The 144,179-nt window shown below is 36.8% G+C and overlaps 1 protein-coding gene across 1 annotated transcript; it reads right to left on the reverse strand.

Annotated features, from left to right (window-relative positions):
* Positions 1-10,329: 10,329 nt before the first annotated feature.
* LOC134539040 (leucine-rich repeat-containing protein 24-like) lies at positions 10,330-73,341 on the reverse strand. The gene is made up of 3 exons (XM_063380726.1): positions 73,278-73,341; positions 34,273-35,738; positions 10,330-11,817 (listed from the first exon to the last, which is right to left on the reverse strand). The coding sequence occupies exons 2-3, from the start codon at positions 35,696-35,698 to the stop codon at positions 11,333-11,335; spliced, it is 1,911 nt and encodes a 636-aa protein (XP_063236796.1). The 5' UTR covers positions 35,699-35,738; positions 73,278-73,341; the 3' UTR covers positions 10,330-11,332.
* Positions 73,342-144,179: the final 70,838 nt, after the last annotated feature.

Here is a 144,179-nt window from a genome sequence, read left to right on the forward strand (position 1 = left end):
TATGTTATTTTTGCTGTTATTGTGTTTTGTAGTGTCTATTGATACACTACACTGGCAGCCTACGAGTGTAAGGCCAGTTTGTCCAGTGATGAGGCATGGTGAAATAGTCCACCCACACTAGGATTTTATTGTGTGTAACAGTGTATAGCCAGAGAGCTATTTATACAGCATTGCATGGCGCTAGCACCACAGAGTTGGTGTCAACATTATAACATGTACACACGAGCATGACCAGGAGTCAGCTGTGGAATTAAAAACAACTGTGTATCCTGTATTAATACCCACTGACATGTGTGAGAACAGCTATCATGACCAAGTGTAACAGAATGTGTTAGAATTCGCTGACCAGCTGATTGTCCACATAAGCAAGCATGCACACAGCATATCAAATAAGCCACATATCACTCTTGCAACTACGAAGCCATGCAAACCCTCTAGGAACTAATTACCTTGTTTGCGTTATCCATATGATGAATTATTGTCGCACTTACTGAATTTTAAGCTCACTTCTGAAGAATAAAATAAAATGAAAATTGCCATGAATTTGACTGTGTAATATCATGTGTAAAAAATTGCACAAATTTTTGTTATACTGTGTATTGTGTTTGGCATTGTATCTTATATATTTATAGTGAGCCATTTAAAAACACTTTGCTTTGAATGAATAAAAACACTTGAATTTAAATTTGAATATTAAGCAGTAGCTTAATTTATTTTAAATTTGCCACTGAAAAGAAATACAACATGGTTGTATATACTTCACACACTAATTTTGTTGTTGTCACACGAAAGTTATAAGCTCTTGAAGTTTCAAACGACCTACTTGTTGGGGTCTATTCTTCTGGCTGTGATACAGAACATGGAACACTGGTGTCGCGAGCAAGAGGAAATGATTTTCTGTGCTACCCAGTTGTTGACTGTGACCAAAGTGTGTAACAAGTGTCAACAGTGTGATGAAATCATCTAGAAAATTATTAAACTTATAATTTTACATCAACAGTGAAATGAAAAAAAAACCTATTGAAACCTGCAAGATATGTGTTATGTGAAAACACAGTATGTACTGATGGTACAAAAACATAATAATACACTATTATTGTCTGCAAGTCTGCAGCATTTGAATTTAATTAATTATGTTATAAGATGAAATAACATGAAATGAATTTTATGAAATGAGCTATTATTATTGCTATAATAAGTCATTTAATTGCATTGCAACTGTTCATGTGGTCATAATGACATGGAATGTGTAAATGATAATGGTATATGATGTGTTAGAATATTCTTGTATATAATTTCTAAGCCCAAGAGCAAAATGTAAATAAGCCTTTGCTTTAGTAAATTACCATTAGTACCTAAAAAGTTTGAGAATTAATCTCAAGGCAACTTGTTATACTTGAGATAAAATAATATCAATTATTATTAATTTTTGGTGCAATATGAACTGTAATTACACCATTACTGAAATTAGTTGTAATCAAATTAATTATGTTACCAGAAAATAACTGAAAATAATTGCTATGTCTATGAGCAAATATGTAAACAAAAGAAATATTATCTAATATTTATAGCATGAATCTGCTGTATGTTAGTACCGATACAATAACAATGGTACAAGATTACCCCGTGAGTCATGGTAAATTAAATATTAATAGGTTTAAGTTATAAACAAAACACATTAAACCCTCCTAATAATAATATTTTTTTATTGTTGTAATTAAGTACTTTTCCTAGTATTTCAAAGGTTTATTTGTGGTCGAATGGTTATGGTCGAGGTGACCCGAGGCTACGACTGGAAAGCACAGATAGGACATTGTTGTTTTGAAGAGGTGAAATTTGAGAGTTAAGCCCGAGCTATAATTAAGGACGCCCGTGTGAGTGCGCCTTGAAAATGTGTTTGAACTAACCGCATACGCAACGACTGTGTAAGGACCCAACTCCGACGTCCCACGCTAGTCGTGGAACGTCCCGATGTCGGACGGGAACACCGTCGTCACCGTCAGCAGGCACTGTCTCGCCTAGACGCCGCCTCCCGCCAGCTGGGCTGGGGTGGATTACGCTGGCCTGATAGCAGTGCAGTAGACAGCTGGGACCTCGCGGCAGGTGGCCGTGAGATGATTCGCCCGTCCCCGCCACCATGTCCCATCCCGTGGCGCTGTCAAGGTCGCCCAGACTCGTTCCAGGGTGCTGTACAGTAGCGCCTGACGCCGTGCTGGACCTGTACACAACAATACAGGGCTTGCAATTGTTCTTTACGTTGCATACTTTCGCCGTCTTCACAATCGTAAGTACACTTACCTGTGTCTGTGCTGTGCCCGTGCCTCGTAAGCCCTTCCAGACTGCCTTCAACGACGGAGCAACGGAGAAAAACGCGGGAGTTTCGCGGAGCTGCTCAACGCAGGTCTTGACTGTACGAATGTTCATCGAGAAGTGATCGCGCGACCCAGTGCCGTCGCGGATTGGTTGTCGCTTTGGCGCGAAATTTTCCCTCCCTCCACTCCTGCTCCTAGTTCAACCGCAGTGCGCTTGTTGTTTTTTTTTTATCTCACACCTGCTGTGGAGAAATAAAATAAAAGAGACGTTTGCTCGCCAAACGCCGAACTATCGCGTGACCAGAATTGAGACTGAAAGAAAGGGTTAAGATGAACTTTTGAAAACCCCCTAGACTTATTAGAAGGATCTTTCACAAAACTTCATCTGGGACAGCATTCTGTACGGTTACATGGTACCGCGTACAGCAACATAAGACTATTTATTAATTGTTTATTATCATATATGTATTTCTTTATTATTCATAATACTATGATGTTGTTTAACACTTTTATATAATATATCTGACCTTCAAACTACGGAACTGTCATGCTACAGCTTAGCATTCATAAACATTGAACTGACTATACTACCATCAAACCTAAACTGATTTAATATTTAACTCATTGTTGTAACTTCACTTATGTTATTTATTGTATTTTTTTTGTCTCACCACAGATATTTTATATTTAATAGTGTTTCCACGTTGTTTTGTTGTGATTAGTAATCACGTACATCGGATTACCTGTTCCTGGCTGCAGTGTTTACAGCCGCAGGCTATCCTGTATAATAGCATACCGCCGTGGGCGGAAGTGCGTCCGTGAATTATGATAGAAGAAAAAAGTAAGAAAAGACGTCTCTTCGTCTGGGCCTATCCCGACGCCGGCCTTTATATAAATTGATATAATTATCATAATCTTGTAAGAAAATATAAATTCTGTGATTCTAAACTAATTTGTGGTGTGGTGACTAATACCGTGAGTATTTACAACGGGATCCGGCGGCAAATAGATAAATTATCTGCACATTAGTTAGAGGCTTATAGCTTAAGCTAAAAGTTGCCATTTTTTTTGCTGGATAGCGTCACTAGCACGGAATTTTACAAGTTAATACTATTGAACACTATAATTATATTCCAATCAACTGCATATATTTCGGACAATTTTGAACATTATTTATTTGTAATTCGTTTGAACTTTATTACAGATTTGAATGATTATTTCAGAATGATTTATAGTGAATATTCTACTCAGTGGTCTGAAAGCAGAACTTATGCTAACCCTGAGCACTAGCCGAGGTGACAATATTATTAATTGAAGGAATTTTATAATAATTATTTAGTGTTTGTACATTTTACTGAAACTGATCGACGTTACATTACGGAAATTTGAATACATTAACTATTAAACTGTTTCTCGTATAAGAACCTTTGACAAATGATAATTTCATCGTAACGAACTTTAGTATAAATCTGTGCCTACGTATCTCCTGCATTTTTAACCAGTCAACCTAACCAGGAAAACCACAATTAACCTGATCAATTCAGAATTTTTCTCCCTAATAATCTGTACCATTTATCACTATCCACAACAACCCCATTAAATTCCCACTGTGTGACAATGGAAGTGTTAATATTGTTGTGTAATTGTTTGTTTAGAATTAATATGGTTCAGTGTATTTGTTATAGTTGTTTGCATGTCTTTCTTCATTAAACTGTGTGTTGTTTACATTGTCATACCCATTCACTTTACACAATTACAGTTTTTACTTTTATTACTTTAATTTCATTTGTTTCCATAGTTAATTCACTACGTCCAACATATATAACGGACACTCACATAACATAGCAAAGGCGCCCAATAAATTATAATAACTTTTAATTAGCTATGTTATACCCATTGAATAATTGAAATTATACGAGAAATAGATACATAGAGTCGACAAGTCAGAGGGGTGTTACCACCATCCATATACAAACACAATACATAATAAATATATAGAGTGATAATATATACATATTACGGATTTTCAATATGGTGTCTGTAGTGAAAAGTGCAACAATGGCGTCCGAGGTCAAGTTCCTGATACCAGCTACTTAGGGCGGCTTGCTTTTAGGAGTATTAAGCCGCTCTTAGAAATATGTATGCAGATGAAATTTTTTAAGAATAAAATGGGGAAATTTCCTTTAAAATGGGAATTTTTCTTTTAAAACAGGGAAATTTTGATGAATTTTAATTATTCTTTGAGTTTTTTCTGAGGAAGATTGAGAAAATTTGACACCCAGATGGCCACTGTGACGTCAGAGGTTGTTTGGGCAATGATCCCACTTCACACCTGAGCTAGAAGCCAGCGGAATAACCGGCTATTATATACTTACTACTGTATATATTTACTATGCTCAGCATTATTTTAAAGATTTCCACGGTAAATTTTGTTTGCAAATTTTTTTCTATACGCGTATTTGCAACATGAGAACACACTAATTTTCTCGTTACCCTTATATATCACGGGCGAGTACTGAGAGACTCGCTCTTTTTGTTTAATCTGTGTGCATAGAGGTTTTTTTAGACTTTAACAATGGAGTTTAAACCAGACGGGAAGATATATGGATATTTTCTCTGTTTTATTTGCTTTTGAAGTCGCAAGTGTGTAACACTTTAAATAATTTTCCAGTTACCTTTTTGCACGCTTTATATTAGCTTCACCTGTACGTTTGTTTGTATGTTTGTAACCGACTCCTTTGGCTGCGATTTTGACCCACTTTAAACGGACTGATTTAATCTAAACTTCATACACTTATCAAGGACCGGTGACAATACCATAATTTAATAAGTTTATCTCATTATCCTGATTAGGATCGACAGGATTAAATAATTTCCTCACCCAGCCTCTGTGTGAGAGCAAGTGAGATAACCGTGCAGTCGGCGCATGCGTACCGTCTACCTACTTTCCAGCTCGAGCACTCGGGGTATTAGTATTATATTGTATAAACATATTAGCTATTTGTATATGGCATTTGGTAGGAATAATTTTGAGAAAATAGAACGCAAGTCGATAAATGGAAATGTTGGACAAAAATGGCGGACCCACGTGAAGCTAAATAAACTCATATAATGCCACTTTTGTGAAAATCAGGGTACACACCAAACGTATTGGTGTGCGAAATTAAACTTTATAGAGAAACTACCCTGAAATATTTTTGGTAAACAAAAATAGTCGTAGTTAAAAGTAATCTGAAGTTTGGAAATACGTTATAAAAACCTCATTCATAATACATATTCTCCATTCACTTTCAAAAGACGCTTAGTAGCGCTTGGGGTAAAGCACGCTTGGTAACTTCAAGGGGTGAGGTTGGAATCTCGTCAGTGGCAAGGTTTTTTTTACCTTTTAATAACATTATAATATTATATAAGAATATTTATTTAGCTCAAAAGTTCAAAATTTGTTTGTAGGAAGTATTTACAGACTGATTTCAATCGTTAAAGCAAAAAAAAAAAAAAAAAAAAAAAAAATGTACATACATATAGGCCCACTTAGAATTTTAATATGTGTTTTAAAATGTTTAATTTTAATATTTTAGTAATGCTATAGAAGTATAATTTATAACGGGTGCGAAAACTTTGTAGTATTTACTGTTTAGTGAATTTTTAAAAAAATGGGAATAGTGAATGATTGAAAACAGACCATAATGCGCAATAACCGATAAAGTTAAAAATCTACATTACCAGTTATTCAATTGCAATATAACTGTCACGACAGATATTATAAAATAGCTAACCATTTCGCGCATTCCTAGATGTAAGCTGCATTTGATGGTGGTAAGCAACGTTTACGATTCAAACTCAAATTCTAGCGGCGGGCGTAGAAATTATGTATATGTTTCACATAATTAAAATAAGTTAATTTAAAAGCTAATATCTATGTTATAAGTTTATTTATTGTAGGATTTATTTTAAATTTCGTGTATAAATTTAGTTTTATAAGTTTATTTTTAACACGAAAAACATGAGAACACATGACGTTGCTCGTAAACGAGGTTAGATGTTAAACAACATTGGCGAATACTGAAAGAATCGTTCACATTTTTAAAAATCTTTTGTATTAATTATCGATGGGAATGTTTTAGGAATGTTATAACCCCAAATAAGCATACTATATCATAGTATGTATCAGCTACAGTTTTTATTGATTTATTTCTCGCATAAGAGTGGGAAAATATAAATACCAGCAGTAACGCGTGGAACATGTATTTGATACCATTTAGCCACACTTACAAATTTAAAGATTTAAGTCAGCAAAACCTTTATATTTTTGTTAGTCATTTTTGATGTCCTTAAAATTATTTTTAAAATGTTCGCTACTTAGTAAGATATAATCCCTAGTGACATAAAAATTTTAACGAATTTACCCCTTTACAACTGATTGTGGAGTCTTTTTCAATTTTAAAGTAATCACTACAGAATCAAAGCTATGAGAACAGGAAAGTATTCCAAAGAATACGAAAATTATGAAAGCATCTTTTCTTAAAATTACTTACCTCACTATCATCATAACACTTTTTTATGCATCGAGATATTACTTTAAACATATGTCTCTTATTACAGTCAGAAACCCACCCCTTGGTATCGTCTGACATTTCAAATCAGGGCTTTCGGTGTGTTGGACTCATTTAGATGAGTGCGGGCGATGCTTCTATGACGTCACGCCTCCAGGTGGGCCGTGGTCGCTTGTCCTCGGAGCGCAAAGGTCTCTGTCTAGTGACCGACCTGCAACTTGCACAACTAACAAGCATGAGCACCTGAGCCTGTTTCTTCCACCATTGTCCGTTGATTCCTCCGCCCACTACACGGAAATTTTTTTTTTAATAGAAAAGAAATGTTCATACAAACTTATAAATATTTTTATAATTGCACATTAACATGATAACAACTACATCACTTAAAAATGGTGTTCGCAGTAATAGTGGGTTCGGAATTTTACCCGGGCATTTATGCTGCTTGTTGTCCCAGTACCTCCAATAACTAAAATTGTAAACCGTTCTCTCAAAAGATTTCCTGTATTAACTGTGCACATAATAAGCATAAAAAATCAAAATAAAGTAAAACTATTAAATATTCGATTATATTTTTTTCACTCGGTGAAAAAAATTGTGCCTGAATGAAACATTTATTAAAATATAAAATTACAAATTAATTTTCGTAAGAAACAATCGGTATTATCTTGAAAAACGTGATTCATATATGAAAAAATAATCATTGCCATGTTTAGTACACATTTACAATATATTAATTGTATTACAAACGATTTACAAAGGAATATTTTGTAAAAGTAGAGTAAATTCGTGGTCGGCTGTATCCTCGAAAAATACGGGCCGAATTTAGAGTCCTCCCTCGAAAGAGGTCTACTCCCATTTAGCTGGCAGTCTCTCCCCCTCTCGTACTTCTTGAACGCCTTTCGTGTAATTGCCAGCTTATAGCCTGTTTTCTCTCAGCTGAGATATGGCTACACTGCACAACATTTTCTCGGATTAACTGCTCAGAATGCTTGTGAAAAAGCTCCCTATCTCTTTTCAAATGTCTTTTGATCGGTGTCTCGCAGGATATACCATGTTTGTTTGTTTATTGTAGGCGGATGTAATGTGTTTGAGATGGATACGGGACTTAAAATGTAAATTTTTCTCCCAAATCAGAAAACTTTTAATTTTTGATTTCATAAAAAAAATGTATAAATATAGAAAACAAAAATGAAGACACGTTTTTTGAACTTGTACAATGTTGTTCATAAGGATACAAAAAAATGTATCTAACAATGGCGCTTGAAAAAAAATAATCAAACGGATCTGCAAAATTGAAAATATATCTTCCCGGAACTGGAATTTCTTTTTCCAGACATTCGAAAAATTCCAAAACCTCTTCTGTTAGATATATATATTAACATCTTTTTAAATATTTTGCCATATTTACATGACACACGATGACTGTGTAATACTTATGGGCGAAACTGATTTTAACAAGCACCAGTTTGTCATTTTACAGAATATTTAAATTACGTGTCCTGCGATGCTACAAACAGGTTTTATAGAACTTAGAAGCTCATACGAAAATTTTTTATGTGAAAGATTGAGAATCAAACCGGAAACTCATTCGTCGGGTTTCAACCGAACAAGCATTCGAATGGCACTTCGGATAGATCAATTTTCAAGGGGTTGGCTTTCCTCATCCAGCAGTAAAACAACCACCGAAACACGTCCCTGAACGTCTCCATTCGTTCATCCGTCCGTCAGTTTTTCTTCCACTGCAGCGTAGTATCTATTCCGCTCGCTCTTGGCTCGAGATTACTTTGCCCTGTGGGCGATCAGCGCGCATGCGCACTAGTCGCTGCCCTGCTCCACCCTATCAACACCCGGGGCTGACGTCACCAACACACATTTTAAATGGCAGAATATTTTCAGTCTGTATGAACGTAAATAAAGCTGGACATGACTTACCTCGCCATTTGAAAGCGCTGGTACACTGTTGGCTGAAGACAGAAACAATTTCTCCTGGGAACACAGTTACCTAAAAGAGCCCCGATTGCAATGATCCGAAATCACTGGCAGACAACACGTCAATATTGAATAACAAATGATACTGAAGTTTCCGAATACCTTATTTAACCTAAATTATCTTTAAGCTGGGCACCATAAAAGTTATATAAGCAGTTTCTGCTGACTATCTGAAGATTAACAAGGATCATTACAGCTTTTCGAGAAAGGACGTGCCCCTCATATCCTTTCATGCATCCTTCTTGAAGGGGTTCGATGTGCTATATTTTGATAAAAAAAATATAACGATAGTCTTCCAACTGCTGTCTACAACCTTTCATGTTTATCTTTGTCAAATGATTAACTTTAACATGCAAAAATTGACACTGCCTGAAAAAAGAGTTTGGAAATTTTGTACATGCTAGCAATTGAATTATACATTTGAAAATAAACATTAACAGAAAATATGTTTGCAAGATTTATCTGTCATGATTATATAATCCAATTGAGTGAACTTTATGCATTAAGAGTGGCTTTAAATCAATAAATTCTTAATCATTGTGGTGAAATGGAATGCACACGAAACATGTTATACACTACTGATATTAATTTAAATTGTGGAGCCAATCCCAACTGTTCTGTTGTCATAAAATATGTAAAAAACTTTAAAATTAATAAAAATTTCAAGGATCACATAATGAAAAATGATATAATAATAATGTAAAATAAAGTATTTATCAACCGAAATTTAATACAATTGCGATCAATTTGGAAATATTTGTAAACTAATAATTCAATTTACAACAGGTTGGTAAGTATATAAATACTAGAATAATTTTCATTCTTCTAAGGTAAAACATTAACAGTTTAATGAAAATTGAGACATAAAATAACTGCCAGATTTACATGGAATAAATGGCTAATGAAAAATAGGAAACACATAGTAATAAGCTAACATTAATAAAATATATTAATAGGAAATTAAAGAATTGGTTACAGAAATTTAGGACGATACTGGAACTCACAAATAATAAAAATTAATATTATGGGAGGTTAAGTAATTTTAAGTGCACCAAGAAATTCATATATTTGGAAGATTAAATTTAGTGGAAAGGGAATGGTAGTAAGAACACACAATTATGGGGTTAAATTTGCTTTCTACAAGGACACACAAGACAGTTTTCAGATTTGTGTCCTTTGACATCTGATGTTACACCATTTTGGATGGTGTAGCCTCTGCAATCTTGAAATCACTTCCGCCATTTTAGATTATGATTATCCACCATCATCTTGGATTATGCACCACATGATCCAGGAATTTGATTCTCACCATGCTCTCTCATTTCATTTGAGAAACTGACATCTTGGATTATGCTAAGTGTTAAGTCAGGCATAGTTTAAAAATTGCTTTTCAGTTGAATAAAATACGACTGCAGAGAAATATTTTATTTATGTACATAAATTACAATTTACATACACATGATAGTAAGGCACTGAAAACAAACTCATTCAATAGCCTCGATTTAAAAGAGGCTGTCGGAGCTTTGTTACAAATACTCAGGGATTATAGGCAATATGACCAACAGCTATCTGTGATATAGAATCCCAGCCCTCAGTTGTTTATACAAAGATATACACGAAAGAATGTGAGCCTTTCAATGTGGAATGAAATATTTTTTAAATTCTAAATTTAATCAACACACAGGATACACAATGAAAACATAAAAAATAAACTACCTGTCTTGAGCTTGAGTTACATTACAGCGTTAGGATGTATAGTACTTCTTCAGCGTAGAGGTGGTTGATTCTATACCCTGATGTAGCCTGCTGCAATGTAGAGAGAAACATCGGTACACGTTCCTTCTACGACGTGACTCAACTTGCAAAACAAAGATAGTTAAGACAATGACCGCTAAATTATGCCATATGCTTAATGTAGCAAGTAGCTTTGTCACACTTGGGATACCATTGACGATGATGTAACACTGTCACAAGCAGTAAGGTACATTTCCACATGCGTCTAGGTAAGAAATTGACTTTAAAATTCGAATATTATCTAATAATAAAGTTATTCATGTTTGTAAGGTAGTGTCATAAATAATAAAAGTACACTATACAACGAAAAAAATGGTAGGTACACTTGGTCCCCATACAATTGCCATTTCCCGCTAAATTGATATTATAACACTAATTTGGAGGCAACATTCGATGGAGGTATTCACGAAAAGATGCTGGTCATTTTCTCTAAAATCCCTGAAATTTTTGAAACATTAACTTGGAAACACAGTCTTTACTTATCTCATCACGTTCTTCTTTGAAAATGGTCTATGCTTGTTTATTCCATAACATTTTAAGCTATTTTTTATAAGTGTTGTATACATGTGCAACAAAATCCTTTTGGCGACAAACTTGACGAGATCTGGATAAGTGATCAATCGAACAGAATCAGACATAGCACATCTAAATGGAAGTGTCGCCGCAGCGAGGTACGAGGGAATGTCAGTTCTGGCCGGACCTGGGGCCCGCCAGCTCCCTCGCCACGTAGGCAGCCCGCCTGGCCGTGCCGAGTCGCAGCGGCACGTCGTCCGCCGGCGACCAGCTGTTGCGGTGCGCCAGCCTCGCCCTGCGGCTCGCCAGCACCACGGCGGTCCCCCCGCCAGCCGCCGCCAGCCGCACGAGGCTGTCCTCCCCCTCCACCTTGTCGAGCGACAGCGTCGAGCTGCCATTGGCCGTGGTGCGCGGCCCGAGGTTGTCGAAGGCGGAGCCACTGCCCCAGCTGACCACGCGCGGCTGCCTGCCAGCCGACGGCGAGCGGCGCGCCAGCAGAGGGGAGACCTCGGTGCCGGCGGAGGGGTCGTCCACGTCGTGCGGTGGGAAGGGGAGCAGGTCGGGCGGGTAGGGCCCCTGGCTGTCCGCGGATCGCTGCTGCGGCGGCTGCTCCGTGAAGTCACGGAGGCGGTCCTCTTCGGAAGAACTGGAGGGTCCTGCGGTCAGATCACGCACCGTGAGGATTTAAAACATTTTAAAGGAGTACGACTATATAAAACTTCTGTATTCGGCAATTCCACCATCACACATGGGGCAGTATTTGTTCCCCAAAAAATTGGGGAGGATGGATAGGGGTAAGGAGTTACCAGCTGTCAAGTGCAGGACATGCATTTGCTACCATTTAATCACCTATTAAGGGGTTATACCTATATTTTTAGTTAGTGACATGTAAGGGACAAAGAGTTGTCACTTCTATGACACTCTAAACCAAATAAAATATTTATTACATTCAGCATTCCCGAATATGTAATGAAAAAATTCATAAATTCCCTATTGCCTTATGGACTATTTATAGACATATAAACATGTGAATATAACTTTCGTCAGAGGTTATTACGAATTATTAATACATATACTCTATTACAGATTTTATACAATCCCTGAATGTTTTGAAACAACCTGGAAACATAGTCTTTAATTTTCTCATCACCTAATTCTTTCAAAAGATTCTATGATTTTACTTAACTTGGTAATAACTATGCCATAATTCATAATAATTATGTCTATAAAAGAAAACTAAATAAAATTACAAATTGGTTTTCAAAATTTTTTTTGAATTAGTTTAAGTTTAACTCTCTTATTATGCTGAAATTATTTGACCCCTATACAAATTTTATAACATGTTGCCACTGCACATATTTTCATTTGCAATTGACCACCTCCTCTCAATCCCAGGATATGTTTCGAATGATTACTGGGAAAACATAGAAAACTGAAATAACGATGGCACAGTCGTAATTGAACCCTTCACTTTGCTAGGACTGCGTTCTTAGCACAATTCGCACTCACACACAGCTTACTTCCCACAGTGTCTTATAGCGTTTTAGCATGTAAAATATGAGGTTTTAATCATGCAGAATGGATTGGTGAACTGCTTCTAAAGTGGTCTAAAATTTACAAAGGATTTGCCGTGGTACCTTAACATTTTCAAATACTAATCAGCAACACACAGTACATCATATGTACTGCACTTTACGGCGTAAAAAAGAGTCAATTGACTAGGATTGATTGAGTTTCACGGTCCTATCCTGTCGCTACTAGGACAAACACACATCGCCCTCTTTAGAAACTATTTGGTAGTATATGCATGAATCATGAGTACCTAATTAGGACTCATCCTTGTTGTAAAACATATGGTGCCAAATTTTAAATTTTTTTAGTATGTTATTTATTTTAGCTGTGACAGAATATAAATTTGTGTGATGCTGAAAATACTTTGCTGTAATCATAAATATTTTGTATACAAATGTTCACAATGTTGTAATGTTTCTTAATATTTTTTTAAATAAGGAAAATATTTCTGGCGTGTGGTGTATGAAATTATATCATTTATTTGCGGGCTATGATAACAACAAAACACTAGCAATTAAGGTTCTCATTACAAAGAAAACACAAATGTGAATATAATATATTATGTATAATTGATATGCTGTGCTTTGTTTAATAAATAATTTAAACATACTTTGGTACCTGTCGAAACTTGTCGTGTATGAGTATGTTTTTATGTTAGTCTAAAATAAATACAAAACTATTTATCATTAAATTTGATTCTTTCTTGCCTTACTTCAGAAAAATAATTATTTTTGAAATGTATTTTTAACATTTATTACTTTTATGAAAACTTTTTCCAAAACTCCAGAATCCCCAGGAGGAATTCCCATCCATTGGTTAACGCACCACTACGAAAAATGACGCACTTTCATGTGGAAGCAATCTTGCCAAGGATTTTCGATTACGTGGAATATCCCAGGCAAACATAACCCCTTGCATTTGTTTGAAAAAATTCCATCTCGCAGGACAGGTAGCGTTAACCCTAGTTTTGCGGATCCCAAGCCTGGCGCTCTACTCCGAGGCTACGGAGGTCGAGCGAGCACACAGTGGCTACATTTTCAATATGTTGTTCACTTTTCGACAGATTATACAGATCAGTCTTCAGTGATACGAAACGAGATATTAAATAACCTATTAAAAATATTGTTACGAGGCGGCCAGAGATGGCTGGAGCGTCGTGCTAGTCGTGATTATCTCAGGGGAAACGACGTTGCGACCCAGGTAAATGCCCGTCCCACTCCTTCCCCTCGTTTACATGTACATTGACTTCATTAGCGGGCTGCTTTATGAAAACCTAAACTCTTTTACTCGGAGTCTTGGGGTGGCGCCTTATTGTCTGGTCCGGCACATTCTGCGCGTCCCGAGAACACCGTCACGTGAAGTGACGTAACTAGAGTGCCATTTATCTCGCAGTTTAAAATGTTAAGTCAGGAATCATGATGACGCGACACTTCCGAGGATTACGAGACCTTTGTCAGGGTGGGACTTCGCAGGTGTATAAAATACGTACGCCGATCTGCGGTGGATGTGTGTGTGTGTGTGTGTGAAGCTGGTGGCGATACCATTGAATCCTCGGGCAGAGAAGTGAAGAGGGTGAGTGTCTCCTTGGCGAAAGATAGCGGGCGCCGAGTGTAGGGATTGGTATTGTGCCGCCAACTAGTATTTTCGGCACAATTTTAAATTTGAATTTTTTTTCTCAACATAAATAATGTCTCCAATCCTTCCTCTGCTGCAAGAACTTAAACTTGTTCCTCCTCCTGTAGACTCCCATCCAACCTTTGTCAGACTCGTCTCCCCAAGTTTTCCCAGCTCTAGATCTGATTGTGCCTACTATTCAATGACCCAGCAGGGCGATCATTTTATTACCTCCTTGGCGCACGGACGTCTCCTGTAATTAGCCCCCGATTCGTGACGAGACTGCTAGGCCCTGCAAACTCTTAGGACCGGCCAGTTCCTAGACCTCGCCTGACGCGAGCACTCCTTGGCATCTTCGCCAAAGTATAGTCACGCCTCAGGGTCTAGTAGACCATCTTTTCCACTGTTATCGCAGTTTTAACCCCTCCCCCCTCTCCAAGTTTTCCTGGGAACACCAACCCGGGTCTTTGACTGGCCACTAACCCCGGCCAGGGTCGGCCTCTCCCCAAGGCCACCACTCTAGTCCCAAATGTACATTCTTATGCCATTTAGCGGTAGTTTTGCGAATCACTTCCCCTGGGAGTTTGAACGCCCGCGGAAAGGCCTGCCCTCTGGCGTCTCCCGCAGTAACCAGTTCACGTAGTTATTTCTTAGGCCACCTGAGCACTGGCTTAGTCTGTCCCATAAGCCTCAATGCTGCTACCAGCTGACCCGCGCGAGTCGATCTCTACTCAGTTCAGCCACACCTCAGTAGGTCATGCTGACATCGGGCAGTACCCCCAACTTCGAGATATCGAAGTCTGCCTTCCTCGACAAGCACCTCAGTAATGTTCGGAACCTTTCGGTTCAAAAGCCGAAGCCTCCCCACTTTCTTTCGTTAACGACGCTTTTGATTACGAGTCACGGCCATCCCTAACTTACTTCATTGCGTGCCGCGATTCAGGACTGACTGCATAGAACCAGACATCATCGGACGCCTCGTCGTGTTGTTCTCTTAAGAGGTGATCATATTAGACAAGGGATGTTTAACACCATAGTAGTGTTTAGGTGTTAGTCAGTCCACGTAAATCTAGCTAATGTAGTCATGTATAAGTCATCGAAGATAATTTTTTTTTGAGAATCATGGAATATCCGCGTCGCGCTCGCCTGGTCAACCGTCGGGCAGGCCCTGGAAGACATCACCCTGTTTGGAGAGTTTTTAGCACCACCTCTCCCCCACCTGTCATCGTAACTAGAATGCATTTTCTGCCTATTCCACCTACTGTCTGTGATTCAGTCCTAAACATATGTGTTTGGATCTGTTCACAGACAGGGAACAAATAACACAGTACAAGTGCTGGACCAATGCACCGAGTACCGAACCCGGGTACTTTTCCAAGGACCGGATCAGTCTCCATTGGAGCAGATGACCCAGAACCTCTGACATCTCTTCAGCTGTCCCACTACATCCAACATTCTACAAAATGCCAGCCTTTCAATTTTTTTAAACCTTTTTCGGACTAGCATCTAACCACGACGTTTCTTCGATCTGAAATCAAGAACCTCACTATGATCATTTAATGTGTTTACTTATTACGAACTTTAATTAATTTTTTTTAAATCTACTTATGTTAATTCTCTAATAGGGGCCGGCCCATTCTTGTATTAATGTAATCTCAATTCCATGTTGTATATACTTTCTGTTAATCAACTCACATGACGTAGCTCTATATTATGACAAATAATCAAAAGTAAAATAAAAACAGAGAAACTAACGTCTGGACGAAATCATTGTTTTACCTTCTGGAACCAAAAGATCCACTTGTTACCCTCTGTCATCAGGTGAGTGTGACGAGGCGGGACAGTATTCAGATAATCAATTTGTTATAATTAAATTAATTCTGTAAATATTTGTTAATAGGCCTAAATAAAACTGAAAATTATTAACTGGGTTAACATTTCCGGGTTTTTTCCCACTTGTAACAATATCATTAAAATTAGTAAACATTTATTTATTTAGATTTATTTAATCTTTAATATCATAGGCCTAGTCACAACATGATACATTAAATATAAAACTCTCTATAGATTTTTGTGAATAGTTTGTGCTATGTGTATAATAGCGAGAAAATATATTTACTCATTTAGTGTCAACAGTAAATATTATGTATTGAAACAATTATAAACGTAGGTAATGTCGACATATCAGTTAAAATAATTATTAAAATGTTGTGAATGATTCTTCTTACTAGTTAGGTAACATATAAATATAAAGTTCATTCAAATATTTTAAAATTTCATAGTAACATTGCCAATAATTTTAGATTTGACAAACGTTTATTAAAAAAGGGTTTTGTTACTATAACATTCAACAATTTATTTAAAATAAGTATCTGTAAATTTATAGTCGAATGCTCTTTGTATTTTGGTAAAATTTCTTTGTCTTTTGGAAAAATTCCTTCTGGGTCTGGAGACATAAATTTTGATAATCTCGTAATGTAAAACTTATTTTTTATCACAATTTTTGCAATAAAGTTTAAATAAAATTGTAATTTCAATTATATTATTATGTATAATTGTAATGTTGTATATATATTATATATAAAATATTACAATACTATAAAACTTATACATACCTACTATCCGCACTAAATAATATATAAACTTAAGTTAGTAACGAGTGAGTTAATTAATACCTCAGATACTAATAAATGTCTAAAACTATCTGAATTTAGAGGCTCAACAAGTATTATCAAAAAGTTACTATTAAAACATTTTAATAACTGATATAAAACAATTTTTTTATGCTAGAAAATATTTAAAAAATTTCAAATTGCTGGTAATAACTTGAAACTTATCCAAACAGTGTCAATTTTTTTACCTACACATTTGATGTAACATTTTTAGAGCTCTTTAAGTAGAAGTAGAGTGTATGTAATACAAATATGCATACATGAACTCAAACATCTAGACACGTCATTGTATTGGCAATTTTAGATAGTTTCTTAGGTTTCCAAATTTTCTTTTAATGCCTCATTATTGTGTTATTAATATTGCAAGAATTATTTAAACCACCGTTTGACATACAGTGGAGACTCTTTTATCCAATCTTCGCATATCCGACATTCCGTATTATCCGACGTCAGGCGAAGCGAAGGGACGCAGTCTATTTATAGCCCGTGACTCATGCATGTGTGTATGGCATTCATCCCTTCCTTCCACAACGCCATACGCCCTACCTCTCTCTTCACCCCCTACTTCACTTCCTTCATAACTCATAACCTACTCAGTGCAGTACAGTTTATAATATACACAAGTATGGCGACGAAAAGGAAGAAAGTAGTTTTATCGATGGCACATAAACTTGAGGCAGTCAGGACACTGGACAAAGAAGAGACATTGCAGAAGATAGCTGACGACTTCGGCATTGGACGGGTAACAGTAGGAGACTGAAAAAAAAAAAAAAACAATCAGAAAAAGAAAAATGGTGTGCATCAAGAGTTACAGAGAGCGCATTTAAAGAAAGAAAAACTTTGAAAAAGTTAGCAAAGCTTTGTATGTTTGGTTTACACAGTTCAGGGTGAAAAAGGTGTGCCAATTTCAGAGCTTATTTTACAGCAAAAGGCGTTGTATTTTCGTAATGAATTCAATAAAGGGGACATAGATTTCACAGCAAGTGTCGGTTGGCTCGACTGATGAAAGAAACGCTACACCATCCGCCAGTTGAGTGTTTGTGGTGAAAAACTGTCATCGAACTTTGAATATATAGATGCAGAAAATAAGATTTCAGGAATTTATTGAAACTGAAACCTAATGGGTGAAAATATATTTAATGGTGATGAGACAGGGCTTAATTTAGAGTCTTGCAGCCAGAAGTGAAGCGGCAGCCCCTGGCTACACGCATTGTAATGAAATATAGACTATTTTAGCATTCAGCAATGCTACAGGAAACCTCAAAATGGACCATGTAATGATTGGAAAGTAAAAAAAAAAATCCGAGAGAATTAAAAAAAATTCATAATACACTATTCCTGTTAAAATACTACAGCCAGAAAAGCGCGTGGTTGAGCATTGACATTTTAAAAGATAGTTTTTTAAGAAATGTATTCCTTCAACAGAAAAGTATTTGAAAGAAAAAAAAAATATCCAGGAAAAGAATTTTTTGCTGTTAGATAATGCTCCAACTCAACCTAATGCAGAGAAGCTTCGAAAAGGTGGTTTTAAGGCGATGTTTTCGCCTCCCAATGCTACTGCATATGTCAACCTATGTATCAGGACATATTGGAAACAATTAAAAATAACTACCGCAGAAAGCTACTGTCTACAGTGATAGAAGCAATCGATAAAGGGCGAGACATAATTGACAAATCGAAACGTGTTAATGTTGCTCATTGGGTTTCAGGGGCCTAGTCTGATGTAAGGGCCAAATCATGGAAAAGCTGCTCCATAATGATGAAAGTATGGACACAGAAGGCACAGATAAAGCCGAAGAAACCGTTCTAACTTTAGTGCAGCGCATTCCTAGATGTGAGGATGCATCTTTGCAAGAAATTTAAAGTTGCGTGGAGGTAGATGATCAGCATTAAAATACCGATGGAGAAATTGTCGCTCTCGTCAACTGCGATGACAACGAAAATGGAGCTGAAGATCAAACACCGACTGTTGAGCTTCGCATAATTTCACATAACGACGGAGTTGAGGCTCTAGAGACTGCAATTCAATACATCGAGCAACAGGAAGAAACTACAGGAAGTGACGAAATAATACTGCAAAAATGGTGAGATTTGGCAGCGAATAAACGGCACTCATCAGGAAAACAGACTACAATAAAAATTTTCATTGAATCTTCACCGGAATGAACTTTAAGTGGCACTCGTAGCTACAGAAAAATATTCTGTAAATGTAAGTTCATTTTTTCAATTAATTTTTCTATTGTTTTGTTTTACTTGTAGAACTTGATTAAAATGTAAGATCGTAATGTGAATTATTACAAATGTATGTACAAAGTATTATGTTCCAAGATACAATGTAGCTTAACGTTTTAGACGCTTTTTCTTTACTTCTTCCTATTATCCGGTATTTCCGTTTATCCGACGTTTTACCGGCTCATTTATGTCGGATATGCGAGACTTTACTGTATATGTATAAATATAATTAATTTTATACACACTGAGATATTTTTTTAAAGTATAAATCCATATTACAATCCAGCCAAATACACGCAAGACACCGTACTTTATATTCGTTAGAGATTTAAGTGCCAAATGCGACCATGCAAGTTTAATAGCTATAAAAGTGCGAAAAAGAGTGCCAAATGTGTAAACAAAAAAGTGAGGATGCATTTAAAAATTGTTATTTCAGGTAAATCCTAATTTACTGAATATTTTTTCGGGTTCTATTTTACTTTCACTTACCCTCTTTTTTAATCTTCCAAGTACCCTCTTCATTTCGAAATACCTTTCTCTACCATGGGTATTATTACTTCTGTTTTTATTTACCTCAAGTATTACTTTTTACTAATAGTTATTTTATCTGTTGGTGACTTTTGAATTACCTCCTGGCGGTTTATGTTTGTTATTACATTTCTTCTCCTCTTTATCCTAAACGTTTCTCAACGCTTGTCTGCATTATTTTTTTTTAAATTTCCTTTTTTTATAAACACCAATGTTTCATTTAGTCAGTATTTCTCTAAAAAAAACTTTTTCCCGCCGTTTTTAACTGATTATTTATACTCAAATCACGGTATGGTATTTTACTACATTTTCTTGTAATTGTTGTTGTTTCCTTCTGGATGGGTGTTTTTATTTAATAAACTAACTTATTTATATTTCAAATTAATTTTCTCTTGTATGATAGATCCAGTAGAAAACCTTTCTTGCAAAATAATTTTCTTTTTACATCATATTATTATTTTCATTATTTGGTTAACAATATAGCGAACATATAATTGTCATCAATATTATTAATTATATTAAAATATTATCATGATTATTTGTTCCGCTCTACTTATAAATTTTTTTGTTAGGCACACCATTAAGTTAATAGGCATTGATAATCACGTGGACAGGTATTTCCTAATTTCGATTTTCATGTTTCAATTTAAAATATATCATAAACGAAAAATAGCTTTAAAACTGAATTTATTTTATAACATTGTGGTAAAAAGATGTAGATATATTTAAAGTATAATTTATTAAGCTTATATTTTTTCCATCATGAATTCAGAATGAAAAAAAAAATATCACATTTTGATCGTTACAGTCACAATATTTCTTATTTTATTCTTTCAAGAATAACACTTATATTTTATTATCAAATTGTTTTTATTAATAATTTTAAATTCTGTTTATTGAAACAATAATTTCTTTATAGATAGAAAAAGTTTAAACTAAATCAAGAAACCAAAACAAGAAGAGAGTTAAAACGAGATAGCTCATTTAAACTTTTTATTCACAATTATATTTATTACAATTTTTTTTAACGATTCTAATATTTAAAAATGCGTGTTTTACATTTTGATTAACTTAATTTCTCTCACATTTTTACATAAAAAATATTTCCAACGTTTCAATCTAATTATCTATAAAGTAGTTTAAAATCAGGTTTTATTATTTCTCTCTTTTAGCCACATATATTCTATTTCATAATTTGTGATAATAGTAAGAGGTTTTACACATTATCGGGTGTCACAAGTACAGGCAACGCACGTTGATGCCAGCCGTGTCATGCTAATGCTAGCCAGGCCGGATAATCACTATAGAACAAATAAAATATAACTGCAATGTAGAAAAAATTTAATCCTACATTTTACATTTATTTATCTTACTTTAAATGAAGACCTACTGATATAAGTATGAAAAGCTATCCCAGGAACCCAGTATACTTACCCAGCCTTCCTTTCTTTGACGCATTGGGAAAGTGTCCTACATCAAATAGTGAGTGACTTCATCTAAATTCTCAGGCGTGACTCTGGTATTGGAACCTCAAAGAAAGCTTTACTTAAACACTCAGATATAGCAAATAAAAAAATTTATACTAGCATTTCAAATTTTTGCATTAAAGTTTTCGAAATAAAAAAGTGTGCTACAGTGTAACAACTGCATCAACCTCAAAACCAGTTAAATACAATGTATGCAATTAAATATTTACATGGTTTTAGTTAAAGCTGAGTTGAATATAGTCAAGCTGAGATAAATTGTACATAGTGATGAGGCTCACTTTGAGGTAAATTGATGCCACGAGTGAAATTCTCACCTTCTTACTGTAGCCCTGTGAGTTTCGTGAGCATTAAAAAAAAAAAAAACACATTCCAAGACCATTACATTCAAACAAATTGCACATGTGATTTAAGTCACGCTAAAAGTGCATTAATTGCGCTCATGTGAACACTTCTGAAATCAACCGTACTAAACAAGATACGTGCCCACATAACATAACATAATAAAATAAAGTATCCGTGTGCCTCATGTTTATCTAGCACCAGTTTGTAAATAGTAATGATGTGTCAGATCGCTGTATAAGTAATTGCAACACATGCTTAAAATATATGCAAAACTAAAACGTCTATGAAAAAATATAAACTCTAATGCTTGGTCAGTATATAAAACTCCAAAACTTTTTAAATTGTATATTGAGTGTAAACTTGATTACATTAATAAAAATACATATTTTTATTGACTTTCCTTGGGGTCTTATTCCTGTGATTAATTTGTCTTACGTTAGTCCTTGTTCTGTGCTTTATGTTTGTGTATATGTTTGTTATTCTTTGTTAAGGATTACTTTATTACATTTTATTTTCCTGCCTCATAAAGGCTTTGACAGTTGGTAGGCACTCAAATCGTTAGTAAATAAATTACTAAAAAAATAATTAATATGTATAAGATATTTGTTTGGATAACAATTATTTCGTTTGTATACAGATGATTATATTTAACATAAATAATTTAATGACAATTTAGATATTAAGAAATAAATGAATCCATAACAATAATTAAGACTATATGAATATCATTAAAAAAAACTCTCAGTATGAGTTATCAGTGTATTTTTAGTTTTTCCTCGAATCTGTGTGTACTTTAAAATTAATAAAGTTTGGTTTGTAAGGTTTCTCTTACAATTCATGGGCTTTATCTTTACTTAAACGTTTGTATAGAATTTTAATGGAAGGACGCTTTATAAGAGATGACTCTTAATTTCGAATGACAAACTTCTGCTGAAGGTTGATAATAAAAATAAATAAATAGAAAACATGTATACGACTTATGGTAAAAAAAGCTTCCAAAGTCTTGTGTTAAAAAGGTCACAAAGCTGTACGGGAAATAAAGTGTGTTGCTCTCATTTTGCTCTCATTTATTTCAATGAAGTAATTTTGCATAGAGTGACAAGCTTTTGTTTGATTGTAGTGTGTTTCTATTCTAGTTAAGAAATTTCTCCATTATTTTTTATAAACAGTTGGTTTATTTCCAATCTCAATGACGTATTCCAGCCGTGGGAAGTACTTTATACAATTCGTCGTGTACATAATTTTTTCAATTTATTATTATTTTTCGTGATAAATCTGCAGCCAAAGTTTGTCGGTCGAATTCAGACGCACTATACTGAAATCAGACAGAAATTTAGGATTTCAAAAGTGTTCAATGAAAAGCAAAACCAAACATACAGCTGTTGTAAAATTCAACTTTCTTCCTTTACAAACACTCGTTGTAGGCATACTTCACTTAACAGTGTTATAGAGTACTGTCTGACGAAAAGCACGTTGAAAACTGCCAGTTGCGTACACGCGAACACTGCACTGGTTTTCGATGACCACAGTTTTAACCACCATCTCCCTCACCCCCCCCCCCCTTTACCCACCAAACAGTTTACCTACATGTTTTTTTTTTGTGTAACATTAAAGCTCTCGGTATACAGCATTTGGTAGAGCAATTTCGTGACTGCGACGGAAGTTGCATGGAACGGAAATGTGTAACCACGGTGTTGTCATCTGTGAGGGATGGCGCACATTAAAGTTCACAAAGACAAAGAGAAACTTTAAAGCATTAGATGTTGAATGAATTTTAACAGGATAGGCAGTATTTTAATAAAATTACTTGTCAAAAATCAGGCCTAAGCCTAGGTTTTAGTATTTTTTCTAATATTTTTCGCCTTTATCTGAGCCGTTTCATTATATAATTTAAAAATTCTCTATGCTAATCAAATGATTCAATAATAATTGAAGTAGCTGCTCCGGCAGCGAATTCTAGCGGTGGGTGTGGAAACTACGTGTAATTCGCGTCCAGAAATGTAGTTGAACACAATTTGCGTACATTTATTGATCATGGTTGGGAATAATTGAAATATTTATACGTTAAATTTCCTGTCCGAGTTTCGTATTAAAGTCTGACTAAGTCAAAAGGTATGCGACTTGCACGCCCAAATAAATTGCCAAAAGTACTGCCTGAATAACTGATTGTTATCAGAGATACGGTCGCGACTGAAAATTCTTTCGACGAATTGTTAGTAAATCAGTGGTGTTTCAATACGAATCTGTGCACAGTGAGTTATATTCACTGAAAAATTAGTTGTGGGTATTGCAAGCGCAACACTCATCAGAGTGAATTTTATTTATTTTTCTTTAATTTGTATGTATAGGGGTGGATTTAAATTATTTTCCTATTGTTTCCGAATTGGTTTGATTAATAGAAAAAACTGTTACAATTATTTTAAATTAATTTATAATTTTGTTTATAATAGGATATCCATAAACTATGATTTATTTTGCTATAGTAACTTTGATTTAGTCTAATATTTTTACTTATGTAAAATAATGATATTGTAGTTGTACAGTTTTCCACGATTTATTTTTGATAAGTTTACTTATCATTAGTTTTAAACTTTTATAGTAGTAATTATGTTATTTGATAGATTTTTGTAAGGGAGTGAGTGAAAATTATCTATTGTTATCTGCATTTTGTCAGTGGGTTTTAGTCACCTTCCTAGACACCCCCTCCCCCGAAATCCACTTGGCTTGCTTTACATTAGTACAACCAAGCAAAAGGAAGAAAGGGAATTTACAAACACAATATTAAAGACATGCACACTGTTAAGGGTGTAGTTTCTCATAATATTTTTTCTTGAATAATTTCTTATCTGCTCATTATTTTTGTGTGGTTGATGGTTTATAAATTATTATATAAAACTAATTTGTTTGTTTCTTGGTTTTTAGAAACTTGAAGCCTAATTTACATATTTAAAAATTAGCATGAATATGACAGTGAAATAGTGTATTATTCAGTCACGAATCAATCGTTTATAGATATCTTTATATATATATTTCTTGTTTGCGTGTGTATGTCACTGAACTCCTCCTAAACGGCTGGACCGATTTTGATGAAATTTTGTGTGTGAGTTCACGGGGATTCGAGGATGGTTTAGATTCACAATTGGATATTTTATCTCGATTCTGAGTGAAGAAAAACTAAAAAAAAACACGCTTTAAAAGCAAAAATTGCAACGCATTATTAGAAGCCATTAAGTTAGAGGTGGGTTGTTACAGCAATTTTCGGTATCAGTCCCAACCTGATACTGATACAGTAATGTACCTAGGTACAAGTCTCTGATACTTCTGTATCAGACGGTCCCAGGAGGCAACAAAGCTCCGCGTACGCAGACCGTGCGACCGGAAGGAGAATCTGATACATTATTTATCACGCCCGGTAATTCTCTACCTCTGTTACTCTCATGCCCGCCTGATACAGCCAGTATCAATCAGTTCAACATTCACTGCAGTTCGTCCTGGCCGTGTATCACCATGTACATTGTTGCGGGCTGTCATGCTTTTTAGTTAGTATATTTATAGTGAAATAAGGAATGGATAAGTGCACGAAAAATACTTCATTTGTGTGGAATTTTTTCACGGAAAATAATGAGTTTGCTAATTGTAATTTGTGTAAACAAAAACTGTGTTATAAATCATCATCGACTAATCTGAAGAAACATTTGAAACGTAAACATCCAACTGTACAGTTACCTGATCAGAATCAAGATAGTTTAACATCACTATCACTGTCCAGAAGTAGGAGCGATGATCCAGACATCGCAAATACGACACCGTTCCTCAGCCGAAAAAAGATTCGTCCAGATATAGGAATTCCTTCTACAAGCAGTTCGTCGGTTTCCAAACAAGCTGTGTTGGAAAGAACCAATGTGCGTGACTGTAAAGTAAGTGATTTTGTTGTAAGAAAACTTTCTGTGTCTGCTAACAAGAAAATTAATGACCAACTGTTAAATTTATTTACTGTAGATTTTCAACCATTCTCATTTGTTGAGGACAAAGGGTTTCGAGGATTTGTTTATGCACTAAATCCTTCGTATACATTGCCAAGTAGGAAAACTATAACAAACACATTGTTACCAGCTGCTTATGAAACTGTGTACAATAGCATTCATGAAATATTAACAACCACTGAAATTAATTCCGTCACACTAACAACAGATTGTTGGACTTCTGTAAATACTGAAAGTTTCATGGCAGTGACATGTCATTTCATAGACTGCAATTTCAGATTGATTTCTTTGGTGTTAGATTGTTGTTCATTTTCGGAGTCTCACACCAGTGCTCACTTAGCCCAGGAACTGAGTCGTGTAGCAAAAGAATGGAGGTTAGAAAACAAAATTTTACTCTGTGTTTCTGACAATGCAGCGAACATACAGAAAGCTATAAAAGACGAATTGAAATGGAGGCATTTCGGGTGTTATGCACACACGATCAACTTGATAGCTAAAGATGGGTTGCTTAAATTGCGAGACCTTATTCAGAAAATTAAGGCAATCGTCCAGAATTTCAAACTCAGTGCAACATCAACAAAAAAATTAATGGAGCTTCAAACACAAATGGGCTATCAACCCAAGAAACTGATCAGTGATGTTGCTACTAGGTGGAATTCCACATATTACATGGTGGAAAGGTTCGTAGAACTAGAGAATCCAATACGTTCAGCACTCGCTCTTATAAATAAAGATATTCCAATGTCCACTGCTGAAGAATGGAAGTTAGCTGCGAAACTACAAGATGTTCTCAAGCCACTAGAAGAGGTGACTAACATAATGAGCGGGGAAAACTACATCTCAGCATCTTCAGTCATTATCCTAACCAAAGGCCTTGAAAGTATTTATGCAGAGATGATGACAACAGAACTACCAACAGAAATTCAAAGAGTAGTATGTGTAATCAGCGAAGGCATTTGTACTCGTCTAGGAGATTTAGAGAACAGTAACACACTGTTACTTGCTACCTTTCTTGACCCTAGGTACAAAAGTGTTGGGTTTAGTAACAATAACACAGCAGAGAAAGCAAAGAAGATGGTTATAAATCTGTTGGCAAACAAATTACAAGAATCTGAATCCGAAACACATTTAGGTCTAGTATCAAAAGTGACAAACAAATCTCAGGAAACCCAGAGAAAATTTTCACTTTGGAATCGGTTCCATAAACAAGCAGCTGAATTTAAACCTGCTGGTACTTATCAGTCCAGAGCCATTGTTGAAGTACAGCGATACATTGAAGAACCATTGTTGGAACTTCATGAAGATCCGTTAAAATGGTGGAGTCGACACTCGTACAACTACCCACATCTCAAGAGAGTAGTCCTAGAGAAGTTTGCTACAGTTGCTACCTCTGTTCCATGTGAACGATTGTTCTCAAAAACTGGAATTATTGTGTCTGATCGACGTTCCCGAACATCAAGCGAGAAAGTCAAGAAACTTGTTTTTCTAAATGCCAATAAGAAATATTGTAAATAGTGACTGAACTTGACTTATTGTGTCTGACCGATGTTCCCGAACATCAAACGTGTAAGTTAAGAAAATAATGCAATACTTATTTGTTAAATAGTGACTGAACTTGCAAAGTGTTTTTTTTATCGATATTGGCACTGCTATCTGCCTGATGTACATAACACAAATGTCTATTGATATAGTATGCTCACTAATGTACTTATCTGTATTTTCTATTTTTAATTTTTGATAAAATCGTAATCTTTTAATGTATGAAAACACTAGTTACTAATTGTTTTCGAAAAAAGAAAGTCCATATGTAGATTACATCTGTTATTAGTGTCAACTGAGAATTTATTTGCATTTTCATAGCTGTTAGGTGCACAAATATAAATATTATATCTTGTATTAATGTACTTTTTAATATTAAAATTTCATTAGTTTTATTATTGAACGAGACGGTGCACGCACTGCGCACTGAGCGTACTTTGAAGTAGGACAATAAACAAAACGACTTGTAACCAGGGCTGCCACTCTGATATTCATGAAAAACCTAGATAACCTACAAAAAAACCCAGACTCATGGGTAAAAAACCCAGATGCGTCTAAAATGCTATCGTTGAAAATGTTTGCGTACTAATTCAAAAATATAAACATAACTGGTTTTAATATAAAACAATTAATTACCTTACAAGACTGAAAACGGTTAAATACAACCAATACAAGAAAATTACACTGCAGCAAAATGGCTGTATAAGTAATTCTTGGACCAGTACATATCATAAAAAAACCTACAAATATATACATGACAAAACAAACACCATCACTGCATCCTTTAAACCGGTAATTGTTTTTATAAAACTGCATCATGTACGTTAGTCTTTATTCAGAGTCTGATTCTACAAGATTGGTTTGAAGGTTAATTGTTGCATTGGTTTTGTGTTCTGCAAGCCTCTTTGAAGAATGTGTCTAATTTAATATTCGACTTAGCTTCTTGAAAACTAGTTTTGTGTTTATATGTATTTTTGTGTGTGAAACACATAGACTTGTTTGCATTTATCAAACATATATTGCAACAGATACAGTAGCTACTACCTTTATTATTGTTTTAGGTATAAAAATAATTAAAATTATAAAAAACCTAGAATTGTTGGAATTCATTATTTAAAAACCCAGAAACCCAAACACCATTGGAAAAACCCAGATCTGGGTGGAAAAACCCATGAGTGGCAGCCCTGCTTGTAACAATATCGCTTTGCGCCTCTCCTTCAAGGCTTCAACGCCTTCCCCTGCGCTTCCTCCCCTACATTCTTTCCCTTCTTTATCCCTTATTCGTCGTTCCTGCTCCCTCCCCTTTCACAAGCTCCGCCCAAGTGACCGTCATCTGCGATCGCGTACTGCGCTCATTGGCCGTGGTGTTGTTCCAGCTGAATTCTGAACTGATACTAAACTCTCTGATACTTTTCAAGTGTACTCGTTTGCCGTTCCTGATACAGGCGCGTATCAGTGCCAAAGTATCAGGTTGATACTTTTCGACCCACCTCTACATTAAGTTTTGCTATTGTAAGGAACTAAGTAGAGTAAGAAAAAAATAAAGATTCTGACAGTTTATAGTGTCGCCATATTTGTTTCAATTTTCAATACCCCTTTTTGTATATTACAATTTAAATTGCAGAAATAAAATCATGTTTGATAGCCACACAAATAGTGAGGATGGTTTAGATTCACAATTGGATATTTTATCTCGATTCTGAGTTAAGAAAAACTAAAAAAAAACACGCTTTAAAAGCAAAAATTGCAACGCATTATTAGAAGCCATTAAGTTTTGCTATTGTAAGGAACTAAGTAGAGAGTAAGAAAATAATAAAGATCCTGACAGTTTATAGTGTCGCCATATTTGTTTCAATTTTCAATACCCTTTTTGTATATTACAATTTAAATTGCAGAAAAAAAATCATGTTTCATAGCCACACAAATAGTGAGGATGGTTTAGATTCACAATTGGATATTTTATCTCGATTCTGAGTTAGTAAAAACTAAAAAAACACGCTTTAAAAGCAAAAATTGCAACGCATTATTAGAAGCCATTAAGTTTTGCTATTGTAAGGAACTAAGTAGAGAGTAAGAAAAAAATAAAGATCCTGACAGTTTATAGTGTCGCCATATTTGTTTCAATTTTCAATACCCTTTTTGTATATTACAATTTAAATTGCAGAAAAAAATCATGTTTCATAGCCACACAAATAGTGAGTGTGTGTCATTTCTCTATGTCCACGAGGTCTCGCCGCGTCAATTTTCTCCTTGGAGCGAACCCGTCCGCTTAATTAAATAAACAGCTTTTATCGTTGAATGATTTCATGATTTATTTAATGAAAATATGCTCTCATAAAAAAATTAGTTAGATAGACATTCAATAGGCGTCTTTCTCTCACTCTCTCTCTCTCTGAAATGTATGTAGCTTGCTCGCGGGTCAGTAATGCAGACAATCTTTACATTCTAGCTCAAGACGGAAAAAACAGTAAATGTGGTTTACAAAGACATTTTATGAAGTGTCTTCCCGTCATTAAATTTGAAAGTAGAAACATATTTACTCAAAATTTAGGTAGTAACATAATTTTATTGCAAAGACTTAAATAGAGGTGAGAAAAATTATCATTTGTGAACATAAGAAAACTACTACAACTGTATCAACTGTTATGTTATAATGTTTAAATTTCTAAATGGTGCAAGATAATACAAAATTCCATGCGGAAAAAGTCGTGGGCAAAAGATACGTATAGTTTTAGGTGTGGGGCTATGCATGCTGATTTTTCAGCATCTATCTTACTATAATAAAACAGTACTTTTTCTGTCTGTCTGTACGCGATTTTGATGAAATTTTGTGTGTGAGTTCACGGGGATTCGAGGATGGCTTAGATTCACAATTGGATATTTTATCTCGATTCTGAGTTAAGAAAAACTAAAAATACACGCTTTAAAAGCAAAAAAACTAAGCATTGTTGATAATTAGCCTCCATGGCAACGGGCTTTTGCATTGTTGTTGCCTTCTGCGTAACCATGGGAAAGGTTTTTGGTAAAGGCAGTGGCGTGCCCAAGAGGAGGGGTATGTATAATAAGAAGATACAAAATGTCCAGCGTAGAAATACTTACCGCCATATCCATATCTCACAAAAAGTACATTTGGGAAGGACAATGTCTGTCGGGTCCGCTAGAAAGATATATAGAGAGATAGAGATATAAATAGAAATATAGAGAGAGTTATAGAGATATACATAGAGAGATAGAGAATTAGAGAGATAAAGAGAGATGCTTAGTATACGTTTAAAAAATTAAAAAAAAAATTGATTGAGGCAATGCAACGCATGCCGGGCATTATCTAGTCTTTATATATATATTTCTTGTGTGCGTGTGTATGTCACTGAACTCCTCCTAGACGGCTGGACCGATTTTGATGAAATTCTTTGTGTGAGTTCACGGGGATTCGAGGATGGTTTAGATTCACAATTTGGTCTACTGGAAAATGTTTATTTAATTAATTTTTTATTTATAAATTGTTGTTGATCTTTGAATGGTTTAGGTTTACATTACATATATATGTGTGTGTTGTGTATTTATTTATGTGTTGTTGTTAATCTTTGGATGGATTTTATGAATTGTTGTTATTACATTAAAATTAAAATAAAATTGGTTATTGAGATTATTATATTATTATTTATTGAAATAACATTTTAAAGTGTAATTAAAAATATAGGTGCAAATTTGTGAGGTGCAGTATTGAAGTGAGTATTTTACATGATTTTTCGTGATTTTAATTATGTATACATGTGAATTCAATACCAATCAACTTAACCTCCAAATTTAAATCGTCAGTTCACATTTTATTCTACATATTAAACAGTAATAAAAAATATACATTGTGCAAAATATTTAAGGTGCGTAACAAAGTAAGGGTAAATATTTACTTGGGCGGTATTTCCGAAAAAAAATGTTAAAAATCCGAAAATACCTTTATTTTATGCTCTTCAACTTCCTCTTTTCATTAAAATCGGCGGAGATTAGAAATTCCAAACACTTTAGGAGATATCGAATTTTTAAATTTCTTCATATGTAGTTGAGCGGTATTTGCGAAAAAAAATGTTAAAAATCCGAAAATACCTTTATTATATGCTCTTCAAATTCCTCTTTTCATTAAAAGTGGCGGAGATTAGAAATTTCAAATACTTTAGGAGATATCGAATTTCTAAATTTCAGCACAAAACCAGCGCATTCCTGTGGCGTGCGTGCACCATTGTTTCTTGTTTACGTACGAGTATCTATTTTTTTATTGGATAATGATTTCACGTGATTGTTCGTGATAGGCCAGAATTCAAATGAACTAATACGTGATTATTTAGTTCAATTATTGTTTAAAACGGTGTTTAATTACCGCCTCCAACTTAGGTGAGTTTTTAACGTTTATAATTTTAAAGTCTTACTTGTTATTTTGATATTGTTGCGCAAGTAATAAGTAACAAAAAAAATTACGTGAGTTGTTGCTGTACATCCTTTGTTACGGGTTTGTTAGGTAAGGTCAGTTACATTATAAATAATTTAAAACTAAAGAATAATTAAAATTAATTCACATTATTTTTAATATCACCTTAGTTTGAAAGTATTTATAATGTAACTGACCTGACCTAATCGACCATTTTAGTTTACTGTTCACCCTCTGTCCGGGTTTGTTTGGTCAGGTCAGTTACATTATAAATATTTTAAAACTAAACAGCCATTAAAATTAATTCACAAAATAATTTTTAATGTCGGCTTAGTTTGAAAGTATTAATAATGTAACTGACCTGACCTAATCAACCATTTTATTAATTACGCATTCACGATTCACGTATTCACGAACACACGGCATGATAACAAAAATGGCGCCGCTCGAATGGTTCCACAGGTCTTGTATTGCAAAATTAAAAAATTCGATATCTCCTAAAGTATTTGGAATTTCTTATCTCCGCCGCTTTTAATGAAAAGAGGAAGTTGAAGAGCATAAAATAAAGGTATTTTCGGATTTTTAACATTTATTTTCGCAAATACCGCTCAACTACATATGATGAAATTTAAAAATTTGATATCTCTTAAAGTATTTGGAATTTCTTACCTCCGCCACTTTTAATGAAAAGAGGAAGTTGAAGAGCATAAAATAAAGGTATTTTCGGATTTTTAAATTTTTTTTTCGGAAATACCGCCCAAGTAAATATTTACCAAATTAAGTATTTAACACGATTTTTCATTACTTTTAATTATGTATAGACGTGCATTCAATAACAATCAACTTAACCTACAATTTTAAATTGTTAGTTCTCATTTTATTCTATGCAACTTATGACGTATTGATGTCTCTTTGAAAATAAAAATATATGTTTGTAAAATAAATTATAACATTATAACATTTATAGTATCTTATAGTAATTATAGTAATTTTAGTTCGACCCGGCAGATGACGCTGCGATTAGATTCAGGGAAATTTCCTGTAAATTTTCGAATTTAAAACGTTTGAACAGAACAACGTCGGTTGGGTCCGCTAGTATTTTGTAAAAAACTATGTTGGAAGTATTTTATAGAGGAATAAAATTTTTTGGTTTCCAAAAATTGCAGAAAACTGATTATTCACGGTTTTTGAAAAAAAATAAATAAATTTACTAATGAATAATATACTGAAAATTAAAGTTTTTGTACGACAAAGGATAGTTACAAACTGTTAAATTAAAATTGAGAACCACACGATTTAATGCTCTCAATTTATTACTAGGCTTGAGGAATAAATTAGCCTTTAAAGTTCTTAAAAAAAGTATCCAAACAAATTAAAATTAATAAAACAATTTATGACCTATTGGCCTAAGATGTTTTATTCAGTTTTAATCACTTCAAAAATACAAAATTATGGTAGCTAAAACTTTAAGAAACTACTCCCCTAAAAGAAAATTCACATGCAAGTAAGTATGTGCACTTGAAGGGAACTGAAGTGAGGAAATATAATTTAAGGGGCTCATGCTAGGTGCACTTAAGCAAATGAGTGTGCACCAAAATTTAACTTGTTGCCAATATAACTTTCTTGGGGTGAAAAAAGGGTGGGGGGACCGAGTAATGGAGTGCTTTGTTCGTACATCCACAGATTTTAGAGTAGTGACGCCAAATAAATGGTTGGTAGTTCGTGAATAGTACGTAATGAACAGCTAGCGCGCAAGGCACAATTTCCACGCGAATGGCTTGCAGTCTTATCGTCGTGATGCGTGGTGAGAGCTGCTATGACACTGTAAGCGCCCCATTAGAACTTTCATTGCGACGAAACACACGTTTAATGCCAGGTTTGAACTAGAAAATTTAGTATATAAAAATTGTGACATTTCGCACAAATGTATCGAACTAAGATCAAAACATAACAAATTTTAAATTCGCCATTTTGATTTACTTTAAAGAAATTTACATTTTAAAGTCAATCAAAATTAATATCATAAATTACTGTAGTTAACCAATATATTTGGTTTTAAATATTATGCCCCAATTATTTTAATAAAACAATATTACTGGTGAAAAACATTTTTTCATAGATTAATTTAACGAAAAAGTAAGAGCGTTCTGAAAGGCTTTATATATATAATAATAATAACCATACTATCTAGTACTTTCGATTGCTTATTAAATAAATGATAAATGAATCACGATACAAACCAATAAAATCGTAAACTTTAAAGTACTTAATGACCATCCAAATACTTTAATAAAAGTGTTTTTATTTGTTGAAATACCATGTAAATAAAAAAATACAATTTTTTAAAGTTTCACGATTTCACTGATTTGATCTCAGAGTTTATACAAAACAAACAGTGCTAGACACGTGACAAATCATGTGTATAAACAGTCACTGGCACAAATTTTCTGAAACATAAGCTATAATTGTAATGATTTGGGACGGGTTCGTTTGCTTTGCACGTATTGCATGTATGGCATGTATTTGTGAAATGAAAAATCAAACTCCTTTTTTTCAAAGGATAAATAACTGTTTATGCCAGAATTTTTTTTAATTTTCGAGGATATTTTGTGAAATTTGCACACGTCGGGTCCCTGACATTACATCCACTGTTTTTACTGGCAACAAGTGTCGGGAGCATGCACGCAAGGCCGATGTAAGCTGAGTGGCGGGCACTCACTGTAGGCGGCGCCGTTGTCCAGAAGGTTCAAGGTGACCTCGGACCGCTCAGCGGCCACGCTCGCGACGACAGCGCGGTCACTGCGCCGCGGCGGCTTCTGGATGGGGTTGACGGCGGCCAGCAGCAGCTTCTGCTCACACGCGGCCCCCGAGGCCGCCGCCCCCTGGGTCGCCGCCCCCGAGGCCTGCGCCTGCGGCCGCCGGCACAGCCGGAGCACCAGCGCCGCGACGCCCGCGGCGAGCAGCGACGCGCCGGCGCCCAGCGCGAGCACCAGCACCCAGGGCCGCGCCCCCTCGCCCAGCGCGCCGGCGCGCATCGTGCTGCCCTCCACGCCGAACAGCACCCCGCCCACCGTGAGGGTCACGTTGCGGCTGTCCGAGCCGCCCGCGCTGCGCGCCGCGCACGTGTAGTTGCCCGCGTCGTAGGCGCCCACGCCCGTCACCGTCAGGTTGAGCCAGCGGCCCGACGGCGCGGCCGCCTCGGCCGTGGAGTACTTGCGCCGGCGCGTGTTGTTGCCCAGCAGGCGCGAGTTGAAGAGCCAGTGCAGGTCGGGCGGCGGGCTGCCCTGCGCGCGGCACGCCAGCGTGGCGCTGCCCCCCGAGGAGGCGTCCACCAGGACCCGGGGCACGTGCACTTGCGGCCGGCACGCGAGGTCCGCCTCGGCCAGGTCGCTCCAGAACCTGCCGGCCAGCCGCGGCGGCTCGGCGCACGCCGTGGGCGCCGTGTACAGCCGGCGGCGCACCGCCCAGTCCAGGAACGGCCGCAGGTGGCAGTCGCAGCGCCACGGGTTCCCGACCAGCCCCAGCCCCACCAGCGAGCGCACGTGCTCCAGCGACGCGAGCCTCAGCGTCGTGAGGTTGTTGCGGCTGAGGTTGAGGTCGTGCAGCTTGGGCACGTCGGCGAAGGCCTTGCGGCCGACGTGCGTCACCTGGCAGGAGCTCGCGTCCACCGCCTGGAGGTAGCGCAGGCCGCTGAACAGTCCGTCCTCGAGCCGCGCCAGGGGGTTGTGGTCGACGCGCAGGATCCTGAGGCGCACGTTGTCCTTGAAGGTGAGCGGGTGCAGGTCGCGGATGGCGTTGCGCGACAGGTCGAGCTCGATGAGGATCTCCAGGCCGGAGAAGGAGCTCTTGTCGACGCGCCGGATGCCGCAGCCGCGGAGGAACACCTTGTGCAGGTTGACGAGCGCCGCGGCGCGGAAGGCGTGGGCGGGCAGCGAGGCGAGGGCGTTGCCCGACAGGTCGCACACCTGTATCTCGCCGCTGAGGCCGCCGGGCAGCGAGGCCAGGCCGGAGGACGAGCAGTCGGCCACCTTGCGGCCCGACACCCAGCGGCAGCGGCACGCCGGCGGGCAGTTGGTCCAGCTCTCGTCGGCGGCGGCCAGGCACTGCAGCAGCAGCAGCGGCAGCAGCAGGTCACATGGCCTCATGTCGCGCGCTGCTGCTCGCGGAGCTGCCGCCCGCCGGGGTCTGCGGGCACACGTCAGTGTATACTCCCTCTGATTCCCACTACAAGCCTCACAGTGCGGAGCAAAACACATTTTCTTTGCCTTTTTTTTTAGTTCATTAGACTCCCAGTTATTTAAACATGTGCAAATGTTTAAAAATTAGATAACCTTGCAAACAAACAGTGATATTATTGTTTATCATATAATAGTGAAAACTAAAAAAAAAAAAAAAACGGAATATTCTAAATTACTGCTGTTTTATAATTTAGTGTATTTTGATTTTAAATTAATTCAAGTTTTTTATTATTAGTAAAGAAGAAATTTTGAAAATTTTTTTATACTCAAGCAAAAAATAAACCGCACGTTATCGTGTGGTACACAGTTCTGAACAAACGTTTGTATGTAGTCGTTGTAGAAAAAATAATTTTAGTTTTTTATATAATTATACGGGAATAATTTTTTTAGATCTTCCTTCTAAAAAATCAAATTTATTCATCATTGAGAGATAACATAAAAATAAAAATTATGATGATAAATGAACATACAAATGGTTACATCAAAACTGTAAACCACGTGATGACTTATACTTAGTTGTTGCAATAGTTAAAATACATTTTTAAGTAAATAATTATAAAATACATATTTATAAATTGTTAATACAAATGATGAATAATCAACCATAGTTTTATATTGAATTACCAAAAGTATCGCCGAAAAACGCGAAATTATAGAAGCTAAATAAGTTAGGATTTTAGGTGCACACCCTTAAAATAGAGTTTCATTGGATTGGCATACAGCCCAGGAGAACAATAAACAGAGCTTACAAAAATAATGGAATGGATTGACCTTTACGTCTCGTTATCATCATGGTCATTAAGCTGGGTGCACAGTTGAATGCACAAGATTTGACTGCTATGTGATCCTCGTGATTCATAATAGCGCATAGGAGGGTCGTGTGTATGGGGAGAGGTCGTGTGCAATAAGGAAAACGAATATATTTTATTTAAGTTACGCACGCATGGCGCAATAGCCAACGAGAGAGGAGTATGATTCAATTTTGATGGGACTAGAGTACTGTTTATAATTATCAATAATATTGCGAACAAGAAATTGTCGAGATATTACAATGCTTGGTATCCCTGCTTTAAAGTTAAATTATTATAAAAATCACTAGCATATAATGTAAATGAAAATAAAAGTGTTTCGTGTGTAAAATGGTAAACCAAATTTGTAATGTAGTTATTTAATAACACTACTAACATATGTCTTACACATAGCGAAATTTCTATGGCTGAAATTAACAGTAACATATCAATTGTGAACCGATTTTGCACAGGTGGTGTGCTCAGCCTGCTTTCTCGTATGTTTTTTTAAATTGTGAACGCAGCTTTAGAAATAATGACTGACGATGATATGCTAATGAGGCTTTGACTGAACGAATGACTAGGGGAGGACGTCGAGAAAACGTTTCATCACTCGCAACGTCTGCCGCGTTTCTCTCTTGCAAAAATGCTGCGAAGAGGTCTTATAGACACAAACAAACAAATTCAGAGTAACCTTTATGAGGAATATTTTATAATTTTTAATACATTACAAAAAAATTAAATTTATATAAATTTTGTTTGTTTGACATAATTTGTTTTATTTAGATGTCATGCAGTGTAATATATTTAATGCCGTAATTAGACATTATTCAATTTGTTCTGCAGTGCCGTATTTTGACTCGAAGAATGAACGAAACCTTAATTAATCCACTTAATTTAATAACTGTAAAAATGTATAAAATCAAAGGGTTGTACCTTAGATTAGCACTTTATACTCTAAATAGAAGTAAAAATAAGCAAAAATTCATAGTTATCGTACATGGCACACACAAAATATAATTTATACTTTTCATTTTCCTAAAAATTTAATTTCAAAGACTTCTTCAGAATGTATTCTTCCAATGATTGTATTCACGCTTCTTGTAAAAGATTGAAAACTTAACAGTTAAATAAAAATATAAATCAATTAAATTGTTTTTCTTAAATCGAAAATATTTTACTAAGGCAAGGTTTAGCCTCTTATAAAAGTTTATTTCACTTATTCTTGCATACATATTTAAGATTTATAATAATTTTTTTTCAACTATACTCTCTTATATAGGTACTTAAAAAAATAAAGCCAAAGTACCGCCCATAGACATAAAAAAGCAAATAGCACTCACACACGAAATAGCTCTATTTATGTTACATTAAGTAAAGTTGTATAACTAATGTACCTACCTAAAAATATTAACGGTCATTTTAAATGCTCATCTACTTTAAACGTTTTGGAACTAATGAATTTGGCATTAGAAATATATTCTTGTAGCAATTTATACAACAAATTTTTATGTTTATCTTTGTTTACTGCAGCATAAAGCAATATGACTTTTGCCTTTAAATAAAAACAACTTTATGACTCATTAATGTTACATCATACATTAGTTGGCTAATTGTATTATTTGGAATGTATATAAATTGACAGGGAATAGAAAATTAAAAAAAAAACACTCTTCCCACTTAAGTACACAAGAGGAACAGTAGTTATTTAAAATTCAGGTATGAAGAATTTTGCTAGGTACCTATTACGGATTGTGTCTCTCACCACATCCTTAGCCATGTAAGCAAGGTTTTATTCCTACTATTAGTTGGTCATCTTGGTTTTTCTTACCGTGGAGTTTAAGCGCGTCTAACCTTCAGTAACCAAAGATTCACAGATCTTAAGTTACACGCCCGAAAATATTCGCGTTCGTGTAGATTCGTAATTGTACTTTTTAGGAATAATGAAGACTATTTTACCTTAAAAAAGGGGTTGACCAAGTCCCAACCAAAGTTCAATTGACTTATACGTATTATACACTGCAAAAAAAAACACGAATCCGAAATGGCAATTTTTGGGCCTCGCGCGGAGTTTCTGTAAATACAATACCGGAGTTACAATGTTAAAGACACGATTCGACCGGAAAATATTGCGCTGTATTGCATATATTTTTGTTACCACAGAGACAAATAAAAAAGCAATTATGTATAAAACGTTTCTTGCTATTAGGTATGCTTTTCATATACGAATGACATTAATATTTTATTAATTTTTTTAATCTACATGTTGAAGAGAAATATTTTTAGTGTTAATTTAAAATTCACTAGAGAAAAAAACACTCGGCGAGAGCACATTGTAAACCTTTCACAGATAAATGATTAAGTAAATAAAAGCTGTAAAAATGTACTAACCATCACTCGGAAAAACGTTCTGACAAACATTCCAGCTACACACCCATTATGCTTTTGTGATTAAAGCATTAGGCTAGCGTTCAAGCCTTCCTGACGAGAATTTCACAGGCCGGTGTTGTCTCGTACTCTCCACATGTCTTTGATTGACTACATGCTGGATTGTATTGCCCATGTCGGCCTTTAAACATCGGTTCTCAGTGGCCATCCAGAGCAGGTTTTAAAAATGTTTCAGTAGCACCCGTGTGCTGACTTGGCTACCGGGCTCACTTCTTACCAACTTTTCCTTAAGTCGAATGACAAGTTGACGGGCCACACGAAACGCCTGCAGGGAAGACTACTCGCAACACACTGTGTGAGGCCGACTGCATAGCCACAGGCACGTGCTACAAGAACAGGGTGATTAAACAATATCTCCCACATTTGACAGGCGAATAGAACAGCAAGTAATGCAGATAAAAGTGTTTTTTATTAAAAATATTAATTGGTGTTGAGAACAGTTAGTAAACCAAGTACTGTGTTATGTGTTGAATTATTCTGTGCTAATGTGTGTAAATGACGTAACTGGCAATATGATTACATTTTAACAATAAAATAAATATATAATGTCAATAAAAATGATGGATTTCAAACAGTGCGTTGATATGTTTATTTCTCGTAATGGACAACACTAACCAGGAGTCAATTTCAAAATATAGTCATTACAAACTGTTGTAATACCCATTTTTGAATAAACAAGTTTCTCTCTGCAATAATTTGGTTTTATTATTCTTTAAAATGTGAGAGGTTGTTTTGGGTCTCTCTGTACGTCCCCGTTCTACGACAACTGGATACACAGGTCACGGAAAAAGGAGTCTAAAATGGAACGCATGCTGAACTGGACGCGTACAAGTTTTTCTCGGAAAATCCAATCTCTACCAATTACTTTACTCCGTGTGACCAATAGAAACCGAGTATTTGACCATGGCGGTAGCAAGATTCTTTAATTTATAAATACGTTAAATTTATTAAAGTATAAAGAATATTTGTAAACAAGGAGATCCGTGTTTTGCTTTCGAAGAGAAACTTCTTAACATCCGGTAGGGCAAGTAGAAGCGATGACGTCATCAGACGGTAACGAGAAGTAGAGAAAAACAATTATAACTTTTATACCGTTAAATAAAGTGTGACGATCAAGGAGACTGTGTTGTAACTGCATTGCTATTTGATGACATGTTGGTTCCACTTGTACTTATACGGCGGAACCGAACATTTTGGGTCTGGCGAGGCCTCTTAGCTGTGGATACTTTAGTTGCATATTGCAAACATTTTTATGAAACCTCTTGACACTACTAGAAACTGAATTCATAGGTATTTAATTCGAAAACACATTACTTGCACATTACCTATAAATGTACTGTTATGGTAGTAAAACTAAATCTCCTATAATCGCAAACATATGTATAATATATATTTTGCTATAAAATTACCTGCCGGAATAAGAGGCAGTAGCAGCAGCGCTGCTTACTCATTCCGTAATGAGCTGACGTGAAACTGCAATGAAAATACGTTGCTTAAGTCCAAAATCGACTTCGTAAGTATATTATTGGGAATACAAGTTGGAACACTAACAACGGGAAGTCAGCTACTCGTCATCACCGATTTCGTCCGGATTTTCAGTATATGCATGTATTGTTTAGAAATGAAAATAATTACAATTCCTTCTTGGAAAGTTATTCGCTATCCCGAATTTCCCATGATTACACGCCTGTTGAAATTATGACGTCCTATCTATTTTGTGAAAATATCAATAAAAATAATACATCATGCATTATTTCGGTACATTTCTGGCCTTAAGTATCGTAATAATAGAATATAAGCCAAAGTAAACAAAGTTTTCACATGGGGACTCGAACCCTTGACCCTCGCATTACGAATCCGAACTATCACTGCCAAAGTAAAGAATGCTTGGAGATGGCACTAACATATAAGACTTAAGTATTTACCGATCCGCGACACAAAATTTATTTCCTAAACGCTTGGCCGTCTGGAGATACCACTTGCGTCACTTTCACTTCTAGTCGAGCCCTGCACATGCTGTGCATCCGGACGACATCGGCGATGACAAGTAGCTGACCTACCCTTGGAAGCGAATATCAGCCTGCTTGCGTGTTACTGGAGCGAAACATCTTAACAGCCGATAGGTAAAATCGAGGCGATGTCGTCATAAGAGAGTAACGAAAGTGTAACACTCAGAGAGTAAACAAAAATTACAACGTTTAGGAGTGAAGTGCTCTATGGAGAGGGGAAGTGGCTCAGGATTGGGGATCTCGATTACATGTTTGCATTACAGCACACTTGCATACTGGAGAACGTGTAATCTTACCCACCCACATTCTTTAAATTTACTTTTTAATATATATATTTTTTTCATAGTTTCATTAAATATTCTTGAACTCAAATCTTCAAATTTCCGCACATTATGTATTATTGTACTACGTGAGATAATAAACTAAAATCTAAACACACGTAGGTAATGTCATTATGATTTTGGTGACCACAAGATTCCACTGGTTGCTGTTTGAAACGTCTCCTTGTACTGTGTAATCGGAAGACGGATAGCGAAACGTAAATATCTTGCGGTTTTGTGTTACGTGTCCGTTGTTTACGAATCCGCGTCATTGTGGCATATGCTTAAAATAAAAAAATGAAAAATAATACTTAACTAGGAAATATTTTCCATTTAAATTTAGTTAAGGAATAACTTTTTCTGAAACGAGTTCCTACTATAGCTCAAATGGTTTAGGCAAAAATTTTGATTAACGAAGTTACGAATTCATAGTTTGGTTGTCATGGATATTTGTGCAGTGTTAGGTTGAACAAATAAAATGAGCCTAGAACCCTTAATTTCTGCAAAACTTGAGAAGACCACGCACAATTTAACAACTGCCCGAAGTACCCAAGTGCAATATTTCTAAAAATAGCATTTAAATATCAGATTCTTCTGCCATGTAATATTATGCTATCGCATTTTAATGTTATGTATTTATGTTTTACTGCAATTTTTATGGATTATTTACTTTTATCAGAAATGCAAATTAATTTTTTCTGTTTTTTTATTTTTTTTTCCAGGTATGTTTGACACGTCACTTACTATTTGCAATTATTTGACTTGCGTGGTCATTCACTGGAAGTTATCGTTCTGTGTTTACACACCTAGATAAATCATCCGTCAATGTTATAGCTACATTTAATAAATATTTATGCATAAAAGTATGAAATTATGTAACAAAAATCAAACATCGAGGTAGAAGCGAAGCCATGCTGATTCTGGATACTCAAGGCTACGTACAATCGACACTAAACATTCACTCATAGTTATTTATAGAGATTAGCACTTAACCTAGCATAAAACAAGCACAGCGGCCTGGTTAAAATTGACATAAACTTAGAAAATTCTTTTGTTTATTTGTTTTTGTAGCTTGCAAATAAATAAAGTCACAATAGTTGGTAGAGTGAAGTTTTACAGTATTTTAAATTAAAACTCTAGGAATTCCAAAATTATATTAGGAAATATTTTTTTGCCTTTTAAGAAAGTGTATAAAGTGTTTTTTTTTTAAGCAAAACTCCATAATGCGAACATTAAAATAAGAAATTAATTTTCGGACGATTTAGACAACACTAATTTTTAAATTTATTATATAGTATTTTAAAGATTTCATACTACAACGTCCAAGGATTCTCTATTGGCTAAAAAAACCTAACCGTGTTTTAGGAAAATCATAGTATTAAGAGTTAAATCTATAACAAATTTTAATTAAAACTATTGCCATGCTTGTGTGAATACATTTTGCAATGAAAGATTGGAGATAAATATAATTTAATGACGTGAAGATTTTATCATGTGCTTGTTGGGCCTTTAGAGGCGACATGACACTAGATCACCAGCGAACATAGCACTTGTCATTCCACCTCATTAAAAAAAACTTGCTAGAAGGTACCCTTGAAATTAGACTATTTTACGAGTCGTCCCATGATGCACCATACTCTAGAAATCCAGAGTGAATATTTGTAAGTTGTTTTTTTATGTGCCACAAAATGAGAATATTAAGATATGAGAATTAATATACAGAATAATTTATAAAACACAGATATGTGACTTCTCACACTGTAAAAACATGGCATTACTTAAGGGGCCCGCCTACATGTTACATCAAATGTGTTGTAGACGTTCAGCAGTTTACGTTTTATGAAGAAACTGTTTGACCTGCGCAATTTTTTTTATATAAATAAAAGAGATTAAAATACATTCTATGTCCCTGCGGTGTCTGCATCGATCTAGAATACATATGTCATAATAATATTGCATGCTGAAAACGGCAAAATAACGTATTTTAAGATGCCGACAGAACTCGTGGTTTTGAATATTTTTAAAGAAATCCACCGCAGGAACATGTATCATTCTTTTGTCATCCATCGCATGTATAGTTTGCACCATGTCACAGCATTAAATTTCGAGAAATTTGTGATTTCCTATCGCATGTTTTGTGTCAATGTGCTGACCAGCATGTGGCGCCCTCCAGACCCCGCCGTACCCGCAGACAAAGCGCGCGAGAGAACTACCTCTCACTCTACTGGGTGAGGGGTGGGGGGCTTTTTCTGCTTCCGCCCCTTCTTGGCGTCCTCTTTATTTCCCTTCGCGATCTGGGTTGTTTGTGTGCGCGAGCTCCGGTGGGGTTCGTCTGACGGAGGAACGGTCTGCCCTGTCAGTGTAGGCTCAGTACTGCAGCTGATTTCACTGCCATGAAAATTCCACATGATCCAAGGCGAGGGAAGAAGGCTATAGCGCGATAGTGTTACGACGACAAGAAAGGAGATGATTTTAACAGTATACAATTAACAGTTGCCTTATTTATTTACAGGGGAAGCTGTGAATACTTTTCTGATGAGCTCAGCATGTGTTACTTTTATCTTCACAATCCTAAGAATAAAAACATTATTTAATGCTCCACCCTCCATAGGCATGCCATCATTTACTAATATAATACCTTCGTGACACTGACCATTACCACAAAAAAAATAACAAATACAATTTAAAAACGAATAAACTTTTAGTAGCGAAAATCTCCACAGGCAAGACTAATTCTAACCAACTGCAGACATAAATACACAATATATGTAAACATCATTAAAACATACTAATAAATAAAAAAGCAAACATTTCAGCCCTTCCCTTCGGTATTTTATCGGGTGTATTGGGGGGGGGGGGAGAGAAAGGTAAGGTGAACAAAAAAACTAACTACACAGTGTACAACGCACATAGCATACAGCACGTCCCATTGTGCTAAAGTCCTGTATAATCTAGCGAATACACGACTCGTATACCTTTCACTCAAAGTTACAAGATACTTCATTTACATCGTTTCGAGTAACATTGTTTTTAGTAACCAGGTGAAAGATATTTTCACTGTAGCTTAAATCATATTTAAATTTTAAATTTTCATTTCTTGTACAGCTAGTTTTATAGAAATACACATTATGATGTAAATATTTATATTATACCTATGTAAAAATATTCTGTTTTAGGTCTCATGATATTCCCGTTGTTTCAATATATTCCGCAAGTCCAAAACCTGCAGATGGGGTGGGCTGCTCTAAATGGTTTTCTACGCCACAAAGAAGTGCTCATGGGACAACAAAATTGATAGAATTATTTGCCGAAACTTCTTGTTCATCTGAAATAACAGACTTAAATTCGCGATCAGAATTTTCAAATGATATTACATCATTACCACCAACACCAAATAAAGATTCGGCTCCCTATAGAGGTGTTTCAGAAGAAGTGGAGATAGGGACTGGGGAACCTGATTGCACAGCCAATGACTCAATGGATATATTAGAACCTGAACTACATGGTCGCAGGATATTCGATGTGAAAGGCCTGTTTTCGCAAATTTCAAAAATATGCCAACTGCTCTTTCAGCAACATGGAATTCTTTAAAGAAGCAAGACGAAGAATGCAGAGCATTTTTTTACTTTCGGTGTTCAATGTGTGGAACAGTTGAAACACTAAATACAGAGAACCCATGAAAACAATTTCAGATGAATATTAATGATGCTTGAACTACCGGCATACTGATAACGGGACAAGGTTATGCACAAATGAGGGACATAACATCAACATTAGAAATTCCATGCATGGCCAAAGAGACTTTCCAGAGGCACCAAAGGAGTTTGTCATCGGTGATAAACAATGCCGCTTGGGAGGAAATGGAAGCTGCAGGAAAGGAAGAATATTATTTGGCCATATCTGGAGGTACTGTTGACGAAAATGGCACACCCATTATTAAAATAATAACTGATGGAACTTGGTGCAAAAGATCGTTTGGAATTTGGAACTAGTTACAGGGCCTTGTCTGGAATGGTGAGTAAATAGTAATACACAATTACATTTGAATATGTGTGTATGAGAATGTGCGTGTGTTTAAGCGAACATTTCATTTGTTGTCAAAACTTACTTTGTACTTATTTACAGGCTTGTATTATTGGAGCGCGCAGTAGAAAAGTATTATTTGCAAGCACTAGAAATTCCTACTGTTGCATATGCGCTCGATCTTCCACTAAGAACGAACCATCACATGAACATATTTGTTATAAAAACTGGTTAAAAACACCAACAGCGATGGAAGCAGATATAATTGTGGAAGGTTTCAAAAACAGCATGTCAATGCACAATTTGAAATATGGGTACATTATAGGTAAGGTCAGAACATAAGTTAGCACTTTGAAAAATAAATTTATATATGTATTTTTAGATTTTTATATTATCTTTCCAACAGGAAAATATGATCTTATGTAATTTTTAATCGGGTAGATTTGGCACGGTTTAATGAAGTGGCAATATGCTATAAAATGACAGTTACCAATTATCAACATGTGAAAACTATATACTATTTTGGAAAAATATGGGTAAACATTTAAAGCAGAACTGTAAGTTTTATTACATTAATTTCATTATTCATGTAACCGAACCACTTTTATATTGAGTTAACGTTCGAAACTTCGCTTTAAGAACAGTTCATATTTTAGCTTCACGTTATATTGAGCACCCAAAGTTTTAAATTTGTCAGAATTTGTTTTAAACTGTGATACTGTTTAAAGTTTATTTCTACAACCTGTTTGTGTTAATTCAAAATTTTAACATATTTCGAATTGTGATACACGGTTTGTTGTGGTCATTTGTTTTCAATACAGGAGTTACATTGTTATGCGCACTTTTTCATTACTATACTCTTCTTTTACATAATTTTTTCCGTTTATCATGTGGTTTTATTTCGTGCATCGTGATTCTTTTACATTTTTTTCACGTAACACGACTGACATCTCTATTTTACTTCGTTTGAAGAAACCTTCCTAGCTACTTAAAAACAAGTACACATTCTCATCAATCCTTTTTACAGGTACTTTCTCAGAACTTGAAAGTTTAAAAACGGACGACTAAACTGATACGAAACAGTGGTTATTTTTATGTAACCCAATATGTTATTATTAAAAAGCTAGAGCTACTTGCCTATTCTAGGTATTAAATTCATTTCAATACTTTAAGAAACATAGTAAAAGAGATAAAAAATAGTTATAAGTTAAAGGAAGATTTTCGTATTCAAACACAATTCCTAAATTTGTTTAATTTGTTTAATTCGTCCAAGTGGTTAAGTTTCTTAACGACTTTTTTCAGTGATATAACTTAAAATATTTATCAACAAGCATGATCCGTAGCATGAATATAATAACATTTCTGTTCTATATGTACTGTATTGATAATAATATAATCATACACCAGAACGGCTCATGATTGCAATTACATCACTTTCTTTAGGGTAGTTCGTAATGAATGTTTTTTCAATGCTAACATTAAATATGTGTTAATTTACCTATAGGAGATGGAGACAGCAGTGTTATGGCGCAACTCACAAAAGCCCAGCCTTATGGACCAGAATTCACCATAACCAAAATTAAATGTTCTAATCACATACTCAGAAATTACCTTCGGCGAATAAGAGACATAAGCACGAAAACTAAGAATCCTGTTTGGCAAGTTCCACTGAGTGCAAGAAGAGCTATTACTGTTGATAGGCAACTTCGTTTGCGGTCTGCTGTGACAAGTGCTATGAAGTACAGGGCTGGTCAAGCAGACTTAACTTTACAACAAAAGATTAATGAACTGAAGAAGGATATACAAAATGGCCCATTCCATGCTTTTGGAGACCACAGCATGTGTCAGGAACGAGGGTATTTCTGTACAGGTCCAAAGCAAGATGAGGATAATATAGTTCCAGATTTGAAAGTAGTTGGTATTTGGGATGAGATTTTAGCAGCCAGAAATATTGTTGCTTCCCACGCAGCTAGCCTCATTCACAATGTTTCAACAAACAGGGCAGAGTCCTTCAATTCCATTATTTGCAAATATGTAGGTGGAAAGAGAGTGAATCATTGTCTTCGTGGAGGATACAATATAAGGTGTGATTTGTCAGTGATAAATGTAAATAGCGATGGCAGAACACAGGGTATAATTCACAAGAGTTTAACAAGACACAGCCCAGGGAAAATTTGCAAACAAAACATTCTAAGTAAAAAAAATTCAGTTTCAAAGCGGCGTAAAAGACGCAATCAGAAACATAGAATACGAAGAAGAAAACGTTTGGTAATGAGTGGCCCAGACTGTCATTACGGCATTTTTTGTGTTTCTTTACTTTATTACAGACCATACAATGAGCTCAGCTTACACAAAAGTTATTGATAATTTTATTTATGGATAATGTTTTTTTTACTCATTTATTAGTTTTAATTTATTTCCAAACTATTTTGTTTTATTAGCTTAAGCAAGCACCTTTCAAATAAAATTTTTTTGTAGCTTCCAAACACTTTTAGCATATATTATTCTAATGATTATCGTAATTTAGTGAGTTTGGATTATTTTTATGTCTTTCCTGGTATGTTAGGTCTTTTGAGATCTAGGCGACGTTTTTACACCTTGAGTAATTGAGCTTGTGTTTCTGGTAGTGCATGTTTCACAGTTTTCAATGAACAGATTCTTCAAAATGTAAACAAATCTGACAATGGAAATCGGTAAACATAATTTCCATAAAATTATTATGCTTTGGTGTTGTTCATACTGTATTTTACAGAAGGCGGTTAAAATGAATATGATTATGTGTATTAAAAATTCGTTTACTAATGTACTGTCTAGTTATGCTGCTATGTCATAATTAGCAACTGCGTAGTATTGTCACTGAGACAATTTTCTATGACATCAATAGAAAACAAATATTCATCTAGATTTGTAGAAAAGCAAGTTACTATTGTGAGATCATTAATAGAATTTTTATTATTATAAACTCTGTACACATGAAGTGCATTTTTTATAATCGATAATATATAGAAGTGACAAAAATTAGCTCCTCCGCATTTATATACTTGAATGCAGTAGCAGTTACTTATTTTGTAGCCACGAAGATTTGTAGCTGGGATTTCTATGTTTTCCAGCCAATGCTCTGTCAGACAGGTTTATCATACATAATATCTAGATACATAGTTAGGCAGTTTAACTTATTTTTAGGCACCAGATTTTTTAACGAATTAAAGAAAGTAGTTGGTAATGTTTAGAACAATCAGTAATATCCTGTTGCTTATATTTCTTGCAATCGGCTGTTTTCAATAGCATATTTATAGATACTGATTTTCGGAAAACTTATTTAAATGTATAATTCAAGCATGAGTATATTAACTATTGCAAATATTCACATATTATACAAAACTAAATGATACAAAAAAACCAAAGATGCCATAAACATAAAACAGAAATTGTTTGGCGTAAACATGTTCATTTTTCCCCACCATATTTTCTTTATAATATAAGCAAAGTTGTATTTCTCACAAAGTAAAGCTGTGACATGAATCGTCAAAAAAAAATGTTCGTTGGGAAAAAAACTTATTTTTTCTGTCAAATCTAATTACACGAACGCTCACTAAGTGTCCATCATAGTGCGTAAATCAGTTCAGGAAACAAAGGTTTCAACCTCCAAAATTTTTTTTTCAAAGCTGAATTTTTGCACAGTGGTAGAGTCAACTATGCTTAATAACATACCGAAAGTTTACCGCTGTAGTTATTGTGCATATTACGGAAAAAGTGCAGTTAAGTCCTAGATGACAGCGACTTGCAGCAATACATTAAAATACCTTCCATTCATATAGTTTTAAACGTAGACTCTCCGTAAAATCATCAAAATAATCTGGAAATGCTATTACCCACATTCACATTGAAACAAAGTCAGAAAGGTAATATTAAAGGTGTGATATAAATCTATTAATTAATTTAATGAGTTTTTTTATCTCAATCAAGGACATAATAAACTGATTATAATATTAACGACTGGTCTGACGTAATACCTAACTACTTAATTGAAAATTTTTGAGAATTACTTAAGCTTTTAAATGACATACTTTGCAAAACGCTAGCGTAAATTATTACAATTCTAGAGCGTTCCGAGCGAAATAATGTTGCGTGGGTACGGTGCTAGAGTCGCAAGAGCAGGAACGAATTTCGCTCTTACGAAATAGAGATTTCTGGAATTTTTTACCCACACAGAAATTGAGTAAAGTGGTAATACCATTCTTTTTTAATAACATGTAAAAGTTTACCCCGTAATCCTTGTGCGTCACACCGAAAACGTGCAATAAAGTCCTAAATAATATTTTTTGAGCGTTCCACAATATTGCACTCCGTAGACTTCATTATTATATAAAACATTCAGTAAATAAAACCACATTAAAATAAAAAAATTCCACATTATAAACCTAATTGAAAAACATCTCTTTATATTTTTCTGAACATGCAATATTATAATAATATTAGGAAAAAGTATTTGTCATTAAAATTTAGGTATAAGGAATGAAAATATACATTACATAAACGTGCTGACTTTGACGTAAAAATTGTTTAAAAGACGTGGTTGTAAATTTCGTAAACTTTGAATTGGCATATTTTGTAAGATACTGGTACAACTGGCATGACCGCAGAAGCGTTCCGAGCGTGGTGTGCGTACCGCACTGTGGCGGTGCTAAAATCGCACGGACTGGGACGATTTTCACTGTTAGAAAACAAAGGTTTTTAATGTATGGAAGATTATTCCAAATATGAAATTTGGTACAGAAGCAGTAAAAAGTATTCTTAGTGACATATAAAACGTTCACCGCCGTTAACCATTTGCGTCACACCAACAGCGTGCAGTTAATTCCTAAATGATATTTTCTGCAACGATCCAAAAAAAAGGCTTTTCATAGATGTAATATAGATAGTTAACTCTCAGTATGGACACCAAAATAATCGAAAAACATTGCCATATATAATGACAGTGATAAAAATCACAAATTTTGTAACACCTTATCATTAATAGACAATTAAAATCATTGAAGTTAAGAAAACATATTCTACTCAATTTTATGGAAATATAAATACAAATTACATAAATATGAACAGCCCGACGTAAAAAGTGATTAATGAAACGTTGTTGCGAATTTCATAAGCGTAAATTGGTATATATTTTATGAGTCTGGTATGATTTTTTCCGACTGCTGGAGCGTCCTGAGCTGCGTAGTGTTTCCAACGCCAGCGACTCATAGCATCGCTGCAGTGCGGTACACTACGCAGCTCAGAACGCTTCAGTGGCCAGATAAATTGTACCAGACTCTAAACAAATACACTAATTTAAAGGCAAACAAATATGCAACAACGTTTATAAAAGCGTTTTTTCCCATTGAACTCTTATAAATTTTACAATTTGTGTTTATTTTTACATTAAATAATATAATTATGGTTTTATTAACTTTAGTATAGTATAATTATGGTTTTATTAACTTGTCTATCAAAAAATATCTAAGAATAATGTAATTTTTATCACTATAGCCATGCACAGCAATGTCTTTAGATTATTTTGTTGTTCATGTTGAGAGTACACTACATAAATTGCATTTATGAAATGCTTTTTTGTAGATCATTGTAAAATATTACCATTTTGGGCTTAAATGCACTTTTTGGTGTAACGTTCAAGGTTTGCGGCGGTAAACTTTTAATATGTTACTAAGATGTGTTTATCCTTCCACTGTACGAAATTTCAGTTTTGTAATAATTTTTCAATGCATTAAAAAGCTTCAATTCATAGGAACGAAAATCGTCCCGGCCCGAGCGACTTCAACATCGCCGCAGTACAATGCACACTACCACACTCAGAACACTTCTGCAGTCAATCAATTACACAACCATCTTAACAAATATACCAATTTAAAGCTTAAAAAATACATAAATTTATTCATCTTAATTTTTATTTTATTTTATTTTATTTATTTATAAGCCTCCATTTCTCCAGTCAATTTATATAACTGCAATAAATAATTCCATTCTTCATATATTCGGATAAAAATCTTTTCCTAATATTATTAAAGAATTGCATGTGTAGTAAAACATATACAAACTTTTAACTTTTAATTTTATTACGTAAAAATATGCTTTTGTAGACAGCAAAGTAAACATAATTAATAGTAATAACGTTTACGGGTTGAAAATATTGTGGATCGTTCAAGAAGCTATTATTTAGGTCTTAAATGCATGTTTTTGGTGATACGCACAAGGTCTACAGCGGTAAACTTTCGGTATGTTATTAAGCATAGTATAATCTACCACTGTACAAAAATTCGGCTTTTGAAAAAGTATTGAGGATGAATACTTTGTTTCCTGGTCTAATTATAGAGATTTAACGAAGGCTGCTAGCCAGCACACAATTCAACTTAAAATAGCTTAATCATTTATGCTAAATATTTTACAATAGACCCCTTGATTTATTTATTTTAGTTAAAATAATTGAATTATAGTAGAAGATGGGGCAAAGCTCCGCACTTAAGGTTTAAATTGATATTCTGACTGTCCAAATAGCAGGAGGATGTTTTTCTCTTCATTTCCGGAATACACACACATTAATGTTATTCAGTTATATTCACAACTGTAGGAAAACAAGTGCATTATTTCATAAGTTACAAGTATCGATAGATGTGCAAATCCGGATCTTTACCCCACTAGTGGGGCAAAGGTCCGAATTGAGTGGGGCAAATACTCGCACCTTTCTACATCTAAACCCACAGCGATCAAAACTTATTATCTACAGGAAAACATTATATTTATTATAATATGCTTATTGTAAAATATCACCACATTGTAAGTTGTAAACAGGAAATTACAAAATCACACAAAGAGTCCAAAAATCTAAATAGACAAAATAATTCATAAATTTGAAAATATTGCTTAAATATATATATAAAACAATGTCAAATTTAAAAATAAAATTCTAACTTTCTTAATATATATGTTTAAATAGAAAATTAAAAATATCGTAGCTCTACAAATTTTAAATTAAATAAACCAATGAAAAGTTAAAGAAACCCAATGGCAATAGACTAACGATATTAGACATAGTAGAAAGTAGATAACTTCAACTTACACAATGTATGCAAAATATCATTTTTTCTCATTTATGCCTTGGCATAAAAAAAATAATTGAACAGATGCAGTAACAGCATTGACATAGTGAAGGGACACATACAACATTTATCTAGTAGTTTACAGACAGGTTAAATTCTGGAGCTTCATTGACACAAATCACACACAAAGTTTAGTGTGTCCTCATATGCACTAGTTTTCGTGCCACCATGCCTCACATGAAGTACACTGGATCCAGTCCTCGTTAGGTGGGTCTTCATACAATGCCTCACAGCCTGGGCACTGTATTTTTCCTGACTGAATGGCTGATTTTACTTGTTTAACACCTCCTTTCTTCACTCCAAATCTTTTTTTTTTTGCGCTCGTCTTTATCAGCCATTTTTTCTCCTTTTCTTTCAAATGTTCAAGCAATTTATTCTTGTATGGTGAACTGGGTATTATTTCAGAATGTTTGCTTCTTTTATTCCGTTTTGTTTGCTCAGACCTCTTTGGCATTGGAAGGATTTCTTTTGGTGAAACTGGAGTTCTAGCTTTAGCGCCTGAGCAACCTGGCTTGTTTATGTCTAAGACTATTGATGGTTCACATGTGTAGGGAGGAGTCACAGGCTTAGGATCGTCCACATTAGGAACTGACCTACGAATATTTTGAGTTTGACACTTTAACTGTTCTGAGTCAACTTCTTTGTCCACTTGAGAAGATTCTGCTTTGTTATCCTCACGTTCTTCACTACAACGTTCACTATTTTGTGCGAAATCAGTGACACTAGAAGGAAGAAAGTCTTCGTCCGTGAATACATCAGAATTGATAGGCCAGATCCCACATGCTCTAAATGCAATTCCTGCATTCTCTAATGTTGCACACATTTCATAAGCTTTACCGAACAATTCACAAAACTGGTAGGGAGTTATGTTTCTTCCAGGATGTGTCATTAACCATTTGTTGCATTCATCAGCATAGAAAGCTTTCAGTGGTCCGAAAAAGCTTCTGTCAAGTGGTTGCATTTTTTTGGCTACTGTGGGGTGGAAGTGTCAGAAAATGTATGCTATGGTCACGGCAGAAGTTAATTGCTTCTAGCGACAAATGTCACGAATGATTATCCAGCAGAAGCAATACAGAATGATCAATGTCAGATCGCACCTTTTCCTGAAAGTGATGAAGCCATTGCATAAAAAGGCTACAATTTACATAACCCGAGTCAGAACGCATTGCAATAGTTAGTAAAGTTAAATATGTTGATATTGCAATGAAAAAGAAAGGAATGCAATGACCATTTACATTGCCAAAACATTTTCCTCCAAGAGACTAAACCCACAGCAAAATATTGAGCATAAGAGAGGCTGAGACTTCAAATTAAAACATTATTTTAAACAATTTAATTTATGTGGGCATATGTAAAGCATAGGCCTACACGGGCGAGGGGCAAAGATCCACATGAAACACGTAGTGCGGATCTTTACCCCGTCATTAGTTGCGGATGCTTACCCCAGAGCGCAGTCTGGCCTGTGCGCGACTCCTGCTGCTACCTGTGTTTGACAATCTCTAGTAATACCAATGCACAGTAACCACAAAGAAGCACACTTTCTTACTGTGGTTTCACAAATCCTTCCCGATCGTTGTTCCCGGCGACATACATTGTTTTGTATTGCTGCAAAATTACATCAGATTATAGTAAATTAGTTATTACCTCATTATGTTCGCTAGGTGTTATACACTGGCACGACACACATGGCAATAAACGACCAAAATGGCGACACTTTTCTTTACTGTGTCAATGTTGCCAACAGTTTTCATTAATACGAAATATTCCAAGATAGGACCTTTGCCCCACGTGGATTTTTGCCCCATCTTACTCTAATGATATAATAAAAGATATAAAACCTGACTTTGTAGGTACTTAACGATTTATATTTTCGTACTTTTTATGAAGCATCAAACTAATTTTTTAATATTTCAAAATCTTAACACATTTTCGGATAAAGGCTTGGTTAAAAATCTTGCATTGTCTGGTTGAAAATAAAATGATGAATTAGGATTATAAACAATAATTAATTGGTATTTATATAATTTTAAATTTAAATACTATTTTTTAATATAATATCTACCAACAGATAGAAATCATATGTCTCTTAGTGTTTTCGACTGAAACATTGCTAACAGAAATAATTTAAGAGTTGATTTTTAAATTGTATAAAGACTCGTTCATAAAGGAAAACCAATAGAAGTGTATATATATATAGATGTAAATTAAATACACTCTATCGTATAAAATAGATAAACAAGACCAATTATAATTAGTGACGCTATGTCGCGCCGGCTGTGAGAGTTACAACCGCCGCGCCACAGAACGATACACGCTGTGACACTCGGGCCTCTCTAGAACGCAAACTTATTAACCTAGACTCTTTATAAAAACACTACCTTAAAGCTAAAAGGATACACAAAAACATTTATAAGAAAATGTTTCGCATTAGGCTTTTCAGCTTTGTGTAAATCATATTTTTATCAAGGGTGACAGATATAAAAAAAGTATTTTATGATTTAATCGATGCATATATTATCTTTAATATTATACTTTGGAATATTTATAACACGAATGTATAAATAGCGTTTCTAGATTATTTTGATAAGTTTACGGAGAGTCTACGTTTCAAACTGTATGAAAAAGAAGTATTTTAATGGACTGCTGAAAGTCGCTGTCATCTAGAACTTAAATGCACTTTTTCGGTGATACGCACAAGGTCTAATGCGGTAAACTTTCGGTTTGTTGTTAAGCATAGTCAACTCTACCACTATGCAAAAATTCAGTTTATGAAAAAAAATTTCGATGTTTGTGCCTTGTTTCCTGGACTAAATGCCGTGGGGTAGCAGACAGGCGAACTCCAGCCGTGGCCCGCTACGCTGGCCACCAGTTTTTGTTATTCCCTTGCCCCTTTCCTTTCGCAGTACGGAACGAAGGTCGTGTACGGCCGGAGAAGAGGGATAAGCCGAGTCACCCCTACCCCTCCTGTTGTAAAATACGGAAGAACACAGCAGGGCAGGGGGGGGGGGAGCTTGAATGTTTCTTCGAACCACCACGGCACTTGGTGGAAGAAACACAATTTTTGAGCGCGGCAGGTCATTTCAAGGCTATGTAGGCGGGCCCCTTAAGCATTATCGTAAATAGCAATCAGATAAAAAAAAATATGAAAATATTTTTAATGGAATAAAAGCCCTTGGCAGGAACAAAATATAAATATGAAAGTTACGATCTCGTTCTTTTTATTTTTTAATACCAACTACGCAAACCATTAAAAAATGGTTTCCAAACCGGTATTTCAGGCCTTGCATGTGACAGTCAGTTTAATGTGAACTGTGAATGAAAGTGCTTATTTTGTGACAACTCACAGATTTTCCTCTACAAACCAAACAATGAAAAAGCGAGAAATCTGAAAATTGTACAAAATATAACGCTTGAAAAATAAATGCCTAGTGTGAAGGCTTTTAGGCCCCTCAGGGAATCGAACAGTGGCGCAATAGCTTCCCACTGCCAGATCAAGGAAGCTAAAGAGTAAATAGTCGCTCAAAAAAGCAATTTTTTTGGTACATGGAAGAACAATGGAGTGGTGTGGGCTTTCTCTACCAGTTACTTAAAAAAATAATTGTGTATAGCAGTTCATAAGTAACAGAGTGATCGCGATACAAAAAAGGCTATATACATATTGTCAAGTATTAACAGACAGTCACACGTGTCTAATAAACCTCGTGGATAATTGATCGCAGAATAGCAACATCTAAAAAAAAGTTCCGTCCAAACATTATGTATATATCACTCAAGTATACAAATAAGTATGATACATAAGACACCACAATAGTCACGTATCATTAATGACGATGATTCGCAATGATTAAAGTAATACGTAACGTACAACATATCAAAAGTGATCGCACGCATCTATAATGAACGTACAATATAGCATGTGCACATGCATAAGCGCATAGTATCAAACCGTTGCAATAACTTAATTTACGCGTTACATTAAATATATACCTTTAACAAGATGACTGCACATAAACACAAATTAAACACGAGAAAGCATAACAATAGGCCGAAGACGTTTCACGGGCACCTGATCACTACCAGGTTACAACAAGTCAAGGTAAAAGTTAACAAAAATTTAAACGGGCATGAATAAAATTTAGCACGCCCCCGAATAAACACGCTAGCTCGCAAATGTGTCGCAAAACAAAAACCAAACAGTAACATGGAACTACAACCATGGTGAATTTACAATTACAGATATGAATCAGAGATTGGGGCTTTTATCCCGCGCACGGAAGAGGAAACGAATTTATATGGTGGCATTTAAGACAAGTCATCGTAAAAGAAATATAATTTAAAACGCACAGCAACTGTCGCTGAACCTCAGATCAATTTGCTCAAGGTGGCTGCCGAAAAGAAAAGTAGACAAAGTCTAATTAAAACAGATGAATTTACATTTACATTAAGTACGGGGCCACCACCCGTTTCACAGCGTCGAAAAAACAAACACTTACCAAGCGATATAAATCGCCCATACACCCGTCGCCTGGACCAGTGAAGTTAGGTCAGTGAGATATAAACCAGAATGGGACGATTCTTTTTTTTTTTGCCTGCTTGAGCTAAGCAATCTATTGAGTGCCGCCCAGAGAATCTGCAATTTGTTATGGAGTACCTGATCCATACGGACCTTTACCTCCTGCTTAAGGGAATTGAATGTGAATTACTACTTGTTTTTTAAATAGCTTGTGCCTTCTTATATGTTTTTGGTTTCCCTCTATCCTTCCACCCTTGTGAATGGTTGTCTAGTGGGGTCATTTGATCTAAACATAAATTCTTTTCTTTTTACCAGTATGGTAAGAGTTTACCCTGTTTCTATGTCTATGCTTATCTTAACTACACTATTTATCTATATCTATAGATACATATATATAAAAGCGAAATACCACTCACTGACTCACTCACTCATCACGAGATCTCCGAAACTATACACCCGATTGACTTGAAATATAGCATAGTTACTCATTTTGTGATTTAGACGCTCACTAAGAACGGATTCTGCGGAAATCCGATCCCAAGAAGAGTTTCGGGGGACGTTAAAGATCATAATTCCAGTTTTTTTTGTAGAAAATCACCATGTTGTTGATGCTTCATTCGTCTCCATGGCAACGGATATTGCATTGTTGATGCCTTCTGTGTCTCCATGGCAACGGGCTGGGCAGTGGCGTACTCACAAACGGTGCTTTTATAATTTCAATTTACTCCCGTTGTGTTGGTGAGTTTTAATGACACTTTTTTTCAATTCATATTGATATTTATTTGTTTGGATTAAAATAATGAACGTAGAATATATTTTAATAGGTGGGCAATATATCCCTTTCCGAATCGTCGAGATTATAGGTGATGGAGAGTGTTTATTTTATACTCTGTCCCTACTGATGTACGGCAACGTATCAACGACTGACGAAATTAGAAACGAAATTGTTAAGCATGTATCAAATAATTGGCCAAGGTTTCAATGCGTCACCCAAATGCCATCTGGCGCCCCTTATGATACTCAAGGTATTTACTGTACAGAAATGTCTAAGCATAACACGTATGGGTCCATTTGCGAAATTATGGCAGCTGCACAGTTATTTCCCTATCAATTTCAAGTGTATCAAGGTGGCAGCCTCATGGCTTCCGTTGGAGAAGCGACAGAGGGTAAAAAAGACTACGATTTACGGGAAATTTTAAAAACGGTCATTTCGATGCATTGATTGATGTTGGAGAATCAATGTATGGTGGTAATGTTCATGTAAGTAGTGATAATAACGTGCAAAAAAGAAAAGAAAATATGTAATTCATAGTGTGTCAGACTAACGAAGATGTGTTAGTGGAAGTTTTATAGCCTCAATCAATATCTAAAATTAATTTATCAGGTTAAAGTGAATCTATTAGTGATAATGAAACACCTCTTCAACCAAATTGAGGAAAAAAATGAAGGAAAAGATTTACAAATTCAATTGCGAATAAACAATTGAGACAAGATGCTTCAAAATATACTAAAAGTCACCCTGAAGTAAATAGAGTAGCTGCTGCGAAATATACTAAGTAAATAGAGAAGCTGTAAAAATACGTATTTTAAAACCAACATGTTAATCAGTCAGCTGTACATAGTTAAATACAACCAAAAAAGGTCACAAATTATACTAGCACCTTGGCAATCTAAGACTTTGTCTGGCTTTCAATATAAAACGAATACCGACCTCGCAAATGATAAAAGTGTAAACACCGGAAAACGATTACTCTGTATTTATTGTCGTGCTTTAAAATGGATGAATGAACCTCAAGTCATGTGCTGCAGTGGTGGACAAGTCCAGCTTCCTACAATTTAGCCCTACCCTGAACCTTTGTACAGTCTCCTTATCCATCAAGACCCGCTTTCAGAACATTTTCTTTCCACGATTCGAAAGTATAATGGATGTTTTCAGATGATGTTATTTGAAGAAAAAGGAGTAAAGGAGGGAAATTTTATGCCAACATTTAAAATTGAGGGGCAAGACTACCACAGAATAGGTAGCCTTATGGCTGAACCTCATCAACAGCCTTCGTTTCTTCAGTTGTACTTTCTTGGGGATGATAAACGTGAGAATGAAATCCGTTGTGGAATTTCTCCTGGTGTTAAACTAGAATTAGTTATCCAAATACAGAAATCTCTTCATAAATATAATACATATATTTGGGATTTCAAGTTCGCTATCGATTCAGTTCCTAAATACCAAAAAGAGTTCAAGTTTGTAATTAATGCCGATAGAAAACCGCAAGGTCAACACAAGGGTCGTTTCAATGTTCCTCAAACTAATAATGTAGCATTGTTTTTGTCGTTCAGGCTTACGAAAAAAAGAGATATAATTCTTTACAGCATATACGACAAATTAATACGGATTAGTGAAACACATCGTGCATACGATGCTCTCCAGTACCCTTTATGTTTTTCCATGGAGAATATGGTTATTACATAAACATACATAAACATACCTGCTTCTGAGTTCTACAGTTAAAGGTTAATGGAGTGTGTTCCACTTTTTTTCATAGCACATATATCGTCAGGAAACATGACGTCACGTCCGCCATTTAGTACTCTTTTGTAATCTCTTTAATCAGTTTTTAGTTGACATGTATGCTAAGATCGAAACTGAAAGGCTCAATTGGATTCGTAATAATAAAAAAACTTAGGAGTGAGGAATATATCCACCTAAGAGACCATATGGCAAAAAGAGATGGACAGTTTTCAGAACTTGGTAGAATGGTTGTATTGCCGTCTTCGTTCACGGGTGGACTCCGCTACATGGATGAACGAACTCAAGACGCTATGACGTACGTACGTCATTTCGGACATCCAGATTTATTCATTACATTCACTTGCAATCAAAAATGGTCAGAAATTGAAGATCTTTTGAGACAAGGACAAAAATCTTATGATCGACACGATATCATTGCGAGGGTATTTTGTTTGAAAGTTAAGCCCATGATGAATCTTCTGACAAAAAGATGTATCTTTGGCAATGTAAGGTGTAACATGTATACTGTTGAATGGCAGAAGCGTGGACTTCCACATGTTCATATTCTTCTCTGGTTGGAAGAAAAATAAGACCTGACTCTATTGACGAAGTTATAAGGGCTGAATTACCTGACCCCGATCAGGATCAAACACTTCATAAATTTATTATTAAATCAACGATGATTCATGGCCCGTGTGGAGACTTCAACTTCAATTCACCTTGCATGGTGGCTGGTGTTTGCACTAAACGATACCCAAGGCCTTTCTTAAAAGAAACTCAAACAGGTGAAGATGGATATCCCAAGTATCGAAGGCGGTCTCCAGAAGACGGTGGAATAAAAATAAAAAATAATGGAAATGATATTGATAATCGATGGGTGGTACCATTTAATCCTGTTTTGTCACGTACCTACTTTCAAAGCTCATATCAATGTTGTGTATTGTAATTCAGTTAAAACTATCAAATACATCTGCAAGAACGTAAATAAGGGTTCTGATCAGGCAGAGTTTACCACTAAAAATTTAGATGAGGTTTCTAGGTATGAAGCAGGACGATACATAAGCAATTCTGAAGCAGTCTGGCGTATTTTTGATTTCCACATTCACGAGAGATATCCTCCTGTTGTTCATCTTGCTGTTCATCTAGAAAATGGTCAAAGAGTTTATTTCACAGAAGAGAAAATTGTTAATAAAATTGAGAATTCAAAGAAAACAACGCTTATGGTTTTTTTTTAAATCTCTGTAAAGTAGATGGTTTTGCGCGAACTCTCTTATATAGTGAAGTTCTAGGTTATAACGGTTGGAGAAACAATGAATTTATTAGGAGGAAAAAAGGAAAGGCCGTGACAGTTTCTCCAGAAATTAAAAAAAGATAATGTGTTGGGTAGAGCGTATACTGTCCATCCCGGTAATGCTGAATGCTACTATTTACGCCTTCTCTTACACGAGATTCGTGGTCCTACTTCATTCAATTAATTAAAAACTGTAGAAGGAGTAGAAAATCTGAATTTTCAAGCAACTTGCCGAGCACTTGGATTACTGGAAGACGATATTCACTGGGATCGTACTTTAGAGGAAGCTTCCGTTTTCGATTCTCTTTACAAAATTAGAGAGTTATTCGCGATTATGTTGGTTTTTTGTCAAGTAGGAGATCCGATAAAATTATGCACAAAGTACCGGGAAAGTTTGGCAGAAGATATCATAAGACAAATGGAGGGAGAGAGTAGAGAAGTGGAACTGGTCGTTGATATCGTTTACAACCAATGTCTTATCAGTAGTATATAATAGGGCATCCGGAAACACGGGTCCGGGGCGTGGAGCCGGAGCCGGGTCAATGACCGATTGCTCTGACGTCTCGGCGGCCATCTTGGTTGGTTGTGACCTTGACCTCTGACCTTGACCTTGACCTTGACCTTTGACCCTCAAAATTTGCCAAAATTGGGCAAAAATTGCCCAAAATTTCTCAAAATTCGCCAAAATTTCCATTTCTGTAAAAAAACAATTCCGCCAAAAAATCTTAAAAAATTCCTCAATTCAAAAATCAGGACTTCGAAAATCCTCAAAAGTCGTTTTGCCCTAGAAAGAACCCTAATTCCTAAAAGAGGCTTAAGCATCCATGTCTAAAGCCTCCGATAAGCCTCTGATGTCATCTAGGATAATGACAGCCATCTTGAATTATGTCGTCACCGTTGCAATTTCCGTTACGGCCGCCATCTTTAAAATCTTTATTTATTATCCGATTTTTATAAAAAAATTTAAAATTTATAAAAAAATTCATTTAATATTATTTTAATGTAATTTTTTTTTAAAAAACAAGCATTTACGACACGGAGTTTGGAGTCCTCGGTTCGAGGCGACATTTGTTGATGACAGCCAGAACTACTTGCATCAATTTGTTTTGCATTAGGTAACTTAACTCTCGCTGATGAAATATTTAAAAAATTATATTTAAGAAATGGTTACAATTGGAGAAAACTGACAGTTTGTATCTAACATTAGTCACAGAAGCTACCATGGATCATGGTTTGTTATCTGCAGTTGAATCGGAAGGAAGCCGCTGTAGATAATGTGGCAAGGATTTTGTCATGAGAAGGAATGCTAGACGTCATGAGAAGAATGATTGTGCTAGAAACCCACTACGCAACATGTTAAGCTGTAATCGTTGTAGCAGGTTGTTAACATGAATTGACAGCTTAAAAAGACATGGTAGAACATGTAAAGTCAAGACTACTTACGGCATAGAGAACACCGATGGATCCACTAGACTAAAGAAGAGTGATCTGCATTACGACAATAATTTTCCTTGTCCTGAGCGTGAAGGTATTAGCTCACCCAATCGTGAGGAAGAACATAAATTGAAGGATGCTAATGGCTTCGGGAAGACTGAAACTAATGGAAGTATCAACACCGTGAAAAGTGGGAATACATTCAAGCCTATATTCAGTAGATCCTCCATTCTTTGTAAAAATAATGGACTCCTAAAAAGGAAGCATGAAGACGATGAAGACACTTCGACATCATCGATAGCGAATTCATACGGTAATCTGGGTGAAGAGGATGTCTTCTACAGTGATTGTTACAGTCACTCTGAGGCTGTTGACAAAGGCATAGACTGTGATGAAGCACCTAGAGCTGACAAGATCGAAGAATGTGGCGATGTCCTGAGACCGAAACGATGGAAACGTCGTGTTATAATAAATAAATCTGATAATGCTTATTATGATCACTGGGACGATTGTGATATTAAAAGTATTTATTATAAACAAGCAAGTAAGATGGTGGTAGAAGAGATTGATTACACATCATGGAAAGATCCAAACATATTGGTTGACCGGCTAAGACTTCTACATGGCTCGCTTTGCGCAGGAAACTATCCGTGCATCAAAGAAATATCCTTCATACTCAAAGAACTGAGGAAAGCTGGCTACATACAATAATGGCTTCTTTTACTTGTATTTGTGAAATGTTGAGAAGTAATAAAATATTGAAAGTAAAAATTTAATGCTTTTATTTCTTGTATTCTGATTTCCAACTAAGCCTGTGTGTGTGTTTCCGCTACTGTATGTGTGATCATTACGTTTCCTGTGTGTACTGTGTGTACGTTCCGTTTCCTGTGTGTACTGTGTGTACGTTCCGTTTCCTGTGTGTACTGTGTGTACGTTCCGTTTCCTGTGTGTACTGTGTGTACGTGTACGTTCCGTTTCCTGTGTGTACTGTGTGTACGTTCCGTTTCCTGTGTGTACTGTGTGTACGTTCCGTTTCCTGTGTGTACTGTGTGTACGTTCCGTTTCCTGTTTGTACTGTGTGTACGTTCCGTTTCCTGTGTGTGTACTGATTGTACGTTTCGTTTCCTGTGTGTACTGTGTGTACGTTCCGTTTCCTGTGTGTACTGTGTGTACGTTCCGTTTCCTGTGTGTGTACTGTGTGTACGTTCCGTTTCCTGTTTGTACTGTGAAATCATTACATTTATTGCGTGTAAATTGCATGTATTGCCCGTACATTGCGTACATTGCGTGTTGGAGCCGAGTAGACTTGTATCCTTATAGCTTCGTAGACATGTAGTTTCGTAACCATGCGGTCTTTTAGTCATGCAGTCTCGCAGCCATGTATAACTCGGAACCAGCTAGATCCTTTTAGACTCGTAGCCTTGTAGCCTCGTAGTCTCTTAGGCTCGTAGCATTGTAGCCCAATATCATTGGAGCTGTTGAAAGAAAAGGCAGTTGGAGCATTTGGAGCTGTTGGAGCTGTTGGAGCCATTTTGAGGCCGTTTGGAGCATTTGGAGCCATTTGGAGCTGTTGGAGCCATTTGGAGCATTGGGAGCTGTTGGATCTAAGAAGTAGTTGTTGCACGTCTATGCAGGGCTAAATGTTTATAAGATTGCTGGCTTTCGCAAGTGATTCTGTAGTAGGATAGAAATTGTGTAATAAATATTATGTTTGTAAAAGACTTTGTGGTGTTTTATTTCTCGACCCTTACACTTTTCTGGTACTTTTTTAAAATTAAAATTTGTTTTAGCTTCGTCCAGGATCGTGCCAAGGACCTAAGTCGACCTAATTAATCAGTTTATTGTTTGCAAATTTATTTAATGAATTTTTAACTTTTTCCTGAATTTCTAGGTTAATTATTACGAATATTCCAAGATGTTGGTCTTGATGTCTGATAGGTTGATGGTAGTAGAGGATTTAAAGTCTCTTTAAGAATTTTGAATGTGGTTTATTGAAATAATTATATTTTTCATAAAATTAAACATTATTGAATCGATCGAGTATCGAACCAAGGACTGGAGCGGATCGAATCAATATGTAAGTTAATGAGTGATTTGTTTGATGAATTTTGGATTTTTCCCGTTTTTCTAGCTACATTATTACATGATTTCAAGATGGCGGCCGAATTTAAAGATGGCGGGGGCACCTCCGTAATAAATGATTACTGCACTGTAGCGGGTTAGAATAAAATTAACCAGATGGAAATGTACTCTATAATACGAGTACACACACACAAGATGGCGTACTCCAGCAGGTGGTAGCTCCTGGTAGCATGTACTGAACATAAAATGTCGGATCCATGATGGTCGACAAGGACAATGTCAAATTTCAAGGACAAAGTCAAATTTCAAGGGCAAGGTCAAATTTCAAGGTCAAGGTCAAATTTCAAGGTCAAGGTCAAATTTCAAGGTCAAGGTCAAAGTTCAAGGTCAAGGTCAAAGGTGTGGTGACAAGATAATTATACTAACATGGTATCAGCACACTCTAGCGGACGAAAACAAGATGGTGACCTCCAGCGGGTGATTTTTAAAATGACAGCCGTCACGAAAAGTGCAGCGGTGGTTTTAAGGATTTTTTTTATTATTTAATTGGGTTGATTAATTTTTTTAATGATTTAAATTTTTTCCCGAATCTCTAGCATTAAAATTACGGATTTTTAAGATGGCGGACATGACGTCATGCTCACTGGCGATATGCTTTGAAAAAAGTGGTGGGAGTCAGTATGCCAGCAGCTACTGTGAGGGTTGGATCGGTCGCCATTTTTTAATTTTTTTGCCTTCGCCAGGTTCGAACGGAGGACTCCAAACTCCGTGTCGTAAATGCTTGTTTTTTAAAATATTTTTCATTTAAATTTTATTAAATGAATTTTTTTATAAATTTTTATTTTTTTTTATTAAAATCGGATAATAAATAAAGATTTTAAAGATGGCGGCCGTAACGGAAATTGCAACGGTGACGACATAATCCAAGATGGCGGTCATAATCCTAGATGACGTCAGAGGCTTATCGGAGGCTTTAGACATGGATGCTTAAGCCTCTTTTAGGAATTAGGGTTCTTTCTAGGGAAAAACGACTTTTGAGGATTTTCGAAATCCTGATTTTTGAATTGAGGAATTTTTGAGATTTTATGGCGAAATTTTTTTCACAGAAATGGAAATTTTGGCGAATTTTGAGGAATTTTTGGCAATTTTTGCCCAATTTTGGCAAATTTTGAGGGTCAAAGGTCAAGGTCAAGGTCAAGGTCAGAGGTCAAGGTCACAACCATTCAAGATGGCCGCCGTGACGTCAGAGCAATCGGTCATTGACCCGGCTCCGGCTCCACGCCCCGGATCGTGTTTCCGGATGCCCTATTATATACTACTCTTATCCCTCTTGAAGATATTGTTACATCAATGTCAGGCAAGTCATTGTTAGAATTTGGTCTTCCAGAGCATTAAGAAAGCAAAGCAACGTTATTAACAACCATCAGTACATGAGTGAATTGGTTTATGATGTTTCTCAGTTGATCGAAGCAGTTTCTGTAGGGGTTTTGAAATTTAATGATGATCAGAAACAAGTTTATAATGAAGTCTTGAACAGTGTTGATTCTAATTCAGGGAAGTTATTTTTCTTGATGCTACTGGTGGAGCTGAGATAACTTTATTGATCAATCTTCTGCTTGCTAAAATTAGGAGTAGAAAAAATATTGCTGTTGCTGTTGCAGCGTCAGGGATTGCAGATATGTTAATTGATGGAGGCAAGACGGCGCACTCAGCTTTCAAACTACCTCTCAACTTGAATCATTCCGATAATCCCATTTGTAATATCTCAAAGCAAAGTGACATGGCGCATGTACTCAGAGAAACAAAAATTATAGTGTGGGATGAGTGTACTATGGCCCACAAGAAAGGTGTTGAGGCTCTTAATCAGACACTTCAAGACATTAGAGAGAATAATCGACTTATGAGTGGGTTGACTATTCTTTTAGCGGGTGACATTAGACAAACTTTGCCTGTTGTACCACGAGGGACATTTCATTTAATACTGATCCACAGCGAAGCGTGGACGGGTTTAGCTAGTTACTTATATAATGGGACAATTCTATTGCGTTCTCATGTTTAAATACCCTACACCAGCGCCAAGGAGCATGCGCAGCTCACAAGAGGGGAATCGGCATACACGTCACTGAGGCGTGGAAAACAGGGGGAAACGGGGAGGGTGAAGAGGAATAGTGAGGCTTTGCCGCGCTGGTTTCAAACGAAGATTGCCCGCTTGCTGTAAGTGCAAAACCTTTCTTGAACGGAAACTTCTCTACAGCACGTGGGGTGAATCAAGGCGATGGCTCTGTGCGTTACGAAAAGTGCAACGTTCAGAACAGGGGTGTTTAATGCGGGAGAGGGAAAGGTGATATCAAGCTCATTCTTGTGCAAGCGTTCGTGAAGCGACGCTACACTGCTGAATTTTAGATACGTTGAAAACGACCTAGAGTTTTCTCTTAAAAAATTCAATTGAATTTAATTAGAAACGTGAATTTCTCAAAGATTTTTTATTAATGTCGTGTTTTTTTAGTATGTTGTTGTCAAAGACCAGGACATTTCGTGAATTAATTTAGCATCAGGCAAAATTTAAATCCTTGTGTTTGTTTTACCAACGTTTGCTTTCCCGTCGGCTGAAAATTTTTGATCTCGTTAATAGGCACAACCTGATTCGCTTCCTTCTCCCGTATCTGGGCATCGTTGGTTCACCGTTGCAGAGGGGCGTGTCCAAATAACTGCGTTCCAATCACGATCACGGTGCAAGAGTATGAAGGTTTGCATTCTAGCTTGAAAACCGAATGAATCCGCAAAATTTCCGTACCTCTAGTTATTTATTGCCTTTATTGTCCAGACTTATCGTTCAAGTGGATTATTGAAATGTGAAGTTTTACTTCTAACGCACTTAATGGCTACGCTCACATTTTATTTTTTAGTATTGTACATTTAAGTCAAGCATCACAATAAACTTGAGGGTCAACGGGTCCTGGGTACTTCCTTGTCCGCATGAATGTCGCAGCTTTAATAAATTCCAGAGCATAGCTCCGCGGGCAGAGATAAGAACTCTGCCGCCCTGAGCCGCTTTTTTTATTTCTCGACCCTTTTCCGCGATGGCGCTGAGGTCGATATCACGTCGATATTGAAACGCGAGCGAGCGAGCTAGCGCGAACGGGACTACTGTCGTCAGCTAAGCGGAACAGCTGAAACTCGTCTCGCTCCAGCTGATAGCCGACACGAAAGTCCCTAGGATATTTTCCAATAATCCTCCCGACCACCCACCTTTACCAACCCTTCATTTTTTTCCTACTTTTCTCTCTCCCTCTATCACTCTCTTTCCATCCACATTCTGCCCGGGAAGGGAGGGGGAGGGGGAATTCCGCATGTTGACTTCCATTCCTCCCTCCATCCTGGATGAAACGGGATTAGGCAATGCTTCATTCGATTCGAAACATCCAGTTACTACACTCGAATGAAAATTATCGTTCTGTAAATTAGCTGTGACACGATTCATCTGCTAGCCAGGACACGGTCTGAATACTTCATTACTTAGTATGCAAAATAGATTGATTGAAAAAACATCTGCATTGGTAAAAAAATTTAACTGTGTGCCGAAATATTTTTATCCAACAAAACAGTTCTCGGGAGCATAAAAACCTCATATTTGGAGCTTCTACACACACACACACGCAGATATATATATATATATATATAAACTTCCTGAGTTTTCCAGACAACCACTATTTAAAGATTTGTAGTTTGTTAAAGATGTTCATGTACAAAAAAAGTATAAGATAATGACACAGGTAAGGAACATTTATTAAAACAATAGGCGCATCTAATTAGAGGAAGGGGGGCACTCAGCGAAAAAAAAATTACACGAACACATTTAAAAGTCTTAGCGCAGGGTATTTCTTAAGAAATGGGCCTGTTAATTTTTTTGAGTAGAAAATTGTGGAAATTCTTAAACACTTTAAGTTTAATTTCTTAAATTTATTCCAATTTTTTTACATGCCAGTAAAATGATTATTTCATTATTTAGTAAATAAAATAATGTTACTGTGACTTTTCATAGTTGTGTGGAAAAAAAAAGTTTAAAAAAACTAAAAAACACGCTTTATATAGAAAACTAAACAAAAAATAGAAAATAAATTTTAATAAATTTGTATTAAGAAAAGTGTAATTTTTTATATTAAATATAAATTAATACTAGTGTATATAAGAAAAAATGTATTTTATTTAAAAAAAAGCGTGGGGTGCATGGTGTCAATAGGTATAAATATTTTATTGACATAAATGAATAGAAGGATTATCATTTCGATAATATCTTAAAAAGCACCCCGCGCTTTTTTTTAAATAAAATAGATTTTTTTCTTATATACACTATTATTAATTTATATTTATTAAAAATTTTTACACTATTCTTAAATCAAAATTATTAAATATTATTTTCAATTTTTTAGTTTGGTTTTCTATATAAGCGTGTTTTTTAGTTTTTAAACTATTATTTATTTTATACTTTTTAGTTTGGTTTATTTATAAATGAAAGTGATACTTCTTTATCGACTTATGAAATAAATTTTATAACAATGTAAAAAAACTTGATAGTTATTACATCAATTAACTATTTAAGTATATTTTGAATGGATATTGGCTGTCGTTAAAATAAAATCGATAAATATTGTTTTATCTAAGAAGTGTCTCTAGATGTGGCTCAATTTTTTATTTATTACATGAATTTACTATAAATATGAGTTTGAGTTTATATTGGCTGCTTCTAAAATATATGTCCAATACAGCGTGTTGAAGAACTACAGTACTCAATAATTTCAAAATCCTGCTATGAAAATCAATATATGTATTCGGGAAGTCATTGATGTTTATTCTAAGTCAGTATATCTTATGGGTGACAATCCTTTGTTTGCAAATGTCTCACACAATTTTTTCTCCCATTTGTTCCAGTCCGATTCCACTATATGTTTCATTTGCATGCAGTTGTACCAAACTACACTAGAGTATTCTAAGAATGTTTTAAAATTTCTATTTTCTTTTGGTCTTCTTTGATTAGGAAACGTTCACATTATTTGTTGAAATATTTAATCCACTGGTAAGCATTTGAGTTTCTGCCCGTGAATTTCTCAATCATGAAATCTTTTGCAATTTTCCCTAAATTTTGAGTTTCAGATATAGTTTTTTTTTCAAGAAATTTTTCTTACAGTTTTACCAATTTTTTTTATATGATCCACTAGGTATAGATTCAGAAATTTTGGTTTTTTCCTCAATTTCTCCCAGATAAAAATCCTTAAACTGTTAGTTTTGCTCTCTAATAAAATATGTTTTTGATATATCATCTGTCAAACTTATCCATATATTCCGTGTTTGATGTCTTTTATTTAATGATTTACTGACCTTGGCATAGTTTGGAGTATTTGTAACTGTTTGGTGTAGATTTGCAGGTTGGTGTTCGAGTGGAATTTCAAAAATCTGTCCATCAGGTGTAGCTATTGAGGTTATGAATATAGTGTTTGATTTACCATCTGCTTTTGGTTTCACAGCAAAATCAAACCTCAATTTTTCCATGTTTCGTGAAATATTTGCAGAAAATGTTGTTTTATAATAATGTTTCACTCTTGGTTAATTGGTAAAATGAAACAAAGACGTAATTGTGTTTATTTAACAAAATAAACAACATTTAAAGCCCTTATTTCAGTTTTTTTTCATATTACAAATAAAGATAACATTCTCTTCAAGAAATTATTTTGTTCACAATAATCATAACCCACTCTTACTTTTAATAAATTTAATTAAATGTCACAATATTTAGTAGGCTTTGTTTATATCTCGCCAAAGACAAACTGAAAGAAAAGAGTTCGCATATGAGCGAAATGGTTTTCTTTACAATGTACATATTGTACACGTACAATGTACATATTGAGCGAAATGGTTTTGTTTACAATGTGCGAACAATTTTCTTTCAGTTTGTCTTTGGCGCGATATAAACAAAGCCTACTAAATATGGTGAAATTATATAAATTGACAAAAATCTTACTTTGCAAATCGAATAATAGAATAATCTTATCAAATTAGTGTATTGTCATCTGTCCTCGATAAATCTACAAAGTTTTAATGAAATCTGGCTGTTTAAAGTGGGTCGAAATCGCACCCAAAGGAGTTGGTTAGAAACATAAACAAACAAACAAACATACAGGTGAAGCTAATATAAAGCGTGTAATAATACAACGAACAGTCATTATTTTGAATACGTAACGCGTGATTACCATTTTTCATCTTAAAAACCGATAAAAATTTCGTTTGTAAATACACACACGGATGGGACAGTCGCGAATAGTAGCCGCAGCAAAACTTCGGCGTTGAAGGAACAAACTCAACAATGTTCCTCTCTTTCCTAATAGGTGGGTCTAATAGGATGAAGAAATTTAGTGGATGAAGAAGGGTTGGAAAGGGAAGGGAGGGAATCAAGGGGGTTTAAGCAATTTCCGGGACTAAATTAAACAGTAGTTTAAAGGTATTACTCTCCTTGCTCAACACCTATAACGTAAAACCACGGAGAATAGCACTGAATAAATTTGCCGACATTAAACCCAAAGGAATGCTAGGCGGGTAAAAATATACCGTACTTTTAAATTTCCACCTCGAAAGAGAGTATAAGAAAAAAAAAAGCCGAGATCCTTAATGGCAATGAAACAACACAACATGTTTCCTATGTCCTCCGTAGACAGCGTAAGCTGTCCAGTAGGACAATAAAATTTTCCATTGCACTATTGCAAAGAAAATGAAAGACTATGAGAAAAATACATCTTTCTAAGATTCAACAACAATAATTTTGCTATCTTCATGTCAAAGTATGGATTTATAAATAAATTCAGATATAGTAAATATATTCGTAGGTTTAGCAGAGTTCGATATTTAGAATTTAACACTATTCCATTTATTTTTGTGCCCTACTACATCGGTTTTAAAAAAAAGTTTCAATATAGATAAAATTAAGTTCTGGGTTTATATGACCACGTTTTGCTTCAATTTCATACAGAATTATTAATATTGTCATGTTTTGAAAATTTAAATTACTAAACAATGTTTTAGCAAATTAGTGTTGAATCAAAACGTTCCAAGAGTTAATTAAAAAGTTTAGAGGTTGGTTTACGACACTGTAGACAGCATTTTTATTCTCCGTTAAGTGATTTATTATGTATCTTTATATTATAAGAGCGAAAGTTTGTGTGTGTATTTGTATGTTTGTTACCACTCAGCTCCTTAATGGCTTAACGGATTTTCAGGAAATTTGATACATAGTTATTTTAGGTCCTCGAATATACATAATGGTCTTTTCATCACAGAAAAATATAAAGATACTGTGGAATAGTAACAAAAGGTAACTCTTTAATTGCTGATTTTTTTTAAACATTTTAGTGTATTCCATATGTGTACGTCCTGAAGTACACCAAGTACGAGAAATAATTAGTTTGAACACGATACTTCAAATATAAGTATTTTTATAGTAATTTTATAATTACTCTTTTAAAAATATTTATATACTTATGCCAATCCGGGTACCGTAGCTAGTCAATATTTTCCCCTTGTGTCTGGAAATACATTTATTGAGACCTTAAGGGATATACAGAGTGTCCATAAAGTCTTTCCCTCATTACAAACATTAATAACATGATAACTACAAATGCTAGAAAATGCGGTATGAACGAACGTGTAGTGTAGCGTGCTAAGTTTTTTGTGTGTATGTTTCAAGTAGGTGGTGTTTGAAGAGTGAATGGCACAATGACCTCCATGCAAGAAAAGGCTCAATGTGTTCTGTGTTATCACGAGAGCAGGTCCCCTGTTATGGTTCAGCGCAATTTCCGAAGGGAGTATAGACGTCTACCACCTGATCACAAGAGCATAGAAGCTTGGTATGAGACATTTAAAGAGACTGGTAGTGTGGGCCACCGTTCGCCAACAGGTCGTCCTTCTGTAACAGATGACACTGTTCACGCTGTTCAAGTAGCATTCCAACGAAGCCCCTCCAAATCGACACGTCAGGCTTCCCGTCAACATGGTATTCCACGTTCAACAGTGCACAAAATCTTACATAAAAAACTTCATTTGTATGCGTAAAAAGTTTAAATTGTTCAAGCCTTGCAACCAAATGACCTGAAACGTCGCACTGAATTTGCGACAGAAATGTTGCATCGTATTGGCGATGATAATTCATATCTACAGCGTGTGATTCTCCGATGAAGCAACATTTCATACCTCTGGTACAGTGAATAGGCATAACGTGCGTATATGGGGGCCCGAACATCCTCATTCAATTGTGGAACATGAGAGGGATAGCCCAAAAGTAAATGTTTGGTGCGCCCTTCTGCATAACAAAGTCATTGGGCCATTAGAAACAGTTTTAAATAGATCAAAAAGTAAAAATGATAAAACGGTTGGGTCGATGCATTCTAAATATGGAATCCTAAACGAAGCGGAGACAACACAAGTCTAGTATTTCCGATTTTAAACAGAGGATACGTTTCAGGTAATCACACATTCCCATATGATTTTGCAACCCTTATTTTAACATGGCTTTAAAATATGTTTATGCATCCAACAAGATAAGTGAGCATAAATTTGTATTTTAATAAACAAAAATTATAGTACAAATTAATAACATAAACATGCCCCGTAAAAATCTTTATTAACTTTCTAAGTTTCACAGAAAGTAAATAAAGTTTTAATGTTTTCTCAAGGGAAGTGAAACCAAAGGGAAAATAGGGTAAAGGGAGGGTTGGGAGAACTGTAGGTACACCCAAATATTTTAAAGGAATTTCCAAATTAGTTATGCCAGGCATTATTTGAAATGGAGAGTTTTTGGGTCTCGTTCTTCCACATTGAAATACTTTTTAAATTAAATATTTGCTTAAGGCAGACGATATGAATCAAAAACTTACATATTTTCATTGTTTTCTATGTAGATTTTCTTCTTCCCAATTCCAAAGTTTTAGCTTGAATCTGTAACATAGAAAGCAATATCGCAATGAATTAAAATGAACAGTCGAACATTACCATTATTTTTAAAAATAATACAGTCACTATAAATGTAACGTTTGTGATATTTTGGAACATATCTACAGTTTAGAGATACATAACTGAAAATTTGTCCAAATTGATTTGAATTTTATAGCAGCACAAGGAAAGTTTTATCCTTGAATTGAGGAAGAATGTTTATAGTTCTATTTAAATTGAATTTCCAAATTTAAAAGGTAGTTTCCAAAACATTGCTTTTACCAAATTCTAATGACAGTGATTTTTAGTTATTTGCAGTGTTAAGTAGCGCATAAACTGCGTAGATAAAAAAATATTCGTGTTGAAAATGCTTAGTGTATCTTGCTCGACACTAATCAAAACATTTCTTATTCACATAAAAATAATATTTCTTAAAATAATCTGAGATGCAACAAGAAGATATTAGGTTTTATTGGATAGCCGTTTCAAGGTGGCAAGAACAAACTTATAATTATACAAAATATTCTTTATTTAAAATGAAGCTGCACACTTTTAATATTGTGTAAACATCGCTTTGAAAACGAATCATGTGTGTGAGAGAGAAAATGAGAGAGATAGAGAGAGAAACAGGAAATTTTAGAGAGGAACCAGGTATGACTTTTATTAAAAGAACAATTCCAGAATATTTACTTGAGTGATTCAGATAAATCATGAAAAATATTATTCAGGAATTTAAAAGTATTATGTAAACACAATTTTATGATTACATTGAAAAATCCAATCGTAAGATTTTACAGAAAAATAAAGCGTCATAAGGTCAGAATATATATATATATAAAGGCACCAGACACGTAATAAAACTCTGTTAATTCACATTCAATAACTTTTTAAGTGTTATTTCAATTATTCCCATTTATTCTTAATCCATGTTTACCCTGCCGATCTTTCTTAGTGCTTGTTTAGCACCAAACCAAGGGACGATGGGTATCAAATTATTCAAGCGCTCTTTATTCCGCTTCAGCTATAGAGAGATAGAGGGGTCGTTTCCACACAGTTTAATTGTAGTTGCTTCGTATTTCAATTTATTCGTGTTGTTCTCCACTTTACATAAAGAATGCTTACTCGCGAATAGTTCTCGCCTTAATCAAGCATGCCTTAACGCCTGAAATTATACTAAATAATCATGGGGTTGGCTGTGCGCTACGAAACAATTTCAACTCTCCAGCTCAAACTGCATAACTCTCGTCACACTGCAACTCGCTACGTCCAAGTGAGTAAAATTACGAATTTTAGAAATGCAACGCTCGTACGCTTAAGGCTCGGTTGCACACGTCAGGTTGGTTATTTTAGCTTCTTTTTAATGCTATTATTTGAAGGTTTCTGGCGCTAATTAATCTCTTTTTGTTTCAGCATAATTTTTCGTAACTGATATTTTTAAATATAATATAATATAATACAATACAACAAAATGTCACACGTACGTGTTCATAATTATGGCCATTTGTGTGATCTTTTGGAAGACAGCTATCGAGATAAATTTACAGAAAAATATTCGTAGTTAAATTTGATGTATAGAAAATGAAATAACCTACATGGCATGGCCACACTTAGCATTAACAGAACATTTACACAATTTTACGAAGAAAGGACCTCGAATAAATGAAGAGTTCTTACAGATAATTCAATCTTTGTAAAAAAAAATACGCCGTATTCAGAATTATGAGTTTTGTGTTTCTTAGTAAACAAAGTAAACACAGAAACAAGACGGTTTTTACACATTTTTGATTGTTTCGTCTTTATACCAAGACTAGCTGCAGTACCCGGCTTTGCCCGGGCTGAACACCGGGTGATATATTGTCCGCGAGTTACAGAAAAATGGATAGCGATATGTCCAGTGTGGTGGACATTAAGAAATGACACACAATTACTGTTTGTGTATCTGTAACCTATGATTTTATGTTTACCCATGGCGATCGGTTGAAAGGTTTAGAAGTTGTTGCGCTACAGCACCATCTAGCGGCGAGTTACAAAAAAATGGATAGCATAAAAACCTTCTCCATGATAAAAACACTTCGCTGTGCCAACTTTCATGGCGATCGGTCAAACAGTGTAAGAGTTTATCGACGTCATACATGCCAACATCCAATTATATATATTCTTATACATCGAAAATTTGTGGATTTCACTTTTGAGAAAAATAGGGGGGGGGGGGGGGGGAGGATCAGGACCTCGAATGGTTCGGAACACTCCATGTCGAAAGAAATGTTATTTGAAATTTTCGAGATTTTGGGGCTATGTCCCCAGATGGGGAAGGGTTAATTTTGAGGACCCTGAATGGCAGGGAAACACTAAAAATCGAAAGAGAATTATTTTAGAAATTTTCTACATTTAGGGTTTTTGACCCCTGGGCAGGGGGGGGGGCATGATTATGAGGACCCCGAATCATAGGCGTGCGCAGGACTTACGTATTGGTGGTGCCAGATACACAACAGCCCTGTCATTCACGAACCCCGAGCCTAAAGTGTTGGGGGGGGGGGGACGTCCGGGGGGTCCTCCCCCGGAAAAATTTGGATTTGAAAGCCCAAAATGGTGCTATTTAAGGTGTTTCCGAACAAAAACATTAAATACACAGATGTAAAAATTTTAAAATTTTTTTTTATGACAAATTATGGCTTTGAACGTTATAATCACCAGGAAAACTACTAAACTATTTACAGTTTTAAGCTTTGTTGAGCCATAAAGTTAATTGCACAAATTGTTTGCACGGAATTCATGCTGGTGGCTTTGAAAAACCGTACTTACATGTTTTCTGAAGATGCCAAATAAAAGCTAGAAAAAAAAACTCAAATGTTAAGTTTTAAAATCAACAAATCAAGAGAGTTTTTGTAACATACCTTAAATATGTAAAATATTAAAATAATAAAAATGCACAAATAAGAGTGGGCAAAAGTTTTAACTTTTGGAATACATCAAAAATGTTTTGTCGGCGACTGCATATAAGTCATCGAGTAAGCCTATCCTTTTAACTATCTAAACTCTCTCTTTTTTTTTTTAAATAAACCCTGGCGGATGGCGGCTATTATTCCGCGCGTCTGCCGAGTGGAGTGAACAGTGGACACCGAGCGCGCATTCTATGTAATTCGAGGAGAACTAGGAGAAGTATTTACATTTCAGAAGTTTTGTAGCCGCGGCCCGCGTGTACAACACAAATAATTGCAACTGACTTGTTTCCGTGTGTATAGTTGGTTCGATTGATAATTGATATACTGATAGTGTTATGAGCACATATCTGTAACTTGACACGATTGGAAAACATATTTTTTTTTGGAAATAATACGGATTTTTGTAAGTATGTATTATTTCTGCCTGTAAAAAACAAAATAACGTTAACCCTAATGGTGGTGCCAAGGCACCTGTGGCACCTACCGTGCGCACGCCTATGCCCCGAATGGCTCTTAAACACCCCAAATGGAAAGAAAATAGATTTTCGAAATTTTGGCAAAATTTTTAATTTTTGGGTCTTTGATTCCTTGTGGGGGGAGGGTAGTTTGAGGACCCCGAATGGCTCGGAAACACTCCAAATAGTAAAAAAGTATACTTACATATAATTTTTTTTTTAATTTTTCGAAATTTTGGGGTTTTGCATTCCCCCCCCCCCCCCTTTCCATCAAAATTTGATAGGGAAGTCGATTTTGGGTAAAAGTTCCACCATCCCCCGGACACTTTAGTTCGTAATGACTTAATTTTCATACAATTTCATCCAATTTTTAAACTTTTGCGGCTTTCACTTTTGAGAAGGTGGCAAGGGGGGGGGGGGGCCGGACATGGTTGTTCAGGACCTGGAATGTTTCGGAACACTCCATCTCGAAAGAATAGATATTTTAAATTCCTGCAATTGTCGAAATTTTGGGGCTTTGTTCCCCGAGGGGGGCGGGGGGTTCGAAGACCCTGAATGGCTCGAAAACACTTAAAATCGAAAGAGAAAGTTTTAAAAAAATTTTTAAACTTTCGAAATTTGTGGCTTTGACCATCTGGGGGGGGGGGGGGGGGGGGGTGATGAGGACCCCGAATGGCTCGGAAACACTCCAAATCGAAAGAGATATAAAGGAATACTAGATGATGCGCGGCATGCGTTGCAATGCCTCAATTAATTTTTTTTGTAATTTTTTAAACGTATACTAAGCATCTCTCTTTATCTAATTCTCTAATATCTATGTATATCTCTATAACTCTCTCTATATTTCTATTTATATCTCTATCTCTCTATATATATCTCTATATATATCTCTATATATATCTCTATATATCTTTCTAGCGGACCCGACAGACATTGTCCTGCCCAAATGTACTTTTTGTGAGATATGGATATGGCGGTAAGTATTTCTACGCTGGACATTTTGTATCTTCTCATTATACATACCCCTTCTCTTAAGCACGCCACTGCCGTTACCAAAAACCTTTCCCATGGTTACGCAGAAGGCAACAATGCAAAAGCCCGTTGCCATGGAGGCTAATTATAAACAATACTTAGTTTTTTTGCTTTTAAAGCTTTGCCCGGGCTGAACACCGGGTGATATATTGTCCGCGAGTTATAGCAAAATGGATAGCGATATGTCCAGTGTGGTGGACATTAAGAAATGACACATAATTACTGTTTGTGTATCTGTGACCTATGGTTTTCTGTTTACCCATGGCGATCGGTTGAAAAGTTTAGAAGTTGATGAGCTACAGCGCCATCTAGCGGCGAGTTACAAAAAAAATTGTTAGCATAAAAACCTTCTCCATGATAAAAACACTTCGATGTGCCAACTTTCATGGCGATCGGTCAAACGGTGTAAGAGTTTATCGACGACATACATGCCAACATCCAATTTATATATATTCTTATATTTCGAAATTTTGGGGCTTTCACTTTTGCGGAAAGTGGATGTTCAGGACCTCGAATGGTTTGGAACACTCCATCTCGAAAGAATAGATATTAGAAATTCCTGAAATTGTCGAAATTTTGGGGCTTTGTTCCCAAAGGGGGGCGGGGGGTTCGAGGACCCTGAATGGCTCGAAAACACTTAAAATCGAAAGAGATAGATTTTCAAATTTTTTAAACTTTCGAAATTTTGGGGCTTTACCACCTGGGGGGGGGGGGAGGGGTTGACTTTGAGGATCCCGAATGGCTCGGAAACACTCCAAATCGAGAAAGATATAAAGGAATATAAGAATGTAGGCATTTACTGTACTCCTATCTACCATAATAACAGAATTGACAAATAGAAAGCTTATTACCTACCTATTAATAATTATCTAAATAAATTAATAAATAACTCTAAGTTCAAGAATTTACGTACATACATAATATTAAACTTCAAACTATACACACCAAAAAAAAAAAACTAAGGATGTTTGTGAAACTATATTTATTTGTCATAATGTTTAAAACATTTGTAGGATTTCTTTATATGTAAAACTGTGGTGGCAATATTCCGCTTATCCAAAGGAGTATAGAAATTAATAGAGACATCACTCCCTGTACACACCACAAATCTTTGAATTAAGTATAAAAAAACATAGTCCAAAATGAAACAAAAAGTATAAATAACAACTAATTTGACAAAAAAATTATACAACTGGAATGACAATGTAAACATCCGCCTGAAATTTAATAGAAGTAGGTAGGTAAGAATATATATATAAGAAATTAAATGAAATTAAAACATACATAAATAAAATTATCTCACACTCAACCAAACATAATGTTTAATATGAAATAAAGGAAGATGGCAATTACACGTAACTATTCTAATAAATAAAAAAAATCAACTTTCCTGAAATAGTTAAATTCAAATTTTTCAACAATATATTACATAATTGATAAATATTTCTGGTCTTCGGTCTCAGCAGCCCTAAGACTCTTGACGCTCAGCAGATAAATTATAAACACTAAACCAAACTCCTTGCAAATAAGTAGGTAATGTAAAAAAATAACAATATTGACAAATAGAAAATATTAGTAGGCCCTACCTACCTATGAATAAATTTCGAAGAAATTTATAAGTTTAAGAATTTATGTACCTACATTATATTAAACTTGAAACTATCCACACAATAAAAACCTAAGAATGTTTTTGAAACTAATTTTTCTTATTTGTCATAATACCTAAAATACGTATGTTTCCAAAATGAAACAAAGTATAAATAATGACCAATTTGACAAAAAAAAATTGTACAACTCGAATGACATTGAAAACATACACGTGAAATTTAAAAGAATTATAAGTGCCCTAGGTAGTGAGGAAAAATATATATAGAAGAAATTAAATTAAAAAAATGGGTGCGTGTACTTAGGTACGCGCATGTGAAGTTATACTTCTTTGGCATCATTAAAAAATAGTTTTTAATTGTATGCAAAAATATTGCGTGGAGTCCCTCCGCGTGGAAGAAGTGAAACTTCGTAATGTGGAAATGAAAATAGGAAGGGGTAGAAATTGATTTTTAGTGAAATCATATTGTATCAAATCAAACTAAAAAAATAAAGGAAATAAATTTGTAACGATTCATAGATTGATCTTCAGAGAGATAGAGACATCTATTGAATATCTATAAAACTAACTTTTTTATGAGAGCAGATTTTCATGAAATAAATCATGACAACATTCAACGATAAAAGCTGTTTATTTAATCAAGCGGACGGGTTCGCCCCAAGGAGAAAATTGACGTGGCGAGACCTCGTGGACATAGAGAAATGACACACACTCACTATTTATGTGTCTATGAAACATGATTTTTTTCTGCAATTTAAATTGTAATATACAAAAACGGTATTGAAAATTGAAACAAATATGGCGACACTACAATCTGTCAAGATCTTTATTTTTTTCTTACTCTCTACTTAGTTCCTTACAATAGCAAAACGTAACGTAATGGCTTGAAAGCTATTGCTCGGCAGACATAGAGGAATGACACTAACAGTTTTATCTATGACACACATTACATAAAATTAAGATATATTTTTTTAACCCGTTAAAATTGATTTTTTTAGACAAAACATAGCCTTTGTCCATCCCCAGGATATAATCTATCTCCTTGCCAAATTTCATTACGATCCGTTCAGCCGTTCAGCCGGGAAAAGGTAACAAACAAACAGACAAACAGACAGACAGACTGACAGACAGAGTTACTTTCGCATTTATAATATTAGTAAGGATTGTTCTCGTTGATTTATGTTCAAATTAAATGAGCAAAGTACGCGCAGATCTACAAAGAAAGCCGTAAATTAACGAATAGGAATTAATAATAGGTAACCGGTCTTCATCGTAGATTTAAGGTTAACATTTTTAACAGTGTGATACCGAGTCTTCATGTGGATGTTTCAACTGTAAGGAAAAAACCAATGAAGGTTCCCACATTCTTTGGAGCTTTCAAAGGAGGAAAAAAAAAATAACTGCGAACGGAGGTGCATAAAACGTCCATCTCTTCGCCCCGGGAGGGAAGGGAAGACTGCTTCCAGGAGCCGATAAAAGGGCGGATATAAAAGGAGGTTCGCGGACGTGGGGACACCGCGCTATATTTGTAAGGGATCAGAGAGGCGCGGGAGTTGCTGGCCGGGTCCTCGGAGTGGCCATCGGGAAGCCTGAATGATCGCCGGCGGAGGGGGAGTGGTGGTTGGCGGGGAGAGGAATAGCTACAGCGGAGCTTGATGGGGTGGGATAACTAGGCCGGCGCGGCGCATACATCACTCCGCCAGGCACAGACCCCCTCCTGCGAGCCGCTGTGGCGGACTCAGCTTCGAATTCTGGGGAAGGCGCGTCACGGGAGAATCGGTGCCACGGCCTATCTCTACAGTGTAACTTTGTTTTGTGGAGGGGGTGAAGGGGGCCAGGAATTTTGAAAAAAATAAATTATATTTATCCTTAAAAGCCTTTTATTTTAAACACCTTTCTAACATTTATACTTACGTGCCCGATGGAAAAGTATTTGATCCTCATTTTTTAATAATCACCAAAAACTCTGATACAACGGACTTATTTATAAACAAAAGCCTATTTCCATATATCTAACTTCAAAAACGTTAAACTTCCATACAAACTCTCATCCTCTATTTACCCGACCTAAGAAGATGAATTTTCGAAAATCCTTTCTTAATGCTCACCTACATTATATAATGAACTACTATGAAAATTTTCATGTTTCTAGTCCCAACGGTGTAAACTGTTCGTTGTGTGTCCGTCAGTCAATGTTAGAGTTTTATTAAGTAGATCATGAAAAACATCACGAAGTACATAAAAATGAACCATGTAGTACATCATGAAAACCATGGTTTTATCTGATTTTCAAGAATACTAAATTAGAGAAAATAACATAACAATAGATTTTAAACATAAAAAATAAGAAATTTTACCAAATATTTGATCTGACTTCAAAGGCTCAGATTTTTTTTGTTCTTAGTACCTTTTTTTTTAAATCTAAGGGTTTAATGGAAATTATTTGTAGGGGGGATAGCCCTTTCGACCTTTTCATTGTACCACTACTGGCGAGTCTTTCCCGAGCGTGGAAGAAAAAACAACGGGTATGTGGCCACCACGTACTTTAGAAGTAAAATATATCATATAGAGGGATAGAACATTATTAGGAAAATCAAATATTTTGAAAACGTGCACAAGTGTAAAGAATTCAAGCATACAGGTGAGTTTACGCTGTAATTTTTTTTGTACCTTTACAAGGATAGTCCTTTGGAAACTCAGTTGCCAAAGATATCACTTGTAAAATTCAAGGAAGAACTTTGAATCATTAGCAAATTTCACAAAGCTCTGCATTGCAGTTTTACAAGCGATATCATTGGCAACAGTGTTTCCAAGGATTTTCTTTGTGAAAAGTAATCACATTTTTTACAGTGGAAAGGTATGCAAGTTATAAGAACGGGTGTAAATTATCCGATTGTGGAATTATGCGAGCATGCAAGTATACAAGTTTGTTGTGATGCAAACATGCTATCGAGCACTGCTTCTGACATGTGTTTTTGACAAGTTATTTGATAGGTAAAAAATACACATTTATTATTCTGAATGAAGTACACTTGGGAGTTGGTTCAAATTGTTACAAATATTGCGAAAAAAAACCCTGCAATTAGCCTTAAAGTTGTCACTTTATACTTTATTCGTCCACTCCCCTTCTCCACAAATCGATCTTTCCACTACATATCGTTTCCCTTTACATTTTCGTTACGCTCCGGTCGCGATTTACTCTACCGGATGTAGGGTAATTTCACTTTAAAAAATAGTGAATGAATCTTTAAGTACTTGTCAGAGATATGTAAAATCTAAACTCGGTAAAGAGCAAATTAATATGTTCTCATGTTTCAAATAAACTTATAATACGAGACTCAGACACGAAATTTAAGGCATAAATATTAAAAATATTTCCGAACGTGATAAATAGTAGTATAGTTTGGCCGGAACTGGCACAGGGTCCAGGGTGAGGTGCGAGGTACCGAGCCACATCTCTGACGTCACGTCCATCTCTGACGTCACGGCGGCCATCTTAAATGGTTGTGACCTTGACCTTTGACCTTGACCTTGAATTTGTGCTTCAAAACTTGTCAAAATTGCCCAAAATCGGGAAAAATTTGCCCAAAATTCCTCAAAAATCGTCAAAATTTCCATTTATGTGGAAAAAAAATTCCGCAATTCAAAAATTAGGATTTCGAAAATCCTCAAAAGCCATTTTGCCTTAGAAAGACCCCAAATTCCTTAAAGAGGCTTAAGCATCCTTGTCAACAGCCTCCGATAAGCCTCTGACGTCATCGAGGATTATGACCGACATTTTGAATTATGAAGTCACCGTTGCAATTTCCGTTACGGCCGCCATCTGTAAAATCTTTATTTATTATCGGATTTTAATGATTTTTTTAAGAATTATAAAAAAAATTAAATAATAAAATTTAATAAAGTTTTTATAAAAAACAAACATTTACGACACGGAGCTCGGAGTCCTCGGTTCGAACACGGTGAGGGCAAAAAAATAAATAAATAAAAATGGCAACCGATCCTTCCCTCGTGGTGGATGCTGGCAGACTGACTCCCACCACTTTTTTTCAAAGCATATATATCGCCAGTGAGCATGACGCCACGTCCGCCATTTTGAAATTTGGACGCCATCTTGAAAATCCGCAATTTTTATGTTAGAAAATCGGAATAAATTACAAAATTCATCAAAAAATTAACTTATTCGAATTCTGATTGATTATATCGATCACCGTCCTCGGTTCGAACCCGGTGAGTGCAAAAAAAAACTAAAAATGGCGACAGGCTCCTTCCTCAATGGTGGATGCAGGCAGACTGACTCCTACCACTTTTTTTCGAAGCATATATATCGTCAGCTGGTATGACGACACGTCCGCCATCTTGTCTTCGTCCGCTGGAGATCACTATCTTGTTTTCGTCCGCTAGAGTGTGCTGATACCATGTTAGTATAATTATCTGGTCACCACACCTTTGACCTTGACCTTGAACTTTGACCTTGACATTTGACCTTGAACTTGACCTTGAATTTTGACTTTGACCTTAAAATTTGTCCTTAACCTTGAAATTTGACCTTGACATTGGACCTTGACCTTGAAATTTGACCTTGACCTTGAAATTTGACTTTGTCCTTGAAATTTGACTTTGTCCTTGAAATTTGACTTTGATGGATCCGACATTTTATGTTCAGTACATGCTACCAGGAGCCACCACCTGCCGGAGTACGCCATCCTGTGTGTGTGTACTTGTATTATAGAGTACATTTCCATCTGGATAATTTTATTCTAACCCGCTACAGTGCAGTAATCAATTATTATGGAGGTGCCCCCCGCCATCGTGAAATTCGGCCGCCATCTTGAAATCATGTAATAATGTAGCTAGAAAAGCGGGAAAAAAATCCAAAATTCATTAAATAAATCACTCATTAACTTACATATTGATTCGATCGATTCCTGTCCTCGGTTCGATACCCGATCGATGCAATAATGTTTAATTTTATGTAAAAAATAATAATTTAAATAAACCATGTTCAACATTCGTAAAGAGACTTTAAATCATCTACTACCATCATCCTATCAGACATCAAACCACCATCTTGAAATCATGTAATAATGTAGCTAGAAAAGCGGGAAAAAGTCCAAAATTCATTAAATAAATTTGTAATCCATATAATGATTGATTGGATCGACTAAGGTCCTTGGTTCGATCCCTGGCCGATACAAAACAACTTTAATTAAAAAAAATACTAAAAAAGTGTTAGGTTTGAGAAAATAAAAACACAAGTTTTTTAAAAAAATTTTATTACATAAATTCAATACACTACTACAAGTACAAAAAAAAAACACTGACAAATTACCAAAGCCTTTTGGATTCCTCGATTCAAACAGTCTTCTTATTATACGGACTAAGCCTTTTACATGACTTTAAATGTCTATCCAATCCGGTCATCACCGCAGCCAGAGACGGACTGAAGTTCATATCACTTATATAGTCTCATTAGCCGGTACAACACATGAGTCAAATCAATAACCATGTTAATTATACGTCTCGGAGCATTTTTTATAATGACGATGTAAGCTATCGAGACGTGAAATTAGTTTATTGCACTTATTGCACTGAAATTGTATTCTTTGAACATTATTAGAACCGCTTCTTTCATGTCTGCGAGCATTTGAGGTGATAGTAAATGATGCACCACAGTATTTGCACTGATGCGAAGTACGCTCTTCATTAATTGAAGTATTCAATGCTGATGAAACTTCAGCTGATGGTGGAACAGCACATATCGAAGTCTCCTCCAGTGTTGTCAGAGGCGTTGCCAACGGGATCTGCTCCAACATCGTCGGCGCCGACGTCATGGTTCCCGTAGTCGATGGTAAATCCTCCATCGAGTACGACGTTAAAGTCGGTAAAGATGCCATCGAAGTCTCAAGAACAGGCAATTACACGACTTATGCACCAGAAGAAACAAACTAGGTGATCCGTACACCGTCGACGGCAGTAACAAACTGAGCGTCCTGCTGTCTAGGACTCGTTTATATACCTACATTAACCGGTTTGAATAATATGCTAGTCAAATCAAGAACAATTTACTAAAATACTAGAGTCAAAACAACATTAAAAAAATAGAAGCACCATCAACAAAAAAGGAAGCACATTTGGAAGCACCATAAAAAAAGGAAAAACAATAGGAAGCACCGTCAACGAAAAGGCAGCACATTTGGAAGCACCGACAACGGAAAGATAGCACCGCCATCGAAATGGCAGCACATTTGGAAGCACCGACTACGAAAAGGCAGCACATATGGAAGCACCGACTACGAAAAGGCAGCACATATGGAAGCACCGACTACGAAAAGGCAGCACATTTGGAAGCACCGACAACGAAAAGGCAGCACATTTGGCAGCACCGACAACGAAAAGGCAGCACATTTGGAAGCACCGACTACGAAAAAGGCAGCACATTTGGCAGCATCGACAACGAAAAGGCAGCACATTTGGATGCACCGACTACAAAAAAGGCAGCACATTTGGAAGCACCGACAACGAAAAGGCAGCACATTTGGCAGCACCGACAACGAAAAGGCAGCACATTTGGAAGCACCGACAAGGAAAAGGCAGCACATTTGGAAGCACCGACAACGAAAAGGCAGCACATTTGGAAGCACCATCATCGAAAAGGCAGCCTCATTTGGAAGTTCCATCAACAAAAAAAAAATAAAGGCAAAAAAGAAGCACAAGTTACGAGATCTAAGTCTTAGTTAGAAATCAGAATACAGGAAATAAAAACATTAAATTCTTATAATTTAAATTATTTATTTTATTGCTTTACATTATACAAATGCAAGTAAAACAAGCCATTATTGTATGTAGCCAGCATTCCTCAGTTCCTTGAGTATGAAGGATATTTCTTTGATGCACGAATAGTTTCCTGCACAAAGCGAACAATGTAGAAGTCTTAGCCAGTCAACCAATATGTTTGGATCTTTACATGATGTGTAATCATTCTTTTCTACCACCATCTTCCTTGCACCTTTATAGTAAATATTATGATCTCTGGTGTCTTCCGTTTTACCACCAACCTCAGGGTAACTTTTCTTGTTTGAGACGGTGATCATCACAAGCTTGATCAGATTTATTTAATATATCATGTCGTTTCCACCGTTTCGGGCTCAGGACACCACCACATTCTTCGATCTTGGCAGCTTTAGGTGCTTCATCATAGTCTATGTCTTTGTCAACAGCCTCAGAGTCACTGTAACAATCACCGTAGAAGGAATCGTCTTCACCCAATTTACCGTAAGAATTCGATGTTGATGATGTTGAAGCGTCTTCATCGTCTTCATGCTTCCTTTTTAGGAATCCATCATTTTTACAAAGTAGGAAAGATCTACTTGAATTCGGCTGGAACATATTCTCACTTTTCACGTTAAGGATTCTTCCATTGTCTTCATTCTTCCGTAAATCATCAACCTCCTTCAATTTAAGTTCTTTGTCGAGATCGGAAGAGCCAAGAAAATTATTGTCGTAATGCAGATCACCCTTCCTTAGGTTAGTAGATTCATCGTTGTCCTCTAGCTTGTACGCAGGCTTGACGCTACAAGTTCTGCCATGTCTTTTTAGGCTCTCTCTCCGCGTAAACGACTTGCTACATCGAACACAACTTATCATATTGCGCAGTGGATTTTTAACACAGTCATTCTTCTCGTGTTGTCTTTTATTCTTTCTCAAGATAAACTCTTTACTGCAAAACTTACACCTATGTTCTTTCGATACAGCGTCAGATCCCAAATCGGAACTCATATTAGTTACTGAGACTAATGCCAGATACCAATTGAGTGTTTTAAATTAGATCCAATACTTAAATAGAAATATTTTCATATTTCATCAGCGAGAATTAATATATCTCATGCAAAAAGCAATATTTTTATCAGGTGGAATTTAAAAAATATCATTACTCAGTAAATTAATAATATGCTTTGAGAAATCTGTGAAACACTGACTGGAAGAACAAACATACTTTTTCCTTGGAGTCTAGCGAAGCCATCGTTCTATTGCGATCGTTAGTGAGCATCCCGCATCCTGAATAAAATAAATAAATAAGATTTACCTGTAAGCAACACGTGGTGTCATCTGATGACAATAATCGACACTACTTTAAACAGGTTATTTTGCATGAGATAAATTAACTCTCACCACTGAATTGTGCTATTGTAGTCAGTTAGAGTCATGTTGTTTCGTAGCCATGCGGCCTTTTAGCCATGCAGTCTCGTAAGCATGCGTTCTGGAAGCTTAGTAGTCCTATAGCCTCGCGATCACGTAACCTTGAAGACTAGCACTCGCATAGTCTCGTAACCTCATGGTTCGTAGTCTCGTAGTCGTGGTGCATTGGAGCCTCGTAGACTTGAAGCTACGTAAGCAAGTTGCCTTGTAATCTTATAACACAATGTTGATGGTACAGATGTATCAAAAGAGAAAATTCCGTCGAAGACAGATGTGACAATTAGCCTTGTAGACGAGTAGCTTCGTAGTCAAGATCTCATGCATACTTGTATTCCTGTATCCACGCAGTCACGTAAACTCGAGTACTAGAAGCTTCGTAGCTCTGTAGTCTCGCAGTCTCGTAAACTTGAAGATTCGTAGTCACGTAGTCTCGTAACCACATGGCTCGTAGTCGCGTAGACAAGATGTCTTGGGACCTCGTTGTATTGTAGCCTCGCAGTCTCGTAACCATACGTTCTGGAAGCTCCGTAGTCATGATGCTATGGAGCCTCGTAGACTTGAAGCTACGTAAGCAAGCAACCTTGTAATCTTATAACATAATGCTGGTGGTGTAGTTGGAGAAAAAGAGAAAATTCCGACGAAGACAGATTCGCCAATTGGAGCCTTGTAGACGAGTAGCTTCGTAGTCAAGAACTCATGCATACTTGTATTCCTGTATCCACGCAGTCACGTAAACTCGTGTACTAGAAGCTTCGTAGCTCTGTAGCCTCGCAAGGCATGTATAACTCGTAACCAGCTAGATCATTTTAGACTCGTAGTCATGTGGTCTCATAGTCTCTTAGACTCGAAGAATTCTAGCCAAATATATTTGGAGCCAAAAGACTTTTGGAACCAAAAGACTGTCGGTGTCAATGACTGATGGAGCCAATGAATATTGGAGCCAACGAATATTGGAGCCAATGAATATTGGCGCTAATGAATATTGGAGTCAATGCATATTGGCGCTAATGAATATTGGAGCCAATGAATATTGGAGCCAATGAATATTGTAGTCAATGATACATGTGTTGCCTTTTCGTTGATGGTGCTGCCTTTTCGTTGTCGGTGCTTCCAAATGTGCCGCCTTTTCGATGTCGGTGCTTCCAAATGTGCTGCCTTTTCGTTGGCGGTGCTGCCTTTACGTTGTCGGTGATTCCAAATGATCTGACTTTTTGTTGGCGGTGCTGTCTTTTCGTTGTCGGCGCTTCCAAATGTACTGCCTTTTCGTTGGCGGTGCTGCCTTTACGATGTCGGTGCTTTCAAATGAGCTGACTTTTTGTTGACGGTGCTTCCAAATGTGCTGCCTTTTCGTTGGCGGTGCTGCCTTTACGTTGTCGGTGCTTCCAAATGATCTGTCTTTTTGTTGGCGGTGCTGCCTTTTCGTTGTCGGTGCTTCCAAATGTTCTGCCTTTTCGATGGTGGTGCTGCCTTTTCGTTGTCGGTGCTTCCAAATGTGCTGCCTTTTCGTTGGCGGTGCTGCCTTTTCGTTGTCGGTGCTTCCAAATGTGCTGCCTTTTCGTTGGCGGTGCTGGCTTTTCGTTGTTGGTGCTTCCTTTTTGTTGATTGCACGTAGTACAAATGTAGTGTTTGAATATTTACTAGTTTAAAACCTCTTGGTGTTACTAAAATATTTTTCAAGGTTACTTGGACCTTTAGAATGTATAAAAATGTTACAATGGATTAATTGAATATAATTTGCTAACGACGAAGGTCATGCGGTCCTGAAATGACTAGCCGATACGTCTGATAATGACATGACTCGGTCTCATGGACTGAAGACAATTGATCTATATGTGTGGCTTTGTACATGAACGGCTTATAGGTTTATTGAAAAATTAGACATTCATAATAGGCTAATAGACACTGTATTAATTCGTTGGTCAGGTATAATGACTTGAGTTGTTTTTCGTAGAGCGAATGATTAATAAACTCCGCGAAAGGTAATGGAAAACATATAATAAAATTAATTTAATAATTAGTTACAACTGTCACTGGTCAGGAATCGAACCGTGGACAGGAATCCATCGATTCAATTTGTAAATTAATAATTGATTTTTTCGGAGACTTTTGGAATTTTCCCTGCATTTATAGCTAAATAATTACAAGATTTCAAGATGGCGGCCAAATTTCCAGGTGTCGGGCACCTCAGTAATAATAAATTATTACTGCACTGTAGCAGGTTAGAATAAAACTAGCCTGATGGTAAGACGAGTACATACAATATGGTGACCTCCAGCAGACGAAAACATGATGGTGGCAATGACCGCTAGCATGTGGTAGCTCCTGGTAGCATGTACTGAACATACAATGACGGATCCATGATGTACGTCAAAGTCAAAGTCAAAGATCAAGGTCATGGTAAAATTTCAAGGACAAGGTCAAATTTCAAAGTCAAGGTCAAATTTCAAGGTCAAGGTCAAATTTCAAGGTCAAGGTCAAATTTCAAGGTAAGGTCAAATTTCAAGGTTAAGGTCAAAGGTCAAGGTCAAAGTTCTAGGTCAAAGGTCAAAGTCAAAGTTCAAGGTCAAGGTCAAAGTTCAAGGTCAACAGTCGAGGTTAAAGGTATGGTGAACAGAAAATTATACTAACATGTCGCCAGCACACTCTAGCAGACGAAAACAAGATGGCGGCCTCCAGCGGACAAAGACAAGATGGCTGACATGACGTCATACCAGCTGATGGTAAATACCTTGTTATTGGTGGTGGTAGGTCAGTCTGTAGGTGGCTTCTGTGGAGGAAGTATCTGATTTTTTTTTAATTTTTTGCCCTCACCGGTTTCGAACCAAGGACGGGAATCAATATAATCAATCATAATTCTATTAAGTTAATTTTTTGATGAATTTTGGAATTTTTACCGATTTTCTAACATAAAAAATACGGATTTACAAGATGGCGTCTAAATTTCAAGATGGCGACCATTACGATAATTGAAACATTAATAGGATCCAATATGGTGGTCGTAAAGTAAAGTGTAAAAATGACATGGTACTCAACCAAGATGGCAGGTGTAACGAAATATGCTACATTTATATAATCCAAGATGGCGACCGTAACGATAACTGCAACAGTGGTTTTTAAGATTTTTATTATTTAATTCGGTTAATTAATTTTTTTAATGATTTTTAAAATTTATCCCGATTTTCTAACATAAAAATTGCGGATTTTCAAGATGTCGGGCGTAACGAAAATTGCAACGGCGACGTCATATTTCAAAATGGTGGAAAACAAATGCCGGAATGTACGAGAAAACAAAATGACGTCATCCAAAATGGTGGATCCAAGTTGGCGGATCCAAAATGGCTGCCAGGGTCTCTGTCAAGGTCAAAGGTCAAGGTCACGGACTACTTGTCCCGTTACGCTGTGTCCCGTTACGCTGTATCCCATTACGCTCATCCAATATGGCCGCCGTGACGTCACAATCAGAGATGTGGCTCGGCTCCGGCTCCACGCGCCGGCACCAGTTTCAGGGGCCCCATTTACATACTACTAACTTTAATGATTCGTATAAATGTTTTCAAATTATTTTGTCGTGATTAACCTGTAGCCAAAGAAAGTATGTCGAATTCAGACTCATTCTGTGTAGCTGAATAATCGACGTTTTGAAACAAGGTTAGAAAAACTAATGTTTCAGGTCCTTAAAAAAAGGAGCTGCAATTTAAAACATTTAGAGATATATTTTACGGGGGGGGGGGGGGGAAGGGGGGTTGGTATACTCAATGGAAGAATCAATAGCTACCTTGATCACAATGTTCACGTTTGATATCATTCGATTTTTTATTAATTTTCGTAGACAAAAACAATGTCTGTTTCAATAACGAAATAGGCAATTTAAACGTCTCATCACACAAAAAACAATTTTTTTTTGACGTTACAACGTCTAATAAATCGATGAACTCCGGCTGCACGCACGAAAATGTGTCCCGTTACGCATATTGTCCCGTTACGCTGTGTCCCGTTACGCTCATTGTACGCTTACGCCGCATTTATCTCTCTTCCACTCGATTTGAACAACCGTCGATTTGACTTTTTCGAGGCACATCAAACTTGAAACATTCCCATTCGTTTCCTACTTTTCCTATCATCGTCCTATCCTTAACAGAATAACACAGATTGAAAGAAGTTAAATAGCAAACATGTATAAAAGTTGTAGTTACAATAATCTGTTTGTTAAAGTAATAAACTTATTTGAATTAATGATTGCAAATAAAAGTAAATTTATCAATTAAATTGCAGATTTCATTTCACTCCTTCTTTGTATCCATAAAAATAGTGATAATTCAATAAAAATGATTCTATTTTATTCATAAAAGTATGCAATCATTTCATCTTTGTTTTGTTATGACGTTGTCACGTTAAACTATCGTCCGTAAACCGACTTTACAGACAACCAATTAAAAAAAAAAAATCCTCCTCATGCAAAACAATTGTTTGCAGTTTATTTCCCTATTCCTGCCAGATACAGACTCGCCACGTGAATAATTTTACTCTACAACTGCTGACGTAGTGAAATGGTGTAACTGATGGGAGAAAACCAAAAGAAATAAAGTGTGCGCTGCTGCGTTCACATGAAACAATATAGCAACGAAACGAAACTAAAAGAAAATAAAAAATTCGGGGAAGCTTATCTCAACTGAAAAGACGGATCTTCTACCCGTCAAGGTTATGTCGCACTGTAACATTTCCGTTTCCATGTACCTTTGACAACGAAGTTTGGGGATACTGTTAGGGCGAAATATATATTTCAATTTATCCATGAAATAAAGTTTGATAAATAAACTCCAACATGTTTTAAATTGTAGAGTATCAAAGTTTATCACTGGACTGAACTAGTATATTTTTTAAAATTTAATGTTATATCAAAATATTATGTTGCTCTATGTAAAATTTGAACTTATGATTTTTCACGTATTTCTTTACTTTTAAATACTGTATCTGTTATTTCAAATCGCTTTTATAGCCAGCTACTGGTTGCTTGACAGAATAAATGTTCACCGATATTCACAAGTTAGTCAAGTAAATTGTCATTTAATACATACATGGCTTCTTATGCGACATTAAAATTTTAATTATTATGTTATTTTATTTTCATAGTAACTAATATTACATGATTCCTAAGTCACTTTAAAGATTCGTTGATATGAAAACGCATGCCTGTTGTGTTTTCGCTGGTCAAGATTCTGATTGGCTGAGCCCATCTAACATAAAACGTATTTTATAACCAGTCCATTATACAACATATTTGACGCGAACTCAAGTCATCCTATTTGTCAAAAAAAAAAAAAATTAGTTCCACAAGTGACGTGTTCGGTGTCGTCATAAACCTCCCGAATATATTTTAACGTTGACTCCAATGACACTTAGGCCGTTGTTGGCCATTGCCGTTCCTCCTGGACTGTACCCCTTACCACCTCTTCATCAATCGGGGGCAGTGCTACCAACGTGGATAGAAAAGCCCCGCACCAATGAATTGATAAGTCGCCCGTGCGACCATATCGTGACAGTTTCGTGTTCCTCCATGGGGGCGCGGTGTATTAATCCGCTGGATGCATTTGTAAAATATTTTTTAGTGTTATTATGTTTCATAAAACAAAAAAAAATAAATACAATCCACTGTGCGCTTCCGTCTACGTAGTCGGCCTGAAACGTATTTTGTTTCCCGCGCACTTTGCGCGCGAACAAGCGACCCCGCGCGTTGCCAGCTCAGGCCGGACGAGGCCGCGCACCTGCGAAGCCTTCAGCATCCTTTAGTCGCCTTCCATCGTAGCTGCAACAGCCGTGAGCCATCCGCGGCCGGCCCCCACTCGGCTTGGCCCACCCAGTCTACCGCTTAACGTAACTACATGTCTGTAATCCCCGCGTGCCGGCAGTAAGGGATCTCGTAGTTGAGGGGCCATATCTGTTGACGGGAACCACACATAACTTAGAAACACACAACTTAGAACAGTCATAACTTAGAAACCTCGAAAAAATCCACGTAAATAAGAACTGTCATAAGTTAGAACGATCATAACTTAGATACACGTAACTTAGAAACACACAACGCAGAATTACACAAATTAGAAACGTCGTAACATAGAAAGTTTCAACTTAGTTCTATCACAACTTAGAACTGTCATAACTTAGAAAAACGTAACTTAGAAACACTCAACGCAGAACCACACAACTTGGAAACGTCGTAACGTAGAAATAACTTAGAAGATTTTATCTTGTTTCTAAGTTATGTGTTTCTAAGTTGTGTGTTTCTAAGTTGTGACAGCACCGCTCCGTTGACCACTCTTCGGTCTCCGCGGGGCGGTCACAGGTCTTGAACGTCGCGCGCCTCTGGGCTAAACGTGTGAACTATCATTTCTTAATTGGTTTTCCACTTGGGGATTAGCATGAGGGGCGTGCAGTGCTACTGCGGGACGCGGACTTAAAGGGGCCGTCCACCCAATCATAATACGTGTCCAATACCCTCAGTGCAAATAGTGCTCTCTACAATGCGTGTCCATATGCAACGAATTTCTTGTGTAAACTGATCGTCTTTCATGTCCAAAATGTTGGGTACTACATACATGTGTTTTTTTAGGGCCATATCCTTTGAGTCCCGTTCTCGTTGTCCAGTGGCCCCAACTTTCGTTACGGACTCCAAACTCCGTCGTTTACACCACTTTCAGGGTGAGGCTCGTACCGCTAATAGACAGTGCGCTGGAACATGCTTTTGCACTCGCACGCGAAAGGCCAGACCCGTGAATAGTACCGTGTTCTGAGTTGCTGTGTGCAGTAAAACAAACAGTAGTGTAAAAATAGGGCTACTGGCACAAGTTTCAGGCTGAGGTGCCGAAGTGCCGACCGCCATCTTGGATTGTGACATCATGGCGGCCATCTTGGATGACCTCGACCTTGAACTTTGACCTAGACCTTGACCCCAGAGGCAATTTTGGATCCGCAATCTTGGATCTGCCATTTTGTTTTCTCGAACTTTCCGCCATTTTGTTTTCTCGAACATTCCATCATTTTGTTTTCTAGAACTTTCCGATATTTTGAATTATGACGTCACCATTGCATTTTTCGTTACGGCCGCCATATTGGAAAGCTGTAATTTGTATGCTAAAAAATTAGCAAAAAATTTCATATTCATAAAAATATTAATTAATCAAATTTTATTAAAAAAAAATTTAAAAAACGTACTTACATCATGGAGTCCTCGGTTCGAACCTGGTGAGGGCAAACAAATAAATATGGCGACCGATCTTTCTTCCATGGAAGCCACCGGCAGACTGATCTCCCACCACATATGCCCAGGTATATATATCGCCAGCTAGTATGTCATGTCTGCCATCTTGAACATCCGTAATTATCATATTTTAATGGGAAAAAAATTAAAAATTATAAAAAATTTAATTCATCAAATTTTAATAAAATATTATTTAAAAACACCATAGCATGTTTCGTTGCGGTCGCCATCTTGAATTCTAGAAATATTGCAAATTTCTTTACACCCGCCATCTTGGACATGAATGACTTAATCATTGTGAGAATCGTTACGATACCATCCTGGATTCTAGATTGTTGCATTTTTAGTTATGCTCTGCTATCTTGAAAATCCGTAATTTTTATGCGAGAAAATCGAAAAAAAATTAACATTTATAAAAAAATTATAGATAAAATATTTAATAAAACACCCATTTACGTCCTCGGTTCGAACTTAGAGAGGACAAATATAAAAAATTACTTATATCCTACCTTCATGGAAGCCGCAGGCAGACTGACCTCCCACCACTAATGCCAGAATATATATATATATATATCGCCAGCTAGTGTGAAGCCATGTCCGCCATCTTGTTTTCGTTTGCTGGAGTCCACCATCTTGTTTTCATATGATAGAATGCGCTACCATCATGTTAGTTTAATTTTTACCTGCTAGAGTGCAGTAATAATTTATTATTACTGTGGTGCCACCATCTTAAAATTGGGATGCCATCTTGGAAATTTGTAGCATTTAGCTAAAATTTGAGGAAAAATTCCAAATTTCATTAAATACATTTGTAACTTATATTAGTTCGATTAGTTAATGTCCTTGGTTCGATCCATGACAGATGCAAATAATTAATTTTATGTAAAAAAAATACTTATTTATTAAATCATGTTCATAATCCTAAAAGTAGCCTAAGTTCCACATAAACCAGCCTTCAGTTAGTCTATATGTCATCCATCTTAGACATAAGTAATTATGTAGCTAGAAATCCGGGAATAGTTCCAAAAATCATCAAAATATCACTCGCTAAAATAATGATTCATATCCTTGGTTCAGTTCTTAGTCAACGCAAAAAAATTATGTTCCGTTAAAAGCATAATAATATAATTAGAATTATTATAAATGTTACTAGTTCGAGAAATAAAGCAACACAAATTCAAATATTATTCATTACCTAAATTCTACAAATACAAACAAGTAAATTACTAGCGTTTCTCAATTTCTACAGTCTTACTAGAAGGCGAAGCGAATCCTTTGCATACCTTTTCATGTGTTTTCGAGTCAGTTATACATAACAGTTGATTAACCAGGCATGTCTATTCCGTAGCCAGGCATGTAATAGGCGGCCAGGCACATCCAGTCGTTAGTTAGTTAGGCACAGTCAATCCGTGGGCAGGCTCGTATTTGATGGTCAGGTACGTACAGTAGGTGGTAAGGCGCGTCCAGTCGGTGCCCAGGCATGTATATTCAGTGGTCAGGCATGTATTTAGCGTACAACCATATTCAGGCAGTTGGCTCAACACGTCCAGTTGTTGGTTAGGCACTTGCAGATTGAGGTCAGGCTAACACGATCAGTTAGTGGCCAGGAACATCCAGTCATTGGCCAGGCACATCCAGTGGTTGTTGAATGGACACATCCAGTCTGTGGCCAGGCACGTATATTCAGTGGCCAGAAAAGCACATCCAGGAGGTGACAAGACGTATCCTGTTGGTAGTTAAGCCTTTGTATTCAGTAGACAGGCACGTAATCGATGTCCAGGTGCATTCAGTTTGTGGCCGACATGTCCAGTTATCAGCTAGGCATGTCCAGTCAGCATCAAGGCACGACCAGTTGGTGGTCAGTCATGTATTCGGTGGCCAGGCATGAATTCGGTGGTCAGACACGTCCAGTAGGTGTCAATACTCACCCAGTCGGTGGCCAGGAATGTCTATTCAGCGCTCAGAAGCGTACTTCCATTAGGTGGCAAGTCATTTCTAGATGGTAGCCAGCAGCGTCCAGTAGGTGGTCAAACACATCCAGTCAGTAGGCCTAGCCAAAATATATTTTTCGTCGATCCGCGGTGAACATTTTAAACAGTCCATGTACAAAATCATACACATAGGACAAGCGTCATGTTTAATGTCATGCCAATATACCAGTCGTCGCCGATCCATGAGGCCAATCATGTGCTAAGTGCATACTTATCTATACTCATTCATTAAAAAAATGGAAGCAGTTTCTAAAAAAGCACATTAGTAAAAAGTAAGTACAGTAAAAAAGCAAGCACATTAAAAACGGACGAAAACTCAATGTAGTACGATACGATCTCGTCATAGGAATGCGATCTCGCCAATATACGGTAGGCTCCAACTGCACCAATGCTCCAAGTGCTCCAAGAGCTCCAAAGCTCCAATTGCTACCAGGGCTCCAATGCTCCAAGACCTCCAAATTTCTAATTGCTCCAACAGCTCTATGTGCTACAATTGCTCCAAAAGCTTCAAATATTCCATTTGCTCTAAAGCTCCAAGTACTCCAATGCTCCAATTGATCCAATTGTCCAACAGCTCGAAGTGCTCCAAAGCTTCAAACGCTTCAAACGTTCAATCAGGTCCAAGTGCTCCTATTGCACCAATTGGTCCAAGTGCTCCAACTGGTTCAAGTGCTCCAGTTAGTCCAAGTGCTCCAACTGGTCCAAGTGCTCCCACTGGTTCAAGTGCTCCAACTGGTCCAAGTGTTCCAACTGGTCCAAGTGCTCCAATTGGTCCAAGTGCTCAAATTGGTCCAAGTGCTCCAATTGCTCTAATGTGCAATTGACACGCAATGTACACACAATGTTCACGCAATGGACACGCAATGGACACGCAATGTACACGCAATGCACACGCAATTCACGCAATGTACACGCAATACACACAATGGACACGCAATATACACGAAATGGACACGCAATGTACACGCAATGCACACGCAATACATGCAATGGACACACTAAACACGCAACGGACACACCAAACACGCAATGCACACACAGAACACGCAATATATTCACAGGACACGCATTTAATCAAAAGGACGCACATTTGGACGAAACGTCGACAAAAAGGAAGCACATTTAATGAAAAGAATGCCCATTTGGACGAAAATTCTACAAAAAGGAAGCACATTTAATGAAAAGGATGCCCATTTGGACGAAAATTCTACAAAAAGGAAGCACTCAGTAAAGATTCTAGTTATAAACAGAAGCATTTCCGTAGCTATGCTAATTTACATCTGTGCCTCCTCTGTAAGAGAAAATAACTAGTTTCTAAACCCGAATAAAACGCCGGAATTAACCCACGTTAGTATATCCTTTTTTTGCTAATGTAAAGGAAAGGGGATGTTTGATTAGGTTAAATGTGTTACATAAATACAATCCTCACCATAATTCTTGCATTATGTTTTCCCCGGAATATTAGGTTCTCACACATTTGAAATGAAAGGTTTGTTAGATAATGTCACCGAAATAAAAAAATCTAAAATCGTCCAAATGATTGTAACTGCGCAGAATTATTATTATTATTTTTAAATTCTGACCGTGAAGTTACATAAGTGGGCGGGAATCTTCAATATTTTTTTGGGAACTCGTTGTGGGTCAGTGAAATACATGCATTTATAAGAATTTCATATTAGTGTTTTTATATTTCATCCCATGTAAAATATATACAGGTTGTGTCGGGAAAACATTGGTAGAAAGTGACCTTTCGATGACATTTCAACGAATAATTTAACGTGAATGATACGACCAAAAAAATTGCAATGTACTTCCATGCTTAACAACAGCCGATGACGATGGATAAATACGCGGCGTGGCCATAATACATTTAAGTCCATCGTGGTTTTCAGAGAGTTCCGCACAAAAAAAAATCACCGGCTCAAGTCAAGCGTAATCTGCGGAAAACATGTGTGTCTGTGGCGTGCGAGAGTTTTGCACCAAAACCCGAACGAACACTGGATCGCTAATGCCCCTCGGGGTATGTATTTTTTCCCTCACATCAGCCCTTTGATCAGTCGCCGAGATATCGTCGCCGTTTCGAACCTTCTGCAGCGAGCGAGGCCTTTCCCTAACTACACCTCCCCTCTTTATTTCCCAAACCACGGCCATGGAAACTAGTTTTATCGCCGGCACGCATTAGCGATCTTGTCTGCAGCATCATCAGCCCCCCCCCCTTCACTCTCTCACACTCTCTATCTACTTCTGTTCGCCAATCTCCATATCTCTCACTCGACGCGGTTAAATGGTGCGGAGAAATCGCGAGCTATGCTCGAAGGCGTATACTAACCTCGAACACACACCACCACGCGATGTGGCTTTATTTTTTTCCCCCGGTAAGGGCGAAAACTGTTGTCATGGAAACCGAAACCTGCCGGGCCCGTAGGGTTTAAAATTCGAACGGCGCGCGGGCTTTCAGAATAAAGCTTTCGCCACACAATCCTCCACAAAAACTCCCCCCAACCCTTCTGGATAAATCCTCCCCTCCGGGGAGCTCCGATAGTGGTTAGACTTTTCGCTTGCAGAGGAGCGGATTCAAATCACGTACCGGAGTCCTTTCCTTGCTGAGGAGAGAGTGGTACCTGTGAGTGCCACGGGGTGTGACCTATATTTGCTATCCCATTGGAGTGTCCTTCCCAAAACATTCCCGGAGAAAGTTTCTCGGCGATATGGGCTGTAGCCGCGTCGAAGGCCAAGATTCCACTGACGTTTTAATCGACCTTGCAGCCGCCATCTTCAGGGTAGCAGTCACCGACTGTAACTGTTACTGTGAGCACTGTTACATTGATGATGATGACTGCAAGTTCAAATGAAACGTCGGTGGAATCTTCGCCTTCACCAAGCAACTCCATACAATGGCCGCAATAGCCTATGATCTTTAATTTCGGGGAAACTCGCTGCAAAAAGTTATTCAAACTCAAGGAACCGATTGAACACTGGCGCAGCGAGGTGATAGGCTTGTTTGTCAATAATTAACTTAAGCATTTTTGACGTGACAACGTCTAATAAATCGATGAACGCCGGCTACACGCATGAAAAAGTGTCCCGTAACGCACATTGTCACACTACGGATGTGTCCTGTTACGCTCATTGTACGCATGCGCGGAATGGCGGAATCTCTCTTCCACTCGATTGGAACAACCATCGATTTGACATTTCTATCCTGTTTTCGTCGTTTGAATTATTAATATTATGTAATTGAACGATCGTCCACCGATTTTCAGCACAATCGGTACGGTTATTTAAAAGTAATGTTGAATTTTCAATTACGTTTTTAACGAACAATGGTGTTTTACAGTTACACATAATAATTCAAATTTAACCCGGGATCTTTTGCACAATGTTTAAAAAATATTGGAACACAATTTAAATAAGTTTGGTTTATTTGGGATGCGTATTTGTTATAAAATCGTATTATAAAACCGAAAGTATCGCGCTATCTATCCAATGTTTATAAAGTGAAGTGAAAAGTTAATGTGGTTTTCATTGCTTATTACAACAACAATTTCGGTAATAAAGGTTCATTATTCTTGCATTTTAAAAATCTGATTACTAGGATAATTTCAAATATTTATTCTTTTATTTTTAAAAAAAGTAGCATCTGTCGGCCAGTGCAGTAATAATAGGTTATGTTAGATATTTGATCACAGTTTATTTATATGAAAACTTGTTCATAATTATATTTAAACGAAAACTTAATGTGGTTTTCATTGCTTATTACAATAACAATTTTGGCAATAAAAGTTAATTATTCTTGCATTTTAAAAATCTGATTACTAGTATAATTTCAAGTATTTATTCTTTTATTATTAAAAAAGTAGCATTTGTCGGCAAATGCAGTAATAATAGGTAATGTTACAATTGACTAAAAATTATGGTGATTCAAATAATTTAATTGATTACAGTTTATTTATATGAAAACTTGTTCATAATTATATTTAAACTTTACAGCTAAACACCAGTTTTTAAAATTAATTACAAGTCATCTACACGTGAACTGTTTCGTCGACTGTTTATAAAGTGAAGTGAAAAGTTAATGTGGTTTTCATTGCTTATTACAACAACAATTTCGGCAATAAAGGTTAATTATTCTTGCATTTTAAATATCTGAATACAAGTATAATGTCAAGTATTTATTATTTTATTATTAAAATAAAAATGATTCAATTTTATTCATAAAAGTACGCAATCAATTCATCAATGTTTTGTTATGACATTGTCACGTTAATCTATCGTCCGTAAACCGACTTTACAAACAACCAATTTTTTTTAATACAATAAAGGTTTTGATACTACGTTATAAAGTTAAAAATAAATATTGGTAAAATTAGCTTTCTTGTGGTTTATTATTATATTAGTTTCAAAGATAATCGTGTTGAATGTTAATCTATTGAAAGGACTGCGAACCAACTTTTGTAACAGCTGGGCTGAACCCTTGATGAGCAAAACCCGGGAAGTCATAAGGCTTGCTAACGATCTTCCAAGAAGAAGCTGAACGAATAATTTAATAATCTCAGTTTGAATTACAAACTTTCTTCTATGAGCTCGGAACAAGTTTCCTTTATGTTTTTGGGGTTTTTCTACATAATTCCAGTGGGATGAGCACACAAAAATGGGTGGACGGATTACGTTTATTTACTAACAAAACATAACCTCAACAGATCTTGACGAAGGCTTTTAAGAAGTGTATTATTATTCTCTGGCGAGAAATAGAAATTACGCCATTATTTGATAATTGAAGCTGATCCCGAATACCAAGGAATGGTTCTTCGCCGTAACTGCCTTAAAACGAAGGATCCTTCTGTTTCAAGCCTGCATTCAGCGGGAAGCTAGCCTTAAAAGGATCCTCGAATTCTTAAAAAACAAACGAAACACTTGTGTTTAGAAAAAATTTTGAGCGTGACTACACTTCACTGACGAGTATTGAAAAAAAAAATCTAACCTCGTTAAAGAGCAAACTCATGTGTTCTTGTGTTTTTCGTGTGGCAAATAAACTTATACTACAAAACTCGAACACGACATTTAAATATAATGCTTTAAAATAATGCCAAGTGTGTTAAATATACTGATAAACAAAATTGTATTTTTCAAATACAAAAATTCTGGATGCGAATCCGTCACAAACTTTCTGCGCCCGAATCGTAAACTTTGCTTACCACCATAAAACTCAGATAGCAATAAGCAGCACGAAACATTAGGAAATATTAAACTATTAGAAAAGGTTCCGATAAAAACCCCGGCATGGAACCTGATTTTCAACACGGTATTTTATTACAATTCTGTCTATCTTTTTAAAATTCACTAAATAATTAATGCTATAAAAGTTTCCTAACACGTTAGAAATTACATTTCTATGGTTAGGGAATAAATCATATGGCTAATTGCGATAAAGCCAAAATTACACCGACAAACACGCCAATACACCGATGTAACACCGCAATGCAAATCAATACATCATAATGCACCGAAATGCAACAAAAAATCATGAAATTAAATAGAATATCTAATCAAAACTCAACTTAAATTACAAAAACGTAATCCTTCAATATGTTAAGTTCAATTAATGTAAATTATTAGCATGGAGTTTTTACTAAAATGTATGTAAAATTGATTGACAAATATTTCTTATATTATATATAACTTTTATCAGTAACTAAATTTTATATTATGACTTTGGTAAGTTTTTCAAACGCACATTTTCTTGCTGTTTTATTTGTATTGTTCCCAGTATTTTAAATGCTTATTATAAAGCGACACTCTTTTGGGAAAAAAAGGTATAATTGAACAAAAAAGTTCCATATTTGTTTAGAATGGTGCTATTTTTATGAATAAACAGAGTTAAAAAAATAAAAACCATAACACCAAAATCTCATGTTTTAAAAACGAAATTGACCTTAAAAAACCGAATCTTATCTTTCTATGACATTACTAAAATATTAACTTGAAACATTTTAAAACACACAATTTAACATCAAGTATATGTTTGTGTATATGTTTTGGCGTAAGCGACTGAAATCATTCTGTAAATACTTCATACAAACATGCCTTTGCCTTACTGATCTCAATCAGAATTATTATAAAATATAATTATATAATAATTTTATTAAAATGAAAAAGTGACGATATTTGAGCCACGCCCCTTGAGGGTACCAAGTGCGCACTCTTACGCTGTGCTACTAAGGCTTTTGGGACTTTATACGGAGAGTATGTATTATAATCATTGTAATGCCAGTTTTCTTACGTATTTTAAAACTCCTGACAACATTTGACTATGGCTATTTTAGTGTACTAAATGTATTCCAGGGTAGTTTCACAATCATAAAGTTACAATTGGCACACCAATACGTTTGGTGTGTCCTCTAATGTTTAGTAAAGTAACTATGAATGGTTTTAAGCGCTACACGTGGTCCGCAATTTTTGTGACATAATTAAGTTCATCGACTTTCGTTCTATTTTCACAAAATTACTCCTACCAATTGTCGAATACTGAGACCTAAGATTTAACGCATGAAAAATAAAATAAATGTCTGAATCGTGCTCAGTAATGTTAGACATTTACACCATTTCACACTGCACGGCTGGAATTACAAATAAATGTGAAATCAGCAACAACAGAAACTAGCAAATCACTGAATTTTTTATCACTTAAATGAAAAGCACACAATCGAATATTTCAGTGAATCAGTTTAAAATTAATTTTTCAATCAAAATTTAGGTAATTGGTTTGGAGCAGTAGCACTATTTACGACTTAAAGGGCAGAAAAAGCACCCGAATGTTTGGCAATTGGAGGTCAGGCATGAACGACATCTACCAAACACGAAAAAAAAATATTTTTAGCTCCAGTTCTTCGTTCCAGTTATATATATTTAAATAGATCTCAACAAAATTGTTCCTGGCGCGTCTTCCGGAAAGTTTCCACTGAGTTTTTTTTTTAAATTTCATAATCCCTAGAAAAGAATTAAATATTAATAATGTATATGATATTTACCGTAATGTTGTGCAAATTACTTCCTGAATGATATATTGAATTTAACAACAAAAATTTTCAGCCGAGTTTGTGAATGGGCAAAACCGTACCATGAATGTTGAAATGGGAAAAGTCCGTTGAAAAACTGAAAATTCACAATAATTCCCTTAAATTAAAATTCCATTTTTAAGTTTATGCTATGAGTAGCATAAAGAAATTCTGTAGAAATGATCTTTTTTACAATTCTGCTGGATGCATTGCATAGAAAACATTCAAAAAATTATTAATGCATGAGATACGTGAAAAAGTTTGATCGATGCTTTCCGAATATTCAAGATCACGTAGGATCATATCTTCATACAGTTTTTCCCCAACCAGAATCGTCTACAATATTTCAGAAGTCATCAGCATGTCCAAACAAAAATATAAACTTCGGAATCTACCAACTTCTGTTAGACAAGCCAATTGGGATTTTTTTTAATCTACTAATCCTAACAATCAAAACGAACTACGTTTCGTTATAAAAATACATCACACAATCAGAAAAGTCTTTAAAAAAATTTTCTTTATTAATTTGAGATACCTGTTCTAGCCATAGGTACTTTAATGCATGATGCTAGATTAATATCCATTATTTACGGTGCTATCAACATGAACTAACGAATTGGCTTCAGCATGTAACCATCTGAAGGAAATAAGTGATTATTTCAAGTGAGTCATGGCACAAAGCGGTTGCAATGGCTAAGACACTAGATTCCAGATGACTCGGGTTTAACTCCTTGACTGGCCATTCAGACATCGGTTTTCCATTTTTTTCTGAAATAACGGCAGGTAAATTATGGGATGTTTACTTACTATTAGTCATATCAAAATACTTTCTCTGTATATCTATGATTAGTGCGATTGAAGTTTTAACAGTCTCTAATGATGTCAACAAGACATGAAGCGCAAGGCTAAAAAGAAAAAACTAACTCAAATTCTATGTAGTTCATAGCCCTGAAAAACCCACAGATTATCCGAAAGTCAGAAAACTAATGTAATTATTTTTATTTCCTCTTTCCAGCTGTTGGTTTGTGAACCTTACTTGAACGTACGCATAATAAGATAATTTCAAAAATCTCATTATTTAAAGAAAGGGGGAAAGTAAATACCATTACAAATTTGTCCTGCCTTCTAATCGGTGCACAGGTAGTTTTGAACCGCCCCGAAAGACAAGGAACCAATCACTACATCATGTGCCGGAAATTAGGAATTTCGACACGTTTTATTTCTAATATTTTATAATTCAAATTATTTTTGGAAATTTTATTTGCTCTATAATTTGGTTACTAAAGGGCGATTTACAATTTGTTAGTCTGGTGTACTCCCCTAAGTTAAACTTTGTGCCAGTAGTCTGAAGCACCTTTCCCAGAGACGTATCTGATATTTTGCAGATCTAATACTTGGCTGGCAGCCAGCTTAAAATTTCCCTCGCTTACAGGCACGTCCCAGACCTGTAACGTTACTTCACTTCATGACTAAAACTGCATACAGCAGCTCTGGACGAGCTGTTACCATTTCTCAGAGGCGAGCTGACCGTAGCCGTTACCGTCACGAATACGTATTAGGTTCTCTCCTCGAAAAGCATGTCATGGATGCTTGTTCTCAGCGTCGTTGCACTTTTGTTCACCCCCCTCCTCTCTCAGTTCTAAGAATTCGTCTAAGGCCAATGACCGGTCAGAAACCCCAGCAGACAGCGACCGTCTCCAAGGACGCCTTGCATAAAAAATGTGTGTGCCAAGATGGACCGCACACGATACCTAGCGGCAAACTCGCTAAACGCCCAGCCAACTTACCCTGTAGGCCGCCAGAGTGTAGCACCTGACTGTCCCTTTGACCCTTGGTTTAAGCAGACGCCTTGGGCGAGTCGATTCTTTTTATTTCAGACACCTCTCAACAGGTAGCGCTAAAGTCTGCCAGTGCTACCAACTTCGAGACATCAGTCAGAGTTTTTTTATGATGCCCACTCGGGGAACTTCGAATCCTTTCGGTCAGGACTCCAAGCCCCCTCCCTACACTTTTGATTCAAGAGTTACTTTTAATTACGAGACGCGGTTCTCCGCGGGACACTTCGCGCCGCGACTGCAGACGGACCGTTTGATTATCGGCGAGTCGACGAGACACTGCAAGACTTCCGTCCGGCCGCAACCGACTATGTAGTCGCCTAAATTAGGGATGCTATCCCTATAACCTTTTTCAAGTAGTTTAGTCCGTATGCGTAGTACAAAGTGTAATAGTTATTTTTTTCTCTTAAATTATTTCTTTTGAAATGAAGAAAACATCCGCGCCCAGCCGCGTATTCGCGGGATCCAGTTACTGGCTGGCGACGCATCGGTAAACAGAAGCCAACTCCCCTGTCTTGTGAGTGACTATCCGCGACTTTCCACAACCCCCCCCCCCTTAACTTTTCCGGCCATTTTCTGCCCCGTATACTGTCTGTGTACAAGTTCTGATCAGTTTTGATTCGGACTGTTCCAGACAGGGTCCGAGAGCCGGACGCCGAATTGGCATTTTCATCTCCCTTCCACAACCGGACACAAGCGCCCTGCGATCATGTTCCCGCGTGATCTCCGGGAAACGAAGCCCCGACCTCCGGTGCTTCTGTATCTTTTGACCCTTTTCTGAACTTTCTTTAAATTACGTCGTAAGATGCAGTTAATTAGATAAACATAATTTCTGGACTTTAAGTATATATACTGGGATCGTATAAACATATTTGTATTTTTTTTATTGGTGTATGTATTTTTAGTAAATGAAACTTTTGATAATTCCGTGTACGGCCGGCCAATATTTTTTTTTGAATATACCTGAGAGCTGTTTGAGAATGTAATTAATATTGTACGTTAATATTTTCTTGTATCTGTTATAAGTTTCCTCAGTATGGAGTAGTTATAATTCAGATGGAATCACACATTGTTTTTGTTCATTTCTAATAAACTGGTGAAACCTAAAGATCCACCCTGCAAGGCAAAGATGGTAATCAGACCGTGGTTTGCTGCTACAAAAATAATAGCAGTTAGCATGGTTTGAACCTTGCTACAAAAATTCGAAAGACCAAACCATCCAATTCGGTGGGAAGGTTAAATGTGGTAGCGAACCAATGGCCAATAGACACTGTCCTTCAGGAGTACAAAAAGTGTGGAATTTATCCTAGGACCAGTAAAAAAAGGGTAAAATTTAGGAAACATGTTTGGTTCACAAATACTTGAAACACATGATAAAATATATGGTTATTTAAATTTTAACATATCTTTTTGACGCAAAAACATTTTATATGAAAAAACAAATACACAAGAATTTGCTTGCTCAAAAACATACTTACGCTATATGAAATGCCTGTAGAAATTTTCAAAATTAAAATTCAAAAGAAAGGCCGGTTTTAAGTATTGATATATATATATATATATATATATATATATATATATATATATATATATATTTCTATATTCCAGTTCAGCCATCCTGTTATAAGTTTTACAATGGTCTCGGTGAATTGACTCTACGCCAATTGTAGGGTGGTTTAATGACTCTAGGCAACGGCGGATTTATTCTATGATATTGGTGTGTGCAGTGTGTTACAATGACACGGATTCGCTGTTACCTGGATGTAAAACAAAACAAATAAAAACAAAATCCAATCCTCGTGAGCAGCCACGGTTCAACTTATAGTTGCAAAAGGCCATTTGTTTTCCAAATCACTGATAGCGGGATGAAATCGTCCTTTAAAGAATAGGAAAGGTCACATCGTGCATGAGTGACGACAATATAAAAACAATATTTTCTTTGAAAGATTTGTGCAATGGGAGTGCATGACTTGATGTATGCTTTTGGACATACGCCATTGCTAAAGCACATGTATGTATGTATGTATGTATGTAGAAGAAAAATACAAAAAACACAAAAGACAAAAACACATATTAAGCAAAACATTGCTGTTGTCAACAGGATACAAACACCACATAATATTCCATATCAGGTATATGGTCAACAAACAAAGAAAAACAAAGAAAATGGACTAACAGAACAAAAAAAAACCCACAAATGATGACAGCACAAAAATATTGTACCCAAAAAAATTCAGCACAACAGTTGAAACGAGACAAAAACACGACAAAACGAAAAGACGAAACAAACAAAATAGTTTTCTAAAACAGAAACAAGCGACGTTTCGGGAACTGCTATCTGCTCCCGTCCTCAGGCAGAGACGCACATGGTACGAAAACACAGGTGCGACAATATTAGAATCTGAACGAATTTACAGATTTCGATGGGGTTTGTTTGTCCGTTAGATATGCCAATTGCGGAGACCTGAATGTACAGAAATAGTCAATACAGTTTAAAAACATTACCAAAGGTTTTCCATAAAATAATAGCTTGAAATAAAAAAAGAAAAAGAATTGACAGTCAAAATTATTTAAATCATTTCAGAAAAACCTAAATAGTAAGCACATCTTAGAACGAAATATATTTCAATGATTTTCTTTTACAATGGCCTGGTAAATTGTTTTTTACATAGGTTAAAATTAGCTTAAAATTTAAATATGTTTCGTATCTAAGATTTGGTTATTTCAGCCAAAACATCCAATTTATTTATATTTGTTAATATTTTGTTTTTTAGCAATTTTCTTATGAAAAAAAAATTTCAAATTTTAAAACTATACACCTAATAGACTATTTCTGTACATTCAGGTCTCCGTAATAAAAACATATCTAACCAACAAAATAAACCCTAACGAATTTTGTCAAATCGTTCAGATTCTATTATTGTTTTTATATTCTCGATAAGAACTTATATACCCTCTTAAGTTAGGGTCTAACACGCCACGTCTTTTTTTCTTGATTTTTTCATTATTACTAGATATTAGTTAAGGGCTATTTCTGTAAATTTTAAGACTATACCTCTCTTGTATGTGCTGTTGTGTTACAAATATTTTTAAAAAATATTTACTAAACGTTATATAATGAATGTAAAATGTCGCGCTAGTGTTTAAAATTGTTATCACCTGCAAGAATTTTCAACATAAATTATACCGTAAATAAAGGTTGAATTTTTTTTTATGCCACAACAACAAACGCAAGAGAGGTACAGTGTTCAACTTACAGAAATAGCTCTTAATTAAAAGAGGGTCAATAAAAGGAGAGAAAACAAATATTGTGGCGTCTAGACATCAACTTAAAGCAAATATGAGAAGTGATCTATGGATGAAGGTAAACAATAGTGCGAAACATTTGCCTGGAGATGAATCGGGGAAAAAAAAAACAAAATAAAGGAATTAGGATCAGGATCGCTTTTCTGGGATACGAACCCCAAATGCGCATGTTTTTATTTAGAATATTTTGTTCACGTAAGGACCTTTAAATGATTCATGAAAATGTGTTGCAGTTTTGTAATGTTTGTCATGGGAAAAAAAATTGAATAATGCAAAATAAAAAATAAAAATAAAAACATCAATTCATAGAGAACAAGCCTAAATCAGCTGATTTCGAACAGCTGGACCTAACGATGAAACTAGAACAGGTAGGTATTATTGACAACATAATGACGACAGCACAGATAAACACAATCAAACTTTAAATATCAGACAGAATTCCGTGGAAGATATTAAGTCTGATTGAGGATTTTTTTCTCTGTGAATTCATGTTTTCATTTTTATTTCTCATTTTTAAATTTTAATTTTTTTCATTCCAAAATGTGCAAAACTGCAATGCCGTTTGTCCAAAAAATTGTGTTTAGTTGTTCATATTAGGTTCAGCATGTTTTCAGAACTTTATGTAATACCAGCGAAATCTAATTCTTAAGAAAAAGCCGTTATTTTTCAGGTGAAAGGCAAACGCGAAAAACCCACGGGTAAAAGTTGTGCGTGAGTCGAGGATAAATCCATGTTTTATGTTCGCAAGTCTGGAAAAACCCCACATCAAGGCTTAAGTTACATTTCAAAAGTCACCGTGCGTTGTAGGGCGCACGAGATTTATTTATTTATCCATCTTCTTTGAAGGTAGAGAAGTCTTACACACAACCACTTTTTGAACTAACAACTATTGCATTATTTATTCAAAATTAACTTATTATTATAGCAATGATAGATTTGATAATGTGTGTAATGTGATGGAAAACAAACCTTTTTGCCTGAATGCACAATATAATTTAACTCAAAAACTGCTAATGACATTATCTTGAAATTCAAACAAGTTTTATGTAGTAAAACCAAGATGCAATCTTTAATTTATTGTGATATCTGAAGAAGTTTAGAATATATGATGATAAATTTGAACCAATATTTGATGGCAAGATAATTACTCTAATTTTAATACTTAAGTATAAAAATATGATCTATTTGTAAATTTATTTATAAAAATCCTGCAGTAAATAAAAAATAAAAAAAAATATCGTAAGCGTAATAAATAAATTTCATACAATTAAATAGGTATTTGTAGAACTTGAGATTTAAGTGGTTTTTAAAATTATTTGTGTTTTCATCAATTGGGGATTAAGTAGGTGAATTATTAGTCATACGCTAATTAACATTATAGATAACCCTGAAAACTAAAAACAGTTACTGATAATACAAGATACATCGGTAGTTGAAATGAACCATTTACGTCGGTTCTTTTAATTAGTTACCAAAAGGATCGATAAAGCTTTTGATTGTTCATCATGATGACTAATAAAAAAACTGGAACCTTAATAAATGAGAATTTACGGTCTGAAGTTTCGGAGGCCAAACAAATGATGCATGTGATGCGTATGGCTTTAATTATCCAAAAAAATTCTATTGTTTTCTGAAATCAATACTCGGCCCATTCTCACTAAATACTCGTAGGAATGTATTAAAACTCAATTTTCTCGGATTAAATTTACTAATTTTATTCACACAAAGTACGAATATACTCTTTGTATCCGAATACGTCTCAAGTTTTAAAAATTAAATAATACACAAGAACTAAAATAATTTTAACTACGGTTATAAAACATCGAATCCTTTAAATATTCGTTTCACGAACTAATTTTCCCTATATGTCCAGAAAACTTTAAATTTATCATTGTTTAATTTTTTAACCTACTACTTTTTCTTCAATATTTTCAACAAAAACTCTTCCCTCGAAACTCAAAAATTTCAATTTCAGTCCTAAGTCTAAATATGCACATGTATTGTTATAATCATCTAGAAATACATGCGTTGCCTACCTCTAAGTCTGTTTTTGTAAAGGTATAGCAAGGGGCAAGCATTTGTCGCGAAAAGATATCAAGACTACCCGTGGGTAAAAAATTGTTGCTTTGTCTGTGTTTCTTGATTGGGTTGTGTTTCACTGAGCTACATGTATACTGCAGGCACACTAACCACTGCCATTCAGTTTGGAACAAACGCATCCTTAATTGCCCGGCCATATAGGCCCATGGCTTCTCTTAAAGACGGCCGCCAATCACAAGGATGAAACAGTTGGAGCGTGCATACATAATTGCATTAATATGAAAATTTAGATCCTTTTGTGAAAAATACTTTCCCCTAAGGATACCTGACTCCGCAAAGTAACATTGTGTAATAATGATGCATCGAACTTCGCACAATAATTAGTCTGAAAGTTGTAATCGGAATTCAGAAATTATAGTTAATTTTTATTTGTATTAATTTAAAGAACGAAAATAACACAAAGTCATAAAAATAATGAAGTAAGCAAAAATATTTTGAATGTTTTCTAGTATAAATTTTTATGATTATCTAGTTTTCGTTTTGAAATGTAGTTTTGTACATACGCCATTGTTTATTACATTGTATTTCATAAGAAACCTCAATAATTTACAAGAAAGATAAATATACAAACACATAAACAAAACCAAAACCATGCGATGTCAAAAATCAAATCCTTAGAAAGCACAGAACTTTCGTGTAAAGAATTAGTAAACTAATTATAACAACAAAGACGGACATAGTGGCTAACCACGACGAGGCAGTAATAACAAAAACAGTAAATAAAGTTATAAAACTACCTTTGACAACGCAAAGACAAAGAGAATAACCCAACGATAATACCGAACAGATCAAATTGACATCATAATGAAAACACAGAGACGTACAGGTGAACCCTGTGATGAAACTACACAGATATTCTGGACACCACAACAACAGCACAGATGAAAACAGTCGGCTTCCTAAGAAAACAGTTGTGATTCTCCGGGAACTCAGATCTGTTCCCGTCCTCAGGCAAAAACACGGTCTCGTGTTGTTAAGACACAGTGCCCGTCTGCGCTTTACAAATTCACGGAATTTTATATATATATATATATATATATATTTTAATTTTTTTACATCGCCTGATTTTGGCTTGTTTTTTTTTTTGTGTTTTCACATATTTATCATTTTTTTATGACACAGTGTAATCAGCAAAAGCGTATGTCAAAAACTACATCTTTACCATTGCAAGAAACATTCAAAGGACGTATAAAGTTCTCACCTAATTAAAATGTTGAAACACCCACAACTATTTAAAAAAAAAATGACAACCTGTCCTCATTTCTGTTGCATCATAGCCCTCACCTTATTAAGCAGCAAACACAGAACACGACGGGTCAAGCATATTGGTCACGCAAGCAACCAAACAGCTACCTGTTGTAAGAGTGAGGTATTTCCTTACTCTTTAACACAATCACATAAGCTAAAAATCGCAATATAACGTAAAAACGAATTTTGAGAAAGATGTTGAAAACCCATACTAATTTGATACCTAAACACACATTTCATCCCAAATATATTTTCATGATTAATAATGAATAATTGCTCAGTTATTATGGGAAATAACGTATTCCAGATAACTGATAAATAACTTTAAAATTTAAATAATAACAGGTAATTACATATCTTCTCAGAGAATTCAAATATAAGAAGAAAAAATTTATATATATTTTTATAATCGACTACAATGTTTAAAATTGCATGTCTAACAACAGCTCGAGACGTACAGTAGGCGGATCATATCTAGAAGCCTGAGTGACCGTTACGGCCAGGGCAAGCAGGCGCTAGGAGGGGGTTAACCTTGTGACTGCGCATGCGCAGAGCGCTTGGGTTAGGCTCATACTATCGGACCAGAAAATATAAACCTTTTTCTGTAGTTTCTGTGCAGGATTCAGCCAGATTGGACTGTCCTATTTTGTTTGCGCTTAGTCATCTGAATTCGCTTCATTATGTGCTTTTGGTGATGTGATTAATTTATATTAAACATGGTTTTACTGTAATCGGTCCAGACTTGAATACACTTTTTCTTATTGTTACTAGTGTTAATTTCGTCTTGTGAATACGAGTGTTATGAAACTCTTTAGAGTGCGTGGCTAAATAAATTAATTTGTTGTGTGTTTTGTTATCACGATGCCACCGATATTATCGACGGTGAAGGGGAAGAAACTACATTTGAAAGCCCGTGAAATAATTTATAATGTATTGTCATTCATGGAGAATGAAGCTAAAACTATAGAACCATCTATTCCAAAAGAAAAGGCACAATTGAGGACAGCTGCAGCTACTGGCGTGTCTCGTAGCGCAGTGCAGAGAATTAAAGTAGAAGCAAAAACGTTGAGCATCGGAGAAGGATGTTCTTTCGTTACACCTGATAAGAAGAGACAAAAGACATTTAAATACGACCTAGATAATTTTGACCAAGCAGTACTTCGCAGAACTGTATATAATTTTTATGTAACTGAAAAATGTGTTCCCACAGTGGAAAAAATACGAATAAAACTGCAACAGGACATTAATTTCCAATGTTGCAATGCAACTTTACGGAAAATTTTAAAAAAGTTTGGTTTTTGGTGGCGAAAAACAAAGTCGCAACGTCTCATTTTGATTGAAAAGTCTGATATATGACAGAAGCGAATCGAGTATTTGAGAAATATACGACTTTTCAGAAACGAAAATCGTAATATTGTGTAAATGGACGAGTCTTATGTTTTGTCGTCCAATGTGCAACAGAAATCCTGGAGTGATGACTCGACCCACGGCCTGTTGACACCTTTTTATAAAGGACAAAGACTTATAATGGTTCATGCTGGCGGTGAAAATGGTTTTTTCCTTAATGCCTTAGTGATGTGGAAATCTCAACAGGCTACAGGAGACTACCATCACAACATGAATCAACAAAACTACGAAAAGTGGGTAAAAGAAAAACTTATACCCAATATCCCTGCTAAAACTGTTGTTGTTTTAGATAATGCACCTTATCACAACGTCAAAATAAATAAGTCGCCAACATATAACTCGACTTAACACGACATGCAACAGTGGTTGCGAGAGCATGGTATTCCTTTTGCAGATGACATGCTCAAGCCAACACTTTACGCAATTATTAAGCAGCATAAGCCGAAGCAAACCCTTTATTCAGTAGATGAAATTTTAAAATGTTACGGGCATACAACACTGCGTTTGCCACCATATCACCCTGACTTAAATCCCATCGAAAATATATGGGCAAAAGTGAAAGGCAAAGTGGCATCGCACAATGTAACCTGTAATTTACGAGACGTAGAACAGCTCTGCGAAGAAACATTTAATAGCATGGGGGCAGACGACTGGAGACCATACTGCGAGCACGTGAAAAAACTTGAAAACGATTACTACGACCGGGATGCACATTTCGACATAGAAATTGATCCCATTATTATTAACCTAGGAGGTGTGGGCAGTGACAGCGGCAGTGGTAGTGGTGATGACGACTGTAATACGGGTTATTCAAGTGACGAAATGGAAGGCATCGCCCCATTACCAGCGAGCAGCGAATAAGTCAGGTGAGAAGTCAATGTTTTTAGTTACAATATAGACTCGATGGTTGCCTCCCCACCTTGTTCCCTCCCTCCTTTGTCGCACCCCCACTACTGTAAATCTGTGACGTGTACCAAGCTTCTAGATATCCTGCGGCTACTGTACGTTGTTTTTAATTGTAATCATTATATGAAAAGCTAGCACAATAAGGATCATGAAACTAAGGATGGCGATGTAGGCACGAACATTATAACGGCATCAGAACTCATTTGAATAGAGATGGAAAAATCAGATAAGGAAAACTCCGCTGTTGCGAAAAGTTGGAACAGGGAGGGGGAAAAAAATGGTCTATCAAATGGGGGACAAACATGATAGTCCAGATCGCTTCCAGAGTTATATACGGGAAAATCGGGTTTACTTTAAGATAAAACCAACCTTATAAAATCGGTGAGTGAGCATGGAATGTAATATCAAGTTCCCTGCCTGAACGGGAAAAAATTTCACAAGTAACTTTATGAAAAATTGTTTACGGCTATACGAAATTACAGACCACATACAGAGCATAAAAATAATTGTAGTTTTCTGCCAGGCAACTTATCATTTATAGTTGTTTAATGACATTGTTATTGGAAAAAAATCTCTTTAATTATTAGTTCACTTGATAACAATTCTCTTAAATATTAAATTTCTAAATTATTGCCATTAAAATTTACACATGTGGATTATTTTACGCACAATAAAAACTAAGTTTTACGAATGAAACAGTACAAAAACATCATATATACCTTAGCATATTTTTTATTGCGTTAAATACTTTATTAAATGACCGATAGCGTGGGGCCACGTATTTTTCAAGAAAGAATCAAACTCTTCTAGACTATAATAAAGTATGCCCATGCCAGCGGTTTCTTTCTTGTAATTTGTGACGGACTACAAGAGAACCAATTGCCTTATTTGACTTGGCCGTCCAAGACGCGAAAGCTTTCACACTGAATGACTGTGATTCGTGTAATTACAGTAAACACGTACCTTAAAGAATCCCAACCAATCACGTAAGTCAGTAGATGCTAAAATATTTTAACTTTCAGCTAGTCTCTAAAATTATTTTCGCGATAGATGCATGCTCTATCAATGGCTGTAGAGAATCAAAATAACTAACGCTGAGCAAGTTAACTATTTTTCAGATGGATAGAAACGAATACCAACAGGAAAAATAAAAATAAAATTGGAATAATATCAAAATTTGAATGCCTAATACACATGACTTAAAAGCTTATACAGATTACCTACTATTGGTGTGTTTATTTACTAACTCATTTATGACGGTAACCACAGAATGATTGGCACTGTATGTAAAAAAATTCCTGTATTATTTTTGTTCCATACACTTTTCTTTTAAATAGTGCAATGTAAAGTTTAATCATACAACAGTATAGCTTGTGTTATTTTTTGATATAGGAAACACCCTTCAACGTTTTACGGGTTTTACTGCTTCTATAGGAAAACTAAGATCTCGCCCTTAAATCCTCCAATTCCTTCAACATTTCTGGGAGAAAAAAACTCACATAAACACAAGCACACACTCACATACACACGCACATATGCCCACACGCACGCTCATATGCACATACACACGCTGATACGCACACACACACGTACACACTTTGTTTACTGGTCAGTCTGGTTCTTTGAAAAAACATAGTATTTTTATTCTATCAAAAGTAATAATCTGTAAAGAACAACCACTTAAGACCTTACGTGAATCTACCAAGAAAGTGTACTCGTTCATAAAATAGACCTATAAATGTTACGGCAAACGGTTGTGAACTGATAGGTTTAAACAATAACGAGATCTTTATGGATGCAGTGAGATAAAAAATTGTTCTATACATCTGAATGTTTAATGCAAAGGATGTGCATAACTGAATAAATGATGAACACGCACCATTTTAAAACGTTAATAAGACGATTATAACGGTTTTTTGTAGGAAGCTTATTGTTATGTGTTGCTTCGTTGCATCGTTTACAGAGTTTTTTCCCCCTCTGTTTTCGTGATCGTATTTGTCTGCGTTGTGTCGTCCAGACTTGTTTGACTGTTGTAAACATTTATTCAAAATACTTTATCCTGCACTACCCCACAAAAAAATACTGCTAGCTGTTACCCACTCGCATTGAAGTGACACCGCGCTGGGAAATACATGCAAATATTTTAAGCAAATTTTTTAGTAAATTTACTGAATAAATATTTGTATTATAATCTGTAAATTATGTGTTGTACATTTGTTCCCGTTTAGTAATAATATGTAGTATGATGAAATATTTTTAGTGTTAAATTAAGTGGCTTTTAATTACTGTATGCTGTTAAAACGCGGCAAATTTGTGAACCTGCCTGTGCTCGATTTTGTTAACTTCAAAATAAATGAATAAATAAATAAAGTCCTTGATTTAGCCAATATATGTTGTCTTTCACGTTTATTAGTTTGGTATACTGAAACTTTTATCTTTGAAATTGTATAAGGGTTTAATTATATATACATGCACACACACACACACACACATACTGACAAAATTTCGGCTAGGTTTTTGTGCATGTTTGTACCTATAGACAATATCAGTCACGGTTTTCTATGAATCACATACTTTTTTTTGTGTTAACTTGATTCGGTAATGCACAGCAGGCTTGTATTGACGTGAACTCCTAAGACTATGATCAAAGAAAATTTCCTCGAAATTTCAAATCTCTAGGTTCACCAGTTTTGGCTGTGCGTAGTCAGTCAGTTAGTTGGTCAGTCAGTCAGTCATGATACTGTTTTATAGGTATAGATTATTCTTGCGGTATCCTGATCGAATTGAAAAAAAAAAAAATTGGTGCTCACAAACTTCCAAAGATACCAGGAGAATTCGTGTCGATATTCTTCGTAAATAATTTGAGGTTGAATATTTTTTTTGACGGCGTAGACCCCTTCACCTGGAAATCAATGCTGTAGCAAGAGTTACAGAACTGATGTGTCGCTAACACCCAGTCACACATCAATCGCGGAGGCGTTTCGCGTTGTTTGACGTTGCGCACATAACGTAACTTTACGTCGCTACGCCCCCCTCGTCCATCAGCTTATTCCGTGGACGAAACCCCGGGTGTGATATTTATCTGTTTACACTGGGAAGTCAGCGGGTGATTTACGTAAACCCAGCCCGCGTCGCGGACTGAACGTGGGGCTGGCAGGTTACAAACTCCTAGGACAAGCGAGTGAGTCAAAGAGTAATGATGAATATAGACCATGCACGCAAGCTGCCACTATAGAAATAAAAAATAAAAGGTTGCGGCAACAACCTAGATTATATTGATGGTGTGATTGTGTGTTTTTGTCTATTATTTAAATATTATTTGCTATTTTAATATTAATGAATGGTTTGTATCACAAAATATATTCACTTAATGGTTTGAAAACCAATTACGGCTAATTTGTCTTTATATTCTAGCATGAAATGAAAGCATGGAATTTGGCTGTATAATGAATTTGATTAACCGTTTTCCCCCTTTTATTATGCAGTATTTGTCTTAAATTTAACTACCTCGCAATCAGTCAAAGACTGAGTATTTAAAATAAAATATTTTTGTTGTGATTTCAAAAGTATAAATGCACGACAAAGGTTACATATCAATAATTAATCTAAAACTATATACACCTGATTACATGCACAGTTCATGATAGGGTTAAAAAAATACGCATGTAAGATATTAAAACCATTCAATAAACACTTATTTAAGTGAAAAGACTATGTAAAAATGATTAAATAGTTTAGTGTTATAAATTAAATTTATCTGATAAACAAAATACGAAATTATAGAAGATAAAAGTCACCCCTTCGACAGCTTATTTGCCTTTTGACAATTGGCCCATAGTAGACGTTATATTCTAAATGATAACCTTTTAACTCTAGGTTTAAATGCATTACGCCCTTCCTGTTTCGGGACCTCTGTTAGAAATAAGTAATTCAAAATAAAACTTTAATATTTATTAATTTCAACAAAATAGCGTACTTCTATTGGAGTACCATCTTGCAAACTACCGAACATTACAACACACACGCACACTATAATGAGTGGTGTATATTTCATTGGTCTGTGTACAGAGTTTGAATGAGTTAAATTAGGGCCTAATTTCTCCTCAACGTCACGTTCATTAAAAAGTTATATACAACCATTTACTTACAGACTTACTTTGCATAAAATTCACCAAATTAAATAAAGATTTCTTCGTAGTTCCCGACAGCTAAATCTTATTATAAACTAATTCCATTCCGAATTCGTCCCTTTTTTCCGTTGTCAAAAGAGTAATTGTGTATGTAAAAAGGTAAACGAATGTTTTGCCTGCGAATCTTTGGTTAATGCTCCAATATGACTCTAGCGAGTATGGTGTAAAAGGCGAGAAGTGACGAGAATGAAGCATTGAAGAAAAGAATGTTGAAGTTTTTTTTTGAGGCGTTCCCGGGGGGGGGGGGGGGGGTTATTAAAGGAGTACCGCGAGGAAATATCTGCTACCAGTTCGCGGAAATGATCGTCACGCTTCCACACTCACGAGCTATCCGATCATGATCCCGCCGGGATCATTTGTCGAGCAGCTGCCCGCTCCGTCACTGTGCCGATGTAAGCTTCTGGTAGAGTCGAGATCCCCCCTTGACCCCAGGTGGAGGGCGAGTCCCAGTGACTCGACTACTCGCCTCCTGCTTCTCCTGGCGTCACACGCTCGCCGAGCGTCAAACTGTCAGTCGAGTGGACCGTGGACAGAAGATCGTGAGACTACTGCCGTACTTTTTACACTTTCGTGCAAACAGCCTGGCGAGTGCTCGGCCGAGTACTCGGCCCAGCATACTCGACCAACGTAAACGAGACTTAACGGAACCCGTATACCCGCACCGCCTTCACACTCGTTCTCCGGCGAAGTTACAGCACGTGCCATGTAACTTGTCTCCAAATTTTGTAAGTTTTTGGAAGTGATACCCGTGGTGAACCCCATTTCTTAAACATCACTTGCAAAGCAGCACGCGAAGTTTGTTTCCGAACACTGACAACCACGCGGAAGTGTTCAAAAGCACTGCTGACCGAAAAAAATAGTACGCAGAAGGATACGTGGACCATTTAAACTACTTTCGAGAACTGTCGAAGACGAGACAAGTTGCACGGGTCAGACTATACATCGATTTCACAAACCAAGAGGTCTAGAAGCAGGAGGGGTGTGGTCGAAACGTCCACACGTGCAGGGGCGCACATCGGAGGGTTAATTGCTTCCGCTGTTCGCGAATCCTTTCATCAGCTCCGGCAGTCGGCCTCATCAGGGGTGGTCCGTCCCTCGTCCGACCTGGCCGGCACCTGGAGGGGTTGCCAACGAGCAGGCCGTTTGGGGAAGGGGACTGCAGCGAGGCTCCAACGAGCGGAGGAACAGGTCCGCGACGTGTTCAACCACCGTCAGTCAAAGAACAAACAGAGATCAAGGTTTGCTTGAGACAAATATTTGTTCGTATACGGCAAAACCAATATTTTCTTGATGGAACTGAAGGGTTTCTTGGCCATACCAAATTTTACATGTAACTAAATACATAGTACAGTTTACAATACTATTTTTGTTGGGTCAAATAAATCTCTCCAAATACAATATATTTATTTGAAACAACCTTATGCATTTATTTGGACATACACCAACATATACGTTGTTGAGATGAACAAACCTTTCTTTCAGTGTAATGAGATATGCACCTGTAGTCAGCTACTTTTTTTTTCTTTCAAGAACGACCGATTAACGTAAATAATTAACAATGATTTGTTGATAGGCAAGGAGCCTGGTTTGTATTCCTAGTCAATGCCTTCTACAGTAAGGTGGCGAAAAGACAGCACAAAACCGGGTCATGAACACGCGAAGAAAATTTTTGCAAGGGATAAATCCACTATTCGGCTTGGGATGGAACCGGGGATCCTTGAATTACCAGCCATAAGCTCATCACACGAAAAAAAAAAAAAAGTAAGTTTGGATCATTGGTAATTTTCACCACCAACGACAGGGACCGTTTTTTGCGAAAAATTTTAACGATCCAAATATACACCCATGCTTTACGTGGGACCCGAACTCATATCGCACTGCGGAAAGCCGACGAGGACAAACTGTTAGTAGGGAGAGCGTGCCGACTCTGGAACATAGGCGAGGGGGGAGCGGGGTAATCCGGGGATTATCCCATTTTTTATGGTTTTTTACGCATTTTTTATGGTTTTTTATGTGCAAATCCAGTTTTTTATGCGCTAATCCAGTGGCTAATCCGCAAATCCGCAAATCCGCAAATCCGCAAATTCGTAAATTCGCAAATCTGCTAATCCGGAGATCCGCAAATCCGCAAATTCACAAATCCGCAAATCCGCAAATCGCAAATCTGCAAATCCGCCATTTTGTATTTCTAGAAATTTCCACCAACTTCGAATCGTGACGTCATGATTCTGTGTCGTCTGCTGGAGGCCGCCATCTTGATTTTTCCTGGTCGCCATCTTGTTTCGTCTGCTGGAGGCTGCCATCTTGATTTTTCCTGGTTGCCATCTTGTTTCGTCTGCTGGAGGCCGCCATCTTGATTTTTCCTGGTCGCCATCTTGTTTCGGCTGCTGGAGGCCGCCATCTTGTGTGACGTCATATAGTTCTGTTGGTCGCCACCAGGTAGCAGCAGGTATTATTTTATTTTAACTAAAATATTTTCAGTCACGAGGCTGGGATACGATCCATGGGACGTGAAAACGTCCAGGATGTCGTGGTTACGAGGCGGACGCCTTGACCACTAGACCACGAGACCAATTGGAATATGGTGGAATAAATAATCTATATATGCTACGTACTGACGGCAAGTTTATGATAAATGGGGGAGGGTGTTTTTGCCTTCCTTAATGCATACCTAAGGTGCCACATTTGAAATTAAAAATCATTATACAGCCGCCATCTTTAATTCCAGCACAGACTACCAGATGGCGCCAAATTCAAAAATTAGTTGCCAGAGGCGCCGCCATCTTGGTTCTCAAGTTGGCTGGTAGATGTCGCTAGTATCGCGCGCCAAATTCAAAAATTAGTTGTCAGAGGCGCCGCCATCTTGGTTCTCAAGTTGGCTGGTAGATGTCGCTAGTATCGCGCGGCAAATTCAAAAATTAGTTGCCAGAGGCGCCGCCATCTTGATTCTCAAGTTGGCTACCAGAGTGTGCCACCGTCGCCATCTTTATTTCATATTTCAGCTGCCAGGGCACAGCACCATTCGATAGATCGAATGCTAATCGATATATTTACTTTTATTTCATATTTCAGCTGCCAGGGCGCAGCACCATTCGATAGGTCGAATGCTAATCGATATATTTACTTTTATTTCATATTTCAGCTGCCAGGGCGCAGCACAATTCGATAGGTCGAATGCTAATCGATATATTTAGTTACAAGTGTTGCTACCAGAGGGCGCGATATTTAAATTTAAAAAATATTACAACCTTTAAACAATTCTCCGCCATCTTGGATTCAACAGCCCCACCATCTTGGAAGCACATGATACACCCAAGGACTCGTTCCAATACATGCACAGAGTGCACCGAAAAGATTGTTCCCTTACATGCACAGAGTGCACCATATTGAATGATCATGATATGTGTTCCTTTATATGCATCAGAAGCAGGCATAAGAATTTTTTTCTTATAGGCATACTTTAGTGTTAGCTTTCCTGTAATGCATTTAATAATAGTGTAAGCTCATTATTATTATTTAGTGATAGTGAATTTATAACTATGATGTGTAGTCTCATTCTCTTCGTCTCGACGTGGCGGAAGATTCTCTGGAGTGTAAGCTGAAAAAAAAAAATAAATAAAAACTTGTGTTTGAATTTATAGTGGTATGCTGCTTTCCACATCACCTTAGAGACTATGTCTCAGGAGGTACAGTATTAGATGCTTTAACTCCTTATTTTTATACATGGCGAGTTTCCCCGAGAGGCCTATTTTCCATGTTTAACAAGGGCGCAAGCATTATGCTTCACCGTCACTCTCTCCGAAGCCGCTGTCCACTCCATCATCTGGCTCCACTTGCTCTTGAGCCTCCATTACAGCTTCAAAGCATGCTATAATACCGTTGTAAAGGTATGTTAGAAACTCGTATTCCTCTGGAAATGCAGCGAACAAATTGATCGCGGAGACCTCTAGATGGTGTACTATCGCATCTATATTCATGCCGATGCAAGCATGAAGCGCATATTCAATGCAATCGCGCATTTCCTCAAAAGCAGCCATGTTCATTATGGAATTGTCAGAGACAGAATGAAGACTATAGTTGACCTGGTCTTGACGGAAAGATGACATGCAACCCCGATGTCGCGCTACACATTCCAATGAGGCGCCCAGCGCGGGCTGACGTCACATCTTGTTGATCCCAAGCTGCAGAGTGCTGGGTCGTGTTCAGGAAGTAGTCCACACATTATAAATACATTGCAGGAATAGAATCTCAACAACAGCCCACACAAACGATTCCATAGAATATGCTTCGATTGAGAACAAGCAATAAGGTAAAATAAAATGTGTATATGTAATCTTAAACTCCCATATCCTTTCTCTTTACCCATGTCCTCACGGTATCGGGAAACCCCTTCCAAGACACCTGGAATCTTTCACCACGCTTTCGATGAATTTTATTTACCAAGTATGTATCGGGGTATTTTGTAATTTGAATTTCTGAAGCATAAAAAACACCTTGTATTTCATTTCCATCCATATCACTCAAGTTATACACACGCGGAAAGCTGGACATCATAGCTGTTACTTTAAACACTTCGTGAGACCAATTCGGTGTAAACCCCTTTTCAAAAACTTTCTTGTTTCGTGACACGCGTACATGATCCCCCACACGAGCCTTAGGTTTTCTAGGGTCAATTGTCTTTACATATTTGTAAACACTTTGTAGCAAAGAGTCATCCTTTACTTGATTCGGAGCCATGCCAATGGTGCGGTGGAATCTGTTATTGTAGACACGTAGAACTTGTGGTAAAATTTTAAGCCACTTATAATTTCCTTGAGCTGAAAACTCGCGAAAAAGCAGCGATTTTAGAGATCTATTAAACCGCTCTACCACACTTGCTTTAATCTCACTGTGAGTGGAATAATGATTAATATTTTTTCTTTTCATAAGAGCTCTGAAAGTTGAGTTTTAAAATTCTGTTCCCGCATCACTTTGAATACTTTTAAAACTTCCTGCTTCTTTCAAAATACTTCTCATGGCAGCAGTAACCATCACACCTGTCTTTTGTTTAACTGGAACTGCATAAGCACGTTTGCTGTACACATCTATGGCAGTCAGGATGTACTTGTAACCACTGTTCACTTTACTGTATGGTATCATTTCTACCAAATCAATCTGTAGTAAATCATGGAGTCCATATGTTAAAACCCTTCTGCGAGGAAATATAATACGTTTGCCTCGGTGAAGCTCGTATGCAATCCCACGCTGTGCGTCGCTCATTTTGCAATGTATCCTGATTCTTGTAACTCTTCAAGTATCGAAAGGATTTCGTTATTGTGTCCGGTGTGGCCAGAAGCCTGCGAGGCCATTAACAACCTGAGTCGATCTACTATCTCATTCGGATCATTCCAATAAATGAACTCTCGTTTACGACCTAAATCCAATGTTTTATGTAACAATCCACTTCCTCGTTGCTGCGAACCAATATGTGGAAACAGTTGCTTAATGATATCAAATTTCGCATGTGACGTGCTTTTATAGAGATTTGTTGCAGGATCATTCTTTTTAAAATAAGCATTTGTAAGCTCTAGTAGATTACCATATTGTTTAAGGGCCGATTCCGAGTACGTATGCGGCTCTCTGCGAAATAAAAGTTCAAATAAACCAGGAGCAGGTTGTATTAGTTCATCTTTAACGCGAATCATATTGTTATCGTGAAAAAATACTTCCGTGTCCCCTAAAAACCAGCGGTTATGTCGTTTAGATACACCATAGGTTCCATCACCAGAGCGAAGGTTGTAGCTCTGCAAATAAGACTGCACTCCACCTAAAGAATCATCATATGTAACACCGTGATGTTTTAAAGGAATAGCGTTCGAGTCATCACTGTCGCTTGATTCTAAATATTGTTTCACAGTAGCTTCTTCCGCAGAATCCTGCTTCACAGTATCGATAGACTGTGCGAGCGATGTAGTAGGTCCAAGTTTATCCAAATGCGAATTAACAGACTTGAATATTTCTTCATTAATTGCATCCCTCTCCAAACGAGCTCGTTTGGCAAGTAGATACTTTGCACGAACATTTTCTATGACGCGCTCCAACTTACTAGCCTCAAGAGACATGACTGCAGAGTTAGCGATAGCATATCACCCTTTTATATACAACTAGCATCAATACGTGAGTGATCTAGGCATGTCTAGAGCTTGATGGTTTTGGAGGTGCTGGTTTTGGAGGTGTTGGTTTTGGAGGTGCTGGTTTTGAAGATGCTGTTTTTGCAGGTGCTGGTTTTGGAGGTGAAGGTTTCTTAGACAACACACCGCGAGAATATTCATCAGGAGTAATCGTCAAAACACCAACAGTGCGATTCATTTGTGAAAGCTGTTGTACAATTCCAGCATTAATTTTCAATACCATCTCAACCATGTTAGCATTTAGTGCATCATTTAGTTCCTCTATAAATGTTTGTGCGAATAAATCTAACCTGCTCTCCAACGAGGTGCACATATCACCCAACTTTGTCGACACAGCTGAAAGACTTTCATTTAATTGAGCAATTAAATGCTGTTCTTTAGCCTCCATATTGCGCAAGAACTCCATAATCCCCACTTGCACATCTCTTGTTACAGTAAGTGATCTGTTGATATCTGTAACTTGTCGTGTCATACCATCAGTCATCGAATGCAAAGCATGTGTAAAAGCCCCGCTTACTGCGTCAACATACTTCTTATTAGCAGCATCACCATCTTGTTTAGGATCACCAACTCTCTTCAAATGTTTCCAGCTTAAGTCGCAGTCCCCTTCACGAGTAAACGTCATGCATGAGTCGTGCGATCGTTTAAGTCCACCACCACCGAACTTTGACATCATGATTCATGAACCTATCACAATAAACTGATCAAAACCACATCTGTAACGCCCTTTATGTAGAGGAAAATCTTTAGCTATCACAATGAAACCATGCTCATTAGGACTGTTCCAACAGTGACCGCAAAGAGTTTTAAATCTCTCAAAGCTCATATCTGTACCGACATGGTCGGAAAACACATGTTTTAGATTAAGATCGTCCATTTTAAACAAAATTATTAGATTACAATTATCTCGCACTAATTGCTTTCGGGTTTGGGTATAAGTTTGTACCAAGTAGAAACAGTCGATCTTGTGGTGTCGCCCCATAGAATAATACTTTTGAACAATGCTTTGTTTATCACAAGCAACATCATCGAAGATTAGCACAGAGTTGGGGAGGGCTTGACTGGGGTCTAAAACATCAGCATTTTCTCGAAATTTAAAAAATTTCACTCCCCCGACATTTTCCAGCACATGGGCTAAACGTTGATATTTTGGTTGTTCTAGGGACTTGCTATATAAATACACATTCTCAAAACGTATCCCATTGGGGTGTTCTAGAAGTGAAAGAATAAGACAAGTTTTGCCAGAATTCGAAGGACCTGACACTATACACCGTATGGTATTTGGTAACAGAGATCCATGACGTTCTTCAGTTTTACTAAACACATCATCATCAATTAGTGAAATTGGTAAAGCGAGCTGTTGTTGAACAACCTCCATTCTTAATACTAAACCTAAACACTATAAAACAGTCATCCTTATAGTGAAACCACTCAGTGTCTTGATATGTCTTGTATGAGACGGAAGAGAGGTTCAGGCTTAGTTAATTCTGTTATAAATAAGCTACCATTCGAGGCACATCTTCCGGGCTACAATTTCTGTGGACCTGGCACGAGACTAGCTGAGAGACTAGCAAGAGGTGATCGTGGTGTGAATGCACTAGACGAGGCGTGTCGTCTTCACGATATTGTGTATGCGAATAGTAATAACTTGGCTGAAAGACATAAAGCGGATAAAATATTAGCTGACACGGCCGAGAAGATTAGAAAGTCTCCCGAAACTAAATTTGGACAGAGAGTATCCGCGTGGACCGTTAACAAGATTATGAGAGTGAAACGTAAGCTTGGTGCAGGTTTAAGATTTTCATCATCATCAAAGAAGAGAAACCGTAAATCTGTCAGGAAAGCCCTGGGGAAGAAGGGTGGTCTATTACCATTTATATTTCCAGCACTCGCTGCATTAGGCAGCTTAATTGGTGGAGCTGCGGGTGTTGCTAAAACTGTTTCCGATGTCCGGAGTCAGGCACGTATGCAAGCGATAGCACGTGCAGCAAAAAACGGTTCAGGACTTTATCTACGCCCCTACCCACAGTCGGGTGGTGGGGGAAAGCGAAGAGGAAGAAGAAGAAAGAAAAATCGCGGGAGCAGGAAGCGATAATCAAAAACTTACCAAAGCGAGCTCTTACAAACCTCGAGTTAATGAAGGCGATAAAAGAATTGAAAATACCATACTTTAGACAAATATACATGCGCGATTCGCTACCTAAGAAACCATTGCGTAATGAAAGTGCTATTTTGAATCTAGACTCATCCAAAGGACCGGGAACGCATTGGACTGCTTATGTCAAGACCGGTCCTAACGTTGAATATTACGATAGCTTCGGAGACTTGCCTCCACCAGTGGAACTGATACGATATTTAAACAAGTGCAACATAACCTATAATTATGACAGGCAACAAAAGTTGCATTCATGGAATTGCGGTCACTTATGCTTAAGATTTTTAGTATCAATATATAAGAAGCATTAGTGTTATCATAAGCCACATATGCGACAGAGTGTTTATAGAGAGACCACACACAACGCGAGACGCAGTGTAAACTAGACAAAATGTCAATAACATTAATTTTAACTGGGAAGAGCTCGATTATGAGAACCTACTACTTCCCTCCCTTGCAATTGGATGGAGAGTGGACAATGGCATTGATCGATCTGACAACATATAACTCGATACCGAACATTGATGAAAATAATCAAGTTTTTCGATACATCGCAAACAATGAACATCATGAAATGAAATTACCAACAGGTGCATATGAAATAAGTGACATGGAAGCTTACATAAAACAGAACCTACCTGCAGATTCAACATTTCTATTACGAGGCAACCCCAACACCTTACAGTGCATAATGTTCAGCAACAATATACATGTGGATTTTAGTGGAAAAAATACATTAGGTGAAATGCTTGGATTTTCTTCTCAAGTATACAAAGCAGGTGAGCTGCATGAATCGACAAATCCTGTAAATATATTCCCCGTGAATGTTATACGAATTACAAGCAATGCTGTGGGACACACATACTTGAATGGTAAATTAAACAATACTATTCATGAATTTTCCCCCATAGTACCTCCAGGATATAAGATAAATGAACGACCTACCACGCTCATTTATGTCCCAGTTACCGTTCAATCGATATCGGAGCTCGACATTCAAATAGTCGATCAGGAAGGACGCTTAGTTAACCTAAGAAAGGAAGAAATAACTCTAAGACTGCATTTGAAAAAACAATGGGAGTGAAATATTTTTCTAAGCATAAATGGAGCGGTTCAGGTGTGTCCTTATCCAGTAGACGACGAGACATCAAGCGGCTAACATCTGTTAACGTGAGATTCCTTAAAAAACTTGGATTTAGAGTTTATCCTCATGGAGAACACCGTTCTTGAAGTCGAGCAAGCACCACAATTTGAGGATTCTATTTCAAAAACTGAACTGCATATTTACAAACCATACTTAAATGGACCCTATGCCCCCAACTCTGAAATCCGTATAGTGATTCAAAATCATGATGCATACACAAACATCTCAAAATCCTTTTTGCGTATACGTGGAAAACTCGTAAAGGCAGACGGACGGAAACCGGACCATGCAAAGATTATAAACAATGGTGTATTACATATGATCAATCGGATAGGATTTGAACTGAACGGCGTTCTTATAGATCAGACCAGATCACTAGGAGTGGTATCTACAGTGAAGAATTATCTTTCACGAACTCGTGATGAATACGCCATCAGCAAAATGGAGGGATGGTGTCTCGAGGAAAACTATAGCTTGCCTCTAACAGCCGATGGTGTTTTCGAAATCTGTGTTCCGCTAAGCCATCTCCTCGGCTTTGCTGAGGATTATCACCGTATACTTCTAAACTCCAAACAAGAGTTAATTATAGTTTTAGAAAATACGTACATTAACTCGATCGTAGATGCGAGTGCGCAGCCTCAAGCAGTTAATTTAACCATAAACTCTATCGATTGGGCCGTACCACACATCCAAGTGTCTCCAGCGGAACGCACGCGACTGCTTAAGCTTGTGGAGAAAGGCAGAAATATAGATATAGCATTTAGATCTTGGTCTGTTGAAACATATCCCAGCATGCCACAAGCACAAAATGTCAGCTGGTCAGTAAAGACAAGCTTCTCGATGGAAAAACCACAATACATAATAGTCGGCTTTCAATCGGCTAAACATAATGTAATGGTTGCCGATAAATCGAGGTTTGACCACTGCAACATAAAGAATATAAAACTATTCTTGAATTCAGAAAGTTATCCATACACGGATTTGGACATAAACTTCGACAATGGATTTTACTTAATCGCATATGATATGTATTCAAATTTTCAAGAGTCTTACTATGGAAAGCAGAATGCACCTTTGCTTGACCCTCATCAGTTTAAGGAACTGGCTACGTTATTCATGTTTGATGTAAGCCGTCAAGCTGAGAAAATACCTTCGAATATGCAAGTTGGAGATCACAAGCTCAGACAACCTACCGATCTTAACACAAGCATTTGCAATAATATTGCACGACAGACTTGTCTCCTATAATCCACGAGACAAAGCTGTTAAAATACTGGGTTAAGCATAGTAGAGGCTCAGTCGTGTCTCAGCCACCATGAAGTATGTTAATCTGCAAGGATTTTTCTCTCAGTATGGCTTTATTACCAAGGAACTTAGCATTGCTGACTCTGAGGGGAACATAATTACGCGAACATTCAAACCGCCGTTTGAGTGGAGAGACATTAGTCGTAAATACCGGAGAAGTAATGCGTGGCTCACTAAAAATTTTCATAGTTTAAAATGGGAACACGGATTGTTTCCCTACAACAGTCTTTCCACCATCTTGACAACTCACTTGAGTGGAACTGTAATAGTTGCTGGAAGCGAACAGAAAAGATGGTTGGGAAACACTGTCTCAAACACATGCACATAGTGGATGCACAAGAGGAATATGGCTGCCCGGCTTTCAAAAAATTAGACATAATGTATGCTCAAAATCGTGACAGCATAAGACCTGTATCGTCTCGCCGTAACGTCGCATTGCTTAGGGCTTGGATGCTAGAACACAGCGATCCTGGAATGTTGGATGACGCGCTCGAAATGGAATCAACAACAAGCGAAGCAACGGTAAACATGTCTGGACTGGAGGCGCTATAAATTGAGGTCATCGTCCCGGGGTACGACAGTCAGCGTACAGTTCGCGGTCGTGCGGGCGTAGACTCACTATATATTCAAGAAAAATGACGTTCGATCCATCGGCACGCTACGCAGACGTGTCACCCGGCTTTCGTCGTGTGGCATACCTTACCGGAGATGGAGAGTTCCACCTCATAGTCTGCAACTTCAATCATCACTGGAGCACCGATTGCGATCTGGAGGCTCCGGACTTTATTGAGACGCCCTGCAATCAGGTAGATTGTGTTGTGCACTACTTGAGACCCGACAGTAAATTTCCTACTACCTTAGAAGAACTTAAGGCAGCAGCCGCTACTGAAACTATAATCTCAGAACCAGATTATTCTGCAGTAAGGTGTGATTTGAGACGCAGCACGAACCCAGAGACAGTTGTGCATTGGGAGGAGCAGTGTGATGGTTATGTTCACAACACAACTTATGAAAACAGTGTTTGCTACGAGACATGTAGTTTCCTTCAGTGTAAACTTTATCGATTCACCCCATTCGCTTAAGTTTGAGAGCTAAGACAATACCTATGTCAGTCATGTTATCACCGCGATTCCATGATATAACTCAAAGCCAAGAAGATGCCGTAATAGATGAATTGTGGGCACCGAGCATCTTAACATGGGATGAAGCGACAAGATATTTTAATTATCCTCCTGATCCACGATCTAAAGAAATGAAGCCTTCGACTTTGTTTGACAATACCGAAAATAGATATCTTTACAAACGTGCAAGTCTGAACTGTGTTGAATTTAATGTAGAGTTCTATGAATTTGATATTGGATTGAGTAGTCTTCGATACGTTTATTTCGAACTTTGTCGCGAAAATACTCATTTCCGACTGAGGTGGCACGCTGATAGACCATACAAGTCCGTGACTCTCTTGACTGTTTTCGACTGTCAGCATAAAGACTGTGTAATAAATCTTAGTCATCCAATGGCAAAGTTTCCCTGTACTATTGATGAGCTCAAGACATCCCGTGACAGAGACTATGAAAGTACTTTCTCCGAATGGTGTACCGGAATTAAACACTATCGCCATAATCCCGCTACATGCATGTGGAACCCACCTCACGACACGCCTTGCAGTAATCATTTGTGTTCCTTGTCGAGAGGTCGTTTATTACGAGAAAACAAATTCTCGGTGTCGACGCATCTAAGCAAGCAACTATGGGGATATAGATAATGGACTGTTCTACGAGATGCTCTACTCTATGGAATTTCGTAATCAATTTATTCATTCGGATGGGCAATATATTTTTAAATAGGATCGCCGCTTCCTGGGTCGACAGTCGAGCTGAAACTGTGTCGGTGTGAGGATCTGTGCCAAGCAAGATGTCTAACTTTCATTCAAGCAAGAAATACGTGAGTGTAAATCCTGGTCTAGGCAGTGTTGATTACAGCGAGTGGAGTCAAGACAATTTAAAACACATATCGGAAAGCTGTGACGGCATGTTTCACTCGAAACAAATACTCGACCCAGGACCTCAAGACATACCATTTGAATTAATTAACTGCTCGGGTTATGGACAATGTATTGTTAACATGCTTCGACACGATACAGTGCTGCCTGCCATGAGTGAAGACGTCTACGCACACGCATTCAACCAGACAGCTACCCAATCGGTTCAGGTTATCCCTGAATGCATTCAAATCAGCCCTGATTCGCCAACATCCATCATACCTGTAGCTGAACCAATCACCGAGGCGACACCGAAGTCCACCAGACGACAGCGAAAGCCTGCTGCCTCTCGCAAGAGTCGAACCAGAGATCTCAGTCATTTAGGACCGGTGAGTCAAGATGTCGGAGTTCAAACAGAGTCTAGTGCTTCCATACAAAGAACTGACGAGATGGCCCGGGTAGCAGTGCGCTCATTACTTCTAGAATTATTAAGCAAAGTATAATTGAATTTTTGTCACTTTATGTATGTAAATGTTTCAGCTGAATACGTAAATATAATATTCTTTGTGTGTAAGGAAATGTTCAAGTTAGCATTCAAATCTTTTTTTTATCGTCACTTTAATACTCTTTGTATGTAAATGTTCAGGTTTGTATGCAAACATTATGTGTGATTTTCTTGTAATATTTCAGTTTTGCATAAAGTTTTAAAATAAATTGTTAAAAGCATAATGCATATTTTATTACCGAAACTGTTTGCAACTTAAGTAAAGAACGTGTAGGTTACTGTATTTTTTATTAATACTCTTTTCAATTATATAATTTTCTGGTTTAGTATAATTAAAAAAAAAATGTATTCAAATTATCCATCAGTCTCTGCGCCCGCACGTTCACGAAATGTATGTTGACTACAATAAAACTAATGTGTAACCTCTGATTTATTGTTATGATTTAAGTATTCCTCTGATATAAAATAAAAGCTAGCATTGAAACGTCCTGCCTTCCTGGGCCGACCAGCGGGTTGACGTGCGAGAGCCCGTGGATGAAGCTCTCTATTTTCAGAGAAAGGAATTTGTTTTTCCAGACAACTGTCGTCGCACCTAAGAGGTGTCTATATGCTGTCACAGACTTGGTTGACAGTTTCTGCAATCGTTGTAATGCATTACAACGATTGCAGAAAAATGTTTTCAGTAAGCTATAATAAAAAAACATTAATTAAATTTTAATTCTGAAAAAAGTGAATGGTAGAAAATCTACTTTCTAAAACAAAAAACATATAGTTTAACTAGTTTTCCATGATCACCATATTATTAAATGATTTTACCAAATATAATCTACTCAACTTTCTTAAATTAATAATTTTCAGTTTATAACTGTCATCTAAAGCCGACACACAGAGTAGGCGATTCCGCGAGAATTCAGGTCATCGCCCGACGCAGATTTATATATATATATACACCTGCCACAGAGGTCGGAAACCTCATTTGATCGCAGCCAGCCCTCGTCAGCCCTCGATACCTCCTCCGCAGAGAGACGTTCTTCTCCAGATAAGGTATGTGTTCTGTCAGTTCTGACTGACAACACGAGATGGAGTACATTCGTTTCGTTAAAACACGTTCGCGCACTGTGTTTACAGTTCTTATTTAACAATATGTCCACTATTTTAAATAAATAAACACGTTAAAACGGTCGAATTAAGCAATAACTAAATCCATGTATTTATATTACTTAAATTGTGTATTATCACGGAAAAATTACTAAACTCTATTTTTTTGTTGCGATTATATTACTTTGAATATTATTCCTGTTTTCGCTTATTTATTAATGATTGAGAATCAACTTGTTTTCATAATTATTTTTACAACGGGATGCGTGTATTTAATATTTCTTTAATACATCTTTCATTCTGTTACTGAACGCTATGCGCGATTTATAAAAACAACAACCATTCAGAGCTCGTTCTTTGCTTGCAAACAGTTAAATAAATTTTGTCAAACTTTAAACAATATTAAGCGTGATATGAAGTTGATATACATTTGTTTTCAATACAGTATGTTCCATGTAAATAATAATTCTCTACATTCTCAGAATATACCGACATATAATTAATTTCTTGCACATTGTTTACATGTCTTAAACATTTTATATTTCTACATTATTTACAACTTGAAATACTTCACAAATAAATATTACAAGAAGTTTTCTCATGACATACAATTATTTCATATTTACACTTATTTTTTCAATACAAATTTTTACACATATTATGGAAAATAATAAGTGCTGATACAGCTGTTGGTTTCAGTATATTAGAGCAAGCATCTTTTATTTATTTTTCAGGTTCTAACTTGTTGAGCGTATCCTTCTTTATTTTTTTTTAATTCCTTTTATAATAATGTCTTCTCCATACTTTAATAAGCGTGCTAGATTTGAGGAAAGCGAGCCTTCGATGTCTGAGCTCGATGAATCATCTATTGATTCATTGATTTCATCTTCATCATCATTTGAGTCAGTGATTTTATCGTCGGCTGATGATTCATCCAACCTAGAGATCGAAGACACGCCACCTCCCTCTTTGCCTAGCCTGAAGCCCGTCGCTTTAGATTCCGCATTCCAGGGTCGACTTGTTGATTCCAGAATCGCGAATGATATTCCCCAGCCCGACCCCAACATTAATAGATTTCTCTCCAGGTGCAGGGAACCCTTTCTGGACGTAGTGGGTGGCGTTCTCCGCCCATTCAAAATTGATCTTACATTGGCCGCGGTATTTATTAAGGAGGATCCTGTGCAGGGGCCCATCAGTGAAAGCTTCCACTTCGCCTCCAAAAGTATCCCTGTTTTGTTAAGTGAGGACCTAGCAGAAATTTTCAGTTTCACATTAGTTTCTGTGCTTATGGAGCATGTAAGTGAGTTTGCTTTGCGCGGGTCTGGATGGATGTTGAGTCATGTAAAACATCTCGACATGCATGTCTCTGCATACCGACCATTCACGGTGGGGGCCGCGCATACAAAGTTGCCTGCATTTTTGTCTAACCGCAAAGCTTGTGTAAACATCGAGACTGACCGTGAGATGTGCTTTCTGTATGCCGTTATGGCAGGTGTGACGCCGGCGGCTGGGATGGTTACTCGTACTGGATCGTATCCTAATCCTCTCGAGGTTTTTGATACGACCGGTATGACGTTCCCCATGACACTGAATCAGGTTAAGATCTTTGAGAGTCTCAATAATATTTCCGTGAACATTTATTCTTGCGTGAGTGATCAGGGAACGATTATTGACGAGGATTTTAACAAACCCACTGATGCAAGTATCCAGCCGATTTGCATTACCTCTATGCGATGTGATCGCCATGTGAATATTTTGGCTATTCGTGCGTCTGGTGCTCCCGCTCATCTCCATTTCGTGACTATTAAGAATTTGTCCCGCTTGCTTTCTTCTCAACTCTCGCGTGATCAACATACAAAGTGGGTTTGCGACCGCTGTCTTCAGTATTTCCATACTGCGGACAAGTTGAACTCCCACACTGATTTGTGCAGCCAACACACGGCCGTTCGGTCAGTATTCCCGACTGAGGAGACCAAATGGCTCGAGTTCACAAATGTATCCAAGAAGGAACGTATGGGCTTTGTCGCTTATTGCGATACAGAGACCTACTTGAAACCGATGTCCACCTGTTTACCGGAGACCGATGCCTCCAGCACCACGACGGTGAACGAGCACGTGCCTTATGCATGTAGCATTTTATTAGTTTGTTCGTACGATGCTTCGCTTACCAGATATGCGCACTTTGAAGGGGAGAATTGTGTTGCCGACATGGTCTCTACCTTGATTGATATGACTAAGTGGGTGTGCGCGATTTATGCTAAGACCGTTCCCATGAAAGCCCAGACTCCTGCTGTTGCTGCGCGGTTGGCGAGTCAGACACATTGCCATATATGTAATAAGACACTAGGTGACAAGTCAGTGTTGGACCATGACCACCTGACCGGTGAGATTCGTGGCTATGCGCATTCTAAGTGTAATATTGCATTTAAACTGCAGAAGAACCAACTGGTGGCTATTTTCCACAATCTTCAGAATTATGATGCCCACTTTTTGATGAGACCATTAGTCTCACGTCATATTGCACAACCTGACGGTTCCTCCATTTTGGAGAACCCCGGGGAGGTCAGGGTTATAGGCACGTCTCTTGAAAGTTACAAGAGCATAACAAAGTACATACCGATTACCGGTAATGATGCGAGAGGAGGTACTCGAACAGTGCGTTTAAGATTCATTGACTCCCTTAACTTCCTAACTTCATCTCTGGATACTCTGGCAGGTAATCTCTCGCCTGCTCAGCTGAGCCTCACTCGTGTCCAGTTTCCAGAAGACGCACAGTTTGATCTAGCTCGTAGGAAAGGGGTGTTCCCATACGATTTCGTCACTAGTATGGCAGAACTGCAGACGACCTCACTACCCCCTAGGGAAGCATTTCATAATGCTCTTAGTGGGACTGACGTGAGTGACGGGGACTATGCTCACGCTAGATCTGCGTGGAATGTTTTCCGCTGTAAGACTTTGAACGATTACGCGTTGCAGTATTTGAAGGTGGATACGTGTTTGTTGGCTGACGTGTTCGAGAATTTCCGTTCAGTTTGTTGCCAGTCCTATGGCTTAGATCCGGCGCACTACATTACGGCCCCATCACTTGCGTGGGACGGTTTGTTGAGCAAGTCTGAGGTGTGTCTGGAATTAGTCACCGATCCAGATATCTATCTTTTCTTGGAGAATGCTGTTCGGGGTGGGATCACCAACGTTAGTCGGCGCTATGCGAAGGCTAACAATGTTTACATGAGCGATTATGACTCCAGCCTGCCATCTTCCTACATCTGTTATTTCGATGTAAATTCTCTCTATGGTCATACGATGCTTGGTAAGCTTCCGGTGGGCAACTTCCAGTGGGTGCAGGAACTCGAATATGCAAACTGGAACTTTAGCACCATGGACACCGATGGTGACTGCTCATGTTTTATAGAGGTGGATCTATCCTTTCCGCGTGAATGTCATGACCGGCTATCAGACCTGCCGCTTGCACCCGTGAATGGCGTACCGGTGAACGGCAATATGTCAAAGCTCTTATTGACACCTGAACCGCGAAAGAACTATGTTTTACATGCAAAAACACTGCAGCACTACCTTACGTACGGGGCCGTTCTTGACAATGTTCATCGTGTTTTGCGCTTTGAACAAAAATCCTGGATGGCGTCGTACGTACGGTATAATCTGAATTGCCGTGCTCAGGCAGCGAACCCCTTTGAGAAATCCTTCTATAAATTAATGAATAATTCCGTTTTTGGCAAATCTTTGCAGTCGCCGCGTAGGGAGCGTGACATACGTGTGGTTTCGCGGTACGATACCATATATGGTGCGGCAGAGTTGATAGGTCGTCCGTCATTTAAGGCAAGGCGGATCGTCGATGAGAATCTGGTCCTCATTGAGTTAGCCAAAGGTTCGGTAACCTTCAACAAACCCCTTTACACTGGTGTGGCCATCTTAGATTTATCCAAATTGCATCTCTATGATTTCCACTATAACTATATGCAGGTTAAGTTTCCCTTTCCATCTCTGCACCTGCTTTACTCAGATACCGATTCTCTTCTGTACCACATCGAGTGTCGCGATGTGTATTCTTCGATTCTCCCCGATTTGGCTTCTCGATTCGACACTTCGAATTATGCTCCAGATAATGCTCAAAGGTTTCCATCAGTCAACCACGGCATGACTGGTGTCATGAAGGATGAAGCCGCTGGACGCATCATTACTGAGTATGTTGGTCTTCGCCCCAAACTTTATGCATACAAGATGGACGATGGTGCTTTTACGCTTAAAGCCAAGGGTGTGAAGGCCAGTGTACTCAGCTCGCTACTTTTTGAGCAATATCTGGATTGCTTGCAAACAAATTCACGGGTTTGGGGGACTCAATATCATTTTCGTTCACGAAATCACATTGTTTGTACTGAACGCGTGACTAAGGTGGCGTTGTCATCAGGTGACGACAAGCGGAGCATTTCCGATGATGGAATTAGCACGCTTCCATGGGGACATTACCGTCTAGATCCCTGAACCTGAGTTCCCCACATAATAAGAGATTCTAACTTTTTATTTTATTTTATAATTTTCCAGTTTATTTTTTTTTGTACTATCCTCATACCTTGGTACGCTCAATAAGCATTGCTGCTCCGAGTCGAGTTGTAGGAAAACAACAGCACTCCAAACTCCTCCTCCGCTCGGAGTGGTCAACTGGGTAGATGGCAACCAACTTCGATTCATTGCCTCCCCCTTCAGCCATAAAACATTAAGAATGTTGGACAGAACTCATGCACTACTGTACTGCGCATGTGGAAATAAAACCATCGGTATGTTTAACATGTAGAGATTGCACTCATCTTATTTACACGGTTCAGATAGTGAATCTGATAGTTTTCTTTAAATGCTAGTCTGTTTAATAATTTAAAGTAAATTTGAGTCTATCCTGATTTTAAATGCTAATGTGGTTAAACTTTGTTGCATGTCATCTTTCCGTCAAGACCAGGTCAACTATAGTCTTCATTCTGTCTCTGACAATTCCATAATGAACATGGCTGCTTTTGAGGAAATGCGCGATTGCATTGAATATGCGCTTCATGCTTGCATCGGCATGAATATAGATGCGATAGTACACCATCTAGAGGTCTCCGCGATCAATTTGTTCGCTGCATTTCCAGAGGAATACGAGTTTCTAACATACCTTTACAACGGTATTATAGCATGCTTTGAAGCTGTAATGGAGGCTCAAGAGCAAGTGGAGCCAGATGATGGAGTGGACAGCGGCTTGGGAGAGAGTGACGGTGAAGCATAATGCTTGCGCCCTTGTTAAACATGGAAAATAGGCCTCTCGGGGAAACTCGCCATGTATAAAAAAAAGGAGTTAACGCATCTAATGCTGTACCTCCTGAGACATAGTCTCTAAGGTGATGTGGAAAGCAGCATACCACTATAAATTCAAACACAAGTTTTTATTTATTTTTTTTTTCAGCTTACACTCCAGAGAATCTTCTGCCACGTCGAGACGAAGAGAATGAGACTACACATCATAGTTATAAATTCACTATCACTAAATAATAATAATGAGCTTACACTATTATTAAATGCATTACAGGAAAGCTAACACTAAAGTATGCCTATAAGAAAAAAATTCTTATGCCTGCTTCTGATGCATATAAAGGAACACATATCATGATCATTCAATATGGTGCACTCTGTGCATGTAAGGGAACAATCTTTTCGGTGCACTCTGTGCATGTATTGGAACGAGTCCTTGGGTGTATCATGTGCTTCCAAGATGGTGGGGCTGTTGAATCCAAGATGGCGGAGAATTGTTTAAAGGTTGTAATATTTTTTAAATTTAAATATCGCGCCCTCTGGTAGCAACACTTGTTACTAAATATATCGATTAGCATTCGACCTATCGAATGGTGCTGCGCCCTGGCAGCTGAAATATGAAATAAAAGTAAATATATCGATTAGCATTCGACCTATCGAATGGTGCTGCGCCCTGGCAGCTGAAATATGAAATAAAAGTAAATATATCGATTAGCATTCGATCTATCGAATGGTGCTGTGCCCTGGCAGCTGAAATATGAAATAAAGATGGCGACGGTGGCACACTCTGGTAGCCAACTTGAGAACCAAGATGGCGGCGCCTCTGACAACTAATTTTTGAATTTGGCGCGCGATACTAGCGACATCTACCAGCCAACTTGAGAACCAAGATGGCGGCGCCTCTGGCAACTAATTTTTGAATTTGGCGCCATCTGGTAGTCTGTGCTGGAATTAAAGATGGCGGCTGTATAATGATTTTTAATTTCAAATGTGGCACCTTAGGTATGCATTAAGGAAGGCAAAAACACCCTCCCCCATTTATCATAAACTTGCCGTCAGTACGTAGCATATATAGATTATTTATTCCACCATATTCCAATTGGTCTCGTGGTCTAGTGGTCAAGGCGTCCGCCTCGTAACCACGACATCCTGGACGTTTTCACGTCCCATGGATCGAATCCCAGCCTCGGCACTGAAAATATTTTAGTTAAAATAAAATAATACCTGCTGCTACCTGGTGGCGACCAACAGAACTATATGACGTCACACAAGATGGCGGCCTCCAGCAGCCGAAACAAGATGGCGACCAGGAAAAATCAAGATGGCGGCCTCCAGCAGACGAAACAAGATGGCGACCAGGAAAAATCAAGATGGCAGCCTCCAGCAGACGAAACAAGATGGCGACCAGGAAAAATCAAGATGGCGGCCTCCAGCAGACGACACAGAATCATGACGTCACGATTCGAAGTTGGTGGAAATTTCTAGAAATACAAAATGGCGGATTTGCGGATTTGCGATTTGCGGATTTGCGGATTTGTGAATTTGCGGATTTGCGGATCTCCGGATTAGCAGATTTGCGAATTTACGAATTTGCGGATTTGCGAATTTGCGGATTTGCGGATTTGCGGATTTGCGGATTAGCCACTGGATTAGCGGATTAGCCACTGGATTAGCGCATAAAAAACTGGATTTGCACATAAAAAACCATAAAAAATGTGTAAAAAACCATAAAAAATGGGATAATCCCCGGATTACCCCGCTCCCCCCTCGCCTATGTTCCAGAGTTGCACGCTCTCCCTACTACTGTTTTCTCTACGAAGTTCGGAAAATGTTTAAAATTACTTTTGAATACCTCTGAACCAATTAGTAGGATCTTAGCAAAATCATATAAATAAATAAATAAATAAATAAATAAATGAATATATATATATATATATATATATATATATATATAGTTAACTGTATGATTTTATGGAGCAGTGTTGGAAATAACAAGTAACGTATTCACATTCTCAACACATCCCATAAGATTTTTCCTTGTGCCCTCACATACGTAACGGTAAGTTCATGTTTACGTTTCACTGCTATGAACATAGGATTAAGACCACTATATCTCTAACACTTCTGTGGGTCGTGCTCATGAACTCTAATTATTCATGCCAGAGTGTTGGGATTAAATATAAGACATTCGCCACACGAGCACTGATACTTCAGCGATCGCAGACACCAATAAACTTTATCGTGATGAATCTCACTTCAATAATATATATCTTGTGAAACAAATATAGCAGTTATAATTCTTAACTTATTTCTTCTTTTACTCTTAAATTGTAATATCCTAGGATTACTTGAATTTATAAGTTTGTGTATGGGTACAGTTTGGCTTAGAATAAAAAAATTATAAAGGAATATTCTAAAGTTTGTTTGAGTATTTTTGTTAAATGTTTAAGTTATTTGGAAGAATTTATTGCAATACGCAGTGACTTGATTATTATTACAGACCATCTACAAAAGCGGAGAGTAATTTATTTTGTCAAGGCTTTACACTTTATCCAGATTATATATTTAACATATACTTATATGTTTGTGTAAAGGGCACTCAGACACACTGCCAATTCTCGCTTCCAATACCTCCCAATCAAGTTTGGAGGTTATGACTACACCGAAAACATCACTAGCGCAACTATGTTTGTTTGACGAGTTGGATGACTTGACTTTCCATCAAATATTCTTTTATACATGACCAGAGAAATCTGAAATAGCATACGTTTACGAATCAAATAAGTTTTAAATTGGTGAAGGACACATGGGATATTACATAGGTCAAAATTTAAAAACACACTTAAATATATTTTTAGTGAATGTTGCACATAAAATAATTTATCTGTAAAAAACAAGCAATATGTCGGTCTGTAACTTTTATTGGTTGCAGAACACGCATTTTGTTATGCAACGAGCATGAATGCGATATTATTGTACAAAAAATTAACAGGTGATAATTACATAACGAAATAACAAGTTCCGATTTCCATCCATAATTGCGATGCATTATTTTCCTGTAAAACAAAAAGGGGTTTGTCTGTAAAGGCGGTTTACGGACGATAATTTTACGATATAACGTCATAAGAAAACATTTATGAAAAATTGCATACTTTTTAATTTTAAAATATTATTTACAGTTTTTGCAAATTTAATTTAAATAACTTGTTTAAATATATTCACGAACAATTTGTTAAAAAGACCGCCTTAACCTGTTTGATAATATAGAAGATTTTCTCGCACGGTGGTTTGCCGGTTCTTGCACACGGCTCAGGCGGAACGTGACAATTTTTCGCGCGTGCAGCCGGCGTTCATCGATTTATAAGACGTTATCACGTCAATAAGATCAAAATATTCCATTTTTAGCTAGCTCAGTCCAATAATAAGTTTTGACAGCGAGGCAGGATCTAAACCATGTTAGAGGTTAACTGCAGAACTTTATTTGAAGGTGTTAATTATAGCAGTATTTAGTCAAATGTCGTTGGAAATGAAAATCTCTCAGCGTGAAAAAAAAAAAAAAAAAAAAAACTGCAGTTCCTTAGCGTGGTGTTCGGAACGCAACTCGGAACTTTTATTCGACACATCTCAGGCCTGCCACACGCACCGCAGGGAAAGCGTCGCACGTTATCGCGGATACGTTAAAAAAAACGTTAAGCCCCTTATTCCCCTTGAGGAAATAGGAGAAGGGGGGTGAGAGGTAGGAGGAAGTTCTATGGCAAGAGGAAGGTGTTTGATGTTGGGAAAAGAGGAAGTGGAGGAAAACGTTATTCATCACCAGCTGGCGCCCACGAACGCGACCGAGATACCGCGAGGTTGGCACCATTTGCTGCGCGCCCAACGTGGCTGCCGCAGCGACTAACGGAAACAAGAAAAAATAAAGAGGGGTGGAGGAAGGATCGCTTCGATCCTCTTCGGGGAATTTCGCGCCTTACACCGGGCTTTCGAGCGCGCGCAGCAGGAAACATTGCGGCGTATCTTATTCGCTATTGGTGGTTCTATATATATTTATCAGCAATACACGGCCTAGAAAAACCTTCGAATAGGTCGCTATCTCTGTAGAAATAAAAAATAACTTGGGTCGTGACGGAATCCTTCCCTAAGTGTACACATTTCCGAACTTGCTCCCGTATCGCGTGATGTTACTCAGTACATAATATCGCGACCCGGATTTCCAGTAGTAAAATACACAATTATTGGAAAAAAGGTTTAGCTTGCTTGGCGTATTTATAAACTTTAAGATCGTCATTTCACCTTACGTGGATAACTTGAGATTTTCGAAAATGTCTTAAAATTAAAATTAAGTAGACGCATACTAGTCATTGCGAAACATTATGATTTTAAATAATGTTACTGAGTTACAAATCCTAGAGGACTAGTGCAAACATCAGTTACAATGTATTTTCTTTCTATGGTTAAGTAGTAAAATATTTGTTTTAAAATGTGTTTTAAAGGGTAGTTTCTGTATAATTTCTTACGTTCATAAATATTTTAATATTTATTTTTAAATTTATTTATTTTTTAGAAACGCGTTTACGAGAAATGTTTACAAAATCACGGAATTATGAATTTACAATTGAAAGACTGAAGATATTGACATCACTATACGTTTAACTAAATTGTTTATTTTATTATTCTTTTAAATATTTTGAGTAGTGAAACACAGTAGCTTAAGTTTTTGTACTCTGCGAATAACACTTTATCTAAGGCGGTAGTACACATGTAGTAAATAAAATTAGGTCCGGCGGCAGGATTAGGGGTAAAGAACCGGGAGCCGTTCGCCATTTTGGATTGTGACGGTACGGCGGTCATCTTGGAAGACCTTGACCTTTGATCTTGACATTGAACTTCTAAATTAACCAAAAAAAAAAAAAAAAAAACTGTCAAAAATGCCTATTTTCAAAGAAATATTCCCGTTTTGAGGGAAAATTTCCCGATTTAGTCCTCAAAAATGCCAGTGGCTTGAAATGTTCTAAAAAGCTTAAAAGACCTAGAAGCAAGCCAAAATAAATTGGTTAGGTCATAACATTGACAATTAGGATGCAATGGCCGCCATTTTTAAATGTCATCGTTGCAATCTTCGTTACGGCAGTCATCTTGGAAATCCATAATTATCATCAAAAAATCGTAAAGAATTTAAACTTACTAAAAATTAATAAATATAATTTAAATCAAAATTATTCCACTATTTTTAAAAAAATGGTCAGCCATATTGAAATATCGTTAATATTAATCAAAAGACAACAAAAAAATAAAAATTAATAAAAACATATTTAATAAATTTTAATACAAAGAATATCCACTAATTTGAAAATTGTCTGCCATCTCGAAAATCTATATTTATTACCCAAAAAATAAGAATATTTTGAAACTTATAAAAAAATAATTAATCAAAATTTAATCAAATTTTAATTAATAAAAGCACTTACATCATGGAGCTTGGGGTCCCCGATTTGAATCCGGTGAGAGAAAAATAAAAATGGCGTAAGACACTTCCTCCATGGAGATCAACGACAGACTAACCTCCCACCACTAATGCCAATGTATATAAATATTACAGCAGCTGGTTAAATCCCACATCTGCCATTTTGTTTTCGTCTGTTGGAGGCAGAAATGTCGGATTATGAAACA

Source organism: Bacillus rossius, chromosome 14 (assembly GCF_032445375.1).
Source record: "Bacillus rossius redtenbacheri isolate Brsri chromosome 14, Brsri_v3, whole genome shotgun sequence".
In the NCBI taxonomy this organism is placed as follows: Eukaryota; Metazoa; Arthropoda; class Insecta; order Phasmatodea; family Bacillidae; genus Bacillus; species Bacillus rossius.

Excerpts from the sequence above, each read along its gene's own strand:
- LOC134539040 (XM_063380726.1), bottom strand. The coding sequence starts at position 35,698 with ATGAGGCCATGTGACCTGCTGCTGCCGCTGCTGCTGCTGCAGTGCCTG. Across the intron at positions 11,818-34,272 it reads GGACAACGGCGCCGCCTACA|GACCCTCCAGTTCTTCCGAA; the intron begins GTGAGTGCCCGC and ends ATCTGACCGCAG.